The sequence below is a fragment of the Xenopus laevis genome, chromosome 5L (assembly GCF_017654675.1).
Source record: "Xenopus laevis strain J_2021 chromosome 5L, Xenopus_laevis_v10.1, whole genome shotgun sequence".
Classification (NCBI taxonomy): domain Eukaryota; kingdom Metazoa; phylum Chordata; class Amphibia; order Anura; family Pipidae; genus Xenopus; species Xenopus laevis.
Window position 1 is genome coordinate 41,451,363 of NC_054379.1, and position 116,621 is coordinate 41,567,983.

Below are 116,621 nucleotides of genomic sequence, written 5' to 3' on the forward strand. Positions count from 1 at the left end.
GTGACAGCTCCATGGAGTATGTGCAGTGAATCAGCAGAAAAGAAGATGGGGAGCTACTGGGGCATCTTTGGAGACACAGATCTTTACTGCTAAAGGGCTGTGGTTGCCTTGGTCTGGTACAGAAGCACAAAACATAATATACAACATTTCTAGCTACATCTTTAGTTAGGCTTTAGTTCTCCTTTAAGATGGAACCTCCTTTATCTCAATGGATGCCCTTCTGCATACTGGAAGAATCTACTGCAACCAACAAAGGGCTTATTTTATGGTCCTCAAGACTAAATTACTTAAATTATAATATTATACAGGATTATCAGCAGTTTAAAAAGAATCAGATTAATTTTTGAAAAATACTTTATTCCAACTACCTAGAAGTAACAAGGTTGTATCTGCTGTCAAAGCATTTGAACAATAAATGTATTTCTCCTCCCATCATGTCTAATTCATCATTTGCCTTCCATTAAATTTAAGAGAACTGTTACAGAACATAACTTTCACTTTTGTAAGGTTTTTTTTTTTTTAACAAGCAAAAGTACAGTTGATATGGTTGAAGGGTAGTGCATTAATGTTCATGACACAGCCTACAAATTTTCTTTTGGAGCAAAATCAGTTGCAGTGTTGTGCTGCATTAAAAATATATCCTATACAATTGTTAAATACTATTAAAACTTACCAACGCAATGGTGCATGTCTATCTGGCTCCTGCTGAACTACAGGTATCCTCATCACTTGTCCCTGGTGTAATTAATTGCATACAGTCAAAATATTAAAACTGTTGGCTATGAGATATTCCTAAAACTTAAAGGAAATTAAGTGTAAAAATAAAAACTATGTAAATAGATAGGTTGTGAAAAATAAAAAATGTTTCTAATATAGTTAGCTAGCCAAAAATGTAATGTATAAAAGCTGGAGTGACTGGATGTGTAAATAATAGTCCGAACACTACTTCCTGCTTTGCAGATCTCTTGGTTTCCACTGATTGGTTACCAGGCAGTAACCAATCAGTGACTTGAGGGGGCCACATTGGTCATAATTGTTTGCTTTTGAATCTGAGCTGAATGCTGAGGATCAATTGCAAACTCACTGAACAGAAATGTACCATGTGGTCCCCCTTCAAGTCACTGACTAACTCACATCCAGTCACTCCAGCCTTTATAACTATATTTCGAAACATTTTTTATTTTGCATAGACTATTTATCCAGTTTTTATTTTTACACTGAACTGTTCCTGACAACCTCCCCCCGAATAACTCTGTAGATCAAAAGATCTAAATTGAAGTGGTGGCCCAGATTTCCCAAATATTAAAGGTGGCCATACAAGGAGAGATCTGCTCGTTTGGCAATGTCGCCAAACAAGCGGATCTCTCCCCGATATGCCCACCTTGAGGTGGGCAATATCGGGCTGATCCGATCGTGGGCCCAACGATCAGATCCTAGCAATGGGTAACGGGCGGTCGGGATTTTTAGTTCCATCCGATCGGCATCTGACCGACTTTTGGCCAGATATCGATTGGGGAAGCCGGATGGCCCTATCCACAGGCCAATAAGCTGCCCACTCGGTCTGTCAGCAGCTTTTATCGGCCAGTGTATGGCCACCTTAAGGAATGAAAACTTGGTCCATAACATCTCAAAATCAAAAGAACATGCATGGAATCCGGGATGCACTGAATCCAGGATTTGGTTTCGGGATTCTGTCTTTCAGCAGGATTCGGCCCAATCTTTCTGCCCAGTTGAACTGAATCCTAATTTGCATATGGGGGAGGGAAATCGCGGGACTTTTTGTCAAGCAACAAGGAAGGAAAAAAAACAGTTTTCCCCTTCCCATCTCGGTATTTGCCCGAATCTTTCGCAAACAATTCGGTGGTTCAGCCGAATCCAAAATAGTGGATTCGGTGCATCCCTAAATGGAATGTTTACTCGGAATTATAAAATACAAAAACAAAATTCACAGAATGCAGTGTGCCGGAACTTTTTTCACATTGGTCGTTTGTTATTTGAAGAAACAACTAAATGGCTCAGTAAAAATACTGCAGTTTGCTTTACCCTTAACCCTAGAACAATAGTTCTGTTTGTAAGGAATGTTTTTGAAGGTGTGAGCAGAGCTGCTATAGTCCGGTTAAATCTGTAGCACAAGCCCTGCTGCAGAAATATTATCTCCTCCTCCTGCTGTCTGGAAAACCTCAGTACACACCAGCACTGGGGCTAAACATATCTCATAGTTGTCTTCTTCCCAGCAAGACACGGGGCGACTTTCCTTAAAGGGTATCCTCTGGCTGCCCATTTCTCGGCTAACAGAGAACGAGTCATCCATAACTAGCTTCGCTTTCCTTGTGTTAATTTGAGAGGAGCCACACACATGGCGATTGGCAGTCAAGGAGGCTTTTGCAGTAGCAGACATTGTGTTCTTCCACAAAGAACCCTTGGAGACCATTATGGCTTGGAAAGCCAAGGTGTGAACATGTAACCTGGTAAGATGGCGCTGACCTTCCTTATGCTTCTGTGATCTGAGGAGCTGATAGAGTTCACGCATTTGGTCAAGAATTGAAGCTACACGTGGGTAAGGATCTGAAAGTACTGTAATATTTCCACCCTTGATCAGGCTAAGTAGATTGGGGAGCTCTTGTTCATTCATTCCAAGTGAGTCAGAGTAAGGTATGACATATTCAAGAAGATCCTTCATTAGGCTCTGCTCCACAAATGAGGCCATTTCAAAGTGGGAGCCGATTTTAGGGTCAATTGACAACAGAAGTTCCTGCATTGCTTTTAGCCTAGATTCACGTTGCCCTGTGTAGTACATAAACATAGAAAAGGTAAAATGTTAGGATGCTAGGATTTGGAATGAAGAGCATTATTATTAATTGCTACTAGTCTGTGTACAGGTATGGGACTTGTTTTCCAAATTGTTTGGGACCAAGGTTTTTTCGGATAACTTTCTGTAATTTTGATCTCCATACTTTTAACGGGGTTATTTACTAAACTTCCATTGGCAAAAACCCAAAAATTTTTGTTTTTTTAATAGAAAATCTGAATTTTTAGTGGAAAAAAAAACCCACTAATTTTTCAGGGTTTATTATACCCCGAAGATGGAAAAAGTCAGAATCCAAAAATCCGGCATCTCAGACCTGCCGAGGTTGCATATACCGTATATACTCGTGTATAAGCCGACCCGTGTATAAGCCGAGGTACCTAATTTACCTAAGAAAACTGGAAAAATGTATTGACTCGTGTATAAGCCTAGGGGCCCCATGTCAGATTTCAAAATGTGAATGTGTAAATGTGTAATCATGTTTTATGGCATAGAAATCTATCTAAAACTATTTAAAAGAGCCTCCCCATAATTCCATCAGCAGGAACATGACACTGCAAAAATATGCTTACCCTGAGAAGGATCAGTGTGGGCCAGGTTATAAATAGCCATTGAACCTCACATACTGGCACCCAGTACATTTGAATGTTGGAGTTCCCTGTGACTCCCACCATAAGTCACAAGCTTGGCATGTTTCTATCTGACAACAGCAAGAACTTGCCAGGCAGCATTGTTCTCCGCCCTATGTACCTGGCGTAATGATGACAGAATGAAAGGGGAGTGACAAGGCAATTTATATGTACATGTACAGCTCCACGGATAGCACTCTGCTGCTGGCAAACTTGGAATCAAGCTTTAGGACCTTTTAACAATGGCCGCCAGGGGCCCTGTGAAAGAGCTGCAGGACGGTTCACTGTGTCCACTCTCCGGGCGGCGCGTCCTTCCCTGCCGGCGTAGATACCGTAGATATGCCCAGCAGTGCGACCCCCTGTGACCCGGCCCCAGCAGGACTGTCTGTGACGCCGCCCGGAGCAGGTCCAGGAGCTCCGGGCGGCGCGTCCTTCCCTGCCGGCGTAGATACCGTAGATATGCCCAGCAGTGCGACCCCCTGTGACCCGGCCCCAGCAGGACTGTCTGTGACGCCGCCCGGAGCAGGTCCAGGAGCTCCGGGCGGCGCGTCCTTCCCTGCCGGCGTTCGCTCCCAAAATGGCGGCGCCCATGGCCGCCACAGACAGTCCTGCTGGGGCCGGGTCACAGGGGGTCGCACTGCTGGGCATATCTACGGTATGACCCGTGTATAAGCCGAGGTTGAGTTTTTCAGCACATTTTGGGTGCTGAAAAACTCGGCTTATACGCGAGTATATACGGTAAGTCAATGGAAGAAGTCCCAAAGATGTTTTGATCTAAGCTGGCTTTCGTGCAATAATCCGAAGATTTAGTGGTTTTCAGGAAAATCTTAAATTCAGGGGGGTTTTTTCCCACAAAAAAAATTTCAGAAAAGTGTATTAATAAATAAGGAGAAAAAAAACCCGCGCGGATTTGGTTGGAGTTTTTTTAATCAAATATTCGGACTTTGATAAATGGGCCTCTAAGTCTACTAAAAAAAATATTTAAAACAATAAATAAACCCAATAGAATTGTTTCAACTACAGTAACAGTTAATTATATCTTAGTTGGGATGAAGTACAAGGTACTGTTTAATTAATACAAAGTAAAAGGAAATAATTTTTAAAAATGATTTGATTATAATGGAGTCTATGCAGGGTCGGACTGGGGGGCCCGGGGCCCACCAGGACTTCTCGTCCAGGGCCCCCCTCCAGCCCCCTGGCCCCCTACTGTGAAGTGCGAAGCTTGGCGTTACTGTGTTAGGTAGCCGCTCAGTGCGCATGCATGAACAGCGCCATGCGCGAGCTGCGTCGATCAGCGCGCATGCGCAGCGCCGAAAACTTTTTTCCCCCAAAATTTAGATATCGGGAGACGGTGTCTCGCCCGGCGGGGGCCCACGAGGGTCGGGGCCCACCGGGTTATTTCTCGGTGTCCTGCCGGGCAAGTCCGACACCGAGTCTATGGGAGATAGCCTTCCGGTAATTTGGAGCTTTTTGGATAATGGGTTTCTGGATATATGATCCTATACCTGTACTTGTATTTAGAACATCTCATTTTGCAGTTCTTAACATACCATTGCGATAGAAGAAATCATACAATAAATAGGTAAACAGTGGTTCAAAACAAATACTTTTTGCCTAGAACAGGCCCTTGTTGTATATAATTACACAAGTTCAAGAAATAGGACTTTTGTTTGACATATCATGTGCCTATTGTTTAATGCATTTTATGATTTTTGTTATTGTTTGAAGATAGAGCAAGAAACTACTTGCAATGTTTACCCCGTTTGTGTTTTACTGCACTAAAAAATTTACTTACCTCCATGTACAATTAGAACTATGTAAATAAAGATTGAGACATACATACAATGCAAAATACGGGTTATGTGTAAGGGTTATTGCACTTCTACAATTTTTTTATGCTTTGGTGCTTTTGCCACTGTATGGTAAAATATATTTTTATAAGTCTTTCAACATGTTTGATATTGACAGCACTTTGCTTAATAATATTCGTTTTTTTTCAGGTGCAGTATTCTGTAGAAACCAATCAGCAAGCAGCATTTACTTGTCACCTGTTTAAAATCAAACATCTTATTGGTTGCTATAAGTTACTAAACAAACTTAGGGCCTTTTATTACATATTTGGAGATGGGCTGCTCTTCATTTTATTATTATATGTCAAGTATTATATATTAAGTATTACTATCGCAGTAAGGTCAAAACTTACCTGACTTAAAAGGAAAGCTGTCCATCATCTGCAGCCCTCCAATGACCAACAAATCTGGGTTAAAGTTTTCCAGCTGGGATTTGAAGTCTTCCAAGGAATCGATCATGGGATTGTGGGAATCACTGTGTACTATATACCTGGGAAATATAATGTGTGATGCTTAAAACCTGGGAACTCACTTTAAGCCTATGTAGCATGCCTATTGTTAATACAAACAAAGTAAGCTATACAATTTCTCCAAATATAAAAGAGCCGTCGTGTTTCTGAAGACAATTACACCCACAATCTTGTGCCTCCAAGAAACCCATTTAATGTAGCAAAAGGCAGGACCCTAATTTCTCACTTACATGACACCCTAACAGAAGCCCAAGAGAAAGGCCATCTCCCCCAATCTATGAAAGAAGCCACCATACTGAATGAACCAGGACAACCTGCCCAATGTGGGGAGTACAGGCCTATCTCACTACTCAATGTAAATGCCAAACTATTTGCCAATGTATTAGCCACAAGATTAGCCAAGGTCATCACCACCCTCATAGAGCCTGACCAGTCCGGGTTCATGCCACAAAAAAACACAGATATTAATATAAGAAGGCTATACACTAATCTGCAAATCCCCCATTACAACAAAGGTGCCAGAGCCATCCTTTCGATTGACTGGGAGAAAGGCCCAATCTATGGAATTGAAAACTATCTAACTATCTAAAAACGAAAGTCCATTGCCTGGTTCAAAATACTATATCATACGCCCACGGCAAAGGTCAGGGTGAATGGAATCCTGTCTCCTACAATACAACTACAGAGAGGTACACACCAGGTCTGATCGCTGTCCCCCCTATTCTTTGCCTTGGCAGTAGAGCCACTAGAGGAAAAAAATCTCCCTCTAAACAGATGATGTCCTTTTGTACGTATAATCCAAACAAAATAGTGTGAGCGGACGCACACCCACAACACCCTCCTGTAGAGTCGCCTGGTGCTTAGTAATGGAAGTTTCGGCAGCTTCCTATCCAATATATACGAAGAAAATTACCAGCACTCACGGTCTTAATATGCAGGTAAAACCTTGCTTTATTTCAGTGCAGTGAAATAAAGCAAGGTTTTACCTGCATATTAAGACCGTGAGTGCTGGTAATTCTCTTCGTATACTTTTGTACGTATAAGACATAGGACCATCCCTTACAGCAGCTATGGTCGCCATCAAAGGCTTTGGCAGCCACTCCAATCTTAGAGTAAACTGTTGAAAATCCCCCTAGATTAAAACCCAAACCATGGAGGGCACTGGAGGATATTCCTGGCAGTAATAACCACAACCCACAAGGCCTGGACAGCAGTCCTCCATAATAAAAGGGCTGACCCCCCGCTAGAGTCCTGCGCAGGTCCATTTTTTGGGACCCGGACCCGCAATTCGCATTCTTACCCACTTGGAACCGCTACCCGACCCTACCCGTAAGTACCTTATCCGCAACCCGGACCCGCTTGACCATCAAGAATCAGGAAGTGCTGTCATTGTAAACCTGAAGTGACGTCATCGGAAGTAGACATGACCAGAAAAAAGGAGTAAATATCGCTATTGAGAAGACCCGCAGACTCGCATCTTTACCCGGAACTTCTACCTGCAACCCGCGGGTACCCGACCTGTTGCAGGACTCTACCCCCCACTCCTACCCCTGAACCTCCCACTCCCACAGTATTGATCCCCCCAACTTCCAAGTGTGGCCACTTGTGGGTGTTAAAAATTGTCAGATATCTTAATTGATAGCACATTTGCACCCTTTATAGCCCCCAGGGACAAAATGCTACCTCACAATCTGAGACTCCACACGGATTTTCAGCTATGGGAAGCCTTTTCAGAACAATTTTGGGCTCTCTCACTGGTATTCCAAGAACACCCATTAGTATGGCTTCTCTGCTCTGAAATTCCAGCAAAACTGGTACAGGTATTGGACCTATTATCCGGAATCATCGGGACCGGGGCTTTTCAGATAACGGGTCTTTCCGTAATTTGGATCTTCACACCTTAAGTCTACTAGAAAATCATGTAAACATTAAATAAACCCAATAGGCTGGTTTTACTTCCAATAAGGATTCATTATATCTTAGTTGGGATCAAGTACAAGCAACTGTTTTCTTACTACAGAGAAAAAGGAAATCATTTTTAAAAATTTGGATAATTTGATTATAATGTAGTCTATGGGAGACGGCCTTTCCGTAATTCAGAACTTTCTGGATACCGGGTTTCCGGATAACGGATCCCATACCTGTATTCCAAATCTACTGGCTACAAGTCAGAGACTCATCAGCTCCCTTGCACCGCACCAATCTCAAATGGCGAGACACATTGGGATAATTGGAAGAGGCTCAATGGGAAGAATAACTGCCAATCTGTACCACTTCCTAATATCCTCCCAAGACAGACTGATACAGTACAAATTCCTGCACCAAGTCGACCCAACGCCAGTGAAACTGCACGCATTTGGCAGGAGAGACAACAGCAGATGCCACAGATGCCAGATGGAGGTAGTGAGGTTTCTACATATGAACCTGACAATGCCCTCAAATCCAGCACCTTGAGAGTTGTCACATCATACCTTTCCGCCCACCAAGTTTCAGAGCCTACTTACCAGAGCGCTATTGTACAACGCAAAAAATTGTATCATTTTGAGGTGGATGGGCCTTAAAGGAACATTTCAGTTTAAAAATAAAAACTGGGTAATAGATGTTTTTAATATAGTTAGTTAGCCAGTCATGGCTGGAGTGACTGGATGTCTCAACACGTATTTAGTATCTTATTATATCTTGTTTACCAAATTTTGCGTCACAGACACCATTCACAGATTTATTTTCTTTAAAACGCCTTTATTGAGACATGGGCTCTGACCCAAATAATCGTCAATGTTTCAGCCTGGATACTACTTCCTGCTTTTCAGATCTCTAACTCTGAATTAGTCAGAAACTTTAAGGGGGCACATAGGACATAACTTTTCAGTAAGTTTGCCATTGATCCTTAGCATTCAGCTCAGATTCAAAAGCAGAACATTATGACTCATGTGCCCCCCCCTTCAAGTCACTGATTGGTTACTGCCTGGTAACCAATCATTGGAAACCAAGAGAGCTGAAAAGCAGGAAGTAGTGTTCTGGCTATTATGTTACACATCCAGTCTCTCCAGCCTTTATACATTACATTTACATTTTTGGCTAACTAACTATATTGGAAACATTTTTTATTTTGCACATCCTATCTATTTACCCAGTTTTTATTTTCATACTGAACAATCCCTTTAAAACATGTGGCAGATACGTGTGAACGCCATACTCCCAATGATCAAGCTCACTTACCTTGCCAGAGGTTGCCCAACTAAATTTGACAAAATCTGGCAGCCCTGGATTTATGTTGAATGACTCGTTCTTCTTGATGGAGATGTTGCAACTCATGTGTAAATTGTGAAATGCATAGGGTATGGAATCCCCAAGCCGCCCCCCACCCATACCCCCCTCTCTTCTTCTCTATCCTTCCTTATTAACCTTAAAAATCAATAAAAATAAATGTTTAAAAAAAAAACCAATACAAATTATTTTGCCCATTTATATGTATTTATTTATTTTAAATCTGTCGAAAATAGCCAAAGAAAAAGGCAGGACGGGCTGTACATTTAATTGTCATGCTTTTGTGACCATATCTTGCTAAGAAAAGAGGTACAAAAAGGATACAAGCAGGGCACTTTACTATCAGACAGAATTACAAACAATGGGTACCTGTTAGCCCTTCGAGACATGTGATTTCCCCATTTAGCTCCTGTTGGATATTCCATAATCAAGTGGATATCAGGATCACTTATGGACTCACCTGCAACTGTAAGTAAAGATCAGTGGTAAGAGGCAAGTCAATAACTGGAAAGCATACAAGATGCTCATTCTGCAAACATCAGTCCCAGTACAGTAATATGCACATAGTGGGGGTCATTTATCAACCCTGGGCAAATTTGCCCATGGGCAGTAACCCATGGCAACCAATCAAATTGCTGCATTCTATGTTCTACTTGCAGCTGGCTTAAAAAAAAAGCCAATCACTGATTGTTTGCTATGGGTAATTGCCTGTGGGCAAATTTGCCCTGTGTTTATAAATGAGCCCCAGTGTGTGTTACGAATATGAATACAACAACACATTCGACAGCATTTTTACTATACAACATTTATGTTTTATAATATTCTTTTATGTTGCAATAAGAGGTGCGTTAATCACAAGATGTAGACATTCTAGGTTAAGAAATCACACTGTTAACCTATTTATAGTGCAAAAAAAACAGAAAAAAATATATTTCTGAAAAATAATTATTATGCTTCCACTACAATTTGGATACGTTTATATTCATGTCAGTTTTAAATTAAACACATTTTCACTGTGTTATAGATTAGCCTATTTATGGCATATTTATAATTGATCAATGTTTATTATTTTGTAATTTTTTGGCATTATGAGATGTTTTTTGAGATGGGTGTTAAGACATAGCATATTTTAGTAATTCTGTATGACAAACACATAGGCAAATTAAGCTATAGTGGCTCTTTAATCCCCATGTACATTAGATGCTACCTTGTCCCTAAGATGCCGGGTAGCAAATAAAGAACTAGTTTGCATTTACACACGTTGACGTCTCCAGCGAACAAACTCACCTGTTATTCGTTCAGAAAGCACACTAATTTCTTCTGGACTAAGACGGCCACCAAGTAAAACATCACATCCCTCTGTGGCTAAACGATTAGCCATGACTGGGGCGTTTCCACCAAGGGCCCAACGCATTTCCGAGAGACTTTTAGAGGTGTCTACTAGTTTCTTAAACAATGTCTCGTTGGATACGTATCTCCTGTTAAGATGCAAAGTACTCCATGTTTACAATTGTTACATACATACTCAAATTTACCACCACAATGAGGAGGCACATTTATCAAAGGTCACATTTCGAGCTCATGTGAGTTTTTAAAAACTTCCATCTCTACATTCAACCAATTGAAATTTATTTAAAAAAAACTTCCAAACTCTGTGAATAAACTCGAATCAAATTCAATTTGAGTTTAAAAACTTGACAGGAAGGCTTCAAACAACTCCAAATTGATCCCAGGACATCTTCTATTGATTACATCAGCAATTCGGCATGTTTTAGATGGCAAATAGTCGAATTCGAGTTCTTATGGGCCAGTGTATGATAAATCTCAAAAATCTAATTCGAATTTTTAAAAATACTCCAATCGAATTTTACTGCAGCATTGTATTTTCTCCAAAGCAAATACTTTGAGCTTTGGCATGGAGTTTTAAATATATTTTAGGCAGATGTCAAACTACAGATATGCTGTTTTGTAAACATAAACAAACTAATTTTAGGCTGCTAAAATACACCAAAATGGTAGAAATTGTGTGTGCTTCATCCATCTTGTATAACCTTGTGAGTTGGGTGCAAAGCAGTCCGGAAACCAATTGCCAGGGATTATGTAGACATGAGAGAGAAAATACAGCCGCAGCACCTCTTTGTTGCCAAAAGTGAAAACTAACAACCCAGCAATGTTTCAGACTTACTCTCACCCTTTCTCAAGCCTGCAAAGGAAAGTACACCAAACTTTTAAAAGACTTATGTGGGAAAATGTCTATTGGTATATTGAGCCAGGATTTGCTCAATATTAAATTGAAATACCAAATGATGATGCTTTTTTTCAGAAATGAGCCTGCCACATGCGCATTAAACAATATTTCTAAGAATTTGGAGTAAATACATTTTTGGTAGGTTTGTATAATGACAGTGATACTGACAGAGATGTATGGGATCAATTATCTCGAAACCCATTATCCAGAAAGCTCCGAATTATGGAAAGGTCATCTCCCATAGACTCCATTTTAGGTTTGTATAATGACAGTGATACTGACAGATGTATGGGATCAATTATCTGGAAACCTGTGATCCAGAAAGCTCCAAATTACTGAAAGGCCATCTCCAATAGATTAAATTTTATCCAAATAAAACAAATTTCTAAAAATTATTTCCTTTTTCTCTGTAATAATAAAACTGTAAATTGTACGATTCAAATTAAGATATAATGGAAGCAAAACCAGCCTATTTGGTTTATTTAATATTTAAAATATTTTCTAGTAGACTTAAGATATGGAAATCCAAATTACGGAAAGACCTCTTATCAGGAACACCCCAGGTCCCAAGCATTCTGGATAACAGGTCCCATACCTGTATTCGGTTTTTACCGAAATGTTTCAGTATCACTTTAAAATGCTTCCTCTGTTACAACTAATACCTTTCCTCCACCCTGATGCACCGCCCCCTGATTACTTACCTGGGCCAGTCTTCTGACACCTTTTCAGCCATGATGTGGATGCAGCACTGATGCTGGGCTTGAAGCCCTGTGTATTGTAGGCATTTATATAAACATCTATACAACCACTATACTGCTTGAACAGATCAAATTAATTTATAAACATTTCCAACTGGAATTTGCACTCATATTCCAATCAGTGCTTCCAGACCATTACATTTTTGAGCAGCAAATAGCCCAACGTCATTTTTGCAGCAATTATGGCTGAAGCGTGTCAGAAGTCAAATATGGATAAACACTGGGGGTGGGAAAGAGACAAGATGCATTTTGATTTTTAAAGCGATATATCATTGCTCCAGGAGCAAGAGGTGTCTAAACAAAGGTAAATAAAGGGAAGGAGGCAAGATATTAAGGTGGCCATAGACGCACAGATAATATTGTACGGAAATAATTTCATGCGATATTTGGTGCGTGTATGGTGGGAAAAGAGGCGACCGATATTGGCAGAAGAGTGGTCGATCGGGCTAGACGGAAAATTTCGATCGGGCACCCAAACATCGGCCATTGTTAGTGCAAAATCGTCAGATACAGGTAGAATTCTATTGTTTTTACCTGTATATCTGACGATTCAGCTCTACGCGTGTGTATTGAAACTCTTTTCCAAGAAAGATCGTAATTGTAACGTCTATGTCCACCTTTAGTCCTAAAATCTTGGTACTAAGAAGATACTGACATTCATGAAAAAAAAAAAGAAACAGGAACAATATGAAAACAATAGTATGACCCTTTGAGTATTCAACGGTCATGTGTGAGGCAGTGGAATCACAATGTTGGCTTTCACTGATTTAACTAGTTACTTACTCTGAAGCTGCGCCTGGAGGGAAGAAGTATGCGAAGCTCTCAGCCAGCTGGGCCTCTGTCTCAATGTAATTGTGATGTATCGGATTGTAGCTGGGTTCAATCCCTGCCTCATCCAGCAAAGCCACTCCATCTACTATAATATCTAGACATCCTCCAAATCCTGGTCAAGAAAAATAATGGCAAGCTCAACTTTCCATTTAATAGATAAGCACAATCTAGCAGTTAAGCAGGTTATTTACAGACTTAAGAGAGATACGGACACCAGAAATAAACTTTTTTTTACATCTATCATAACATTGTCTTTGCATATTATTATATTTTGTGTGCCATAAAAGTAATGCCCATTGCCCATCTCATCCCCATTTTACTCTATGAGGAGGCTGCCATATTTGTGCAGCAGTAGTTCATTAGCATTAAAAGGGATGCACCGAATCCACAATTTTGGATTTGGCCGAACCCCCTGAATCCTTCGCGGAAGATTCGGCTGAATGCTGAACTGGATCCTAATTTGCATATGCAAATTAGGGATGGGAAGGGGAAAACATTTTTTACTTCCTTGTGACAAAGAGTCACGCGATTTCCCATATGCAAATTAGGATTCGGTTCGGCCGGGCAGAGGGATTCGGCTGAATCCGTCTGAAAAAGGCTGCATCCCAAACCGAATCCTGGATTTGGTGCATCCCTAATTAGAATCTCTAACGGACAGGTTGAGAAGGGGCACTCAGGTTTAGGAACTTCAACTAACAATTACTTACAAAAGCAGCCCTATCCGCGAAAAACAATGTGACCTATAGGTGACTTTTAATGGACATTAATATTTGAATAGAAGATTTTTAGTGTCAGTATCACTTTAAGGTTGAACTTGAATATGTGTGTCTTTTTTCAACCTAACTGACTATGTTGCAAAATGCTTTGATTAGTTTGATAAAACTACTGACATTTGAACTGATCATACTGACATATTATTATTGGGTCATGACAGAATACAGGTTTTGAACAATACACATTGGAGATGTGGTTTATACACAGCAGGGTTCATCTAATACAATATTTTTTTATTCTGAGATTGTGTTTTAATTAGCCTCAACCTCAACATTTTTCTCACGCAAGCAAAAGATGGTCTGACTGTCAGCTGGTTGCACATGACCAGAGTGCAGCAGAGATAATATATTAGGATGAAGGAGCATGTGTCAGTTGGATTCAAAAGACAAATAACTGCATTGAGAGACCAAATAAAAAAACATAACAGGGTTAAGCACAAATATTTATTTATGTTATTACTGAGCAGGGAGTAAAGTTAAATACTAAACTAAATTGCTTAAATTGCAATGAGATTCCATATAAATATAGAATGGCTAGATCAACTTAAAAAATTATTTTTTATTATTATGAACTATTCTAAGTCACTTTTGATGCAAATAATACTGGGTGCTATGGTAACTCTTAGCATATGGATCCCTTGGGTCAAACCTGCAATTTAAGTATATGAAGAACTTCAAGATGCTTAGAAATACTTCTGATTGAATTGCATCCACAGCTTGGGATCCATCCAGTATTCACCACTTTTCTAGAAAAAAATACCGGCCTTCCTATGTTTTTATGGTTTTTCCCTATACTGTACATTGCAATCATGCAACATTTTTACTGGCCAATGGCAACCCTACCGGTAACATGCATATTATCCATGTAATTGCAATTGTGTGCATTCTTCAAATGTAACATAAAAGTCACAAGCTCTTTAACCACATTCAGATGAGACTTAAAGGAAAACTATACCCCCAAAATAAATACTTGGCGACAGATAGTGGCATATTAAAGAATCGTATCAAACTGGAATATATATTTAAGTAAATATTGTCCTTTTACATCTCTTGCCTTGAACCACCATTTTGTGATGGTCTGTGTGCTGCCTCAGAGATCACCTGACCAGAAATACTACAACTAAAACTGTAACAGCAAGACGTGTGGAAGCAAAAGACAGAACTCTGTCTGTTAATTGGCTCATGTGACCTAACATGTAGGGTTTGTTTGTGTGCACAGTGAATCGTACGATCCCAGGGGACGGCCCTTGTTTTTTCAAATGGCAGTTTTCTATTAATGATTACCCAATGGCACATACTGCTAAAAAAGTATTTTATTATGAAAATGGTTTATTAACATGAAGCAGGGTTTTACAAATGAGCTGTTTTATGCCATATCTTTTTATAGAGACCTACATTGTTTGAGTTTTCCTTTAAGCATGGAATACATATTGTCAGATTTTCCCCTCTGCCTCGCATTGGCCATTTTGACTACACACAATTGCCACCATGAGCCTGAACAATCCGACCAGGCAAGATGCCCTTTATCCATTCAGAAGATAACGTAGAACTGCATTAGTAATAATGATGCATTTGTTCTACTTTATGCCTGACATTCTAGCTAGCTTTGGTGTATTCAGGGAGCAGTGGTTCAAGATGCTATCCCAAAGCTAGTAGTTATATCACAGACAGATTTACAGTGCTTTAAATGATTAATTAGCAGAGTGAAAGAGATAAAGATTAGAAGAGCAAAGGAAACTACTCCATTCCAGTTTTAAAATGTGATTTTAGGTCACCTTTGTCCACTTCTGTATGGAAAAAATAGAGTTTTAATAGCCCATGCTTGGCTTTTAATAGGCCATGTCCACCATCTGCAGACACTTAAGCACAACAGCACTTCACTTTAGTCACATTAGCTCTTATAAATGCTAATGTGGCTAAAGTGCTACTTTACGAGTACTGTTCCATTTACTTTGCAGAGTTTTTTAAGCATTAACAATTAAATCAAAAAGCATCTAAAAAGCATAACTCTTGCAAGCCCTATGGAAGCCCTAAAGGAGTTCTACCCCCATAACTTGTATGGGCCAATATAATATACAGGGAAGATCACTTTAGTCCTGGTGAGAAGTGCTACTGTTTTATCTTTATCCTATGAGCTCTGTGTACATTCATTGAATGTGACCTTGGTGTTTTTCCCCCTCTTATCCACACACTGGAAAGTCCAATTTCTGTGGAGTCCTGTTTACAAAGCATGCTTCCCTTCCCTCATTACATACCGTACTCTCTAATCATGGGACATGCATTGATTATGCAGAATAAAAGGTGTCAAACTGAAATGAGCAGTAAAGAAGAATTGAATAAATTACCCCTGTTGCCAGCTAAAGAGGAGATTTAATTTATTTGCAATTATCTGCTCTCAACAACTGGGACATAAAGTAGAACATGATATAGAACCTTATCTATAACCCCCCAAACAGCCTTTGCTTTGGTATGAGATAGAACCCTTCCATTTATATGTAATCTTTTGCATAATATGTGGCATCAGACTGTACTAAAGGCAAGACAAAATTTACCCTACTTATTGCTAATTCAGAACTTACTCTGATCCCCCACATTCTAATCTTTAAAGGGGTGGTTCACCTTTGAGTTAACTTTAGTATGTTATAGAATGGCCATTTCTAAGCAACTTTCCAATTGATCTATATTTTTTTCATAGTTTTTTTTAATTATTTGTCTTCTTCTAAATTGTTCTAGCTTTCAAATGGGGGGTCACTGACCCCATCTAAAAAGATCGGTCGTTAAAAGATTTCTTTTGGCTGCGGGTAATATCTCTGCACGTATTACCGATCTCACAATATCAGCGGGAGACTATCACTAGCTTTTGTTTGACATAACTTTTGTACGATTGCGGTCAGGAACATCGTCTGATCCGTTCTTTTACTACTTTATTTGATCTGAATGGTTAGTGGCAGGTCGGGAGATGGGAAAGTCCATTAGTACGATGATTTGTACGATCGGATCTTTGCGTCTATGGCCAGCTTAAGAGTTGAAGGCCCTGTCCTTAAAGTGCTAAACATGGGACTACAGGATCATTTACAAGACCTCATGTCGTGTGTCATTTTTTAACTTTGAATAGGTCAACCAGTAAGTTTCATGAGCGCCTTGTTTGTTGTTGTTGATTTTTACCACAACTAATGAGTCCTTGGAATCCATTTGTGCTGTTTTTAGTTTGTTTGTGGGTGGTATTTGTAGACTTAAAGACAGATTTCATGGCTCCTCACACGCACACATGCAGAGAGATTCAGCCCACTTACCAATTGCCACGCGAGGAGGCCGGTGAAAATCCAGTCCAGCTTTCTGCTCAGCTCGGAGAAGCGATGACAACACACTGTCCAATCTGCTCTGCAGGCTGTCGTCATCCACCTGGCGGTACCAGTATGCAGCCAGCACAGCGAGGAGGGAAAGCACAGGCACACACAGGGCTTTGGGGGTCGCCATAACAAAAGCAGCAATTGGCTTGGATCTGCACTGTGGTGACACTGTGAGGCAGACTCCTTGGACCACCTTTACCTTGTACTTTTGTTTCTACACCTGGTACTATAAACCTGTCCCCAACAATAGTTCTGCAACTCAGTTCCCTTATTAGTCACAGTCTCAATAACACACAGCTGACTCTATGCAGCACTACAGTCCCCTGTACTAAGCAACAAGTTGTTACATTCCCAGCCGCAAGGTCGCACAGCAATACCTGTCACAACTTACATGACACCTCCTTCTAATCGGTCTCCTCAGCCCACACAGTCACAACTCACAACACACAGTCACAACTCACAACACACAGTCACAATAATAACACACAGTCACAATAATAACACACAGTCACAATAATAACACGCAGTCACAACATTTGAAAAGCAGTTTCCTCACACTGCAGTTCTGCACCTTATCCCTGCATGCAGCCACGCGTTTCCCTTCACACTAGTCCCTCACCTGGCCAGGGAAAGCGATAGCAAAGCCTCCCTCATCCATACAGTGTGCTACAGAGTCACTCAACCCACAGCCGACCTCTTCCTTTAGCAAAGGAGGAGCCAACTTCCCACACACGCGGAAGAAGAAGCGCCACTGAATTTAGAGCCGGCCGAGCCTTTCATCCTATAGGCGTTTCACACCGCCAAGCCTTCGAGAACTGGAATGTCTCAATACTACAGGAGTTGCAGGGGGTTTGGCAGAAGGGGACGCCTAAGCATTCATTGAGTGAGAGGCTGCAGCAACGCACGAGTTAAAGGAGCCCCCGCCCACCATTATCCTTCCTTTCTAGAGTTAAAGGAGCCCCGCCCACCATTATTATCCTTCCTTTCTAGAGTTAAAGGAGCCCCGCCCACCATCATCCTTCCTTTTTAGAGTTAAAGGAGCCCCGCCCACATCATCCTTCCTTTCTAGTTTGCATGTTTGTGCCTTGTCATTGCTTACAACAATGGGGGCTTGAGAACATACGTTTGCTGGGGTTTATTGGCAGCTTCAGCTGCTTTGAGAAATACCTTTTTTAAATTGTTAGGCAGGGACGGTGTATTGGGAAAGACTGGTGAAAAGACGGAAGGGTGGTTTGGGGTGCAATGGTACGCCAATACGGGTCCTATGCGTTCCGCTAGTTGGACACCTTTGTTCAGCGTCCTGGGTTAACCGCAAAGGAAGGGTGGTGCGGGAGTAAGCCGGCAGCTGATACAATACGGGGGTCTGCTCCTCCCTCGCTGACGCCGTGATGGTTATGCCGAACGGGGAAAGCAGGCAACTTATTTAATACCGGCAGATCCGCTCGCCGAGCATTAACGCTGAGTTAGTTTCCCAAGACAGGAGCAAGCGGGCAGACCATATAATATCGGCAGGTCCGCTCGCCTCCTGTAAGCATTGCATTCGTTATTAAGGACGGTGTGGGTGGGCACATGTGATTCGTCAGAGTACGACAAATCCCTCTTATTCTGCAAGTCTACTTCAATTGATACTGATGCTTACCATACTCAGTTGTAAATGTATCCAAGCGCTGATATATTGCTAGAATAAGGTGTGTGGTGCGTGACTCAGGTCCATTCATAACCACACTTGGTACAATATACAGTACCAACCCGACCCTATATTCCACCTCGTTCACACACTGTGGGTCACCAGCACTCCACTACTGTTGGGATAGATGTGGGCAAATTGCCACCACTGTGACTAAAAAACCCACATCGTTATTCTAACTTTCAAGTACCGTTTACTAGCTGCTGACCTTGAGTCTATTCAGCTTCCTAACCTTGCTTTTAACATACACCTTATACTAATTTGGTTTCATATTAATTTTAGGATGTGATCAATAAAAGTTATGTTTTACTTTTTTTCTTTGAGAACTCAGATAATAAGTGTGGGAAGGTGCAACAATATGGGTCATACTTTTTCTCTTTTCTGTGCAATTATATATAGCTAGTGACCTTGCACACCACCATTTTGTATCATATCTCTATCAATGGATGGTGCTACCTACTTTCTCTCTAACACAGCTTCAGTATTAAGAGCACCCTATAACATACCTCCCAAGATTTTGGAAATAAAATGAGGGACAAAAAAGTTGCTGCGCGCAGTGTAGCGATTTTTGGACCACGCCCATTTTTGTGACCACACCCCCTAATTACCATGTTCACATTACAAAATTTGGCAGGTTGTAAAAGTTTGAACATATTTCTGTGGGTTTTTTTTCCCAGTTATTACAGTTTTGCTAATGAAGGTGAATTGCCCTTTAAGCTGTGAGTCTAACTTCTCCCAAAGGACCTGTTATCTTATCTTGTTACAATTACTTATATGCTTATCTCAAAATGGTTACAAAAGTATCTTATCTGCAGCTGTTCTGGGCTCTCTGCCAAAAGCCAATTAAGTTAGAAACATGGTTTCTGTTTCTGCCTGTTCAGTGCAGAGAAAATAGGACTTTTCAGTACAAATGAGGGACTACGGGTTGAGCTGTCAAAAGAGGGACTGTCCCTCTAAAAACGGGACAGTTGGGAGGTATGGTATAATTATTAATGCATTGCTGAATAAGCCAAAGGAGCGCTCTATACAGTACAGCAGTGACATGGAGGGTGCGCAGTGTATGACTGCTTATCACACCGGATTTAACTGGCTACCATGCTGCTGCCTGCACTCCAGGGAAAGTCTTGTCCGAGGCTTTATCCTTTTGTTCTGTGGTTTTCAGTAGCAAGCAGGTCTGGACTGGGAATCAAAATAGGCCCTGGTCTCAGGGTCAGATTTGTAGAAAGGCCACCAGGGCCTAGGGCGGCAGGATTTTATGGGCGACATGCTACCCAACCACACCCACATTGGTTCAGGATTTGCAGGAGATACAATTGCTATCCCCATAGCTCAGGTCGTAATGACGAAAGTTTGCACAAATAAAATGGAGGGGACGGGGGCAACAGCTGGCCTATGGGCACCCGCTATGTAAATCCGGCCCTGCCTGGCATTTCAAGTGCATAGAGACCAAAACAGCCTCCCACCAGCCCAATAAATAGTGACTGTCTATGGCATCTTACAGCATTGCCAGAACCCACAGATTGCCAGTCCAGGCCTGGTTGCAAACAAATGTCCTCTCCAGGAAGCACGGGGCTTTGTTTCTTTTTATTCTTCTGTGTGTGGGGGTTGTGTGCAACTTTTCAATTGGTCTTCATTTCCCCCCTTAAATTATTTTTTTCTGACTACAACCTTTCGGATGGGAGTCACTGACCACATGTAGAAAACAAATACTCTGTAAGGGTACAAATGGATTGTGCTACTTTTTAATAGTCCTCTTTCTATCCAGGGCCTCTCCTATTTATATCCCACGCTTTTATGCAAATCAGTGCATGGTTGCTAGGGTAATTTCGACCCTAGCAACCTGATTGAAAACCAATTGCAAGCTGCATCTCTACATCATACTACTATTCCTCCACCTCCTTATACATCCACTCAAAGAGCTGTGCTATACCTTTATAATTACTGGAATGAAAAATGAAATGTACAGGTCTGTGGCTAAGCAGTAGTTGGTATAGTTATATTGATTCTTATGGTTTATTGTGAAAACCAAATAAAATATTTCAAACCAGTAGTTGGTATAAATGTTTAGACTGGGATACAAAATTTACACATTTTGTGTTCCCCTGTCAGGTTTAGACTGGACCTGGGAAAAACCCGGAGGGCTCCACCGGCCCAGGCTTGCTCCCTGCCTGAATGCATAGCTGCTACCCCAACCTCCCTCCCTAGTAGGGTTACCACCTGGCCGGTATTTTACCATATTGAAGGCAAACAATCCTAGTGATTTAAGGTTAAAATTGTTTTATAGCAGACTTAAGGTATGATGATCCCAATTACAGAAAGATTCCATATCTGGAAAACCACAGGATTCAAGCATTCCAGATCCTGTACACTATAATTCCAGCCCACCCACTTCCAATTTTGTGATGCTGAAAATGACTCGGCCTGCAGTTTAGTCAGGGTGATCTGACTTACATGCGACTTCCTTTAGGCTCCCAATTGTAATAATATATGTGAAAAAGAAGACCAAAGGGAGTGTGGTCTGACAATATTAGGGCAAACGTGACTAGGGAAGCACTGAATCCAGGATTCCGTTCGGGATTCGGCCTTTTTCAGCAGGATTCAGATTTGGCCGAATCCTTCTGCCCGGCCAAACCAAATCCTAATTTGTTTATGCAAATTAGGGGTGGGGAGGAAAACCGTGTGACTTTTTGTCACAAAACACGGTAATAAAATGTTTTCCCCTCCCCACCCCTAATTTGCATATGCAAATTCAAATTCGGTTCGGCTGAATCTTTTGCGATACGGTGCATCCTTAAAATGTGACACCCTCAATAGCACAGGACTTTCTGGGTCTGCTTGCAGCCTGAACAAAAATAAGCAAGTCATTATAAATAGCTCCCTGTACCAAGGACAAGCAGGAAAATTTGTCCATGTTTAATCCCTTTTCAGAAAAAGTCTCCCAAAAAATAGGATATGCAATAAAACATGATCTATTTATATGGAAACCTGAATATTCTGGAAAATTAGTATTCTACAGGGATCCCATACCCTGTAGAAAGGTAGAAAGGGCAACAACACACTTCATTGTAAATACATTTATTAGAGCCAGTTTTAAAAGGGATATATATATATATATATATATATATATATATATATATATATATATATATATATATATATATATATATAGATAATGCAAGGATCAGCACACTCGTTTGTAGAAAAGCAAAGTGTATTTTATTTCAACACAGCATTGTGTCCAACGTTTCGGTTCCTCCTGGGAACCTTTATCAAGGATAAAGGTTCCCAGGAGGAACCGAAACGTTGGACACAATGCTGTGTTGAAATAAAATACACTTTGCTTTTCTACAAACGAGTGTGCTGATCCTTGCATTATCTGTATTATTAATTTGATCCTGCACCTCAAACTCATACAAGTATCGAGTGCTGATACCCACAGGACGCATATATATATATATATATATATATATATATATATATATATATATATATATATATATATATATGCTTTTTCATGGCAGAAAAACGTATAGAAGTGGTTGTTAATAGCACATTGGCCAAAAGAAATACAAAACAATGTATATATTACAATTACATGATTTGCAAATAACATTCTAAATTAAAGCAGCAGCTAAAATTTCATTCAACCAATACTATAGGATGTTGCAGTTGGACACTATATTCATATTTAACTAGTAAGCTCTTCCTAAACAAATAAACACTCAGGGGGGTAATTTATTACATGTTAAGTGTTCTGTGGTCCAAAACAAAGCACAGAGCCCTGTGTTTTCCCAGGTGAATACAGTGCAGTCTGCATTTGGCAGCACTGTACTCATGAGGAGCAGATGTCTTATTCCCACTAATTTGTGCTAGACTTTTTATTCACACAGAGTACACCCCTGCTGCAAATCCGAACTAAATGCACCTATTAGTGATGCTCCTGCATTTGCAGCAGGGGGCAGTAATAAATTACCCTTTTTTGTTTATACAGTAGAAGAGAGGCTCTATTAAAATGCAATTTAAAAAAAATACAGACCTTAACTCTATTTAAACATGAGCTAAGAATAAAAACAGATTTTCACTTTAAACATGTAGTGCTGCTTTAAACCAGTCAAAGGGCAAGAAAATCACCCAATGGCAGGTGTCCATAAAATAATATAAAAAAACACAACATTGTTACATAAGCACATTATGAAAAGATGAAAATAATAGAAACACTGTTTAGTTCCCACAAGATTCTTTTTCTTGCGATTCTTCACAGATGGGATGACGTGGAGAAGCAGAGCTTCAAAGTGTACGGATTAGAACCATCTGTGGAAAAGAAAAATGAATGGACTTTGGTTTACTGGGAGCTGAGTAAGAATCATGGCAAGCGTTAGCAGAATACTGTTTATAGTGTGCTCACATTTTAACTAGAGGAACTAGAAGTTTAAAGGGATACTGTCATGGGAAAAATGTTCTTTTTTTTCAAAATGCATCAGTTAATTCTGCACTCAAATCCATTTCTCAAAAGAGCAACCAGATTTTTTTATATTTAATTTTGAAATCTAACATGGTGCTAGACATATTGTCAGTTCCCAGCTGTGCCCAGTCATGTGACGTGTGCTATGATAAGCCCCCCCCCCCCACAGCAGAACAATAGGAAGGTAACCAGATAGCAGCTTCCTGGTAGATCTAAGAACAGCACTAAATAGTAAAATCCTGGTCCCACTGCGACACAATCAGTTAAATTGAGTAGAAGAAACAGCAGCCTGGCAGAAAGCAATTCCATAGCGCAGCAATGGCTCTTTCTGAAAGCACATTACCTGAGATGGCTGCCTACACACCAATATTAAGTAAAAAAAAAAAATACACTTGCTGGTTCAGGAATTAAAATTTATATTGTAGAGTGGATTATTTGCAGTTTAGACAGTGTAATTTAGAAATAAAAACTACATCATAAAAATAATGCCTTTGTTTACAAAGACTGGTACATTGAACAGACATAAAGACAAGCCATCACTGGGCACATCACCAACTAAATAAAGAAGGTACACTGACATTGAACTAACACAGTTCTAGATTAACACTAGCTATTATTATTGTTGTCTAAATACTTGTTGATGATAGTGGTCAGCAATGGACATTGGGGAGGAGTATTATGCCAGCAAGTGTTGCTATCTCTTATTTCTGATATCAGCTACCATTCTCCCAGTTACAATTCATATGCTAAACTTCTGCCAATTAGGCTAATACCATATGAGGAGGCCTGGTTGCAGGCACACGTAGTGGGTTTCTGCACTGAAACACAAGAGTTTGCATTTTGGAGCCGAAATCTGCTGCACTTGCCTGCACCCGGCCGATGCAATGTTTTCGAGTACAGGTAAAGAAGGAAGTAGATGTCAGTATAGGGGCTAATTCTCTGCTGCTTCTTTCCACAGGCTGAGATCAGCCCGTATGTAGCTGAAGGATAGGGCCAAAAACAGCCAGCTGAAATTTGCAGGCCAACGTCAGCCCCTACCACAAGCAGTATCTACCTTCTTCATTTGTGTCTGAAACCCTTGTGTTGTCTCCGGTGCGAACACAGCGAATTTCAGCGAAAAAAACATTGTTTCATTTCGTAAACAAAATGCACCCAGTGTGTTCGCTAGAGCCAACACAAGGATTCCGGACGCAAATGAGAAAGGAGGATTCTAGTTGGCCTGTGGATTTCAGCAGGCAGATTTTGGCCCCGTCTGGCCCTAGCCTTAAATTCTGGGTTTGGGAACAACAGAAAATAATTATATTTACCTTATCAAATGTGATCTGCAATTATGCACACATTAGCCACAATCTCCCCCATGTAGAGTGAGAAACTTACTAGGAACTCTTATTTGGTAGTGATTTAATACTGTGAGTGCTTCTACTGCTTCAGTCTTCGATTCCCACTCTAGCAGTCCAGAGAGTGTTTTAGATGATGCTAGAGGACACATAAAAAGAGCATTCATAATGAATACAGTTAATACTCAAAGTATGAACATAAAAAATACATATAATATATAAATACACATTTTACTTACGTTTTGCGTCAAACACTTTAAATTTAATGAATGTGGAAACATCATGATCTTCACACAGCTGCAATAAAATGAGACACCTTTTAGAAAATATGCCCATTTTGCAGTATGCTTTTATAATAAATCCAAATTAATGAGCAGTTAAGCATACTGGTGTATCCCTGAAGCTAACTACTCTCTGTATAGTTCGTTGGGGACGGGTGAGCCATTAGACAAGCCCTGGATTTTTACTTGCTGACGTCAGTTGCTGTGGGACAATACATAATTCACCTACTGGGTATGCATGATCAAACATAGCTCAGCATTCCTTGGAGAGTTTATAAGCTTATAACGTTTCTAAGACTCCCATTGGCTGCTGAATGGCTGCAGTGCTAAGTAATTTCTCCAAAGGAAAGTTTCTTCTATTCTGAAGTTGGGGGTCTGGTTACGTTACTTAGCAGAGGGTTCAGCAGACTATTTAAATTCAGGTTAGATTGGGCTCTGTATTTCTAATGGAAATGCATGGTATTCCCTTTTTTCAGCTTCTCTTCATCCCTTCTTTAAAACCCTGATGTCACACCAGTATTTCCTTCCGGAAAGCCAATTTCAGGTTGTGCTCACGAAAAGTCATCAGGTAGTGTAGGGGGTCAGTGCATATCCCAGAACTATTCATGTTTCTTTATAGTTTTTTTAAATGATTTGCCTTTTTGTTCTGACTCTTTTCAGCTTTCACATAGGAGTCACTGACCCCATCTAAAAAACAAATGCTCTTTAAGGCTACAAATGTATTGTTATTGCTACTTTTTATTACTCATCTTTCTATTTAGGCATATCTCCTATTCATAGTCCAGTCTCCTATTCAAATCAATGCATGGTTGTTATGGTAATTTGGACCCTAGCAACCAGATGCAAACTGGAGAGCTGCTGGATAAAAATCTAAATAACTCAAAAAATGAAAACCAAATGCAAATTGTGTCAGAATATCACTTTCTATTCATACTAAAAGTTAACTCAAAGGTGAATAACCCCATTAATTCTAAGTGGGGAAAGCACAAGGAAATGGGATTACATCTGTTTTAAAAACTCGTGGTTAACCATTGCATTGCAACTATGAAAACTGTTCTCATTTATTGCTCTGTACTGTCTGTATAATCTTTAATAAACTTATGGGTGACACTAGGAAATAGCAGCTACTGCATAGTAAACTCAACTGCTTCTGAAAATATAGGTTGCTTAAAGGAACATTAACATAAAAATTGCAGGTCATGGGCGGGCTCAGCCAAATGTTTTTCATCTGCTGTAACTATATCAAACAAGTTAATACAATTTAAAAACAAAACAAAAAAAACTATGGTTCCAACTGGTTTCCAGTATATCACTTTATTCTGAGAGAGAGAGATATCAGGTGTTTTTGGAGTAAGAATGCTTATCCTTCATAAAAAGAATCATATCGGTTATTAAAACCTAGCTGAATATTTTCCCACATTAATGTATCCATAGTCAGATGAATCCAAGCCCTTTATGTCATGCAATTAATGCTCTGTGCAGCAGATGGCGATATATTTTTAATGTACAATAATGTACAATATACATTTTACGTTTTTCAGGGGACCAGAAAAAAGTGGTGTAGAATGTAAAATCAGGGAAATGTATTATGCATAATATATAGGTGGGACCACACCACAACAATGTAAAATGAGGGGAAACAAAACCAAAGGATGTAAAATTCAGGTTGTACTGTATTATCGAATTTCAATATGCAAGTTAGTTACTAGTTTATTTGGTATTTAGCTAAACTTTTAGCGACTGATTCTAATGTTTTGCTAAAAAAAAAAAAAAAACAGGGGCATCTTTCTAATTTATACGTTAAAAAAATGTTTTAAAGTGTATATGATTTTACCTTTTGGAACATTTCTTCTTCCACAGACAAGGGGACATTGTAATAATGCAGAACACAAGACGGAGGCTGGATAATATTCTTGGAGGCTTGGCCGGCGCTGGTAAACCTGTTGTTTTTGCTCATAGCAAAATCTTTATAACTGCTTGTCCCGTCCTCTAATTCAAATATCTGGCTGGGGACAACCGAGTGCTGCTTGGAGACACTAAGATTGCCCAAACAAAACGATTAGTACTGGCTTCAGAAAAACAATGCATTTTAAATATATTTGCACCAAAGTATGGACTTTTTCAGCTATACTCAGTGTTACTTTCTATATCTTAGAGTAATGGCAGACATGAGCATTGTCTCCCCAGCATTTTGTTGCTCTGTGGGAGGGTGACAAAACGTTCAAAACCATCACAACTTAAAGAGAATGGGTTTAACCACCAAGACCATGCAGCATTTTGAAGCGCTTAGTCTCTGTTGTCTGGCTATATACACTGTCAAATATAAAAACTACCCATCAATAGTAGCAACTGCCAGTTTTCATTCATCTTAATGACAGGAGGCTCAGGGGCATCAGACTGTTGATATTCTCTGCACCGCTGTTTCTGGCTCTGGAAACAATATTGCAAACTAGCTGATAAAAATGACTCCTGTTACATTATGTTAAGAGTTAGAAATATTAAACTGCTTTTAATAGTAATTACATTTACAAATAAACCACTGATTTTTTAATGTGTAATGAATAGCTGCTTAGAATTACATTTATTTTAATCAAGTAAAAACTGGTTTTGGTAGCATTTGTTTTTTTATTTGGAGACCATGTTTAATTAGTGAGTGCTTGCTACAGATGCCTATTGATATGTGCCAAAATAGCTTTACATAATTTCAAAAAGGAAGAAATAAAGAAAAAAATTCCACTATTTGTCAGTGTTTGAACTTTTGAAGAAAGTAACCCGTTGCTGCCATCTAATTTCTGCATAGTTTTCTTATTATTGATGTAAATTCTGTACTAGAAAAACAGATCCAGTGTTTCCTAGGGTACAATATTATTTAACATTTTGTAAATATATATATTTACATCCAAATGTATAGTATATACATTAAATTATATATGTATTAGATCAGGCATGTCCAAAGTGCGGCCCGGGGGCCAATTGCAGCTTATTTTCAAATTTACACCGGCACTCAGCCTCCATCATGAAATTAATAATAATGAGGCCCCCCAACACAGTGCGATCAGGAATCCCATAGCAGTAATATTTGGGCACATTAGTGAAATGATCTGCCACTTGGTCTATACTGCTGCCTGTGTGCTGAAGGTGTTAGCAATAGACACGGACTGGCACGTAGAGACGCGCTGTTTTCGCATTCTTCTTTAGGGCTGAAGGTGTCAATAGACATACTGAAGTGCCAGTACAGAAACCTAAAGAAGTATGGCATCACTACATTCCAGTACGTGTCTATTGCTAACACCTTCAGCACACAGGCAGCAGTATAGACCAAGTGGCAGATCATTTCACTAATCATGTGCCCAAATATTACTGCTACCATTACTTGATTCCTGTAATTTAATGTTATTGGTTCAAAGAATGTCGTGCTGAATGGTCGGCCCCCAAACATTTTCACGACACCAAATCTGGCCCTCCTTGCAAAAAGTTTGGGCACCCCAGTATTAGATATTATGTACATTTGCTATACATGCCTATGACTATTTTACACTTGATCATTGTAATACATTGGAATGTGTTTTAGAATACAGGTATGGGATCCATTATCTGGAAACCCATTATCCAGAAAATTGCCATTTTCCATAGACTCCATTTAAATCGACTAATTCACATTTTTAAAAATGATTTCCCTATTCTCTGTAATAATAAAACATTACCTTGTACTTGATCCACACTAAGATATAATAAATCCTCATTGGAAGCAAAACAATCCTATTGGGTTTAATTCATGTTTAAATGGTTCCAAATTATGGAAAGATCCCTTATCTGGAAAACCACAGGTCCCAAGCATTCTGGATAACAGGTACTATACCTGTATGTAACTGAAAATGTTTTCTTTATGTACAAAATTAGGCATTTTTGTAAAATGCATGGTTACTATAGTATATTTGACATAGCAACATGATAGGTACGTGACATCTAGTGGACAGATTAGTGAAATGCACTTAATATGTTTGGTATTTTTCACATTTATTTTATCTCTGTTGAGGCTATGAATAAATTGATTGATCTCATTTTGGTGCCATTTTTCCAATGGTTATGGGTATTTAAGATTTGTACAAGTCACTTATTGTTATCCTTGATAAAGGTTCCAATGTGGACCAAAACGTTGGACACAAGTGGAATGTGAAAGAAAGATATTTTATGTTTTTTATGTGCTGGTCCTTACCAATCATATGCATTTTTAATTTACAGTGCACCGAGAGAGAGAGAGAGAGAGAGAGAGAGAGAGAGAGAGAGAGAGAGAGAGAGAGAGAGAGAGAGAGAGAGAGCGCAATATATTACTAAAATCATTCACTAGCTTACCAAACATTTAATCTCTTTCCAAAAATCTTCACGTTATTCAAGTGTGTTACTGCTCTTTCTACAGCATACTCGTCGCCCATTTCTACAAGAGCTGTGCCAGGAATGGTCTTCATAAATTTTACCTGTTGGTTTAACAAAATGAAAAATCCAAACCTTCAGCATGTTTAAGTTAATCAATTCAACATGTCACTTTTTGAATTGTGCTTCAAGTGCACTGACATCATTTTCTCAAAGTCCCAGTCAATATTATCAGCCCTGTGTTCATAATGAACTTATACAGTAAGACAAAACCAGGTTACTGTAATTAACACCGCAGCAAGCTCTTTAAAGGGATTCTGTCATGATTTTTATGGTAATTCCTAAATTACACTCTTTACACTGCAAATAATTCACTCTATCATAAAAAATTTAATTGCTAATCCAAGTGTATTTTTTTTAGTTGTAATATTGGTGTGTAGGCAGCCATCTCCGATCATTTTGCTTGGTTATGTGCTTTCGGAAAGAGCCAGCATTTTAGGATGGAACTGCTTTCTGACAGGCAATTGTTTCTTCTACTCAATGTAACTGAATGGGGTTGCAGTGGGACCTGGATTTTTACTATTGAGTGCTGTTCTTTTATCTACCAGGCAGCTGCTATCTGGTTACCTTCCCATTGTTCTGTTGATGGGATGTTGGAGGGGAAGGGAGGGGGGTGATATAACTCCAACTTGCAGTGCAGCAGTAAAGAGTGAAAGACGTTTATCAAAGCACAAGTCACATGACTGATTTCAAAATTTAATATAAAAAAAATATTTAAAAAAATTCACTTTGCTTTTTGGAAAACAGATTTCAGTGCAGAAGTCTGCTGGAGCAGCACTATTAACTGAGGCATTTTGAAGAAAAATGTTTTCCCATGACAGTATCACTTTAAACCTGCTAGGGACTTCAGTAGTGAAGCCAACGCAATATTCCTTGCTTTCCAAATCCTAAGGCAGGGATGTTTAACTGTTCGGTTTTCCATGCATGGGGGCCATAAGAGCAATGGTAGTTATTAAGCAAAAGCAGAAAAAAGGGGAAATTATGGTACAGTGGAAAATAGCGTGATAAAGGTAATAAGAAAATTAAACTAATGGAAAATCAGTATATAAGGAGAACAGGGAAAGCGATAAGGAGAAGATGGCAGAAAACGAACAGAAAAGGTGCAGGAGAAAGGAAATGGAAGGGAAGATAAAAGGAATGCTGAGAGCAAGAGGAGAAAACTGTCATGATGGCATAAATAAAACAGAAAAGTGTATGACAGGAGGATAGTGTGGAGGGACAAAATATATATTAAGGAACCAATGAAAAACTATATGTGTGAGTAAGTGTAGGTATAACCAGTACTACCCTCCTTACATTTATTTAGGGCCTGAAAAAACATTGGTGGGCAGGTAGGGTGCTAAAGAAGCTTGCAAGACTTTTAAAAGCACACTTAAGGTATTAAATTAAGTCATTTACCTTTTCAATGTTACCATACAGGCAAAATAGGTTGAAAACCCGGGAGCAATTCATCTTTTCCTGATGTAAGCCGCTAACCATGGCTACTGAGCCTACAGGTGGTCCCCCATGCATGTAAGAGGAGGAAGCCTGGGGCAGAGGATAGGCAACCAGCTCTGGAGTATCTCTGGATCCCATCCTGTACAGGTTAGGCAATGGCAACAAAGGGCCATGGTTTCCTAGGGAAGGAAGAGGAAAATAATTAAATTATTATAATTTGCATGGGACTAATATGGGTGCAGTTAATGCCATGATTTAACATAACATTGTTAATAGTACCTGCCAACTAAAATACATACACATACTTTTAACATATACAGAATGTGTTTCTTTCCTTGGGTTTATTTACTCCCTTTTTCTATTTTTTTTTCTAGTATCTTTCTATAGTAACTTTGATCAGAATGTCTTTGTTTACTTCTATATCCCAAGAATGGGAAAAGCCTCTGGTGACTCTACACAGAACATTCTCCCCTGAAAACACGCACATTTACACTCCTTTTTGGGAGACAGTTACACCTCTTACTCCTGCGAAAGGTGACCTGCTGTGGATAGCTGTGATCAAAACTTTAATATAAAATATATACCCTTTAAGGCTTCGAGTTTTTTAGTTATTCCATTTAGCTATAGCGTTATACAGTTATTAAAGGGGTGGCTCCCCTTTGAGATAACTTTTATTATGATGTAGAGACATCATTATATTCTGAGACAATTTGGTTTTATTTTTTATTATTGAGTTTTTGAGCTATTTAGCTTTTTATTTAGCAGCTCTTCAATTTGTATCCTAACCAATCTGGTAATTAGGGTCCAAATTACCCTAGCAACCATGCATTGATTTGAATAAGAGACTAGAACATGAATAGGAGAGGGCCTGAATAGAAGGATCAGTGATGCCCATCATAATAAAAGTTACCTTAAAGGTGAACCATCCCTTTAAACATTTTGAATGGTTTTCAAGTTATTTGTACGTGTAATTGCAATCGAAAGCAGTATTTCTTTATTCCTCTTCTGTTCTTTGGGTCTGACTCATAAAACAATGTAACAGGATCCAGAAAGGGTAAAGTTAGAAAAGAAATGCTAGGTGAAATGCCAATGAGTGGTGCGCCATGGGGAATAAGGACTCAGAGAGCACAACCTTTAAGGTGGTGACTTGCTAAGATTCCGGGGAGATTAATCGCCCAACGACAAATCTATTTTTCTTTGGGCGACTAATCTCCCCGAAAAGCATTCCCGCCGGAAAGAATGTAAATCACCGGCGGGATGGCACTCGGATCGCTTGGTTTTCCAAAGTCGCCCGAAGTTTCCTTGTGAGGCAACTTCAGACGCCTTCGGAAAGCTAAGCGCTCTGAGTGCCATCCCGCCGGAGATTTAGATCCTAGCTGGCAGGAAGGCTTTTTGGAGAGATTAGTTGGCCGAAGAAGAGGAGATTTGTCTTGGCGACTAATCTCACCCGGAATTTTAGTGTATGTCACCACCCTTATAAGCTGAGTTTCAGTTAGTTTTGCACTTATGAGAAGTAGTAAGATTTGCGAGAGAGAGAGAGAGAGATTGTTTTAAAATCAGTTAATGCTGTAGGCATACTGCTAGTGAATGGATGTTGAAATGCTTTGTAAAAGGCAAATTCTTATTTTATATTAGGGATGCACCGAATCCAGGATTCCGTTCGGGATTCGGTCAGGATTGGGCCTTTTTCAGCAGGATTCGGATTCGGCCGAATCCTTCTGCCCAGCCAAACTGAATCCAAATCCTAAAACTAGAAAGTAAAAAATGTTTTCCCCTTCCCACCCCTAATTTGCATATGCAAATTCGGATTCGGTTCGCTATTTGGCCGAATCTCCCGCGAAGGATTCGGGGGTTCGGCCGAATCCAAAATAGTGGATTCGGTGCATCCCTATCTTATATAGATAAACATATGGAAGATATATTGCCGTATGTTATTCTGCCGATAGCTTTCCTGCAATTTAAAACATGTTTCGCCTAAACTGTATAGAGCAACAGAAATTGAAGTTCTAATGAGTGGTCAAAGGATTCCCCGGTGGCTTTGAACATCTTCATATATGCAGGGAAATGGTGAGACGGTAACATCTATCTACAGTATATCTGAGTAAACTTACCATAGCCATCATATCTGTAGGAAGATGGGTGATCCCCCAGAATGGCCTGCCTCTGTCGCCCTTTGCCACGATCTAAGAGGGAAAAAAATTAAAAAAGCAGTTCCAGTGAGAAATCACATTAAACAAAATATGCAGGGCACAAGCAGATGGGTGGCTGTCAATGAGTTTCTTGATAGAATTGGGTGGGCTCTTAAAGGAGAAGGAAAGTCTGTTTGCAGTTGGGGGTGCCAAATGTTGGGCACCCCCAAGTAACATTTGGCACCCCAAGTGCAAACAGACTTTCCATCTCCTTTAAAGGGGTGGTTCACCTTTAAATTTACTTTTGGTATGTTATAAAATGACACCTTTTCAACTGCTTTTTTTTTAATTTGTCTTCAGACTCTTTCCAGCTTTCAAATACCCCATCTAAAAAACAAATAATCTATAAAGCTCCAAATGTATCTATTGCTTCTTTGTATTACTCATCTTTCTATTCAGGCCCTCTCCTATTCATGTTGCAGTTATTTAAGTCAGTGTGCAGTTGCTAGGGTAATTTGGACCCTAGCAACCAGATTGCTGAAATTGCAAACTAAAGAGTAAAAACCTAAATAACTCAAAAACCACAAAATTAAAAAGAATTGCAACTCGCTCTCAACCTAATACACTAAAGGTTATTTTGAAGGTGAACACAACAGGAAGCATCACAAACAACCTTCGTGCTAACCAATGTTCAGAATATTAGCATGTCCACAGCAATACTTGTAAGCTGCTGGACAAAAAACTGAAGCGGTGGAAACAATGGCTGTGGGTGTCTGCTCAGAATTCTATGCATTGTACCCATGCATTACATGCAGAAATGTGACACAATATAACTGATGGCTTCAGTATATTGTAAGCATTTCACCATATACCCGAATGTGTTATCTGTTTAAACTGGTCTTATATCAAATGTCATCTTAGAACACTACAAAGACAATTTTTTTCATCTGTGCTTTCAATAAATTTCAAGATGTATATATGCAGGCTTTAACTTTCACTTTATTTCGCTATACATATTGCTTAACACATTCTGGCACAAGGAAGCCTGATTTATCGGAATATTTGTGTTTATTCATATCAGTGGGAGCAGCAATAATTGCTGTGGTTTTAAAGAAAATGCATTTTCTCTGGTATGGGACACGACAGTTTTACTTGGGAATGAAAGTGCATGTGTCATTTTCTAAATCAATCATTTGTGTCAGTATCATATATTAAGTGAAGGAGGACACGGAGGAATAATGGGTGAATTTAGGCAGGTTAAAGAATTAAAAGTGCCTCAAGGACATAGGTAAAATGTTCTTAATTATTAAAGGGGAACGCCACTAAAGCATAACCTAAGATTTTTGAAAAGTAAACGTAATTTCAAGCAACTTTGCAATATACATCAATTAAAAAATATTCAGACTTTTCATGATTTTTAACGGTTTGGAACAGTTCTCTAAGCCTAGCCCCCTGCTCTCCTGCTGGTCTGTCTGACTACTTTGCTTAGCTGGCTGACTACTGTTACTTTGTATCTTTTCTTAGCCTGCATCCTCCAAACCCCACAATTCCCTGAGTATGTAATTTCAATAAGGAACAAAACAATGCATTGTGGGTTATGTAGTTCCTGTAAGCTGTGGAGAAGTTGTTACAATTTGTAACATCAGTGTAACTTTAGTCCCTCCTTCCCTGCCAGGATTTCAAATGATGCAGAAAGAGAAGAACTGTTAAGTTGGATTTCAGAATAGAAAATGGCATTTATTCATACTTTTTGAAGAAACAGGTAACTGTGATGGGTATATTAGGGGTTTCTGTGTTATATGGGCCTCTTTATCAAATTTCAGTTTGGAAGCCGGCATTCCCCTTTCAATACAAGGGAATAAAGCGATAGAGGGCAGCAGCGAGTATAGATAGTGGCTCCCAGCCAGTGCTCAATTACAAAAAAGTGCAATGTTGCACAACCCCTTGCACAACCTATGCAACTATTATTCTACTATGCTTGCATTGACCCTTATTTAAACTCAGCACAAGAGTTTTGTGCATGAAAGACTCACTCTCAAAGCACAGGAACACAAACATAAGATAATCTAAATACAATCATCTGAGATATTACTTATTAGGACATAAAGCAAGAAAGGAATTGGCACAACAGGAACTGATGCAAGCAGGAATTAACCCTGCATGTTAAACTCACATGTGATGTTTTGGGGACACTCCCCATCAGACATGTTATATGTCTAAGGGGTGTTTTTCCCCCACACTGTGCACCAGGCTCACATCATAGGAGATGCCATGGAGTACTGGTGATTCATTTTTACTTAAGATAACCAACAATCCCCCATGTGAAATATAAAAGTATGGTTACAGTTCTACAGCAGGCTTGGGCTGACACTGAAAATAGGCCTTGGCATTTCAAGCACGCAGATGCCAAAACAGCCCCCCACAAGCAAAATAATAGTATGGCATCTTACAGGAACCCCTCTGGCATTTGCCAGACTGCCAGTATTGGCTTGTTCTGCAGAAAATTATTATAATGAAGTGAAAATACATTAAATGGGTGGTTCACCTTTAAGGTAACTTTTATTATGTTATAGAACTGCCAACTTTTCAATTGGTTTCATTATGTATTTTTTATAGTTTTATAGTTATTTGTCTTTTTCTTCTGATTCTTTGCAGCTTTCAAATTGGCATCGCTTTCCCTTTCTAAGGGTACAACTACACGGACGATTCCTGTGCGTTTGTGCCGGATCCGACACGCTGCACCAAAACGCAGGCGTCAAGTCGGATGCGACGAAAAACAAGGTAAGAAATACAAATGTTGGATGGTGTCGCAGACGCAGCATCTGCAGTGTCTGCAACTCTGCGACAACATCCGACATTTGTATTTCTTACCTTGTTTTCAATCACATCCAACTTGACGCCTGCGTTTTGGTGTAGCGTGTCGGATCCAGCTCAAACCACAGGAATCGTACGTGTAGTTGTACCCTAAAAAAACAAATGCTCTGTGATGCTACAAATGTATTGTTATTGTTACTTTTTATTACTGATCCTTCAATTCAGACCCTCTCCTATTCATATTCCAGTCTCTTATTCAACTCAATGAATGGTTGCTAGGGTTAATTTGGGCCCTAGTTACCAGATTCCTTAAAATATTGAAGAGCTGCTGAATAATAAGCTAAATAACTCATAAATCTTCAATAATAAAAAAATTAAAAGAAATTGCATATTGCCTCAGAATATCACTCTCTACATCTACTAAACATTATCTCAAAGGTGAACAACCCCTTTAACTTTTATTATGTTACAGATTGGCCAATTCTAAGCAACTTTCCAATTGGTCTTCATTGTTTAGTTTTATAGGGTTTGAATTATTTTCCTTCTTCTTGTAACTCGGTTTCCAGCTTTCAAATGGGGTTCACTGACCCCATCTAAAAATCAAATGCTCTGAAAGACTACAAATTGTTATTGCTAGGGATGCACTGAATCCAGGATTCGGCCTTTTCAGCAGGATTCGGATTTGGCAGAATCTTTCTGCCTGGCCGAACTGAATCCGAATCCTAATTTGCATATGCAAATTAGGAGCGGGGAGGGAAATCTCATGACTTATTGTCACAAAACAAAGAAGTAAAAAATGTTTTTCCCTTCCCACTCCTAATTTGCATATGCAAATTTCCCTTCCCACTCCTAATTTGCATATGCAAATTATGATTTGGTTCAGTATTCGACCGAATCTTTCTCGGAGGATTCGGCCGAATCCAAAATAGTCGATTTGGTGCATCTCTAGTTATTGCTACTTTGTATTACTCATCTTTCTATTCAGGACTTCTCCTATTCATAATCAGGTCTCTTATTTAAATCCGTGCATGGTTGCTAGTGTAATTGGACCATAACAACCAGAAATCACAAACTGGAGAGCTGCTGAATAAAAAGCTAAATAACTCAAAAACCACAAATAATAAAAATGCAAACCAAATGCAAATTGTCTCAGTATAATGTAGAGAGTGATATTCTAAGTTACCTCAAAGGTGAACAACCCCTTTAACCTGTGCCATTATTTTCAAAATAGAATATTCTACATTTTACAGTACCATTCCACCCCTTTATCTAAATATATATCTATGAAGAATTTCCTAATGCATCAGTAGGGGTAACAAAGTATATATATATATTTTACACTGGTGGTCGTTTCATTGAAGTATTGTACCATACATAATTAGTATAATGAACATACAAGCTATTAACGTACTATATTGTTTAAAATATCACACAGTACAACAATTGTTCCCAATATTGCTGCATACAACACTATATATAACGAATAAAAGAAGTAAAAATATCAGAGCATGTTTTTAAGACAGTACCTGAGTCCTACTAATAGCTGCATCAGCAACACAATGGGTCTCCTTTCAAGAGGTTTCTGCATAATCCAAAAATTAGCTGTATAACATGGTTTCACAGTTGGTTAACAGAGCAGACAATGTGGAAATATAAATGAACATTAAACTGCTGAGTCGGTTACAAGCAAAGAAAAAATATGAAGACTGTACATTGTTGAAACATAATAAAGTCATAGGTATATTTTACACTGATCAAGTTACAATTATATATTATAACAAACAAAGGAATGCTATGCATCAGAGAAAAGGCCAGTACAGGTATGGGATCCGTTATCCGGAAATTACAAAAAACCATCTCCCACAGACTCCGATATTTAAATATGATTTCTCATGTGTAATAATAAAACAGTACCTTGTACCTGATCCAAACTAAGATATAATTAATCCATATTGGAGGCAAAACCAGTCTATTGCATTTATTTAATGTTTACATGATTTTTTTTAGTAGACTTAAGGTATAAAGAGCCAAATTACAAAAAGATCTATTATTCAGAATGCTCGGAATTTGTGATTTTCCAGATAACAGGTCCCATAGCTCTATATCTGAAAACAGATCTAAAAAAAGGGTAGAGAGTATGTTCTTCAGTCATAAAACAGGACTTAGTCATAATACTGAAATAGTACAAGCAGAATAATGTATTGGCAATCCTACTGAATTTTTACTAAATTTTCTTTTAAATTAGCTAAAAGCAATAGCTACCATGACAACATTCATATATGGACCACTGATTATGTTGCTCTCATGTGATCAAAACTAAGATATAAGATAGACTTTTTTGCTAATAAACATAGTGTAGATGTCAGGAATAAACAGTTTTTATCAATTTTATCGGTCTTGCTGAATTGTCCTTAGTGGAAAGATATACCCATGAAAGAAAATATTTTACAGGGATCTCTATGAACAAATTCAGGGGGCTGTTCTTGTTTCTGTATGCTTCTCTAGGGCTGGCTGCCCACTCTAAAAACTCATAATATTATACAGGTATGAGACCAGTTATCCAGAATGCTCTTGACCTGGGGTCTTCAGAATTCTGCACTGAAATCCATTTTTCAAAAGAGCAAACAGATTTTTTTATATTCAATTTGGAAATCTGACATAGGGCTAGACATATTGTCAGTTTCTCAGCTGCTCACAGTCATGTGACTAGTGCTCTGATAAACTTGAGTCACTCTTTAAAGCTGTACTGCAAGTTGGAGTGATATCACTGCCTTCCACCCCCCACCCCCCAGCAGCCTAACAAAAGAACAATGGGAAGGTAACCAGAGCAGCTCCCTAACACAAGATAACAGCTTCCTGGTAGTTCTACACTCAATAATAAAAGTCAAGTCCCACTGAGACTAATTCAGTTACATTAAGTGGCAGAAATAGCAGCCTGCCTTCAGAAAGTAGTTCCATCCTGTCCAAGTGCAGGCACAATTCACATGACTGGGGACAGCTGCAGTAGCACTATTAACTGATGTATCTTAAAAATATGTTTTCCCATGACAGTATCCCTTTAAGATAAATATAGTGCAGACTATTTGCATTATCTCCACAATAACTACTAGTGAGAGCAAAGCTTTATGTGCTTTGGAATGACTTAGGGCACTGGCAGAAGGGATAACAGTACATTTTGCAACTCCGAATTAACAGCTTAACAGGCTGAAAAATAGTCCATATTGAACCTCCATTCATTAGAAAGGTTATCACCCTCATCTACAAAGTGTGGGCATTTTCAAACAATAACAACGAGGCCCACGTATGGGTTCAGGTAATAATCTTTCAAGTGAATGAAGATGTAATCTGGAGCATTTTGCTGTCCATTCGCCAAGGAGGAAATTGAGCAGGAGACAGAATGGTGATTATTGTTTGGAAAACGCCCACACTTTGCAGGTCAGGGTGATTAACATTAAAGTGAATGGAGGTGCAATATGGAGTGTTTTCCTGTCTGTCGATCTGGTAATCATGGATCAACCCATGTGCCGGTGCCCTTGGACACTGTTAATAAATAAAACTGTACATGTGTGTCAGTTTACTTTGTGTTACTTGTACATGTGTGCTGTACAGTGTTTCCCAACAGAGCTCTGAGCAGTGGCTTTCAAAAAATAAAATGGAAACATATCACAATGCAATATACAGAGTTCCTGGAGTCCTTATAAATAAGTGGCTTACTCTTAAAAAGTCTAACTATTGCAATGAGTGTCTTAACTTCCAGTAATGTCTTAACATCCAGAACCCAATACAGAGTAACTTTCAATCCATGCAAATAGGTAAAGGCCTTGCAAGTGTCCTCCTCAGTGAGCCTGTGGTGGTGATGATGCATGCAGAATGCAGTCAAGGTGAGTTGCGAGTCTGTGGTTCTAGGAGGGTTTTTCAGAGCTGTTTTGCTTGTGCCGATATGGTGCATGAAGGGGTGTGCAGTCAGCATGCTGAGTCCTCCTCTAGACTTCTTAGTGCCTTTTCCAGTCTTAGAGAACAAAGTCTCTTCCGTTGAGATGCAGTGTGCAAGTTTACAGTTTTTTTTTTTTTAATAGATTCCTCCCACTCAACAATAAGAGAGAGAGAGAGAGAGAAAGGAAATGATAGATGTCGAAAGAACTGCTTGGAGAAAGGAAAGTCCTTGGTGCTGCAAATATGTTTGCAAGTATGAGCTCCTTTTCTGAATTTGATCAGGTCACCACAGTAAAAGCTATCTGTGTAGCCTGTATAAAAACCATCCAATATCTGTCAAGACCAGGGATCCCCAACCTTTTGAACCCATGAGCAACATTTAGAAGTAAAAGGAGTTATGGAGCAACACTAGCAGGAAAAAATGTTCTTGGGGTGCCGAGTGCTGTAATTGGCCATTTGGTAGCCCACTATGTGGCTTGACAACCTACATTGAGGCTCTGTTTGGCAGTGCACCTGGTTTTTATACAACCACAACTTGTAAACCAAAACTAATTCAAAAATAAACACCTGCTTTGAGGCCACTGAGGGGTTTGGAGAGCAACATGTTGCTCACGAGCTACTGGTTGGGGATCACTGGTCTAGACATTACATTTATGATGCACAAAGGTGCCGATACAAACAGGACAAAAAGACAAAAAAAAAAAATAACGTACCTTGCCTGCTTAAGTAGGGCTTGCTGTAATCCCAGCTATCATTATCATTCCGAATAACATTAAGTCGTGTGGGCTGTGTAGAGAGATTAAATACAAAGCTAATGGCAAACATAGATAAAAGTCCAACATGCAAAGCAGTTAGAATATGACTTACCCTGGCATATTCAATCTTCAGCGTGCAACATCCAGCGTATATGTCGGCTCCATTTAGAGAAGATTTGGCCTTTTGGGCACTGTGAACTGAATCAAATGTTTACCAGGGTTAAGGAGTACTTTAATCAATACGCATGAATACTGGAGAGTGTCCATAAAAATGTTGTCCATATTTCATTGACCACATACAGTCCATTCATGTAGACTTCTTGATACTGCCAACATTGGCTTACCTAAAGACACTGTAAGGCAAAAGCTGTAATGCAAACAAATATTCTATATAGTTACCAGCCTTTTGTCAGTAACTGCCCATAATTAAGGTAAACAAAACTTAACCCTGATTCCAGAGTATTCTAAAAATGCTAGGGACATACTTTATATACTGAGCAAGGAGGAAAATGTAATGAATTACAGAAAGCATAAAAACAGGACAGGAAGTAGCCAATCTTTTTTGAAGTTGTAGTTATAAATGGCAAATGGCCACGTTGGAAGTGGTAAAAGTGTTGGAAGTGGTAAATGCAGAAAACATTTAGTATGAATGAATGCACACATTTTGCAGTATAATTCTGCTGTTTCCAAGTCGTATGTTTTTGTGAACTGAAATTTACAAATGTATGGTATTAAATATCTGACGCCAAAAGAATATTTCACTTCTCGTTTTAAAGAGTCAGTTCTTTTTAATTCAACCACAGTAAGAGGAACACAGGTTATCCATCCCTGTCACCCAGCAGCAAAAAAAATAAGATAATTGTTTCTGATCAAAACCTTGATATGCTTAGAATGTAGCACTGTATTTTTATGTCCTTTTTTTACTAAACATAATGCTGTGACCAAATCTTTACTGCTTCAAGTAACTTAATTACTCAAGTTTAAATGCCGACAAGGATTTAAAAGTGCTATATTCAGTTCCCATTTCTTGTTTCTTTAGGTGTACACATGCACTTGCAAAAACCGTTTGAAGTAGGACACAAGTTTAGGTAAATAAGCATTTACACTACATACTTATATTGTAGTACAGCTCTTTCTTTAAGGGTTAACTTATTAAGCTGCCTATTATGTAGCAAAAGCAGGAACCCCAAGAGCTGCATGAGTCAGTTACAGCTCTTACAGTCCCAACCATATTGTACACTTTTAACCACATCCACTAAACTTTAATTAGCTTTATAATCCTCCCAAAACCCTTTTACATGTATGTATTTTAGAAAAAATATTTTGCAGGAAGCCAAGCTTCCCTGTGGTTGCAGCAAACAACTACTTGTCCCATTAATGGATGTTTTAACAGAGATGCCAAACTTTTTTAAACAATTCCATTTTTAGACTAATATTTTCGTTTGTTCTTTCTATAATTTTAATAATTACTTTTTCTTCAGTAGAAAACTTTACCCAGATGCACCAATCACTATTCAGTTTAGAGAGGTGTGGTTAGAAATTACCACCTTGACTCCAATTAAGAGCTTTATTGGTACACCATAGGTGGATAAAGTGTCACCATGTTGGTACACACGAGATTTAAAGTGACAACGTGCCATATAAACACATACAAAGATAAAATTATTTATATGGCATGTTGTCACTTTAAATCTCGGGTGTACCAACATGGTGACACTTTATCCACCTATGGACACTTTATCCACCTATGGTGTACCAATATGGCTCTTAATTGGAGTCAAGGTGGTAATTTCTAACCACACCTATCTAAACTGAATAGTGATTAGTGCATCTGGGTAAAATTTCTCTGATTAGTTTTTTTTGTTCTAATTGGTTCAATATTTTGATTGGTGTATTTCTGTTTAAAAATGGCCCTATGATTAAGTGTTTATCACGAAACACGTAAGGCTGTGGACACAATAAACTCTTCACTTGCCTGGTGGAAGATTGCCTTCATAAAGGGAGGTTTCACCTTTAAATTAACTGTTAGTATATTTTCAGACAATTTGCAATTGGTTTTAAATGTATTATTTATGATTAGCAATCATGCAATAATTTGAATAAGAGACTGGAATATGAATAGGAGAAGGCCTGAATAAATGTATAGCCTTAAAGAGCATTTGTTTTTTCAGATGGGGTCAGTGACCCCCATTCGAAAGTTCGAAAAGTCAGAAGAAGGCAAATAGTTCAAAACTATATATATAAAAAAAAAATTAAGTTGCTTAGAATTAGCCATTCTATAACATACTAAAATTTAACTTAAAGGTGAACCACCCCATTAAATCAGCACGGTAGAAGGGACAGGGCAGACAATGAGTTCATGTTACTAATTGAAACCAGTAGTAATGAGTCATCATCTCCTCTGCTAAAGGATACTACTTCCCACCCTGAAGATCTACCTTATGACTCAAAGGCCTATGACACATTTTGATTACCACTGTGGTCCATTGTTGAGCAGTCAAAATGCCCCTGTCTGTCACCACTCATGCTGTTATTAAATGGAAAATGTCCGAATTAATGCGCACACAGAGCAGTGACAAATAGGAAATATTTTAACAGAGTTGATCCTACTTCCTTTTTTTGACTTTCTAAGTAGAATGTGCAATGGCCGGGAATTTGAGAATTTCTTAGAAAGTATATTGTAACAATAATAAAGTGTTTTCTGAAGATGCTTTGACTTTGATTAAAGCTAAACATAAAAAAGGATATTCGACCATAGCCTGTATTCCATTTCTCTTAAAGATAACTATGCGCTCCACCTTTCCAGCAGGGTTGCAGACTGAATATAATACATCCTAAAAAAGGAAAACAATTGCATTTAATCACCCAGCTAGTGTGTAATTAGAAATATTCACACACAAACGCCCCCCAGAATAATAACTTACGACTGTGATTGGATAGAGGGGATTCTGAATGGAGAGAAGCAGAACTTTATTTCCCCCAGAAGGGTCTTCATTATTTGCTGGCCTGGTGATACGCTTGCTGGTAGAGTAGTTGAAGAAAGCTTGCTGGCCTGCTATGTACACTGGCTCACTGCCAGCAAATGCCACACATTTTTTTGAGAATTCTAGGTCTTCAAATTCCACTAGTGCTTGTCGTTTGAAGGGCATCATCATCACATAACTAATTCAAAATAAATACAGAAGTTAACAGCCATCTGTGATTGTTTTATGTGTGGGAGAACTATAGCCTCAAAATAAGCATGTGTAGAAATGCTGTATTATATATATATATATATATATATATATATATATATATATATATAGGTATGTGATCCGTTATTTGGAAATCCGTTATCCAGAAAGCTCCGAATTATGGAATTTTATCCAAATAATCCAAATTTTTTACAATTATTTTCTTTTTTTCTGTAATAATAAAACAGTACCTACTGAGTTTAATAAAATCATGTAAACATTAAATAGAGACTTAAGATACGAAGATTCAAATTAGAGAAAGATTCATTATCCTTAAAACCCCAGGTCCCCAGCATTCTGGATAACAGATCCCATACCTGTACTGAACTTTCTGCACCAGCCTAAAGTTTCAGATTCTCTATAAAAGTAATTTTTCAGACTTTCAAAGTTGTGCACAGGAGCTCACCATCTTGGATTAAGAGTGTCAGTGACACGCACAATATATAGTAACCAAATTGGGATAAAATGGTTCAAATATGCATTTATGCTTGTTTTTGGATGTGAAACTGGACTTTGGACAATAATACCAGGACATGGACTTTAAATGTCAAGCCTCACTTTGGAACACCCTGGTGGACTATGGGAAATTGGGCGGGACTCTATGTATCCCTATGCTTTAAAAATGTTTGTAGCACAAATGTTTGTATCCTGACGAAAGGAGGGTTAATCCCCCTGAAACGTTGATGCACAGGTGGTCACTTTAAATAAAAGGGGTAAGCTCCCCACCTGCAACATACATGGTGTTGTGCTATTCTCTTAAATGTTCTACAGTGACACGCACATGCTCAGTGGGAGCCGACATGCTAAGCATAGGGGTTGTCACAAATCATCAAGCAGAAAATAGAAGCTAATGCTGCAGGTAGGGCTGTATTTAGGTCCGATGCCGCCCTTGGCCAGATCTCGTGTTGTGCGAGCTGACGTCACACGATGTATTCAGAGGAAGTGACGTAGGTGTGATGTGCGCGTGACGTCACTTCCAAATTGTTCCTCAACCCCCTACCCCTCACCTCCATCACCGGATTTCCTATGGAGGATGGGAAGGGTTTAAAAAAAAAACGAAAATAAATAGGCAGCTCAGGGGCCTATATATAAATAAGGTCCTGGCTGCAGGGCTGATTATTAAATTCTGATGCAAACTGCACTGGTTTCTGAGCTGCCATGTAATGAAAATGTGAAATAATTACTAATCAGCCATGTTTATTGATTTTTATATTGTGTATATTCAGTATATTGTGTGCCAGTCCCTAAGCTCAGGTAACTGACAGCAGCAAAGAGCATGAGCTGTGAATTAGCAGAAGATAAAATGGGGACCTCTCTCATCTTTAGATTCTCAGATCTTCGATAATGGGCTGTGGTTGCCTTGGGCTGGTACAAAACATAGTGTGCAGTAATTCTACCCTATTTCTTAGATAAGCTTTAACTCTCCTTCACCACCAGGTGTTACATGTAAGATATTTTATGGACAGTCGAGAAAAACTATGCACATTGCCTGTTACAGCTTTACCTAAAGTATTAAATACAGGTATGGGATATGGGGTTTTCTGAATATGGGGTTTTCCATAATTTGCACACTCCTAACTAAGTTGCAAGAACCCACATTGGTGGCAAAACAATCCCACTGGGTTTATTTAATGTTTTAATGATTTTTAGAAGATTTAAGGTATGAAGATCCAAATTTTGTAAAGAAACCGCAGGTTCCAAAATAATAGATTTTATACCTGTTCAATCATATATCTAATACAAAACAAACTTTTGTCCTGATTACAAGCCGAATTATTATTTCAGGGGCTAATGTTGCTGTTGACAAGAAATTTATAAACATGTGTTTCAGTTTAGATCAGGTGTCCCCCAAGCTTTTTTACCTGTGAGCAACATTCATTTTTAGCAGTCTATAGGTATGGTGATCCAAATTATGGAAAGATTCCTTATCGGACAAACCCCGGCTCTAACCATTTTGGACAATAGATCCCCTAATTATTTATTATTGTTAACATGTATTTATAACATGCCAACAGGCCTGGACTGGGAGTCAAAATAAGCCCTGCCATTCCAAGTACACAGAGGCTCAAACAGCCCCCTACCAGCCCAAAACAGCCTCCTACCAGCCCACTATATGGTAACTTTCTATGGAACCATACAGCAGCCCCTCTGGCATTTGCCAGTACCCACAGATTGCCAGTCCGGGCCTGCATGCCAACATATTCCTTAATGCTGTACAACAGAAAGAAGTGTGCATAGTTAAACTGCTCATTAGTAAAAAAAAACTATAATTAAGAAGAGTCAGGAAATCGTACCGTTTTGTCTGTTAGAATGTAAAGCTGCATGCCTGTTAAATATTTAAAAAGGGGTTTTCACTTAAGTGGAAATGTTAATTTCATTTAGTGAAAGCTTTGGGGAATTAGTTGCAGTACTTTAATATTTGAATAAGTATTCCCTTAACTGTGAGTCTGTTAGTGTTACAGTTTTAGAATAACTGCATTATGCATAAGTCAACATAAGACACCACATTACCATATTGGCCCAAACTTGGTAAGTGCTTCCACCAGATCAGCCTCCACTACCGATTCACAGAGCCCTCGAACATGGACGACTGGAGACACCGACACCTTGTGATGGTTTCCTCCGCTATCCTAAGAATGAAAATTCCACCTTTGTTATAGTTTTATATAGAATAAGTACATCCAAGGTTTTCCAAGCATTTAGGGTGCATAAGGAACGTGCATGAGATATTTTAAGGATGTGACTCCGGTGTATTGCATTTTAAAATGTAGCAGGCAGACCATAAACTTGCGGCAAATACATTTACAATGAACAAAACTAAATTTTGATAAACCTGCTCTAATGGGTAGATTTATCAAAATTCAAAGTTGAGTTTTTACAACAGTATCAATGGTGTTTACGCCAAAAACTGTAAATTTGAATTCCTGACTTTCCAAAACTCAAATTAGCACTTAAATATGAATAGAAAAAAAGAATAAAAATAATAAATGCCCATGTGTCTAGGGCCTTATGGATACCTCATCATGTGTAGCATAAGCTTAATAATAGTGATGAGCAAAAATGTTTGCCAAATTTCGCGGTGAAAATGACACCCGTAGACTCGAATTTGTGAAAAATTTGTTGCTCAATTTGTCGCGTGTCAAAAAAACTGTTGCTATAGACTTCAATGCATTTCAACGTTTCTCAAATTTTTGTCTAAGTGAAACAGATCAGGTTTGCCCATCACTACTTTATAAGGATTCCTTATGTCTGCAGCATCTTTTGTTGTGGAGTCTAATTTACCTGAAAAATCATGTTAATAGAAACTTTAACTTTGGAAGGCTCTAGGCCAGGAGTCCGCAACCTTTTTTTTTGCTCATGAGCCACATTGAAATGTAAAAAGAGTTGGGGAGCAAAACAAGTAACCAAAATGTTCCTGAGGGCTGTGATTGGCTATTTGGTAGCACCTATATGGACCTTCAGCCTACAGGAGACTGTTTGGCAGTACACCTAGTTTTTATGCAACCAAAAGTTGACTCCAAGTCTGGCATTCATTTGAGGCCACTGGGAGCAACATCCAAGGGTTTGGTGAGCAACATATTGCTTGTGAGCCACTGGTTGGGGATCACCATTCTAGGCTAAGACATAAGTCAGATGTAGTGCCACTTACTATTTAGACAGCAAATCCCAGCAAATCCCTCTCCCCCATGGGCCCCAATTATTAGCCTACTAGTCACCTATGCTCCCTGGGCAGTGGTACCCGATACCAAAGCACCATATGTGCATGACCACTCCCCTGACCCCAAACACACCCCACTGCACCATAACCCCTCACACAATTCATCCAAACACAATCTGTTCCACTGAAAGTCTTGTCCACTGCACAACCTGCACTTTCTAGTCTCTGGTGGCCCATGGGTCCCCTGATTGAACTACCCACTCCTGACTGGAGTCCCCCACCACGGCTCTGACTGTCTGCATTAACTTCAGTGAAATCTATCTATCACAGCACAAAAGGGTATATTTAAGCCCTAAAATCCATATAGTGTGCACAGTGACACACAGTTAATGGCATTAATGGCAATAAGCATTGTTTTGATGTTGTCTCCACCAGCTGAGAGAATGTTGCAAACAACAGTAAATTAAATCATTAAAGATGCTAAATGGTGAAAAATTACATTGGCCAAGCACTGCATTGGTCTACATTTGTCTACAGACAATGGCATTTTAATTTGGTCCCCATGGACTTCCAGATTACTGAAAAATGGTTCCAATCAACCCCAAGTATTTGTCCATGTACCAACAACCTTTAAGCTAGAACCATACTTGATTTTAAAGGCACCGCATGCTGTTTATAATAAGCAGATATTTGCACATGAAAAGGAAACCTAGAACTACATGTTCAGGACATCAAATCAGTTTTCCATGTTACGGCAATTCCATCTAATACATGTAACAGTAACAGAGCTATTTTGAAATGAAATGGAAGCCAATATGCCTGACAATACATATAAAAATAAATCTTTTAAAACCTATTCTTAATTTTGTAGTTATTCTTTGTGGTTTTTTTTGTATAACAACATAATATTAGGCAGCGCTTTATGCATAATGTTCATGTATTCCTCACAGTCACTACCCCGCTGGAGCTTGCAGAACTAATTTCCCTATCACACTACATTGTAATAATGTCTCAAAATGATTTCAACCCAAATCTGGGATACACAGGGAGTTATTTATTGAAGTTCCACGAAAAGTTTTTGTTTTTCGAGTTTATTTTTTTTGGTCAAAAATCACATTTATAATACCCCGACCCTGGAAATAGCTTGAATCCAAAAATACACTACATCTAAAACCTGTCATCAGGGCCGGAACTAGGGGTAGGCAGAGTAGGCACGTGCCTAGGGCGCAAAGGTGGAGGGGCGCCAAGCACGTACTTACTCCTACCCCTAGTCCGGTCCCTTCTCTGCCGACCGCCCACCTGTGTGAGTATGCGAACGAATGCGTTGATTCACGCATGCGCAGAAGCGTCTTTTCGTGCATGCGCAGAAGCACGCAACTAGCCGGCGCAGCAGCCGGGCAGGCTGCCTAGGGCGCCTGCCCGGCTTGGCCCGGCTCTGCCTGTCATGGTCATGTAGGAGTCAATGGCAGAGTGAACCATTAAAGATGTAATAGCCTTCATGATGTTAGAGGTTTATTTCGGAGGGTTTTGCCCAAAAACTATCAATCAAGTTTTTTCCAGCCGAAAACTCAATTAATTTGAGTTTTCGGGTTGTTAACCCCAAACTCTCTGATTCGACTTTTTTCTTAAATTAGAAACCATTCCAGTTGTGAGTTCATTCAAGGCAGGGGCGTAACTATAGAGGAAGCACCTGCAGGGGTGCCCAGGAGGTATAGGGGCCCCACAAGGCCCTAATTCATATACAGTTTCAATAAATATTGGTAAAACAAGTCAACTACTAAAAATTTTGGGGGCCTGAAAAAATAACGCCACTGATTCAAGGTATTAAAAAACTCTAAAATTTAAACTTTGATAAATAACCCATACAGTGTTCATGTCTAATCTGCAAAGAATGAATGCATAAAACAGTAGGTACAAAAGACAAAACAAATACATTTTTCTCCAGCAGTTATGAACATTTTAAAAAAAATAAAAAAAAGTCTGAATGAGTTCTTAGCACCAGAATGGCAGAATGTAATAAAGAAAATTGCCCTAATTCAATCACCCATAGCAACCAGTAAGATGCTTTAAAACAGATGACCAGTTTATAAACACTTATAAAAGTACAGAAAAAAAAAACGACAAAACTCCTCTTCTTCGGGCGACTAATCTCCCTGAACTGCCTCCCCGCCGGCTAGAATCTAAATAGACTGCAAGATGGCACTCGGAGTGCTTCATTTTCCAGAGTCGCCGAAGTTGCCTCACGAGGAATTGTCCTCTACCCCTGTTAGTAAATTGGCAATGTCCCTGCGGATGGTATTTCTGTCGAATTTTTGCTAGCAAGAGCCACGTCACCCTTTAGTAAATCAGCCCCTCATGAATCCTTATTGGAGGCAAAACAATCCTATTGGGTTTAATTAATGTTTAAATGATTTTCTAGCAGACTCAAGGTATGAAGATTAAAATTACACAAAGATCCTTTATCCATAAAATCCCTGATTCCTTTTTCTCTGTAATAATAAAACAGTACCTTATACTTGATCCAAACTAATATATGATTAATCCTTATTGGAGGATAAACCAGCCTATTGGGTTTATTTAGGGCCATATTTATCAAGGGTCGAATTTCGAATTGAAAAAACTTCGAAATTCTAACTCAAAAAGACCAACCGAAATTAAGTCGAAGTTGTTTTTTTTTGGTTGAATAAGTCTGTTTTCGCTCAAATAGGTCCGTATTCGACCGAATTCTAATCATACAAATCGAAGGAATAGCGCATTCGATCAAATTCGATGTTTCTCCCCAAAAAAACGTAGTTTTTTCAATTGACTCCAAATAGGTTCTAGGAGGTTTTAGATGGCAAATGGTCGACGTCAAATTTTTAAAGAGACAGTACATGATAAATTTCGATAATCAAATTTTTAAAAATTTTTCAAATTCGAATCGAATTTGGACTATTCCTTAGTCGAAGTACACAAAAAATAGAAATTCGAATATTTTTCATTTGAAAATTCACCTCGACCTTTGATAAAGCTGCCCCTTAATGTTCAAATAATTTTTTAATAGACTGAAGGTATGGAGATCCAAACTACAGAAATATTAAACTGATTATAACGGAGTCTATGGGAGATGGAGTTCCCGTAATTTGGCGCTTTCTGAATAACAAGGTTCCGGTTAAGAGATTTCATACCTGTATTAAAAGCAAACAATACTACAGGTATGGTGATACATTATGCGGAAACCTGTTATTCAGAAAGCTCCAAATTATGGAAAGACCGTCTCCCACAGACTCCATTATATCCAAATAATCCATTTTTTTTTTTTTAAATGATCTCCTTTTTCTCTATAAACTCTAAAACAGTACCTTGTACTTGATCCAAACTAAGATATAATTAATCCTTATTGGAACTGAAACCAGCTTATTTGGTTTATTTAATGTTTACATGATTTTCTAGTAGACCTAAGGTATGAAGATCCAAATTATGGAAAGATCCGTTATTTGGAAAAACCCAGGTCCCGAGCATTCTGGATTACAGGTCCCATACCTGTACTACTGATGTAAAGGAGAACTAAAGCTCAGTAAAGAATTATTCTAGGAATGTTATTATGGGAATTATGAATTCTGTACCAGCCCAGGACCATTACAGCTCATTAGCAGAGATCTGGCACTTGTTCTAGGATGCTCCCAGTTGCTTGAGTTTAGGGTACTGATTAGATATCACTTCAGACTGACATTACATGGCAGCATTTCCCCTATGTGAAAAACAAATGTTTTAGCTGCCACGCTGGCATCCAAACTGAGATATAATTAATCCTTATTGGAAGCAAAACCAGCCTATTGGGCTTATTTAATGTTTACATGATTTTTAAGTAGATTTAAGATGAGTCCAAATTACAGAAAGACCCCCTTATCCGGAAACCCTCAGGTCCCAAGCATTCTGGATAACATTTTTACAAAATGTGAATTATTTGATTAAAATTGAGTCTACGGGAGACAAACTTTCTGTAATTTGGAGCTTGCTGGATAATGGGTTTCCGGATAACGGATCCCATACCTGTATCAGTAAGTACTGTGTCGATGTGCTGAAATAAGGTGTTACACTGCTCAAAAGTAAGTATAGGTATGGGATTCATTATCCGGAAACCTGCTATGCAGAAAGCTCCAAATTACAGAATGGCCATTTGCCATAGACCTATTTTATCCAAATAATCCCAAATTTGTAAAAATGATTTCCTTTTTCTCTGTAATAATAAAACATTGCCTTGTACTTGATCCCAAGATATCATTAATCCTTATTGGAAGCAAAACCAGCCTATTGGGTTTATTTAATATTTGCATGATTTTGTAGCAGACTTAAGGTTCAGAGATCCAAATTACAGAAAGATCCCTTATCAGGAAACCCCCAGGTCCCGAGCATTCTAGATAACAGGTCCCATACCTATATACGAGGTGATTCCTCGTTAGGGTGCAGGTATAGACTGGGATTCTAAACAGGCCCTAGAAAACAAAAAAAAAGCGACTCTCGTTAAATAACCCAATAGGCTGGTTTTGCTTCCAATAAGGATTAACTATATCCTAGTTGGGATCAAGTGCAAGCTACTGTTTTATTATTACAGAGAAAAATGAAATCATTTTTAAAAATTTAGATAAAATGGAACCTATGTGAGACAGCCATTCCGTAATTCGGAGCTTTCTGGATATCAAGTTTCCAGATAAGGGATCCTATACCTGTTGTTATAGAATGGCCAATTCTAAGCAACTTTTCAAATGGACTTCATTATTTAGTAGTTTGTTTTAATTATTTTCCTTCTTCTTCTGACTCTTTCCAGTTTTCAAATGGGGGTCACTGACCCATCTAAAAACTGTATTGTTTTAGCTACTTGTTATTGCTCATCTTTCTATTCAGGCCCTCTCCTATTTTATATTCAAATCAATGCATGGTTGCTAGGTTAATGTTGACCCTAGCAACCAGATTGCTGAAATTGCAAACTGAAGAGCTGCTGAATAAAAAGCTATATAACTTAAAACCCACAAACAGTAGAAAATGAAAACCAGTTGCAAATTGTCTCAGAATATGTCTCTACATCATACTACAAGTTAACTCAAAGGTGAACAACCCTTTCCACCGAAATATATTAAAAATGTGCAATTAAATGTGCAAATATCCCCTCAGGTCTGCCCCATCTCAGCATGATCAAGCTGCTGTGGGACCAGAAGAGCCCCTCTCCTGTACCGAATCCCCTCCACTCAAGACCCACTGGTATTACTTTTCCAGCAGTGTGAAATTGTCGATGTTTAGTTTCAAGAGTATGAAGTAGCTCGTCTGAGAGCTGTAGTCATCCAGTATGTTCTTGTTTAACACTACACTTTATCAAAAGATTGGATAATCGCATAGAAGCAAATCCATTAGTATAAAATGTTGAATACATTCAAATAACGTTCATATGGTGGACGGTTGAAGCACTGACTGCAGCTGCCGTGGAGACCTACTTTCATTTGTTATAGCTAATATAAATAAATTATTTGTTATACTTCAAACCTTATTTTAATAACAAACAGTGCTACACAAGCAGCGACACACACATTGCTGAATATACCTGCACCACACATTATAGGGTATATATATATATATCAAACCCTGCAAAGGGACGTTTCCCAGCTCTCTACCCACTTGTACAAGAATTTTTTACGATCATATTTATTAAAAGGTGAAAGTGAGAGTTCTTATACATGTGACTAGAGAGCTGGGAAATTTCCTGCAGGTGATAAATATACCCCTAACGGTGTGCAACATGCAGATTTTACCTTTGTATCGGACAAACAATTGGACGACGCGATCTTCCGACCTACTACTAACTACTAACAGTAGTAAAAGAAAAAATCAGACGATATTCTGCCCATGACAGCCATCGTATGAAAGTTATACTAGTGACAATCTCCCATGGATATCATCAGGCAATACATGCAGAGAAATTATGGTTAACCTGTCTGATCGACTAAATGACCAATCGCCATGGTACGAAAAATGTCGGCACGATCCACACACGGTCCAAAAAACGTATGAAACTTTGATTCGTACGACTATATTTTTTTGCCTATAGCCAGCTTCTAAAGTGCCACCCAATTTTTACAGTGGTAAATGCAGGCAAAAATGAGGGCTCTGCATTTATGAGTTTATAATCTATACAACGGATACTTGCTTCTAGGTATACATGTATAATACGCATGAAAAACATACCTGCGCCCATCTTGTTTTATTTGCAATAAAGCCACACCGGTCTTTATAATTTCTTTTATCCCAACATTCTTCCAAGCCAAACCTTGAGGAAGATAATCTGTTTTGCACACACGTATTTATCCAGTAAAATGTCATGAACCCATTAAGCCCCCTTTATTCCTAGATTCTTTATTTCTAGATCTGGGTCCCCTGCTTTCATCCAGTTACTCAAACTGCACACATTTCATTGACTAAATGTCAAAATCATCAAGTGTTATGTCCTGTGACCGTATTGCTATGAAATTATAACTTTCCTTAAACGGGTGGTTCCCCATTAAATTTGATATTTTATAGAATTGCTTATCTAAGCAGTTTATCAATTGGCCTTCATTTTTTCTTTTTTTTAGTTTTTTAATTATTTGCCTTCTTCTGACTCTTTCCAGCTTTCAAATGAGGGGGGTCACTGACCCCATCTAAAAAAACAAATGCTACAAATGTATTGTTATTGCTACTTTTTATTACTTTCTATTCAGGCCCTCTCCTATTCATATTCCAGTCTCTTATTCAAATCAATGCATGGTAGCTGGGCGACAAATCTCCCTGAATCTGCCCGTGTGTCTCTGCCCTAGAACTCAAAGTTGAACAACCCCTTTAAATAAATCTGGACTTTTGAGTTTTATGACATAAATATATTCATATAAATATATATACTCAAAAGAATGTCAGAACTTATGTCGCATACTTTCAACAAAGCCTGAGTGCAGTCCACGGAGAGTATAAGGAATCGTTTCCAGGAACCGCTTACATTTTTTTTATTGGTCTAATAATGAAAACGAGAATGTATTTAGAGGTAAACCGACATTTTGCTCGGAGTTGGGTATCTGACGACTCACAGATTTTGAGAAAGGTTGGATATCCAGCCAAAACATCAGTTTACCCCAAAATAAATGTTTGTTTTCATTACCTGCGTGAGTGGTTCTTGCAAAAAGAAAAAAAAAATATCTATAGAGAGAGAGAGAGGAGATATTTATATATATATATATATATATATATATATATATATATATATATATATTTATATATATATATATATATATATATATATATAAATAAAACGTGTGTAGACTGCACAACTTAAAAGTCAACAAAAAACCTGGGTGCTCATGCAAAGAATAAGGATAGTCTATCCATAATGATGGCACTCAAAAGATTTGCACAAAAAGTACAAAACATTTTATAAATGAAAAAGGTTTATTGATCCAATGTTTCGGTCCCACACAGGAACCTTTCTCAACAGCGTTGGATAGACATATATATATATATCTATAAATATATATATATATATTTTTTTTTATTTTTTTATTTTTTTTAAACGAAACAAGCTGAAATGCTGCTCCTCACCTTTCTTATTGGGTGCACGTGGGTAAGGCATAATTTACATACTAAACAAGTTAGCCCCAGCTAAATATAGATTGTGCTAAATTAAGAGAAAAGCAGGTATGGTCTGTCTCCCCCCAAAAGGTAACACTTTCTTTTTTCACTTAGGATAGGACTCACGCATGGACACTGCCTTGACGGGCCTGCGTCAGCTTCTGCATGCTTTGTACAAACTTTGTAACTAAAAGTGTCTTTTTTTAAGAAAGTTACAGTTCAGTTGTGCAAGAATATTTTTTCAGGGGGTTATATATGGAGAGTGCTGGGGCTTACTTGTTTAGCATACTTTCAACAAAGCCTGAGTGCAGTCCACGGAGAGTATAAGGAATCGTTTCAAGGAACCGCTTACACTGGTCTAATAATGAAAACGAGAATGTATTTAGAGGTAAACCGACATTTTGCTCGGAGTTGGCTATCGGACGACTCACAGATTTTGAGAAAGGCTGGATATCCAGCCAATACATCAGTTTACCCCAAAATAAATGTTTGTTTTCATTACCTGCGTGAGTGGTTCTTGCAAAAAGAAAAAAAAAAGATCTATAGAGAGAGAGAGAGAGGAGATATTTATATATATATATATATATATATATATATATATATATATATATATATATATATATATATATATATATACAGTCCCAAAGGTGCACACCATTTACAGGATAGAGTACCTGGGTGCACATGTATATATATATATATATATATATATATATATATATATATATATATATATATTCCATGTACGATAGGCACTCACGTTTAAACAGCAGTCCTGCTTGTCTGAGTGCAACACCAGCCGATCCCATTCAGTCCTGTATGAAAGAAGACTTGTTCCATACAGGACTATATATATATATATATATATATATATATATATATATATATATATATATATATATATATAGATATAGATATATATATATATAGATATATATATCTCTCTCCAGGTCATGTGCAAGCATCTGAATGTGTACAATCATATGTTCTGCAGATCTAATTCTGAAACCATAATGGACTGTTAGAAAAGATATGAGGTTCTGTAACATTGTGGTGATCATTGAAGCCTCACTGACAGGAGAGCTGTTCTACATGAAGCACTAAGTGTTAATAATAGGGGTCTATCCCTGGGCATGATCAATGGCTGGGTGTGTGCGCACATACGGCTGGTTGTTACAATGTGCAAGGGCCATGCCCACTGGCATAGTGTATCTCTCTCTCTAGCCCAGGGTGACACAAGCGCATTGATCTCTTACCCCATAGCTGGCTGTTACAATGTGCAAGGGCCATGCCCACTGGCACAGGCTGAACCACACACACACACACACACACATTCTGCAGCCCAGGGTGACACTGTAGCATTGGTTTCTTACCCCATAGCTGGGTGTCCCTCTGGCGGGCTCCGGTGTATCCCTGTCCTGCTCTTCCGATGTGCAGTCAATTTCCCCGTCCTCTTGGCCGCTCTTCAGCCTCTTGGCCAGGCTCCCGTACTCCCCTTCTTCATATTGATCGGAAGAAGACGATGACATGGCTCCTGCTCCTTTGTGCCCCTTCAACAGTGACTAAGGTGACAACACAACGCGGCTACTCCAAACGGAGCAGGCGGAGCTTAGAGACGTAGAAATAAGAGTAGGCGGGGACCGGGGCCTATAACCGCCCTCTCGCATCGATCCCGGTGTTTCCCTCTACTGCGCCTGCGCACAGTCCAGCTGCCATGTATCCAGCACAATAGGAGAATGGAAGGATGCCGCCGGCTGCTCTAATTATCAGCTATCGGATAAACTAAATTCAGCGTATAATCAGTACTGAAACGTTAGAGACATGCTCACATTTGTTATATGGAACCCCTGGTAAGAAATTGAGTTTTGAGGATCGCTTTTTGCAGTTTTTTTTTAAAGGGAAAAAGTAACCTCCCCAGGACTTCAGATTCAGAAGGGGGTGGGTAAAATATTCTCACAATCAGCATCGTAACTACCAATGGGAGCAGCAGACCCAGTAGCTGCAGGGGAACCCAGTATGTATATTATGAAGCCCTGATTCATATATAGTTTCAATAAATATTGCCAGGGGTGATCCTGGCCCCTCCGCAGCCTGAGGCAGCAGCAATTGCTGCTGCCCCCCCCCCCTGAAATTCACTCTTAAAGTACCAGGAGCAGCATTTTTGCTGCCTCTGGTACCTAGTGGGGCGCGGCCGCCTGAGGCGTCAGCCACAACTTGCCTCATTGGCGAAGCACCCCTGAATATTGCCAGTGTTGGACTGGGATGCCAGGGGCTCACCAGAAAACCCTAGACCGTGGACCCACTTTCCAAACTATTATTCCTCCTTTCCTCACTCAGCCTCTTTATTCTCCTAGTCTTTTATCTCTACTTACTATACTCTATTCTTCCATTATTAAGCCTCTTTTTTCCTATAAAAAAATAGGGAATGACCATGAAATAGGCCAAATATTTAGAAGCAAGAGGCCCACTGACTCCTGGGCCCACCTAGAATTTTACTAGTATCCTTGTGGGCCAGTCCAACATTGAATATTGGTAAAAAAAAGTCAACCACTAGACACTTTGGGGACCTGAAAAATTATTTGCCATGGGCCCAGTAATCTCTAGTTATGCCACCGCCCAGTATTGCCACCTTAATAACAAAATAAATATCTCTATGCCACAGAGAATGCTGTCAACGGTTGCTTCATCAGTGGATAATATTCTAGGATAAGGATATTATGAGTTACAGAGGAGTTCCATGATCATATAAAAACATGAAGCTAAAGGTCAAGTGTTTTTATACAGGTCATGGTACTCTGAGGTGACTTCTAATATCCTCATATTCTGCAACAGGGGGCACTTTATTTATTTATAATACACAAGTTTCAGTGAGTCTTGTGACAAATTACATCACTACTCACCATTTATAACTGATGACATCAGTACTCCACCGTTTATAAGGATATCATTTACAAGATATTCATGGATTTGTGTATTATATAGTGAATAAAGTAGTCCCGCCTGTAAAATATAAGGATATTATAAGTTACAGAGGAGTTCAATGACCATATAAAAACATGAGGCCTATACAGGTCATACTCTGAGGTGACTTTTAATATCCTCATATTTGCTACTTTATTTAGTGTAATGCAAAAGTTTCAGCGAGTCATGTGACAGAAATGACCACTAAGCGCGGTAAAAATATGCGCACAAAATATAGACAAATTTGTTGCCAAATAGGTTTTCGCCAGTTTACTACCGTATATACTCGAGTATAAGCCGTCCCGAGTATAAGCCGAGGTACCTAATTTTACCTCCAAAAACTGAGAAAGCTTATTGACTCGAGTATAAGCCGAGGGTGAGAAATGCAGCAGCTTCTGGTAAGTTTCAACCAAAAAATTGAGGGTTTCTGCTCCCATTGGAGGTGCCGGCGTCTTGTTTTTGGATGCCGGCGACCATTCTTGGACTCCGGCGAATATTCTTTTAGACTATTCTTGGACACCGGCGACTATTCTTAGGCGCCGGCGACTATTCTTAGATACCGGCGACCGTTTTTGCGCTTGACCCGAGTATAAGCCGAGGTAGCGTTTTTCAGCATATTTTGGGGGCTGAAAAACTCGGCTTATACTCGAGTATATACGGTAACCTGCGGTAAATATAAATTTGCTAAATTTTCTTGCGCAAATATTTGTTTTCGCCTGTTATCGCATTCGCTGAAAATAACGCTATATACACATTAACGCCTGGTTTACTAAACAGCGAAATGTGCAAAAGACAAAATTTTGCAAATTCGCAAACTTTTACCGCCACCTATGTAGTGGCGTAAAAGTATTTTTTCGCCAGAAAATTCTCAAGGGGCAGGAAATATCCCATAATACTTTTTTTTTTTACCCATCATTCTTTGCTGACAGAGAGAGAGAGAGAGATCTGTAGCTATTGCTGACATGATATTTAGACTTCTGCTTCTATCTGTTGCAGCAGCAGTTTCAGCTCAGAGGTGTTTTATTGGCAGCGGCATCACAGTCCAAGGATTCATCAGCCTCTACGCTTTTTTGGCTTCATTATGATTGGCTACATTAAACTGTGCATTTCTATGAAGCAAAGAGATTGACTGGTATGATTTCTTGTTCATATGATTCTATTGGCAGAAGGGTTTATATGATGCAGACATGTTTGATTGGTGTTACTCTGGTAATGTTGTTGGATGGTATAATCATCAGTCAATAAAGTTTATGAGTTTTGAAGATGCATTTCTGGCCATAAATGTCACAGTAAAAATTGCCATAATAACCGCCATAAAACAAGACTATTTTATAGCATAAATATTCGCAAAAACTTAATTTGTCACCAGAAAATTCCCAACTCGCTAAAATTACTGCTAACGTAAGCTGGTTTGTTAACGTAGTTACCGCAATTGATCGCAATGACTTCTGAGCGAATCGCTGTTTAGTAAACTTAGTCACTACAAATATTCTGGCGGGAAAAATATTTTCAGCGATAACATGTGGAAACTTTAAGTCAGATTTACCACACTTTAGTAAAAGCACTGTTTATGAGGATATAATTTACAGGATATTCATGTGTATTATAGGGTTGTTCTACTACCAGTAGGGGAAAGCAGGCAGCAATGGGGCCCTATACTTACAGCCCTATGACCTATGGCAGGACAGGCAATGGAATCATTGCCACTTAAAATTCCTATTTCACCTTCTACTAGTGCATACCACAATTCCTGCCATGTTACCAGCAGAAGCTGGTAATAATTTTGAGAGCAGATTTTAATTATAATGGGAATTCTTCTCTTTTTGTGTTGTAGATAGGGTTACCACCTAGCCGGTAAAACACCAGCCAAGGCCGGGGCCGGTATTACAAATTTACCGGCAATGTAGCTGCCGGTAAATTTTTAATACCCTTAAAAAGACCCTCTCGGCCCGCCCCAATCCCCTGCAAGCTTTTGTCCTCTGCCTTCACAGGTCCGCGCTGCAGCCTGCCCCTTTTCAACGTCACACAGCTCCGCACCATGGGCCGCCTCTTTTTACGACATAGCCCCGCCCCTTTTAACATCACACCCAACCCTTTTTCTTCCCGCCCCCCACCAGCCGGTAACTAAATTACAAAAAGGTGGCAACCCTAGTTGTAGAGCACAACTGCTCCCTTTGCACACCATCCATCCCCTGCCCCTGTCCGAGTGCATGGGGAATAAGGTGGTGTCCCAAGCTGCAAATCATTTAGCAGTGCCATGTGTGCGGATACAGGTTATTTGCATCTACTTAATCACATATGCTGGCATACACTAAACTGATTAATAAACTGAGTTGCAGGGCTGGAACTAGGGGTAGGTAGATAGGCATGCAACTAAAGGGGCAAGGGATGCAATTTACCCTCCACTCCCACTGCAGAGTCCACCCTTGCTTTCTTCAAATTCCAGTTGGGAGCCACCTTTTGGCGCGGCTCTGCTTTGAAGATCTTGAGATCTTGACAGTATCCTGGCACCATAATGTGAGATTATGTCATTTGTATTTCCCACTATCCTCTTTCAACATCGGGTTAATGAACATAGCTTTTTCTGAACATACACTTTGCCTATTGTTTTAAATAAAAAAAACATTTATGGGTTTAAAACTTTTTGCACTAAACAAGAAAATGAATGTACCCGATTACTTACTTCCTGTTTTGGTAAATCAGTGCTTTAACAAGAGAGGATAGTCAAGCAAATTACCAGTCTACAAATAAGTCCTTTTTTATAATAAACTGCTCCTTATCTAGGAGCCTAAGGGCAATGGCACATGGGTCAAAATCATTTCTCTACAAAAGCAGTTCTCAGCTTGGTGGGCAGCAAATGCTTGCAATTGCACTTCTATTGATCTACATGTTAATTACCTGGACCCTGCCTGTGCACTCTTTGGTCAGGCAATTATCACTCAAATAATTTGAAAAGAAAAAGACTGATATATGGGGCAAATTCACTATGCGCCAAAGCTCCTAACGCTAGCGTCAACTCTAGCTTCACTAGCGTAACTTCGCACCCTTACGCCTGGTGCAACGAACTTAACTACGCAAATTCACTAACGCGCGCATTGTTCTGAACGCTACCTTTTATGCTAGACTTCCTTCGCCTCCTCAGACCAGGCGAAGCGCAATAGAGTAGATAGGGATTTCTTCAAAAAAAGTCCCAAAAAAGCTGGCGTTTTTTCTATATTATGGGTGATAGGCTGAAAAAAATCGAAAAAATTTTTGGGGCTCCCCTCCTTCCCCCCTACATTTCCTAACTCATGGCAACTTAACTATACAGTGGGCACATGTGTAGGGCAAAATACAAATTTTATTTGATGTTTTGAAGGTTTCCCAGCCATTTGTAGTTATGCTACATATTCCTCTATTGAAATTTGAATTTGGCGCCGTATGCAAATTAAAGGACCAGTAACATCAAAAATTTTTACAATAAATTTCGTTAGAGTAGAACGAAAAAAAAACACCAACACAAATTAAAATTTAAAATAGCAAAGCCTTTATTAAGAAATAACTTACAGAAATTCCACTTCCTGTCCTCTTCAGCAACGGCAAAAAGGCGACCATACATCCTGCAGCACTCGATTTCTCCTCCCTGGATATTCACAGCTCTTCTTCAAACTCCTCCATCCAGCAGCAGTAGGAAGGCGATGTCAGTGGGTTCCATTGAAGAGAACCAGCTGGGCGATTTTGCTTGGGAGTCCTGACTGAGCCTGATTATATGGAGCGGGGCAGATACCGGCGCTGGGGAGACTGACCGCAATGACTGCAGACAATGACTGTAATGCTCCGCAAACCATGGACTGTGTTTAGGCAGTAAAAACATAGAAGTTTGCACCGGCCCTGCTGCCCCCACACCGGTACCCGAAAATAAAAGTATTACAATGAGACGCTTCTATGCACTAACCGATCCGAATTCCCCCAGCACCCTCCTATCTCAGGTACCTCCCGTGCATGCACATCAACCCGGCAGCTCAGCTCTTACCTCCTGCTCTAAACTGCCAGCCAGAGGGGTGATAATCAGAGACGTCTCCTGCGACTGATGGAGCTGACCGGCACCTTGTACTTGTCACACGCCATCTGCGAGCAGCCGGTCCCTGATCTCCCTGACGTGCCGGTCAGCTCCAGTACTTGTCCCACGCCAATCAGTCAGATAGGAGGGTGCTGGGGGAATTCGGATCGGTGTGGGGGCAGCAGGGCCGGTGCAAACTTCTATGTTTTTACTGCCTGACGTGCCGGTCAGCTCCAGTACTTGTCACACGCCAATCAGTCCAAGCGCAATCGCTCAGCTGCTTCACTTGTAGGGACTTACAAGCAGAGGTAACCGGGCATATTCGCATGGGAGATCAGGGACCGGCTGCTCGCAGATCGCGTGTGACAAGTACAAGGTGCCGGTCAGTCGCAGGAGACGTCTCTGATTATCACCCCTCTGGCTGGCAGTTTAGAGCAGGAGGTAAGAGCTGGGCTGCCGGGTTGATGTGCATGCACGGGAGGTACCTGAGATAGGAGGGTGCTGGGGGAATTCGGATCGGTTAGTGCATAGAAGCGTCTCATTGTAATACTTTTATTTTCGGGTACCGGTGTGGGGGCAGCAGGGCCGGTGCAAACTTCTATGTTTTTACTGCCTAAACACAGTCCATGGTTTGCGGAGCATTACAGTCATTGTCTGCAGTCATTGCGGTCAGTCTCCCCAGCGCCGGTATCTGCCCCGCTCCATATAATCAGGCTCAGTCAGGACTCCCAAGCAAAATCGCCCAGCTGGTTCTCTTCAATGGAACCCACTGACATCGCCTTCCTACTGCTGCTGGATGGAGGCGTTTGAAGAAGAGCTGTGAATATCCAGGGAGGAGAAATCGAGTGCTGCAGGATGGATGGTCGCCTTTTCGCCGTTGCTGAAGAGGACAGGAAGTGGAATTTCTGTAAGTTATTTCTTAATAAAGGCTTTGCTATTTTAAATTTTAATTTGTGTTGGTGTTTTTTTTTCGTTCTACTCTAACGAAATTTATTGTAAAAATTTTTGATGTTACTGGTCCTTTAACCATCCCTAGCGTAACTTCGCTTCGCTTAGCGAATCAACGCTAGCGCAACTTCGCAACCTTACGCTACCCCTGAGTGCAACTTCGGATTTTAGTGAATTTGCGAAGCACTGGCGAAACTACGCCTGGCGAAGTGCGGCGAAGTTACGCCTGGCGCAACTACGAATCTTAGTGAATTTGCCCCATAAACTTTAGGGCATTGTAGCAATATGAAATGATTATTCAATTTGTGCAGTAGATGACTGGCTAAACCACTCGTATAAAACAAATTGTATTCTATGATATAATGTTCTAAAATTAAACATCTAATTAATTCCATAAAAAAGAAGTGTTTAAAGTAAAAGCAATTCTGTAAAATATGATATATATGTAGGCAGGATGTGGGGATATGAAGTACATACAGCTAAATAATTTAGTAATTACTAAGTATAGAAATAAAAACATAAAGGGGAAGTTCTGCAGACCTTCATAGAATTCATCAGATCAGAAAAAGAGGAAGACAGGACACAGTCCTAATAGTTTCTAGATTTGGTGGCCCCAGCCTTTAACTAGTCGATGTGACTTCCCCTCTGTTGAGTCAAACAAATGGGTTAAATAAAAACAACACCGTACACAAATTAATGCAATCCCAGTGTCCCAAATAGTGTTGTGCAAAAAAATCAAAATAACCCTACCCAGGTGTAGAATTTACGACCAGCAGACTTAACTCTTCCTTTCAATTGCTTTTCATTTTCTATTTTCTTTTTTTTTTCTTTTTTTTTACAGTTTTTGCAAAATTTAAAATGAAAGTTTTAATGTGTTTGTCTTTGGTCTTTCATTCTGGTATAGAGGGTTGGATTTACATAGCGAGCGCTCCTAGGCCCACTGCCATACTTCACCCCTGTCCCCTTCCCTTTATTTGTGCAAAATTTCATCATTGGGACCAGAGCAATGGGGATTGGCGCACAGGAAATTAAAAAAATTATTGTATTTCCAGCGCATTCCCAGTGTTTCTGAACCAATGTGGGTGTGGTTGGGCAGCATGCCGCCCCCTAAAATCCTGCCGTCCTAGGCCCGGGCCTTGGTGGCCTTTCCACAAATCCTGGCCTGGGTAGGTCAGTAATCCAGGTGCAGATTCTAAACTGTTACAATTTGCTACATTTAGTTGATACATTTCTTAGCTGCATCTGTGGCATATTAGCAACTATTGTATCAATTCTAACGGCTGCCTTTAATGAAACTCAGGGATTCTGCTCAGCAGGGAAAAAGATAAAAAAAATGTATCAACTAAATGTTTCAATTTATAACAGTTAAAGAGTTGGTGACTAGTGATGTGTGGGCCGACCTCGGGTTGAGCTCTTCTTCCTGCTCTCCTCGCCCGCCACCTTGCACTGCCGGCTTCCAACTGCCGGCTTCCTTTTTTATAGACGCGCACCTGCTCGTCCCGCCCCTTTTGTGCCGTCATCAGTGGGGCGGCAGGTACGGGTCTTTAAGAGGAAGTCGGGCGAGGGCTGAGGGAGGATTGGTTAGGGTTGGGTGCGGGTCGGATTTTACCCGACCTGCACATCACTATTGGTGACCCCCCTCCTAGAGCTGCATCAGAAACACATAAGAAGGCAAAATTTTGAACTTTAAACCTCAATGTTAGAAAAACAATCACACATCAAAAATAGAAAGTAATTGAAAAAAAGTATTTTGGTGAACTGTCTGAAACCAACTGAATTGAAAAAGTGTTGGAAGGCGAACAACCCCTCCAAAGGTTAGTGATAAAAACATTAAATTATAGAGATACATTCCAGAGCTACTGTAGTATAAAATGCTTGTGTTGCCTATAGTTTATATATAGGAAGGCTAGCAAGGTAACCTAAATTGTGCAGAACTATAGGTTCCATGCAAGATGCTGCCACTTTGCAGAGTGATTTGTCTAAATTGGAAAACTGGGCAGCAAACTGGAAAATGAGGTTGATAAATGCAAGGTTATGCACTTTGGCCAAAATAATATAAATGCAAATTATACACTAAATGGCAGTGTATTGGGAGTTTCTTTAAATGAGAAGGATCTAGGGGTCTTTGTAGATAACAAGTTGTCTAATTCTGGGCAGTGTCATTCTGTGGCTACTAAAGCAAATAAAGTTCTGTCTTGCATAAAAAAGGGCATTAATTCAAGGGATGAAAACATAATCATGCCTCTTTATAGGTCCCTGGTAAAGGCCTCATCTAGAGTATGCAGTGCAGTTAAGGACCAGTTTTGGTCCTTAAGAGGGATATAAATGAGCTGGAGAGAGTGCAGAGACGTGTAATAAACTGGCTAGAGGAATGGAAGACTTAAATTATGAGGGTAGACTGTCAAAGTCGGGGTTCTTTTCTCTGGAAAAAAGGCGCTTGCGAGGGGACATGATTACACTTTACAAGTACATTAGAGGACATTATAGACAAATAGCAGGGGACCTTTTTACCCATAAAAATCACCGTACCAGAGGCCACCCCTTCAGACTAGAAGAAAAGAACTTTCATTTGAAGCAACGTAGGGGGTTCTTCACAGTCAGGACAGTGAGGTTGTGGAATGCACTGCCGGGTGATGTTGTGATGCTGATTCAGTTAATGCCTTTAAGAATGGCTTGGATGATTTTTTGGACAGGCATAATATCAAAGGCTATTGTGATACTAAGCTCTATAGTTAGTATAGGTATGGGTATATAGAATTTAATTAAAAGTAGGGAGGGGTATGTGTGTGGATGCTGGGTTTTCATTTGGAGTGGTTGAACTTGATGGACTTTGTCTTTTTTCAACCCAATTTAACTATGTAACTATGTAACCTTAATTACCAGCAACAAATAAAAAAGCTGCATTATTGTGGATCTTTGGAGAGAGTGGCTAATACTGACTTTGAGAAATTGGCCTTAGTATCTAATATCCTGTGACTCAATAACGGAACAAGTAGTTCCTTGGACCGGCACCCAGGACCCCAACACCCCGGAAGCAATTTTTGTGCCAGATTTGCGCCGGCGCAACCCCAGTTATTCCACCACTGCTGTGACTGTAGCCAAATGCCAATGTATAATTGTTGTTGAGTATGACAGTCTGATACTTTTAATATGTTCTATTTGTCACAAAAAATCTTTCTACTTTCTCTATGCCCTGGATTCCACCTTTGTTATTTCATCTCTCTTAAGTTGCTGGCTACCCTTCAGCTACTATTTGAGGAAGCAGCTTCATCCCTTCTCACTTTGCTGCTGTATTCTTAGAAGTGTCTCAACAATTCTAACGGGATGAAAGCAAATCTAAAGAGAGAGTGGAACATCATTGGATAGAAAAGGAGACACTTTAATAAATATCTAGGAACACAGTGAGTAGATGCTTCATAAGTAATTCTGCTTAATCATTTCACCAATCCATATCTTGTATCATGGTTTTTGTTCTACAGGAACACCATGCAGAGTGTGAGAGAAAGAGCCGTGAGAAGAATATCTTTCAGTTTTTCCCATGGGTGAGATCACAGTTGGTTAAAGGGGTAGTTCACTTTTAAGTTAACTTTTAGGGGCAGATTTATCAAGGGTCGAATTGAAAATTCTATTTTTTTTAATAATTTTCGATTGGTCGAATTTAGAATTTATGGGAGTCTTCGTCTGTTATAGAATGTTCAATTACAAGAAACTTTTTAATTGGTCTTCATTGTTTATTTTTAATTTTTCTAATTATTTACCTTCTTCTTCTGACTTGTTCCAGCTTTTAAATGGGGGTCTCTGACCCCATGTAAAAAAACAAATGCTCTGTAAGGCTACACATTTATTGTTATTGCAACTTATTATTATTTATATTACTTTTGGGCCTCCCCTAATTATATTCCAGTCTCTTATTCAAATCAGCAGATGGTTGTTAGGGTAATTTGGAGAGAGCAACCAGACTGCTGAAATTTCAAATATTTTGTTCCACTGAAGCTGTGCCTTTACAACACACAAATCAACATTTTGATGGCAAATAACACAACACATGCAGAAAATGTTTTCGTAACTTCAGGCCCGGCCTGGCAATCAGTGAATTCTGGCAAATACCAGACGGGCTGCCATAGACAGTCACTCTTTAGTGGACTGGTGGGCACAGTTTGGCCCTCTATGTACTTGAATTGTGATATTTACTCCTTGAACCTTCCCGACATTTTTGTAAAATCAGCGTTGGTTCCTAGGTGGCATGGTTGTTAGAGTCCTGCAGCGGGTCAGGTACCCGCGGGTTACCCACAAAAACCTGCGGTACCCTGTGGGTAGAAGTTCCGGGTGCAGGTATAGACACGGGTCAGCGGTTCTGTGGGGTCACAAGTCGGGCAGTGGGTCTTCTCAATAGCGATATTTACACCTTTTTTCTGATCACGTCTACTTCCGATGATGTCACTTCCAGTTTACAATGACAAAACTTCCTGTTTTACTCCTTTTTTTTGATCGCGTCTACTTCCGATGATGTCACTTCCGGTTTTCCAATGACAACACTACTGATTCTTGATGGTCATTGGGTCGCAGGTCCGGGTTGCGGATAGGGTTGCCACCTTTTTAAACATCTTTTACCAGCTGCTGGGGGGCGGGTACACAAAGGGGCGGGCCGTGACGTCAAAAGGGGCGGGCCACGACACGGACATCACGGAGGCTAGAAGGAGTAAGAGTAAAGGTAAGTTCCAGGGGATGTTCCAGGGGATTGGGGGCAGGCCGAGGGCTCCTTTTAAATGTATTACAAATTTACCGGCAGCTACATTGCTGGTAAATTTGTAATACCGGCCTTGGCAGGTATTTTACCGGCTAGGCCGGTAAAATACCGGCCGGGTGGCAACCCTAGTTGCGGATAAGGTACTTTCCAAGCAGGTAAGAATGCTGGCGGGTGTGGGTTGCGGGGTCGGGTACGGGTTCCAAAAAATGGACCCGCGCAGGACTCTAATGGTTGTGACTAGATTCCAGATTAATAGGGGCAGATTTATTAAGGGTTGAATTAAAATTCTAATTTTCTAATTGTTTTTATGTTCAAAAATGTCAATTTCGACATGGCAGTTAATTCAAACTCGATTAGAGTTTTTTTTAAAAAAATTTGATTGATTTTTTTATATTTATCATACTCTTTAAAAATTCAAATTAGACTATTCACCACCTAAAACCTGCCGAATTGCTGTTTAAGTCAATGGGAGAGGTCCAGGGAACAATTTGGAGATGTTTGCAGCCTTCTTGACATTCAAGTTTTTTTCAGAGAAAATACTCGAATCGAGTTTGATTGAATTCGATTCGAATTTTCAGGTCTTTTAAATTTGGCCGAGTTGGAAAAATACTATTTTATCAATACATTTCGACTAGTCGAATTTCGAATTTATGGGAGTTTATGGAAGTTTTAAAAAACTCACATGAATTTGAAATTCGACCCTTGGTAAATGTGCTTCTAAATGTTGGGCCAGAATGAAAGACACCCTGAAGGCTAGAATAGGTGCAGATTATTTGCTATAGTTAGCCAGTAAAAGGTATCACCTTTTTTTTTTTTTTACCTGGGTGCAAAATTAGAGGGTTGTGGAGTAATGTTACCTTCACTGTATTAATGGTTAGAATTCTTTCCTGAAATTAAGAACAGGGTCAGTCTGGGCCAGCAGGAAAAAACCTGGGAAAAAGCTGGCCCAGTCCTGCTACCTGAGCTCCTCTACTGACCCTGATCACCTTGTGTGTTAAAGGAAAAGAGGGTTGCGCCTGGGGTGTGTGGGCCTTGAACAAATAATAAAAAAATCTAAACCAATTGCAAATTGTCTCAGAATTTCACTCTCTACATGATATTAAACATTAATTCAAAGGTGAACAACCCAAAGGCTCCGTTCCGGTGTGCAAAAACCTGCAAACCACAGGGCAGGCTGTAAATAACATGGTGTCCCCATTATGTTCCAGAAATGCACAATAGTCACCAGACACCATGCTCCAAACAAGCATTTCAACTCACTGGTATTCTGGTGACACCAGCATTATAGGAACTGTCTCATTGACAAATATAATACAGATGGTGTTTTTATCCTCATATCTCATGCTGTTTGTTTCCTGGTGGAGCAGACAGGGAAGAGTACATGGGAATGTACTAGTAATACAATCCCAGAGTTGATTTGAATAAAGATGACAGGCAGGCTGTTTCTCAGTCTCAAAACATATTTGTGCACACTTTAGAAACAGTAGTGGCGGGTGTGTCCAAGCAAGTACTGAATTATGTATCATGCTTGATGGAAGACTCTCACTTCAAATTTAATATAATGTGGTTATGGTATGGGAAATCATTTATGTTATCTGTTATGCAGGTCTGGACTGGGATTTAAAATAGGCCCAAATCAGTGGCTAAATTCACAGCAGCTGATAATTAGAGCCATAGGCAGCAGAATGTAATATAGAGGAGAGACAACTTTGTGAATTGTAACCACATTAATTATAACGTTACACCCACTTTTAAAACAAAACACACCTTAAAGTATATGTTTTCTTTATGATGAAGCAATATGCAATGTCAGGAAATAATATTTCCATCAGCTACAAAATCCTATCAGAGACGTATTTCTGGGTTTAGATGGCTACTAGAAAATTGATGCACGATATACAGTGAAAACGTGTATTAGACAGTGTGACTGCGAACAATGGGTAAGGCTTATTCTTCTGTAAGAACAATAAGGACTGGCATCCTCAAAGCATTATACAGTAAGGGCAAAGGGTAATATTATCAGAAGCGTGGGAAGTTCTCCTTCATATGGTTTAGTAAATCCCACATGTATGGTGCAGGGTCATATATTAAATTGGATGAAATGGTCTGGGTAAAATGCCTACCTCTCCCTTTCCAGACCTGCTTGGCTCCCTAACATATTATATACACTGAGTGGGTTGTGGCCTCCCATAGTACCTTTGATACAGTAATAGGTAGTGGGTTCTGGTTGCAGGGAGAGTTAGCTGGTCCTAGCCCCCCAAATACATTATATACAGTATACCTCATAGGCAGTGAGAGTGAGACCTAGTGGGTCCTGCCACTACAATATATATATTAAGTGCACAGATATAAAGTGGGTCCTGGCACCCAAAATAAATTATATTAAAGGTGTTGTTCCCCTTTAAATTAACTTATTTCATATGATGTAGAAAGTGACAATCTGAGTCAATTTGCAATTGGTTTTCATCTTTTATTATTTGTCGTTTTTGAGTTATTTCTCTTTTTATTCAGCAGCTCTCCAGATTGTATTTTCTGCAATATAGATTCTAGGGTCCGAATTTTCTTATGCATTGATTTGAATTAGAGACTGGAATATGAAAAGGAGAGGCCTGAATTATGAGTAATAAAAAGTAGCAAACACGCAACATGCTGCATTTTTCCTGCGTTCGGCGCCTACATGCGCCTGTGTGAGTACAGCCCCATTGAAAAAAACTGAATGCGTCTACTCCTGCGCTCCCCTGCGGCTGAACGCATAAAAACAGAACGCAGGGGAGCGCAGCTTCAAACGCTCGTCTGTAAGAGCCCTAATGCTTGCTTATGTTTTTTAGAGCTTCAAAATGCCGAATGCTTTGTCTTTTGATTTTACAGCATTTTTTATTGGTCAGTGACTGCTCAAACAATATTAAGTTTATTATCAGTTAGGGTGTGGTTTTGCAGGCAGCAATGTTTGTCGAGCTTGAAAATAAAGGCAGTTTTATTTAAACAAGTGCTGACCAATATTGCTGGTGATAATCCAGTGGAACGTGGCCCCAGAGACAAATGTGAACTCTCTGTGCTGATTCTTGCTACAGATATATTTTGAAATAGTGTCAGACATTCACTTTGAAACCAGCATAACTTGTAGTATCTCAGCAGACTAGTCCCTAATAACCCACACAGACACATGACCAATATCTTCTGTATGCTACTGTGTACAGAATGTTCTTCCTTTTCATAAGAAGCATCTGCCTTCAGCAATGTTTCATGAATGCCTGCTTGTATTTCTTATGTTGACTATTACTACAGGCTGTAGGGGACAGATGGTTTGGAGGATGCATCACCAACAGTGAGTGAACACTGCTATTTCAGACGTATTAAATGGATTGTAATCATGTGCCTTATTGAAAGTGCTCTTGTATTTAAAGGAACTGTAACACCAAAAAATGAATTTGTTTTAAACTAATAAAAAGATCATGTACTGTTGCCCTGCACTGGTAAAACCGATCTGTTTGCTTCAGAAACACTACTATTGTTCATATAAACAAGCTGCTGTGTAGCAATGGCGGAAACTGGAAAAAAAAGCTATATGACACAGGTTAAATAGTGGATAACAGATAACACCATTATGTTCTACAGAGCTTATCTGCTGTGTAACCTTAATATGGCCATAGATGCAAAGATCCGCTCGTTTGGCGATGTTGCCAAACGAGCGGATCTTTCCCTCGATATGCCATTAACAGGCATGGCTATATTGGGGGTAATCTGATTGTTCGGCCGTATGGCCGAACGATCAGATTACGATGTGCCATGAGCTCCGGCGGGATCGGTCGGGTCAAAATCAAACCTGACCGATCGACCAAACGACCGATCTCCGCCGGACGAAAGATGTCGGCACACGCCACACACGATCCGAAAATCATACGAATCCTTGATTCGTACGATCGGATCTGTGTGTCTATGGCCACCTTAAGCCTTTTCTCCTTTGAATTGCTGCCTCCATTGCTACACAGCAGCTTATTTATATAAACAATACAAGTGTTTCTGAAGCAGCAGTTTTAGCAGTGCAGGGCAACACTGCATTATTTGTACTACTTTAAAACACTTTCACTTTTCATGTTACTGGTCCTTTAAGGAGCCACGACTGTTAGGGCAGTGAGTGGGAAGCTAGTACCATAGCTGTAAGAACAGGTAACAAGCAAGGTAAAAAGGTATATAAAAAAAATAATAATGTGCAGCTTTCACAAATATCACGCACTAATGAGATTGGGAAGATTAATTACTAGTTCCTTAGCATTTTGCTGTTTTAAAGGCTGCTAAGCAGGGAATTATTTTTTTTTCCTGAGCATTATAATACCTTCCCAAAGACATCCAGGTATGTCAAAACCAGCAGCTATAAAGATTTTCTTCATACTGAATAACACATCTTCACTTTCAAACAGATGACGGGTAATTTATGAAGAAAGCAGGGCTCCTGGGTTTAACTTTTCCTATTTCATTTCTGTTTGCAAGGTAATAACATCGTCTGTATTGTAACAGATACACAAACATGCAAATAGGTTTTTACCTCACTTTCAAGTCATGGCCACATATTGCTTACGCAGGAGGAGATGTGTGGCCAGGTGACCACAAGTTTCACACATCCTGCAGAGAAACCATGGCAAATACATGAATCGAATATACAAGCACAGATATTTTTAGTAGCAAGAATTGTGAAACAAGAGAACTGCCTCAAGAGAAGAATGGTAGAATCCTGTAGGGGTCTATATAAGATAGCCACACAAAGACATCATTAAATCCAAAAAGCCAGAAATAAAAAAGTGCCTACACTTAGGAGCAGATTCACTAAGGGTCGAATTTCGAAGTAAAAAATACTTCGAAATTCGACCCTCGAATTGAAATCCTTCGACTTCGAATATCGAAGTCGAAGGATTTAGCGCTAAACATTCGTTCGATCGATCGAAGGATTTTTCGTTCGATCAAACGATTAAATCCTTCGAATCGAACGATTCGAAGGATTTTAATCCAACGATGAAGGAAAATCCTTCGATCAAAAAAAGTTTAGCAAGCCTATGGGGACCTTCCCCATAGGCTAACATTGACTTCGGTAGGTTTTATCTGCCGAAGTAGGGGGTCGAAGTTTTTTTTAAAGGGAAAGTACTTCGACTATCGAATGGTCGAATAGTCAAACGATTTTTCGTTCGAATCGTTCGAATCGAAGGTCGTAGTCGAAGGTCGAAGTAGCCCATTCGATGGTCGAAGTACCCAAAAAATACTTCGAAATTCGAAGTATTTTTCATTCGAATCCTTCACTCGAGCTTAGTGAGTCGGCCCCTCATTGTTGTAGTATTCATTATGTCTACTAAAAAAGTAAGATGTTATCATAAAAACCATGTTAACTGCCAAACAGAGCCTCTTGTGGGCTACTACTCCACATAGGGGCTACCAATAGCCAACGACAGCCCTTATTTGTCATCCCCAGGAACTTTATGTATGTTTATGTTGCTCTTCAAACTCTATTTTTTTTTTTGAATGTGGCTCACCCTACCTGGTTGAAAGTGTTCAAATGCTAAGGGGTGCAAAATTGTACCAATTAGGTTAGGGCACAGACACAGATTATTTGTACCTGTACCATTTGCAGGTGCAAAACTATGCTCTTCTCTTTTGATGCTTCTGCCTTGTGCATCTAGAATGATGTGCAAGCTAAAGGCATGGCCCAGGCCACACCCCTGTGCCACATATATGTAATAAATGCCTACTACCACTACATACAAGAATGTGTGCAACAAAGAGCTGCACCTGTAGCAAATAGAAGCAAGGTACCAATATAAAAAAACATGCATCTTTTTTTTGCACTCTGCACTTCTCCCCCAAATCAACTCATTGTTTCCTGTGATCAGTTTGGGCTTTGTGTCTTCTAAGACAGTGGTGTCCATCTTATTCATGTTGTATGTCAATTATCCAGTTTACCAGATATTCATTGCCCATTAGTAATAAAACAATAATGTCACTCAAAGAAATCTGTGGATGCAAGCTTCATAAAAACCCTTGGAGACGCTCAGATGGACTGTGAACCCAAGCTAAAAAGTCACATGTTTTGGGTTCAGATTATTATAAAACAATAGTGTGATACAAAGAGAGTTGCTCTGGAACTCTTGCAAGCATAAACTGATTTTGGAGGGCCACATTACACTGCGGGTCTCCAGTTAGACAGACCTAATCTAGGAAAAAGTGATTTAAAAAAAACTGCAATTACACAGTGAACAAAACTATTAGTAACATATAACACTCGATATGCAATTAGCTTTTATTGCTCAACTGTAATAAAAGTAACAAAAAAGGAAATGGTAATGTAGTTTACTGTGGCTAAATATAGACCTGTTTTGTGAATTTCCCAAAGAAGTTTTTAACTACACCTAAAGCAGTGCAGAAGTGCTGAAATAAAATGTAATATGTTCCAGCTCAGTTTGGGATTTTTTTTTACACATGGTGTTAACGCTTTCTTCAATTATAAACTGTATCCTTGCACTTATAAAGATAAAAAATAACCCTTTTGAAAATGGGGATGCACCTATTACAGAGATTAAAATGAGGAGTCTGCCATTTCTGGAAGATGTTTAACTAAAAAAGGAAGAAAGAAAACCCACAAGTTTTATATGCCATACCCGTATGCATAATAATATTTCTTTAAAGATTATTTTAAAATAATCATCAATGTCATGGCAATGCTACCTCCATATGTTTTAATACTAGCAAGCAGCATATGTTTGTATATATTAAGGGGGTTATTTATCAAAGGTCGAATTTTAGAGCTTTGAGAGGTTTTTTTTTTTATACCTCAAATGACCCTTTAATAAATCTGTCCCTAAATGTAGTATTCAAATCTTACTATTATTTAGCTCAGAGGAACGAAAGATAGTGTATATATATATATATATATATATATATATATATATATATATATATATATATATATATATATATATATATATATATACTATTCACTAAAATTTTAAAGAGCACCCTGAGCGGGTGCTCAGGGTGCTCTTTAAAATTTTAGTGAATAGTAAGTAGTAGTATTAACTAAGCCAGTCACTCAGGGGCAGATTTACTAAGCTCGAATGAAGGATTCGAATTAAAAAAACTTCGAATTTCGAAGTGTTTTTTGGGCTACTTCGACCATCGAATGGGCTACTTCGACCTTCGACTACTACTTCGAATCGAACGATTCGAACTAAAAATCGTTCGACCATTCGACCATTCGATAGTCGAAGTACTCTCTCTTTAAGAAAAACTTCAACCCCCTACTTCGGCAGCTAAAAGCTACCGAAGTCAATGTTAGCCTATGGGGAAGGTCCCCATAGGCTTGCCTGAGATTTTTTGATTGAAGGATATTCCTTCGATCGTTGTATTAAAATCCTTCGAATCGTTCGATTCGAAGGATTTAATCGTTCGATCGAACGAATAATCCTTCGATCGATCGATCGCAGGATTTGCGCTAAATCGTTCGACTTCGATATTCGAAGTCGAACGATTTTAGTTCCTAGTCGAATATCGAGGGTTAATTAACCCTCGATATTCGACCCATAGTAAATCTACCCCTCAGTGTTCAAGGCTCCACATAGGCGCTGTTTTTCACATCCAGGAACAGTGCTTGTTTTTGAAGTTCACAATCTTTTAGAGATAGTTCAGCTCCAAATGCAAGATCCATTGTTCAGGATCTCATTATTCCACCTGTAGGACAGTTAATGACTGCTACACCTAATAGAAACAGTACAATACAATACAAAGTATAGCATTTTTCAGTTTATTGTGTACAAATGGGTGTCGCCAATCCTGGGGTTCCCAGTAAAGCTATTGTATGGTTAGAATCACTTCTACCTGGGTCCTGAGCCTTTTAATTTAGCAAAGCAACTCTAAAGCTGCCACAATGAGCAGCTGACTTTTGTATAGTACCAGTAAAGGGGCACAACTCTGCAGAGGCTTGCTATGTTTATTTGTCTTTATTCAAGTTAATTTGATGAGGTGGACAGTGGGGGAGCAGCTCCCATTCGTTCCAACGTAGGTAGGCAGAGTTGACTATGGGGGAACTGGGAAAAAGAATGGAAGGGGAGCGGATTACTTTAATATTAGATTTACCTAAACTCTACTCGAGCAGTCTGCAATACCTAGTGGTGACTTGATACCCTCACCCACCACCTTTATACGGTTTTTAGTATTTTTGGTTTTAAGGCTAAAGTCCTGCACTGCAAATACTTGTTAAAGGCAGTGAGTCTGTATATACTTTGTCTGGTTTGCTGTGTGGGCATTGCCCAATGTATTATTGGTTTTAAATATTACTAATTAAAGGTGAAGTTTTATGGGTCAGTATACTATATAGCCTTATTTGGTTGTTTACCTGAACTGGTTTGCAAGAGGGCAGAGGGCTGTGTCTTTTATTATCAAGGCTAACAACCCAAAGTGCCTGAGTGGTGTGTCTTTTTGTACTGTAGTTATTTCAAACCTGCACATGTAAACAACTTCTTTTAACTTAGGAGTTCTGCCCCTTCTCTATGCCTTAGTCATAGAGCGCGGGGCAATTGCTTTCACTTTCCATCCAGCACTTCCTAGATGTCACTGCTCCACATTCCCCAGTTCTCTTAACCATTTAATTGTGTAGCCAGGGCATGGGGATGGACATCAGGTCCCCCATTCTGGTTCACAAACAAGATTCTGAGATGATGCAAGGCTTGTCTTAATAACAGTGTGCACAAAATGACTCCTGCCTGCTTGCTGTAATTATGAATTCCCAGACTGATGGAAACAAGATTAGGATAGGATTTGGAATATTTTTTAAGGTACGGTGATCCAAATTATGGCAAGATCCCTTATGCAGAAAACCCCAGGTCCCAAGCATTCTGGATAATAGATCACATATCTGTATAAATTAAGGGCAGGTTACTCAATAAATGTATATACTGGTTTGACATTTATTTGTCTAAAGCTATATGATTTCATGCCTACGTGAGTGACAGCCAATTGCAAAAAGTCTAGAATATTATTGCTGCTCCATTCTACAGCACGGAAATTAAATGCCGTCTATATGCTCATGTTCTGCACATGAGAGATGCTCCCGAGTGATGTGGTATGTGTAACTCATATCTATATATATGTACATACCTATGTAAATACATTTTGGTTTGTTCAAGAAGGTTTTCTTAGCAATCCGTGGCTTGTGCAAGCTATTTTAGGAAAAAGTTGAAATGCACATGATTGAGCTATGCTATACTGCTTTCAACCAGACATCTCTTTATCTCTGCCGGTGCCCGGCTTATTTCAGTAAATGTATGCATTCTTATGTTTCTGAATTGGTATGCTGCAAAATAATCTTTCATTACCATGACATGTTTCAAGTCCTAGCCTTTTGACAAACATAACACTCACAACAAGGACATTTTATTATATTTAGTACACAAAAGCCATGAATATGTTGTAAAATATATCCTTATAAATGGTGAGTTTTGATGTCATTTCTGTCACATGACTCACTGAAACTTGTGTATTATAATAAATAAAGTACCCCCTGTTGCAAAATATGAGGATATTAGAAGTTACTTAGGAGTTCCATGACTCTTGCTTTTATATGGGCATGAAACTCCTCGGTAACTTAGAATATCCTTATATTTTTACAAGAGGGGGTATTTTATTCACTATATATTACCCCCCACTTTGAATTGGAGGTAGAATAGTCTTTTAACACAACTTACTCCCACCTTGTGTCTTAAATCCTTCTTATTTTAGATTGTAAGATCTTTTGAGCAGAGTCCTCTTTACCTCTTGTATAATTTAATGGTTGCTTTGTATGTAAATCTGTATGTCCCGTGTATACACCCATTTATTGTATAGAGCTGTGGAATATGTTGGCGCTTCATAAATATGTGATAATATTTTGGTATCTTCAGTTGGATGATTTATGCTTTCAGCCTTTATAATCAAAGAACTGCATATACAGTACAATTAAGACAACAGTGTCCTCTTTTTGGGGTTATTCAGGAACCTCTGTCCTGAGGGGTAGCGGCATTTGTGTGACTCTGCACCCCTAAAACCTTGGCAAAGGTGATGGCAGCAGCTGGGTAACCTGTCTGTGTGAGTATATAAAGCCCTATCAGTTTCTTGATTTTACCTGTCATTTAATATAAAATTATAAAACAGAATGTTTAGGAATATGCAGAAACCCAAAAATCTTTTTTCTATATTACCAAATAAAAAGACATTTTCTTCCATTGTTCTACTACAGTCACTATAGTGTTCTAGACCAACTGTTATTTGCCACTCTGGGCTACTGGACTGCATCATGTTGCCAGAATTACATTGTCACAGGTACAAATGTTCTTTAAATAATATTACTAACTTACTTTTGAATGTAATTTTTTTTTGTAGTTTGAATAAATTATATATATATATATATATATGTATGTATATATATATATATATATATATATATATATATATATATATATATATATATATAAACAGTATATATGTGTGTGTTTTATTATTGTACTGACCCATCTGTTTTATAGTAAGCTTATAGTAAGATCTCTTAAATAGGAACTCAAACTGAAAAAGAGATGTAATACTTTTTGCACGAAGAACAGAAAACTCTAAAAGAGCAACGTCCTTTCTAACCACAAACAAAAAGGTCAAACATTCGACGAAAGGAATTGTCCATTTTAAAGGGGTGGTTCATCTTTCTATTAGTATACTGTATTATAGAATGTCTGTTTCTAAGCAACTTTTCAGTTGGCCTTGAGTACAGTTTTAGAATCATTTGCCTTCCTCTTCTGACACTTTTCAGCTTTCAGATGGCGGTCAATGGCCCCTTCTAAAGAAACAAATACTCTGTAAGGCTACAAATGTATTGTTATTGCTACTTTTTATTAGTCATATTTCTATTCAAGCCTCTTCTATTCATATTCCAGTCTTTCACTCAAATCAATGCATGGTTGTTAAGGTAATTTTTACCCTAGCAAGCAGATTGTGCATATGGCAAACTGAAGAGCTGCTGAATAAAAAGCTAAAGAACTCAAATAATGAAAACCTGTTGCAAATTGTCTCAGAATATCACTCTCTAAATCATACTCAAAATTAATTTAAAGATGAACAAGAGCTTTACGTGTTTTTATGCATAGTTTTATCCTAATGATATACTGTACTGATAACTAATAATGGCCTCACTGAAGAGTGAAAAAAGGAACAGTAACACCAAAAAATGAAAATGTTTAATTGGAATCACAATATAATATACTGTTGCCCTGCACTTGTAAAACTGCTGTGTTTGCTTCAGAAACTGTACTATAGTTATACAAATAAGCTGCTGTGTAGCCATGGGGCAGCCATTCAAGCACAGGATACACAGTAGATAACAGATAAGTTCCGAAGAATCAGATCTTACCTGGTATCTGCCGAGTATCCTGTGCCTTTTCTCCTTTTTCAGCTTTGAATGGCTGCCCCATGGCTATGTAGGGAAGTGTTATTTGCCCTTTCCCTAACTGCATAACCCTGTGACTTTAAATCTGGATCCACCAAAAGCATGGCTGCTGCTTGCACTGCAGTGAGACAGTTTTCAGCCACAGCCTGTCCAATCAGCAAGAAGGATTTGCTTCTGACCTTGTGACCTCTCTGAAAGAAGTTTGGAGCCAAAATGAAAGTGAGGCTTAGGTTAACCAGGAAGAAGAGAAGAGGAAAGCCTGGACTAATACACTGAGAGCCGCCTGCAATCTCTCCTTCTCTCTTGTGAGTGTTCCTGCTGATTTATCTGAGTAGGAAGCTAGAGATTTCACCTATAGAACATTTACCCATATAGGGAATCCCATAGCCAGAGCACAGGGAGTTAGTTAACCCTTTCCAGTCAGCCATCATAGTGACTGGAACTAGTGCAGCTGCCTGAGCTATTGCTAGGGAAGTAATCCCTGTAGGATAGATAGGACTTCAGCCCTGTAGTGAGTTGCCAGCGTGTACACCGGATCTGGACTGTGGATTTCCCATCAGCCTCCGTGACACGTGCAGTGGATCCTCAGGATTTTAGGAAGCCTTTCCCTACACCAGCATTCCAAGCACAGTGTGGATTAAAGCTGCCAGACTGCTTGTCTGTATCTGCTCTGCCTCACAGGATCTTTATTCTTTCATTATCACTGGGAGTTGGTGAGACCTTCACTTTACACACCCCGGGGTGCATCAATCTAGTGTTGCAACACATACCTCTTCTATTACTACTTTGGTATATACCCTCAGACCTCTAGTGTGCACACTCACCATTCTTAAAGTGACAGTGGACATTTTCATACCAAGGGTGATACTTATTATATTGTCTTATATTCATCGTATTATTGTTATTTCACTGTTCTTATTGCATTTGCATATATTGCATTTCTAATATTACATATTACTGCATATCTGCCTATTGTGTGGTTTATTGTCTGCTACAATTGGTACCAAAATCACTGCTATTGCAGTTCCCAGGGAGTTGTATGCCACCAATATCTGGTTTTAGCCCTGGGTGGAGGCACTTAACTTATCCAAACCCCGCAAATCTCCCACTTAGCGGAGGCTTGGGATCTATACTGTTAGCGCCACAGTGTGGCCCTGGATATTCCTGCCAAGAAAGGGTTACAGCTACACAGCAGCTTGTTTATATAAACTATAGTAGAGTTTCTGAAGCAAACACACCAGTTGTACCAGTGCAGGGCAACAGTACATTATATTTTCATGATTGTAAAACAATTACATTTTTTGGTGTTACTTTTCCTTTAAACAAAAATATTGTTTTCTTTGACTTAATATTTTGTAACTCTTTTCTTATGCACATATTCTCACAGGCGCATAATATATAAAATATATATTTCACTAGCATGCACTATTCAAGTATGCATGTGTGTGTATATATATATATATATATATATATATATATATATATATATATATATATATATATATATATATATAGTTTAGAATACATTATTATTAAAAGAAAGACCACAGCAATTGCAGGGTTTGTATAAGCGGAAAAAAGGCTATTGAAAATACATTGAGATTCTCAAAGTGCTGTGGTTTTCATTTTGGTAACTATAATACTCCACCTTAGCACACAATTACTTTTTTTATTCACGAGTGTGATCATCAATTGTTATTTTGGTTATATGTCTATATATACCTGTATAGCTAGATAAACAGAAACACAACTGAAAAAAACCCACAGAGGAGTTTCATTATGTAAAAAAAGGATATAAAATTGCATTCCTCATTTGCTGCTTTCACAGACTTAAGTGCATGTACATAGCAGTTACGTCTGTGTCTTGCAGTAAATGAAAAACTAGAGAAAGTGCAGCGAGCAGTGCTGTTAAGCACAAGGTAGGCCTTTACTTAATAAAGAAATATCCAGCACCCCTGTGCCACCAATGTAACCTACATTTTGTAGTCGAGCAGCTGCTAGAAATGATCAAAAAACATTATTTGCACACAAAAAGAAAGAGAACTTTTGCTAGTGCAGCTTCTACCTTTACAAATAACTGTTATAAAAATCAGGTGCTAAGACGTACTATTGTATTGTTTCTAATTGACTGCATATAACTCACATACAATTAGGGAACTTGACTCAATATCTGCCTTAGACAGGTAGTAATGACGGTGAGTAACTTTTGGAATATTTTTTGGCATTTCATTTCATTTCATTGGCAATTTACTAAAAGAAAAGTGCGACAAACACATGTATATTTTCCAATAAATCTTTGGGCACAAGATTGAATTTTTACCAATAGAAATTTCTCCAGATACAGCAACAAACTGCCACTAAAAAGACAGAGGAGCCACTTTTGCATCTCGTTATTTATGTCACCTCTCCTCCATGTTAGATTCCCACAAACGTCATTTCTTCATGGCAAAAATTCTCTAGAAAATCAAACATTTGTATAAAGAAAATACACCAAGTTTCACAGATTTTACACTCAAAGAAAATCTGCCACATTTCTCTCTCAAAAACATGTCAAGTATGAGATTTATTGGAAAAAAAATATGCCTGTCAAGGTCTCCCAGCCAGGACCAAGGAGAAATCTGAGTTCAGGCAAGCTGAAAAAAGTTCAGTATCACAGTATCAAGGGGTAGACAAAATCGTAATGGTCAATGAGCAATTGTCGAGGCAATAATCATCAATGGTCAGAATCAGGCAGGGACTGGTGAAATCAACCACAGCAGTGAATTTAGAGGGCACCGATGTCCTTACTAAGAATGACCTATAATCCGGCATTTGCACTAAACCCAGGTCTTCACTAACTATTCAGCAAAGTGTGGCAATGACATAATGAGTCAGTGCATTATTAAGCTGGTGCTGGTGTTATTTTGCTGGAAAACCATGTGGTGCCCATGGGCACCTCCATCTTGGGGCAGATTAACTAAAGTGCACAGTGGCTAATGCTAGCGACTTTTCGCCAGCGTTGCCACCCGCAGGGACATCAACAATTCACTAACAGACACCAATTTGCTAGCGAATGGGACCGTCGCTATCATTCATTCGCACTCTATCACCAGGCGACTTTTCACTACAGTGCGGATTTTACTGAACGTTACCTCTTTCGCCAGAGTTGACCTCGCCACCTCAGACCAGGGGAAATGCTAAAAAGAAGCTAGATCCTCTTCACTTACATTATATCTTGTGTGCCAAAAATACATTAAAGATTAAAAAACGCTGGCGACTTTTTCTTTTTTTAAGCCGGATTGGCTGCAAAAGTACCAACTCTTTTTGGGTAACCGGTTTTCTCAAGACATTTTATAACATATTCATTTTACAGTGGGCTCATGTGTAGGGCATTATATTAACCTTTGTCTTTATTAAGGTTCCCTGGACATGTGTAATAAAAAGTGGTAACATCAAGCATTTGCACCAATATTTATAATAAAGACCTCCATACAACTTTAAATTTCCCGCCGTATGCAAATTGACCTAAACGCAAGATCACTAGTGAAGTATCATTAGGCACAAATGAACACTAGCACATCTTCACTATGAAATGCTTGCACTGCCAAAGTAACGCTAGTGAAAAGTCGCCAGCGTTCTATTCCCAGGATGAAACTTCGCATTTTAGTGAACTAGCGTATTCATAGCGCATTTGCGACTGGCGAAGTGGTGCGAGGGGTGCGAAGCTGGCGCTGGCAAAAATGTGCCCGTTAGTGAATCTGCCCTTTGGAATCCACATTGGGGGGGGATAGATTTGCTAGATTGCGTGCATTACAATGCTTAGTGAATTGAGGTGAACTTTGGTAAAGTCAGCAAGGAGAAATTCATACATTTGAAATGTTTTCCCTAAGTGTGAGGTTCAGGTCTCTTTATATTTATACTGAATATCTCAGCGCGGTAGCACACTAGATCGTCTATGTATCTCCTTTTTTAGAAACATTAAAATGTATCACAGAAGCTCACGATGGGAACACATGGAGCATTAGGTAATGAGCATGAACAGTTTAATGCGTTTCGTGGTTTATAACCACTTCATCAGAAGATAAATAATGAACAATTTTTCCTTTTAACATTAATTTATAGAGTAGTAGTGTTCAGTTTTTTCTTGTGGTTTCCACTTCCATGTGCATTATTGGTGCAATTCTTATCCCATGAACGTATCAGTAATAAACACCAGAAAAAGGGCAATTTTTTGTCAAAATGCATCATCATCCTTTATTTATAAAGCACACATACTATGCAGCGCTTTCTAGTGATTGTCCATCGTTCATTTTAGTCAGCAAAGCTCACAGTGTTGGTGGTTTATGACACACAAAAAACACAATTTAGTCAATACAAAACCAAATTTAATAAATGGGCATTTCAACATTTTACAACCCAATTTAATCAAACACGAATAAAAAGGTAATGCCATTTTATTCAATTATATTGATTATAATCACTGAACCCTAATAAAATCATTGGTTTAAAAGTGTGTGGGGGAGGGAAAACGATGATTCTGTTGAAGTTTAGAAAATTGCTTTTTGTTCATATCTAAAAAGAACAACGTATATATTTAGATTAAAATGACTATGAAGCAAAACTCAGATTTGCCTGATTTACTTATCCCCATTTATACCTACTTTGACCTACTTTGGTTTCCTAATGCAGTGCATGGCAGCTTCAGGTGTTCGGGTATTCCCTTTTAAGTTATAATGTCTAGTAGGTTTAAACTGTACATTTTTCAGTTGACTGTTTTATGATTATTTTTTCTGCACCTGCTTCCTGATCAGAATTTACCCCCATTCAAACTAATGCTAAAAACATAGTAGAGCTCTTTTAAAACTGCAGTTGCGGTCTTGCAAAAATGGACACAGTAAAAGGCCAACAGACAATTGAGCTGAATGACCACCTTATAGAGGTTGAGCACCTTTAAGTTAACTTTTAGAAAGATGTAAAAAGTGATATTCTAAGAAAACTTGCAACTGCGTTTCATTTTATATTATATGTGTTTTTTGTTATTATTTTTGTGTTTTTTATTCAGCAGCTCTCCAGTTTGCAATTCCATTAATCTGGTTTCTAGGGTCCAAATGACCCTAGCAACCATGCATTGATTTGGATAAGAGTAGCTGTAACTACTCTGTAGCATTACAGAACATTTGTATTTTATATGGAGTCAGTAAATCTCATTTTATAGCTGGAAAGAGTCAGAAGAAAAGGGCAAATAATAAAAAACAATAAAAAAATAAATAATGAAGACTGAACAGTTCTTTAGTCTAAGTCTAAGTCTGAAAAGCATTAGTCTAAGTCTAAAGATGAACCACCCTTTTCAGTTGCATACATTTTTGACCTCCTTAAGCTCACTTGGCTTATTGAATCCGATGAATCTATAAAACAGACTGGATACCTTTGTAGCATAACATAGTGTATATCATTTTGAGCTATTAAACAGTTGTTCTGAATTCTATTTTGGGGCCACAAAGGATTTTCCCCCTTTAGTATTGTGGTATATGGGTTGTTTTTTCCATTGGTATTTTGTATGCAAATCAGAAAAACAGTAAAAAAAAAAAAACAGCCTGGCTAAAGTTGGCATGTGCAGCTATCTCTAACCTTGTATCGCTGTTAGCGATCATCAAAATTTTTTCGACAAGTATGAATTTGTGACGAAATTCCACATTTTGCCATTTGGCAAATGCCAATGGCTCCAAAAAAAAGTGGCAAACAAAACCCACTTTTGTCATTTTCACAAAAACAAAAATTGTCAGGTAAAAACGCCTCTAGACTCCAATGCATTCTGCGCAGAATAAGTAATGTGAAAACCCCCATAGTAGTGATGTGCGGCTCAACAAATTTCCGACCCGCACCCAACCCTGTACTACCCGCACCTGTGTGTCCTTATATATATCCGTGCTTTACCCACCCATGTCTCTGATGTCACAGAGGGGCCGCGGCTGGCGCACATCTATAAATAGATACTGCCTGACACGGAGTGGGGCACAGTTATGTCACAGCAGGAAGAGTTTGGCCTGACCTCCCCCCCTGCAGCCTGAATAGTTTGTGCGAGTGTCTGCCTGAACCCACCCGACCCGCGGGTCCTGCGGGCTTCAGGCCAGCCTCACACATCACTACCCCATAGATTCCATTGTATTTCCATTATGCACAGAAAAAAGACACTGTGGAAAAAAAAGTCACTGAGGAACAAGTTGCCACAAAAAAAAAAATATTGACTTTAATGCCTTTAAACTTTTAACAGATTTGCTCATCACTACTGGTAGTGTTTTTAATTCTATGCAGAAAAACAGAGTTTAAAGTAGCACGAGGACCCCTCCAAGCTTTTCTGAAACCAATCAAGCTAGATTGGCAGAGTTCTAGTGTATTTATCCATCTCTACACTGTGTTCAGTTGACTGTTGACTCTGAAAACTCAAAGCATAATAAATTAGTCCCTTAAAGTGACCGTACACGGGCAGATTAAAGCTGCCGATATTGCTCCTTTAGACCGACTCAGCAGCTTATCTGCCCGTGTGTGGGGGTTCCCAACGGGACCTGCCAATCGCTATCAGGCCAAAAATCTGGCAGATTTTGATCGCTCACGTTTGATTTTTTTCCACGATCTAGGGCCGCCTTAGCTAGTTGATGCGGTCCTGTGACTAGGGTTGCCATCTGGCCAGTATTTTACCGGCCTGGCCGGTAAAAATGATGGCTGATTCCAATGTTATTAATAGAGAAAAAAGATAAATATATAGGAAGGCCGGTATTTTTTTCCAGAAAAGGTGGCAACCCTACCTACGACCCGTCGGTGCCCATTCGTAGCTCTGTTATCCGATCGTTCAGCCCAAAGGCTGAATGATATCAACCAGCTGACATGATATGAGTGGACATATCGGGTTAAGACCTCGTCAAACAAGCAGATCTAATAGTGTATGGACACCTTAACAGTACATCCTTTTGGGATTTTAATTATTTTATTACTATGTGGTGTATTATGAATTAAAAGGAACCTCATTGAGAGACTGTTTTGTCCAACTGCATACATATATCACATATGCTGATTGTGGTAGGAAATCGGTGTGAACGAGGTTAACACAGGCAGCGATACAAGTCAGATTTGCATTTGCCACCCTAGTTAAGCCAGCCGACATGTCTCAGGAGACTGATTCACAGATACATGACTTGCAAATAAAACCACAATAAAAAGTCTAACAGCTCATTAATGGCAGACATGAGTGACTAGAGCTATCATTTAATAAAGCTGCCTGCAGAATAAAGCCTGTAACAAAGAGCCTTCTTTAAATAGAACTCTTCTCCCTACAGGTTCATAGTCGTCTTTTTATTTGAAATATTAGTTAGTAAAAAGAAAGAAAACAAAAATGTTAGTAGGTAAATATGAATGCATAACCCAAGAGCAATGTACGCAAAACAAAGCACTACAGCTTTGTACCGTACTAAGGAATTACAGAAGAAGTAGTGTGGTATTCTGCTATAGTTCAGCAACTTCTTAAATGTTGAGTGTTTATCAGAAATGTGAATTTATATTTCGGTTGCCTCTTGAATTACATAATTTTATTGTGGGTTGCAAAGATCATTGTGTGGTGAAATATCCTTCCTGAATTCCACAATAGGTTTAGTAATTATAAATGATACGTTCTATATTCATTCTCTGTTACATGCACCTGATGTAAACAATACACTGGACCACATGAGGGTGAATGGAAATATATATTTAAATGTTAAAGGATGAGGTTTTAATAGATAGTACAAAGTTTCAAACAAAGTTTCGTTATCCAAAAAACTTTGAATTACAGAAAAGCCATCTCTTATAGACTCCATTTTATACAAATAATCTAAATTTTTAAAAATGATTTCCTTTTTCTCTGTAATAATAAAACAGTACCTTGTTGGGATCAATAATAATTACATCTTAGTTGGGCAACTAAGATGTAATTAATCCTTATTGGAAGCAAAACCAGCCTATTGGGTTTATTTAATGTTTACATGATTTTCTAATAGACTCAAGGTATGAAGTTTGTCCGTTATCTGGAAAAACCCCAGGTCCCAGGTATTCTGAATAACAGGTCCCATACCTCTATTTCTATATAATACTTAAGGGGTCAGTGTCTACCTTCCTGTTTTAAAGAATTGGCCCATGTCTCTGCACTCCATTTTGGGGCACAGAGGCCTGTGAGAGGGGAGAGGAACATATGCCCTAACTTGTGCAAATTCTGAGTAAAAGAGGTGCATATTGGGAAGAAAAGATGGCAGTTTAATTGTGAATTTTGCACTTTGTTCATGGCAAGAGTTTGGTAACTGAATTCTATACAAAGTAAATGTGACTTACATTTTTTGTGCTAATGTTCTGTTGCATAATAATAAAAACAAACGTGATGAAATGTTATTCTAGTGTTCCTGTTATGTTTCAGAAAACAGAATAATATAAGGTAAATGTAAAAATCTAAATTTAATTAGCAAATAAAGATGAAGCAAAGACTAGGTGATGGCTCAGTTCTTCAATTTTCGGTAAATTAAAGGAATAAGAAGAGAGAGAAGAACTGGAACTATGATACAGATATGACTCATAACATTTAAGTCTAATAGTCTGTTTGCAAGTATTGACCACAAAGAGAAGGTTGGCATTTTCAGTTCAGTAGTCATTACCTTATAACCAAAGGGTTGTTTATGTCTACTGCAAAAATAAATAAATATATATATATATATATATATATATATCTCTGCAGGAATAGCGACACTCACTGGACTCTTCTGAAGCTTAACAAATGTGATACTTTATTGGAGACTCAACGTTTCGATCCCCCACAGGGATCGTCGCCAGGAGAATACAGAACACAGGTTTGTTTTGTATTCTCCTGACAACGATCCCTGTGGGGATCGAAACGTTGAGTCTCCAATAAAGTATCACATTTGTTAAGCTTCAGAAGAGTCCCGTGAGTGTCGCTATTCCTGCAGATATACCAATACATGTTTGCTGGCACCTGGGCATTTACACAGGAAACGGAGAGCACCTTTGGGACTTGTTTATATATATATATATATATATATATATATATATATATATATATATATATATATATATATATATATATAATATAATATATATATATATATATATATATATATATACATAAATATATCTATACAATATGCAATAAATCAGACCAGCAACACCGGGTTTTCTTATTCAAGATAACTGTATTACAAGGTGCATGTACAGCCAACGTGACGTTTCGGTCCCATCAGGGACCTTTCTCAAGGCAACCATGTCTGTGTTACAATCACATATATATAAATATACTTTAAGTGAACCAATCCATGGGTAGTGACATTATCAACATGTGTGACTAGCATGTGTAATTAGCATAATGATACTAAGAAACCAAAAAAGATGCCAAACAGGACATTTCTAAACAGCCAGTGGCACAACATTGGCTTTCAGCCAAGCATCAAGCATCATCCTTTAAATGCATGCCCATTGATTGTATTCCAGGTTTACCACAAGGAGGGGATCTAGACTGTAGGTTATTACAGAAGGAGGCATTCTGGACCTATGAACTGAAATGTGTGACCCCAGGGGCCTTAACAGCTCATTATTCTTGAACTGTTTTTTGTGAAAAGGAACTGGTCTTCTAGAACATTGTTTTCAATTTTTTATATTGAATGTTTTAAATTTTTTAAAATTTTCCATTTAATCTTTCTATTTTTTCTCCCATTGATGCAAGATATTTATCCAACTTAGAATTGTTGGAGGGGATCAGTAGTAAAGTACAGTAGTACTGTCGTACAATAATGCTAAGGGAATATATTATAGTATAATTGAAAAAGATTCCACCGTAAATATGGCTTGCAATTTGTTTTTAACCAATAGGTGATATGTGAGATTTTTGAGAATTTATAGAATAAAGTGTAAAGGATTTTTTTAGTTTGTTTAACAAATTGTTAGTGAACACTGTGGAACTAGGTTCACGTTCACACCGCATCTTTAAGATGCGGTTATTTATAGTCATCACTTTTTGTATGTTTTAATCTTTTTACGGTTTTATATTTAAAACTGCACAAATACACTTTAAGCTCTAACAAGCACTAGTTACCCTCTAGCACTAGTCACCTAATGAGCACTAGTTACCCTTTAGCACTAGTCACCTTAATAGTATCATTATGCTAATTACACATGCTAGTCACACATGTTGATGATGTCACTACCCATGGATTGGTTCACTTAAAGTATATATATGTGATTGTAACACAGAGATGGTTGCCTTGAGAAAGAAAGAAACCGTGCATTAATTGAGAACAGAAAATCGTTGGTCAGTTGTTGAGGTTGGTACGGATGACAAGAAAAGACGGTAGTAAAAATTTTTTAGCATCAACATAGAAAGGAGGAATTTTATAGAATAAAATAAACAAAGGCACAGGTTGGACTTAATAGACGTGTGTGTGTTTTTTTTATCCTAAATTACTGTGTTACCACTATAATTACATCTATTGATTTCCATGAAAACTATCTATTGATTTACATGAAACGTCAATTCTGTATGGTATCCAGCCAATAGGAGAAGTCATGGATGGAATGGCCTGAGCAATAAGAACAGCAGGAAGAATCCTTAGTTCCTCTGCTGCTTGATTGATAAACCAACCCATACGAACTGTACATGATAGATATTGATCAGAATCATCTGGCTAGCATTCATGTGTCAACAACTATATAGTTATTAGAACAGGTGGCCAGCTTTACTAAGCTCTGCTAAATTCTGCATGGGCTGATTTCTTTGGAACAATGAGTTTTGTAATGTTGCTGGGCAAGTTATTGTGTGTTGATGATGAATATTTAACTGGTAATTTAGACAATGAATATTTAACTGGTAATTTAGGGGGTTCACATTTAAGTTAACTTTTAGTATGTTATAGAATGGCCAATTTTAATCAACTTTCAGTTGGTCTTCATTATTTATTTTATATAGTTTTTAAATTATTAGCCTTCTTCTTCTGACTCTTTCCATCTTTCAAATGGGAGTCACTGACCCCATCTAAAAAACAAATGCTCTGTAAGGCTACACATTTATTATTATTGCTACTTTTTATTACTCATCTTTCTATTCAGGCCCTCTCCTATTCATATTCCAGTCTCTTATTTAAATCCATGCATGGTTGCTTGGATATGTTGGGCCCTAGCAACCAGATTGCTGAAATTGCAAACTGGAGAGCTGCTGAATAAAAAACTCAATCACTGAAAAAAAAAAAAATAATAAAAAATGAAAACCAATTGCAAATATCAGAATATTACTCTCTACATCATACTGAAAGTTAATTCAGAGCTGAACAACCCCTTTAGGATCGCAAATTTAGAGAGTGATCAGGGCTTGAATCAGTACAGGGATCACTTTGTTTATCATTTTAATTGTATGAAGTAAATCTATGGAGTAAGTATGTCTGGTATGAAAAGAACTGCCTGTTATTTCTTTTTTTAGCTAGTATGTGCTGTGAAAATAAGATCTGTAAGATCTATTTCTTTGTTTAAAAAACAAAGTTGTTTTCCAACAAAGGGAATCTTACAGCTTCGGCTCCCTTATAGTGAACTCACCACATCTATTTTTTACTGTTTGATGTTCTTGTTCTTGCAATGAGCTCAGTGCAGGTTTGCTCACCTCCAGCGACATAATTTCCGTTGTTCTTGCTGACACTTTTTTTTGGACTTGTTGCTTGTTTCAATATGACATGGGTTACACCTTCACCTGTTATTAGAATCTGCATGAACCTCTCCTAATGCTTAGATATAAACGTGTTTTCTTCTAGCCTGTTGTTTTGGTGTACAAAGGTACAATAGTCTTATGATACATTTACTGTATAGACAAAAGGTATTTAAAAAAGTGGGTCCAGGCAGTGACCTAATGGATGGGCCCCTGCCACCCTAACAAAATTTCTACTAAAGATGCTGGTTTTTTATTAGAAAGTTCAATAGGAATATAATAAATAAAATGGTTATGGTGTAGCTAGCCCAGGCAATTAAATTGATGCATGTGCCATTTCTGCAGTAGATCTAGGGGCCCACTTACTTAGCTCGAGTGAAGGAATAGAAGAAAAAATACTTCGAATTTCGAATGGTCGAATATGCCTACTTCGACCATCGAATTGGCTACTTCGACTACTACTACGACTTCGAATCGAACGTTTCGAACTAAAAATCATTCGACTATTCGACCATTCGATAGTCGAAGTACTGTCTCTTTAAAAAATTCTTCGACCCCCTTGTTCGCCACCTAAAACCTACCGAGGCCAATGTTAGCTATGGAAGGTCCCCATAGGCTTCCTAACAATTTTCTGATCGAAGGAATATCCTTCGATTGATGGATTAAAATCCCTCGAATCGTTCGATTCAAAGGATTTTATCATTCGATCGAACGATTATTCCTTCGATCGTTCGATCGTAGGGATAGTGCTAAATCCTTCGACTTTGATATTCGAAGTCGAAGGATTTCAATTCGGCAGTTGAATATCAAAGGTTAATATTCGACACTAGGTAAATCTGCCCCTAAATGTTTTGTGGTCATGGTGGTAATGGCCCTTTTTGCTCATTTGCTCATCGGCCTTGGTACATGCTAGTCTGGTTTATTTACAATAAATAAGGCAAAGTGCAAAAAACAAGCTCTTTTTAAACTTTGCCCATAGATATTTGCATGTTGTATTTGCATGCTACTTGCACAACTCTTCACACTCCTAGAATGGAGTGCCTCACTTTAAAAATCAATGATGAAATGGTGCAATTCATACAGTAGAAGTGACTAAGATGTAATTAATCCTTATTGGAAGCAAAACCAGCCTATTGGGTTTATTTAATATTCACATGATTTTCTAGTAGACTTAGGGGCAGATTTATCAAAGGTTGAGGTGAATTTTCAAATGAACTAGGGAATAGTCCAAATTAGAATATCGAAATTTATCACGTACTGTTGCTTTAAAAATTAGACTTCAAACATTCGCCATCTAAAACCTGCCGAATTGCTGTTCTAGCCTATGGGGGACCTCCTAGAACCTACTTGGAGTCAATTGGTGGACTTTAAAAAATCAAAGGTTTTTTGGGAAAAAATTCAAATCAGATTCAATCGAATGTGCTATTCCTTCGATTCGTACGCTTCAAATTCAGCCCAATACGGACCTATTCGATCGAAAACGGACCTATTCGACCAAAAAACTTTGACTTAATTTCAGTTGGTCTTTTTGAATTCGAATTTCGATGGTTTTTCAATTCGAAATTCGACCCTTGATAAATATGCCCCTTAAGGTATGAAGATCCAAATTACAGAAAGATCCCTTATCTGGAAAACCGCAGGTCCTGAGCATTCTGGATAACAGGCCCATAACAAAATTTGAACAGATAATGATGGGTTATACAGATATGGGATACACATTGTATATATTCTATTTGCCATAGTGTCCTGTTTAAACAAGCAATTCTTAACTATTTTGCTTTTCCTTTGAAATAATGAAGCAGTACCTTCAGCTTGACGTTAATTAAACTGCAGAAATGTCAATAAATCAATGGGGTGAAGGCTGTGCTCAGTCCGAGGGTGATAAGAAGCGGTAGCGGGGGGAAGAGCTGCACCAAAGTTCAATCAATGGATCCACTTATCCACATGTGAAATAATTCGGAAAAAGAGAATAAGAGGTGCGCTGGGAATACCTATAGAAAAAGAAGACAAAGCCTATATGGTGTAGTATCCTCTGTACACCGGAGCAGGTATTATGTAATTAAACCTGCTCACATTCATGAAAGGATCGTATCACAAAAGAAATCTGATTGCGTCTGTCATCAGTCAGTTTTATGCCTGTTGGATAAGAATGCCGGATAGTGTAGTACCGTCACTTTAGATAGGGCTGTTAGCCGGTGATGCGCTTACCTGAAGTTTGTGTGCGGCTAGCGTGTAAATCACTGTCAGGGCGTCTATTGTCAGGAACCGGTGACAGACACGGTTAGGTTCCTGACAATAGACGCCCTGACAGTGATTTGCATACTTTCATGACAACAATAGCTTCTGAAGTGTTTTTATTTCCTCCTCAGACTTGTTATTGGGCTCCTGTGGAAGATAAAAATGTAACTGCAAAGACATTTAAAGTAATTTTGCTAATTGTTTAGGATCTAAACTCTGTGTTTATGATATTCCATAAATGTATATATAATAGACTAGGGTCATACAGGTGGCTACCTGGCTACATTAGTACTTTAGTACTTAGTTTGAGTGCTGGTTGCTGGCAGGGTGGGTGCTATTAATAAACCAAATAATTGCATCCTCGAGTGGTCAGTTAATTAAATCTAAAGCAGGCAGGCCCGGATTTGTGGCGAGGCCTAGGGCGGTATGGCGCCCAGCCTCATTCTAAACAGCGCTAATCGACACTATGTTCTGGCAAATGCATGCACGCACTGCAGCAGGAAGGTAGGGGGTTGCGAAAATTGGCGGGCGCTAGGACCCTTCGGTGCGACGCAGCCTCGGGGCAGTGCAGAATGAAATCCGGCCTTGAAAGCAGGGGCCCCAAACGTTTTTTACCCATGAGCCACATTCAAACAGAAAAAGAGTTGCATTATACCCCCTCGCCAGGCGTTTTGGAATTTTGAAGTGATTTAATCGCTAATAAGGTTTCTTCTATTGTGATATCATTATCCATTTTCTGCTTTTGTTCAGTAGTAAGTATTGGCAACTGGATCTTTGCAAATATACTATCTGCTTGAGTTTCATTAAATTTAGCAGGTGACTGGTATATTTTAGAACAGTATGCTTTGAATTCTGATAATTTTATTTTCTGGGTTGCCAGTTATAGTTCCACTTCTAGTACGAATCTTATGTAAAGGAGTGATAGGGGTCGTCTCCTCTTAATTTTTATTATTTGTGGTATTAAAGTTATTTAGCTTTTTTTCCAACAGATCTGCAGTTTGCAATTTTAGCATCTGGTTGCTAGGGTCCAAATCACCCTAGCAACCATGCGTTGAATTGAATAAGAGGCTGTAATATAAATCGGAGAGGTCTGAATAGAAAGATGAGTAATACAAAGTTGCAATAACAATAAGGGGCAGATTTATCTAGGGTCGAATTTCGAAGTTAAAAATACTTCGATATTCGACCATCGAATTAAAATACTTCAAATTCGAACATCGAATTCAAACTTTTTTTCAGTGAATTTGGCCATCGAACGTTAGAAGTAAAATCGAACGATTTTATCGTACGATCGAACGATTTTTACTTTGACTTCAAAAACTTAGAAAAATGCTGTAGAAGGTCCCCATAGGCTAACATAGCACTTCAGCAGGTTTAATTTGGCGAAGTATTGAAGTCAAAGTTTTTTTTAAAGAGACAGTACTTCGATTATCGAATGGTCGAATATCCAAACTATTTTTACTTCGAACCGAAGTCAAAGTAAATTTGAAGTCGTAGTATCCTATTCGATGGTCGAAGTATCCAAAAATTACTTCGAATTTTTTTGCTTAGAAAATTCCCTCGAATTCACTTCGACCCTTGATAAATCTGCCCATAAATGTGTAGCCTTATAAAGCATATGTTTTTAGATGGGGTCAGTGACCTTCATTTGAAAGCTGGAAAGAGGCAAATAATTAAAAAACTATAAAAAAGAAAAATGAAGGCCAACTGAAAATATGCTTAGAACTAGCCATTTGAGAACATAATAAAAGTTAACTTGAAGGTGAACCACCACTTTAAAAATCACTTCTACAACAGCAATGTACTAGTGGTGTTGTGCTACAAAATCTCAATAAAGTTGTGATTTTCAAAACAAGGGGTGTATTTCACTTTGCGTATGTGCCAGCAGAGACTTCACTGTTGCACTACAGCATTCCTGTGCCAGCCACAATTCCCAGTGATTCTTCCTCAGCCTGCATTCCTGGCCATCAGATTGGGTGAGCTGTGCATTCAATGGGCTGCTACTGCTCGTGTCTGTGTGTGTCAGTGTGTCTGTGTGCCTGTGTGTCTGTGTGTGTGTGTGTCTGTGCTGCACTAACAACTAGCAGTTCCACTTCCCTGTCAGCTCCTCTGTCTCACACGTACCTGTGTAAAGTCTGTGTAATACAACTATTCTAGTTTTACTGAATGGGAAGTGTCAGTGCTGATCAGCGCTTGCACCCTTTGCTTGCACAAATTAACCTCTTGTTTGCTAATCATTAGCTTATCCCTAAACAGATTTGAGATGCATCCCTAGATGTATGCAATATGTGCCTTTCTCAGTGGAAACCCACCAGGAAGCCTTAAAAGGGGTGGTTCACCTTTAAGTTAACTTTTAGTATCTTAGAGGATGGCCGATTCTAAGCAAATTTTCAATTGGTTTTCATTATTTCTTTTTTATAGTTTTTGAATTATTTGCCTTTTTCTTCTGACTCATCCCAGCTTTCAAATGGAGGGGTCACTGACCCCATCTAATGCTCTATAAGGCTAAAAATGTTTACTTATTACAAGTATGGGACCTACTATCCAGAATGCTCAGGGACCTGGGGCTTTCCGGAGAACAGGTCTTTCCGTAATTTGGATCTTCTCATCTTAAGTCTACTAGAAAATCATGTAAACATTAAATAAACCCAATAGGCTGGTTTTACTTCAAGTAAGGATTAATTATTTCATAGTTTGGATCAAGTACAAGGTAATGTTTTATTATTATAGAGAAAAAGGGAATCATTTAAAAAAAATTGGATTATTTGATCGTAATGGAGTCTATGGGAGATGACCTTTCCGTAATTCGTAACTTTCTGGATAACAGGTTTCTGGATAACGAATCCCATACCTGTACTGCTTTTTATTACTCATCTTTCTATTCAGGCCCTCTCCTATTCATATTATTCAAATCAGTGAATGGTTGCTAGGGTCATTTGGACCCTAGCCACCAGATTGCTGAAATTGTAAACTGGAGCTGCCGAATAAAAAGCTAAATAACTAAAAAAAACTCTTCTGCCTTCTCTGCCCCACCCGTGACCTTAGACTGCAGCCTTCTGACTTTATAGGAGTACGCTTGCCCTGCCCCTTTTGTGATTTGATTGGCGGGGCAGCACAGGGTCTATAAATGGAGGGGGTTGGGTCGGGTGCGGTTTGAGCTTTTCTCGACCCACACATCACTACTGTCATCTTCTCTAAACACACTCCTTGCATTACTGATGCAGGGGAACCCTGGAGTTACCAGTTATCATTCCAGTGTGTGAGAAGCCCCCAATAGAGCTCCCTGCATAAATCATTTGCTTTACTGATCATTTTAACTATCCCAATTTTTTTTTCCTAGCAACCCATAGACGTTCTGCTCATGAAAACTGTAGCATTCCATCAATATTTATTTCTCACCTTTTGCCAAAAATGTTCATGTCAAATGAAATCAGAACACTAATATAAAATTGCCCACACCCTTTGTTTTACCCGTGTCCCAAGTCAGACTGACCCAGTGACATGTGCTATGACTTGGCTGGTCAGGGGACCACGTGGCTGTTTGGGCTGAGGCAACGAGCCGACTAAACTCCAGCAAAGGGCAATGTTACTCAGCAGACTGTCTCACTTCTGAATTTTTCTTTTAGAAACATTGCCCCGCCAATGTTTTATTGTTTATTGGTGAGCATATCTTCATGATGAAAGACTTATTTTTGTTTTTGTTCTGAAAAACTCCTCAACAATGGAAGTTTTCTTCAAAATCCAAACCCAATTGCACCCATTTTCATGCAGGAGATGCAATTGTGGTGATGATGCATTTGCGGGTTTGTCTAGTGCTAATTTTATGGTGTGCTTACATAAAATTATTTATATTGCCGTATTCAAATATGTTATTGTTAATAAAAAATCATAATATTTAATTCTGTACTTGCAAGAACCAACCTAATATAAGGGCTATTGCCCTCCTTCGAAAAACTGCTAGAAATCTCTCTCTCAAAATGCCTTGCTTTATGCTAAATTAGGGTAATGACATGGGGAGGCAGGAATTTTCCCTCAAAAAGCTGCATCGCTGCATCGCTCCAAGTAATATTTTACTTGCAGAAATTCAGCTTATTGCAGAAAAATTCCTGCCTCCCCGTCTCATTACCATAATGCACATGTTACTAAGGAGTGCTAAGTTGATCCTCCTTTTTTTCTGCTGTAACAACCTCTATTCTTCTGGAAAGGCTTTCTGATAGATATTAGAACATTGTTGCAGGGACTTCCTTCTATTTAGTCACAAAAGCATTAGTGAGCTTGACCACTGTTGTTGGGTGATCAGGCCTGGACTAAACACCACACAATTATTCTTCCACCAACATACTTTGATCATTCCACCAAGCATCATTCTCCTGGCATCTCCCAAACCCAGTCTCATCCATTAGAATGTCAGATGGACTGGGTTTATAACTCCAAAGAATGTGTTTTCACACTTTTCTATTCCTTATACAAACAATACTCAGATAATAACAGTAAACCACAAATCAGGGTTACATTGGCATTGCAAAGTAAAATAACAATCCATGTTTATGGAATTCCTTTGCAGAGGCCCAGAACTTGCACAATGACCTCTGTGACAAGGGATGTGTTTGGTCAATTGCTCGGAGGTGAAGGAACCGTGGAACGATTTTGCCTTCATTCTAAAGAAGTCAGAGCTGAGGTCATATCATTTGGCTGTATAATAACTCGTTTAGAAACCCAGGACAGGAATGGAACCTTTTCAGATCTAGTTCTTGGTTTTGATGTGATAGAAGGTAAGTTGGTGTGCTGTGCTTCTTTCTGTTCTATCGTTAATTATAGACTTAATAGAGTATTCTGCGAACACCCATGCTCCTGTTGGCTGTCCTACATAGAGGCCACATAGAGGCTACCAAATAACCAATCACAGGCTATATTTGGCATCTTCCCCCGGAATCTTTAGCATGTGTAACACTTTTTTGGACTATCCAGGCCAACGGAGTTGACAGGCAGGGCCTTCGCAAAAGTGAAGTATTGAAGAGACAAATGATCCACAGGTTACTTACATCAGTAAAGAGGCATTTGTAAAATATCTAGGCACACAGCTCAGATAGTATATTAGAGGCAGATGCAGGTGCATTCCAGGTGCTGTCAAGGCAGTACAGCACCTCCAGGCAGAAATACCACTCACACGTGGTCTGGATCTCACACAGTGGAGGGGTCAGGGAGGAGAACCTAAAGCCTGACACCCTATCCACTGTGTCACTTTACTGTAGGCAAATCTTACAGCCTGGCAAGCTACTTTCTGTTACACCTCCTTGAAGGAGCACAAAGCTGCTCTTTTTCTCTTCCCTCACTGTCTTAAGCTGGCCATAGACGCAAAGATCCGATCATACAAGTCATTGTGCAATCGGACTTTCCCATCTCCCGACCTGCCGCTAACCTTTCCGATCAAATAAAGTAGTAAAAGAACAGAACAGATCAGCAATGTTCTGCCCCTGACAGCAATCGTACGAAAGTTATGTCCGACCAAAGCTGTTGTCAGTCTCCCACTGAAAATCGTACGATCGGCAATACATGCAGAGATATTATCGGCAGCCAACAGAAATCTTTTAACCTGTCCGATCGACCAAACGACCGATCTCCACCGGACGAAAAATGTCGGGACTCTCCACACATGGTCCGAAAATCTTTGCGTCTATGGCCAGCTTTACTCTCCTAGAGACTCGATAACAATTATATTCCTGCTACTCACTAGCCTCATTCATGGGGTCCCTGCTCCCCGACTTCCACACTAGAGGTTCAGGTCCGTCTAGGGCAAACTGGCTTTACTGGGCCTTGGTGTACCCATGATCCCTGGAAATATCCAGATGGGTCAGACACCAGAAGGCAAAGAGGAAGATCCACCCCTTCTCACTCACTATACCAAAGTGTGACAGGAAGTGCACACAACACCTCTTGGCCAATAACTGGGATATGTAAATTATAACTAGCTACATGGGCATCTGCCCAACAACCAGGGAGATCAGGAAGTGTAGGGATTTAAAGCCATAGTGGTACATTAACACAAACACACATATGTGTCTCACGGGTAAAAAAAAGGTTGGAGACCCCTGCTTGAACTGTATTATTTTCAAATGTCAATCAAACATAATGAACATTCAAGCTATTGTAATGCTCTGTGGAAATGGGTGTTTTGACCATATTGTGCTGCTATTCTTACTGTACATGTGGTGCACAGGCTTGCACAAGAACATGAAGTCCCTATACTGGGAATGAATATGCAAAGCAGGTAAGAAAGGCTTGTTTTTCTGTGTGTCACTCATCAGTCTACAGGAGCATCCTGTGCAGTCTTCCTGCTTGTTCATGTGAAACAAGCATGGAACCACTTTTTACCTACAGTATGTGACTGATCTGTTTGCAGTTTATGCTTTTAATCTGTGTGCAAATGCATGCACCATGACAGAATGCACTGGCCTGCAAAATACCCATTTCTCTCTGTGCCGTTGTCACGGTCTGCATCCTAAATCCAGAACCAATGCTAAGCACCCTGTTCTCGGCTCTTGCTTCTGCCTTTAACAGCCGCCTTTCACCTCGGGAGGAGCTCTAGGCTAATCGGTTGCCGCCAGGTCTTATGAAGAGAGGTGCCAAGCAAAGGGTTCTGGACGAGCAAAGGGGCACCACGGTAAAGCAAAGTCTTTTGGGCAGAAGGTCACAGTACAAGGCGTAGACTGAAAGCTTAGTCAAATCAGGCCAGGTCGGGTCAAACCAGGAAATCAATCAGGAGGGATATGAGGCAGTTGGATACCTGGCAGCAGGAGTGATTCTGGCCCCTCCACCGCCTGAGGCAGCAGAGTTGTTGCTGCCCCCCTTCCCCGTGCACTTACCTTTTTGCGCCTGAGGGGGTCCAGGGGAGTCCACAAGGGCAGCAGAGAGGGCCAGTACGCTAGCGCAGAGAGCCTAACTGCGATCTCTGCGCTAGAAGAGCCGAATTTCCGGTTTGAAAAGTACCAGGAGTGGCATTTTGCCACCCCTGGTACCTAGTGGGGTGCTGCCACCTGAGGCGACAGCCTCAACTCGCCTCATTGCGAAGCATCAGGATTTCAGAAGTGAGGATAGTCAGTAGCAGGCAGGGGTCACAACAGGTTATCAGATCACAGAAAACAGAAGCTTTAACAGCACAGAGGCACCAGGAACTCCCTAAACTTTGCACCATTGCCCGCTGGCGTCATCATGTCAGCGTGAATGCCCCTATAAAATAGGAAGAGGCGCGCCGCGTGCGCCCTAAGGAACCGGCTGCTATTATCTTTTATATGCTGAAAATAAAAAAAAATTAAGAAAATAAAATATACACCGTGAAGCTGATTTTTCTGTCTAGTAATAAGTCAACTCAACTGGACTTGCTGTATTTTCATTTTCCTTGAAGACGTTTTGCTAGTCACCCGACTGGTTTTCTCAATTCAGAAAAAAGAAAATGCAGCAAGTCCAGTTGATTTGACTTATTACTATAGATATACCATGACCTGATTGAACGAGAACCTTCACAAACAGACTTTTCTTTATGTTCTGTGAAAGAAAACAAAGCAGCTGGGAAAAGAAAAATATGGCTCATGAAACATTTAAGCTAACAGACCCACAAGGGCCCCTGAAGGGATATAATGTGGCCCATGGGCTGGCTGCTCATCTACAGTGGCTTTCAGATATGAATGTCTGCTAGGCACTGCTTTTAGCTACATTCCACTGGATTTAGAGAGAGGCTCCTGGAAATACAGGAAAGCTGGGTCCTCATCTGAGGGAAACATATAAATCAAAAATATCCAACAGATTTGGCATTTAGTATATGCTGAAAATGTTTTCTAAGTGGGCCTTGTTGTGAACAAGAATATGCCAGTGCATTATATAAATATAGCAGGAAAATGCTTTAAAAAGTTGTGTTTCAGGCTGATCTATTGAAAATGTCTGCAAAAACACTACTAGCCCCACCCATCAGTTTCACTTCCTGCTGCCTCCTTTCCCAGGCTGTGCAGGGAAGCTGGCAGCCCTCAGTACACTGCACTGTAGGATAGGAACCAATCAGCAGCTAGGCTGACCCGATAGGAAACTGAAACCTGCCTTTGTAAAACCAGCACCATATATTATTCATTATTGCCTACATGATTATGAGCAGGTTCAAGTGTCCTTTAAGACTGGGTCCGGGGCAAATAGCCCTCTGCTCTAAATCATCCTTACGATGCAGTTAGTGAATCTGCAAAGCACAATAACAATTGTTTGTGAGCTTCACCCTTAGAGATAACATCAGTCACTAAGGAAATACGTACATCTTACATAAACCCAGATAGTGCACCAGGTGATCCTTTTCTTGATATCCGAGTGAGAACCGACACCGATAAAGCCGGAGGAACTGGGGCTGTTTTGAGCTCACATTTGCAAAATCTGCAAAACCCACAAAACTGCAACAACATGTTTTATTTGATCAGCTAAAAAGCATCAGAAATGAAACCAATTTGGAGACCGTGTAGCAATAATTCCAAAATTAGTAAGGTGTGAAAAACCCATTGCGGCCTACTAAATTGAGAGTTCTTGTTTTTCTATCCCAAAATAAAAGCATGCTCAATATTGAACATATTCATCAGTTACACGTGGGGCAGAGTTCAAAAAGAATTGAGCAAAGTTTGACTTTTGCCATCTCGCAATGACATCTGCTGGTAATGCAATATTATAGGAAGGAATGTGAATTACAATGCCTTGCTGTAGTACCTGTAGTATATTGTATAGTTACATTGTTAAATCGGGTTGAAAAAAAGACAAAGTCCATCAAGTCCAACCCCTCCAAATGAAAACCCAGCATCCATACACACACCCCTCCCTACTTTTAATTAAATTCTATATACCAATACCTATACTAACTATAGAGCTTAGTATCACAATAGCCTTTGATATTATGTCTGTCCAAAAAATCATCCAAGCCATTCTTAAAGGCATTAACAGAATCAGCCATCACAACATCACCCGGCAGTGCATTCCACAACCTCACTGTCCTGACTGTGAAGAACCCCCTACGTTGCTTCAAATGAAAGTTCTTTTCTTCTAGTCTAAAGGGGTGGCCTCTGGTACGGTGATCCACTTTATGGGTAAAAAGGTCCCCTGCTATTTGTCTATAATGTCCTCTAATGTACTTGTACATAGCATTATTCCACTATAATATAGCATAACTAACAAATACAGAATAACATCCCCAGGTCCCCAACTAGGTGTGAGGTCCACAGAAAAAGAACCCCATTATCCTTCTTCTATAGAGTCCGTTTTTGGCAAGTGATTTTAAAAATGAGTTCCTTTTTCTCTATAATAAACTAGGCATGTAATTTGTTACTGTATTCTTTAAGTGCCTGGCTTGAACCAATAAGACTATAATTAGGAGGGTGCACACCCTAATTCATGTTGAGGTGCTAATCCTTTGGAGACTGCCCAAGTGAAGCCTCCTTACATGTAAATTCAAAAACAATATATAAGGATTGCACACTCAGTTATAAAAAGTCAAAAATGTAATTAGTCATAAACACTTACATATCAACAATTAGCCCAATGATTGGCCGTACGCGTTTTGACCACAAAAGTGGTCTTCATCAGGGTAAAAATCCATAAAGAGAAAAAAGAGATGCTGCCTTTTATCTCTTGTTAGGGGGGGAAATGGGAAAGAGAACTGTGCGGCGCTCACAGTTAAGACATTTTTGAATTCCTTGTTTGTGGAATCATGTGATTTTTTGGATATCCCAAAGTGGGATACTTTTGGTCCAATTTTTCAGTGCATGTGGTCAAGCAGCTGACTCTGAGAGAATGTAGCAGCTCCAACAAGATAGCCAAACATGGGCAGATAGGTGTGCGGATTCATTCATTCCTGATGGCAGCCCAATGACCATAGTACAGTATACTGCTGACAACATTGCACTTTCTCTGTTGTGAACTGATCTTTGGTCTGAGGGCTGAAAGTTCAGATTAGCCTAATTGGGTTAATTACATGGTCATGTAAAGATTCTTTCAGCTGATGGCCTGGCCAAGTGAGATCATTAAATGTATAACCAGCTCAAGAGTTTGTATCATACAACCCCATTTTAATGTGAATAAAAAGAGAATGAGAGGATTTGCAGATCATTTAACCCCTATATTTAATAGCAAACAGTACAAAGACAACATATCTGGTTGACACTGAGAAATGTTATGGGTTTTCTGAAAAATATATGCTCATTTTGAATTTGATGGCAACAAGTTTCTAAAATGTGGGGCGAGGGGCATGTTTCCCACGGTGTTGCATCAGCCCATCTTTTAAAGGGGTTGTTCACATTCCAATTTATTTTTTTCAGCTAAGGAAACTTTATTCTTTAATTGTTGCAACATTTGCCTTTGCAGTGTGTCATGTACTGTACCCTTCCCAATCTTTACTTGTGAGAGGCCTTTACTGGGTTTCACTCTTTTTAGCATTACACAACGTTTTCAATCTTTTATTGCCCCATCCCAACTTTTTTGAAACATGTTGCTGGCATATATTTTTCAGCAAACTATAACATTTCTCATTTTCAATATCTGATACGTTGTCTTTACAATTTGCAATTAAACATAGGGCTTCAATGATTTGAGTCATTCTCTTTTTATTTATATTGCTGCTTACCCTAATGCTCAGTTTTCTGAAAAATGTGTCTTTCCATAATTTGGATCTTTGCCTTAAATCTACTAGAAAACCATGTAAACATTAAATAAACCCAATAGGCTGGTTTTGCTTCCAATAAGGATTAATTATATCTTAGTTTGGATCAAGTACAAGCTACTGTTTTATTATTACAGAAAAAAGGGAAATAATATTTAAAAATCCTTTCTGGATAACAGGTTTTTAACGGAACCCCTACAATTTAGCCTATTTCCAGGTAGGCTGTCCACACGTCTACATATTTAAACCCCTATTAGACTAAATCGCCAAAAACTTTAATAAAACATAGTTGAAATTCTTAAAATGTCATAAAAAAGTTTTATGGAAAAAAGATAAAAATGATAATTTGTTTGCCATGGTAACATTTTTCACTTTATTTTTGTCAGGCTATACAAACAAACACCCTTATTTTGGAGCAGTTATTGGGCGGGTAGCAAACAGAATTGCCAATGGTAAATTCACTGTGAAAGGAAAGGATTATCGTTTGGCCATAAACAATGGACCGAACAGTATACACGGAGGCCTGAAAGGGTTTGACAAAGTAAGTAAATGCGACCATCTTTTGCTTCCTCATCATATGCTCATCTTTGAAAAAATTTTAAGTTGTGGTTTCGCGTCTGTTCAGTTTTCAGTCCTTAAAGTGGTTATTCATCTTTAAGTGAACATTTAGTATGTTCTAGAATGGCCAAGTCTAAGGGGCAGATTTATCAAAGGTTGAATTTTCAAAGTGAAATATACTTCGAAATTCAACCATCGAATGGCTATACTTCGACTTCGAATATCGAAGTCAAAGTTTTTTTTAACGAATTTGACCGTTTTGCGGTCGAAGTAAAATCGTTCGTTCGAATCGAAAGGATTTCAGCGATCGATCGAACGATTTTACTTCAACTACAAAAAACTTATAAAAATGCATTTGAAAGTCCCCATAGGCTAACATAGCACTTCGGCAAGTTTAATTTGGCGAACTATTGAAGTCGAAGTTTTTTTTAAAGAGACAGTACTTCGATTATCGAATATTCAAACTATTTTACTTTGAATTGAATTCGAAGTCGTAGTATCCCATTCGATGGTCGAAGTATCCAAAAAATTACTTCTAATTTCGAATTTTTTTTACTTCGAAAATTCCCTCGAATTCACTTTGACCCTTGATAAATCTGCCCCTAAGTATTGATTATTTCTTTTTTGATTGTTCTTTGATTATTTGGTTACTTCTGACTCTTTCCAGCTTTCAAATGGGGGTCACTGACCCCATCTAAAAAAATGCTTCAAATGTATTGTTATTGCTACTTTTTATTACTCATATTTCTATACAGGCCCTCCCTTATTTATATTCCAGTCTCTTATTCAATTAATGCTTGGTTGCTAGGATAATTTGGATCCTAGCAACCAGATATCTGAAACTGGAGAGCTGCTGAATAAAGCGCTAAATATCTCAAAACCGAAATAGATTGGAGGCAAAATGTCTATACGAGCAGTAGATGGTATAATAATAAGCAACCACAGCAAAATCAAGTTATAAAAACGATTACATTTGCCAGGGGCAACAGCTTTATTTATAAAAGAAGTTGGCCATACATGTTAAGGCTGAAAATTCATTGTCTCTTACAGCACGATGTATTCTCTAAAACTACAATGTGCAAAATAATCCTGCAGGATAGCGATGGGCTATCCTGCAGGATCGGCAGGCGTGAATTCGCGGGCAATTTCCACGTTTTGCCGCCGACAAACGAATTAGCAAAACTGCAGCGAAAAATCCGCTAAAAAAAAAAATGTGGTCACGCTTAAAAATTGTCGAGCGTCAAAATGATTCGGACGCCCATGGACTTTAATGCACTTGAACAAAATAAGCGTGCATATAAAAATGGCGATGGGCGTCGAAATTGACACACGTCAAAATAATTTTGATGCCCGTTGACCAATACTTTTCGCAAATTTTTTTGGCATTTCGCAGATTTTGCGGGAAATTCACACATTTTCTGGCGAAGCGGGACAAATTCGCCCATCCCAATACTGGACTAGCCAATGAGGGATGTGAGGCACCAGGTGTGTGACATAGTTGGTTTTGTCAGGAATTGGAAGAGAAGGATTGGTATTCTGGTCTACTCCTTCCTTGGACAGTGGAGAAAGTAATGTAATGTGCTGTGGGCATCTGTTTAGAGAATCCTGTTATTGCAGAACTATATAAATACAAATATACATGGACTGGCCAAATGACAACTGATAAATATATTCATATATTTTCACTGTAACGGCTCAGAAATGCTGACGCTTTGTCTTCTTTCATTATAAAAATAGCGTTATGTCTTCATTAGTTTTCTCATGAAGTGATTGGTATGAATGTGACTGACCCAAATACTCAGTTAACTGGAAAAATGTTCATAGGGATTTCATATTTGCCTGGAAATAGCAATTCCAGATGTGTCAAGCTGCTCTGAGGCCTGTAGCCAAGCCTGGGGAATACATGTTGTATGGTAATTAAAAGCCAGATTTGTCTGACTCTGTGCTTAGTAGCCTCTCTATATGTTCCAGTCTGTAGTCCGTCACCATCCGTTTTAAAGGGAAAGTAAAGTCTAAAATAGAATAAGGCTAGAAATGCTGTATTTTGTATACTAAACATAAACATGAACTTACTGCACCACAAGCCTAATCAAACAAATAATTTATGCGTTCAAAGTTGTTAACAGGGGGTCACCATCTTGTAACTTTGTTAAACATCTTTGCAAGACTAAGACTGTGCACATGCTCAGTGTGGTCTGGGCTGCTTAGGGATCGTCATAAACAAAGCTGCTTGAGTTCTGCATTGCTGGGAAGTAAGGCAGGGCTCCCCCTGCTGTTCATAAGTATGATTGTTTCCCTGCTCAGCAGTTAGGGACCGTCTGACAATTCCTATCCACAGCAGTAAATGAAGGGAGAATTTCACTGCATACAGTCAGGTTTCTTATAAAAACGGTACACATTTTTTAATTAAAGTATATTGGAGATAGGTTTCGTTTTCATTAAAGAAAGTAAAAATGGGATTTTATGTTTTTGCCTTTACATGCCCTTTAATTATTAAAGGGGTTGTTCACCTTCCAAAGACTTTTTTCAGCTCAGTTGTTTTCAGATTGTTCACCAAAAATAAAGACTTTTTTCAGTTATTTTCTATTTATGACCATTTTTCTAATATTGAAGTGTAAAGTTTCATTTTTTACCTTCTTTTGTCTTTCTAAAGCAGCTATGGGGGCCGGAGACACTGACTGTATCAGTAATTTCCAAATGCTTACAAATACCCAGAACAATCACTACCAGGCTCACGTCCCACAGGGTAATGCGTTATATCTACCACTCTCCGGCAACTCCACTTTTACTGCAATTGTGGTGCTGGTCCTCCGGCGACCCAGCAAGGTTCCTTAGCAACAGTAGTAAATTCACGGATCCGCACACACACCATTATCTGCAGTCGGGAACGTGGCCCCTCTTTTTATTATTATACCACAAGCAAGATCAGCGTTTGGGGGGGTTTAACCTCCCTTCATCAGGATACAATCTCAAGGTTGACGCATCTATATCTGCAAAACCCCTCCTTTTTTCCCACAATCCATTCTTCAAAATACACAAAGAATTTTTTTTACCCCCTTGGACATGTGAGTGTCGCAGACACTTTCCAAGATGGTGACCCCCTGTGACAAGTCTGGTAAAAAAAAAAGTGGTAAAAAATACAGGTATATCGTTTTTGTAACCAAGTCCCAAGTGTGGTTAAAATACTGTGTTGTATCAGTGGTTTTCACATAAAATAAGTGACCCTGGAAGTGATTTTAAATGTATTACAATTATATTGTGTGTGTGTGTGTGTGAGAGAGAGAGCTTGTTACTAGTTCTGTAATTATATTTGTTACTAGTTCTGTAATTATATATGCATGCATCAATCAATAAACTTTCCTGGTATTACAGGTGCTCTGGGCCCCTAAGATCATAGAAAATGGTGTCCAGTTCTTCTACAAAAGTGCAGACGGCGAGGATGGGTACCCCGGCGAATTAAATGTGTGGGTGACATACACACTTATTGGCAGAACCTTGACTGTGAACTACAGAGCACAAAGTAATAACACTACACCTATAAATCTGACAAACCATTCCTACTTTAACTTGGCAGGACAGGTAAGAATGAATTGACAAGCTGTGTTTTCACAAATTTTATTCTGAACAGTACATAGTTATCACTTGTCAGCGGCTACACACAAAACGGACAAAACAAAGGGTACAAACTATTGCACAGAGGGTAGAGTGCAAATTATATATTAGCAATAGGCTGGCAAAGCCCCTGTTCAGAAAGCAGTCTCAGGTATAGGCAGTGCCGGGCCAGGTCTGTCAGTTGCCCCAGGCAACCCAGCTGGCCATTGGCAACTTAGGTCCCCAGCACAGCTGTGCGCAATGTCGTACAACCGAGGACTCGCGTGCGCAACCGTGTGTAATCGAGGACGCGCGTGTGTTATCGTGCGCAACCGAGGGCGCGTGTGTGTGGTCGAGCGCAAAGCACTTCGACTTCACAGAGCGCACCCACTTTTCAATGTGGTAACACTTGCTGGACATGGGGTAGGCTGCATATAAGGTAAGTGCCTGGCGCCCCCAAGCTTTGCGTCCTTGGCAAGTGCCTCTTGTGCCTACCCCTAGTTCCAGCCCTGGGTATAGGATCCTTTATCCAGAAACCTGTTATCCAGAAAGCTCTGAATTATGGGAAGGTTGTCTCCAATAGTCTCCATTTCAACTAAAATAACAAAATTTTGAAACATATTACATTTTCCCCTGTAATAACAAAACAGTACATTGTACTGGATCCCTACTAGGATCGAATTAATCCTTATTTGAGGCAAAACAATCCTATTGGATTTATTTAATGTTTACATGATTTTTGCAGATTCAAGATTTAACGTTCCAAATTATGGAAAGACCTCTTATCTGAAAACCCCAAGTCCCGAGCATTCTGGATAACAAGCCCCATACCTGTATACTTAATGGGGAACTATCGCCAAAATGAAAATTAAATATAAGCTTCCTTATACTGAAATAAGAAACTTTCTAACTACAACCAAGTAAACATTTTGTACCGTTTCTGAAATAATCAAGTTTATCTTCACTATTCCTCTCTGAGAATCTGTTTCTTCTCATTCTCTCTGTCAAATGCATGATCCAATATATCTTATAGGGGGGCTCCTTTTGCCTAGAAGATGTATTAGAGGTCACTCTATTAAAATCACAAGACATCATGTCTCTCTACATGCAGAATTTGTGCAAAAGGCAGCTATTTTGTTAGATTTTGTTTGTACTGGAATCAGTTATTTGAGTGAGTTCTAATACATCTGCTAGGAAAGGAAGCCCCCCTCCCCCTATAAGATATATTGGATCATTCATCCAATGTGGCAGATGCTATTACATTGGTGTTAAAACACTGCATTGTAAGTAAAACATGGGAATTAAACTCTGAATTTGGCACACTGCATGTTGTTTAATGAGCCCATTGGAGTTTCTGCATTTTCACTTTCTGAAGCTGTAGTGCATGTGTATTTAAAATTTCACACCCAAGAAGGCATTTGTTTGCTCCTCCCTGCAAATCCCCCCAAAATATATACATTCATATGAAAACGTTTGGAAACCCTTCTCAGCCTGCCTAATAAACTACATCCACTTTCAACAAAAAAGACCACAGTTTTATGTCTTTCATTTCCCCGGAACATCCGAGTACTGGGGTGTTTTCTGAACAAAGATTTTTAGTGAAGCAGTATTCAGTTGTATGAAATTATATGGAATGTGAAAAACTGGCTGTACAAAAATGTGGGTACCCTTGTAATTTTGCTAATTTGAATGCATGTAATTGCTCAATACTTATTATTGGCAACACCAAATTGGTTGGATTAGATCGTTAAGCCTTGAAGTTCATAGGCAGGTGTGTCCAATTGCAAGTTGTGCGTCTTTGTGACTCTCCTCTGAAGAGTGACAGCATAGGATCCTCAAAGCAACTCTCATAAGATCTGAAAACAAAGATTGTTCAGTATCATGGCTCAGGGGAAGGCTACAAAAAGCTATCTCAGAGGTTTAAACTGTCAGGTTCAACTGTAAGGAATGTAATCAGGAAATGGAAGGCCACAGGCACAGTTGCTGTAAAACCCAGGTCTGGCAGGCCAAGAAAAATACAGGAGCGGCATATGCGGAGGATTGTGAGAATGGTTACAGACAACCCAAAGATCACCTCCAAAGACCTGCAAGAACATTTTGCTGCAGATGGTGCATCTGTACATCGTTCTACAATTCAGCACAATTTGCACAAAGAACATCTTTATGGCAGGGTGATGAGAAAGAAGTCCTTTCTGCACTCACACTATAAAGAGTTGTTTGTTGTATGCAAAAGCTCATTTAGTTCGAGCCACAGTCATTTTGGAACAAAGTGCTTTGGACTGATGAGACAAAATGTAGTTATTTGGTCATAATAAAAAGCACTTTACATGGCGGAAGAAGAACACCGCATTCCAAGAAAAACACCTGCTACCTACTGTCAAATTTGGTGGAGGTTCCATCATGCTGTGGGGCTGTGTGGCTAGTTCAGGGACTGGGGCCTTTGTTAAAGTCGAGGGCAGGTTGAATTCGACCCAATATCAACAAATTCTTCAGGATAATGTTCAAGCATCAGTCACAAAGTTGAAGTTATGCAGGGGGTGGATATTCCACACTTGGAAATCTACAAAGACATTTATGCAGAGGGAGAAGTACAATATTCTGGAATGTCCGTCACAGTCCCCCGACTTGAATATCATGGAAAATCTATGGGGTGATTTGAAGCAGACTGTCCATGCTCAGCAGCCATCAAATTTAACTGAACTGGAGAGATTTTGTATGGACGAATGGTCAAAAATACCGTCATCCAGAATCCAGACACTCATCAAAGGCTATAGGAGGTGTCTAGAAGCTGTTACATTTACTAAAGGAGGCTCCACTAAGTATTGATGTAATATCTCTGTTGGGGTGCCCAAATGTATGCACCTGTCTAATTTTGTTATGATGCATATTTTCTGTTAATCCAATAAACTTTGTCACTGCTGAAATTTTCATAAGACATGTTATATATTAAAAGGAAGTTGCTACTTTGAAAGCTCAGCCAATGATAAAAAAAACTCCAAAGAATTAAGGTGTTCCCAAACTTTTTCATATGACTGTATATGGTATCCTCAGCAGAACCTATTCTATTAACTAAAATAGTATTTTTCTCTAAAACTGTGTTTTTTTTATTTCTCTAAAAATTTGAGATTTAAGTGTAAAAACCACAAACAAAACTAGTACAAAACTGCGCCAAGTAAAAGCCGTTGAGGTCCCATAGAATTCAATGGGAGCTGCGCTGATCCTATTGGACCTTTTTTATTTTACATTTCAGACTTTTAGAGGTATTCGGATATAATTGTCAGAAAAACTCGAATTTTCAAAGGTATTAGAGATATTTGTGGGGGGTGAGTTCGGGTTGTTCAACTTTTTTTTTTTTACGTTCGTACTTTTTTTTTATTCAGACCTTTTAAATAATCTTCATGGCATTCATGATTTTAGAGAAATAAAATATGACATTTAATAAATGGGCCTCATATTTGATTTGATTCTATTTAATGTGTACAAACAATTTGAAACTGCTTTTAGGAATACAAGATCTACTGGAATATCGGACAATAAGGACCACATTTTGCAGCAAAACGCTTTTTTCTCTTACCTCATCTCTGTTGTCTTTTGTAGGGCTCTAGTAATGTTTACGACCATGTGGTTTCCATTGATGCTGATCATTACCTGCCCGTTGATGACACCATGATACCAACAGGTAAGAAATCTAGAAATATATTACCTATTTTCGGGGCCATATATATATATATATATATATATATATATATAGAGATATTTTGAGACAAATGGGTTTTCATTTCTTATTATTTGTGGTATATATATTGGCATTATATATTCACCTTAAAGGAGAAGTAAAGCTACCAAAGCAGTTTATTGCCAATAGATTAGCCACAATAGTGTAGCTATAACACTATATTTATTCTGCAGAATGCTTTACCATACCTGAGTAAACAGCTCTACAAGTTCTCTCTTGTTTGTTTAGGATAGCAGCTGCCATATTAGCTTGGTGTGACATCACTTCCTGCTTGAGTCTCTCCCTGCTCACTCATAGCTCTGGGCTCAGATTACAGCAGGGAGGGAGAGAGGAGCAACTGAGCATGCTCAAGCTCTAGCCCTGGAGGTTTATGCTGAAAACAGGAAGTCTGATACAGAAACCCATGTGTACACAATAGAAGGAAAGAAATGTTGTGTTTCTTTTGACAGAGGGCTCAGAGCAGCATTACTTTGAGGGTTTACTGGTGTATTTATATAGACCTTTCTGATAAATCTTACTTAATTTTAACCTTTCCTTCTCCTTTAAAGAAGAATTCAACCCCTTATTAAAAAAAAGCCTACCCACCCCACCCTACATTGACCCCCCTCCCCCCCAGCCTACTTGCTACCCCGGGTAAATGCCCCTAACTTTGTACTTACCCCTTGTGCAGATTCTGTCCAGCAGAGTTCACAGGCACCATCTTCTTCTCTTCGGGAAGTAATTGCTGCATCGGTGCATGCGCAGTTGGAACAGTCTGCTGGTCCCGAACAACTGCACATGCACCAAAAGTCACGGAAATTGCTGAAGGGCCAGAAGAAGACCTAAAGATTACAGAAGAAGAAGATGGCTGCCATGAACTCCGATGCCCTGAATCTGCACCGAGGGGTAAGTAAAAGGTTAGGGGCATTTACCTGGGGTAGCAGCTAGGCTGGGGGAGGGAGGGGGATCTATGTAGGTTTTTTTAATAAGGGGTTGAATTCTACTTTAAGGGGATCTTCCCTTGTGTTCTGTGTTCCGATTTCTTTTACAGGGGAGGTGGCGCCAGTTCTGGGAACTTGCTTTGATTTAAGGAAACCAGTAGAGCTTGGCAGTCATTTAAAGTCGTTTCATTTAGATGGCTTTGACCACAATTTTTGCTTGGGCGTCACACAGGAACAGAAGCAATGCGCAAGGTAATATGTCACTTCCTTTTCTTTCCCTTCCCGGGGGCCTGACAGAAAATGAGATGAGCTCTGGGTGAGATCATTCCCAATGATGATTGTTAAATGGGACCCTGACTCACTGCTGTGCTCACCCACCCAGTGAAATTCTGCAAAAGGCATTGACAATTAGATACTATATTGTGAACTGAATTGTATTATTTGTATGATCTTTATGGAGATGTTGTTCTACAAATGGTTATCTATTCAATTTTAGTAATGAATATAATTCAAAGTAATAAATGTGTCTCTGTCATTAGGATCAGCCATCCGCTAAGTGGCAGGGTGCTAACTGTCAGCACAACTCAGCCTGGGGTCCAGTTCTACACTGCCAATTTCCTGGATGGATCTTTGAAGGGCAAGGCTGGTAAAGTGTACCCAAAACATTCGGCATTTTGCTTGGAAACACAAGGCTGGCCTGATGCAGTTAATAAGGTACATTTCATAGCTGCAAACTGGGGTTTCAAAATAGGATAAGTGTTTATGTGCCCAGCCGTAGAATATAAAGAATTGGCAGCACTCCCAGGCCTTGTGTAAAACCGCCTTTATTCTTTCATATTCTTTCATATATCATATTCTTTCATATGCTATATGAAAGAATAAAGGCGGTTTTACACAAGGCCTGGGAGTGCTGCCAATTCTTTATATTCTACTTTGCAAAACATGTGTAGGTGAACACATGGAGTGGCGTGCACCCATTTGAAAAAGATAAGGACAAGTGAGGAGCTGGGCTAACAAAGAAAGTGTATGTGCCCAGCCGTGCCACCCAACTTCATCAATGAAGTGAGTCAAACAAAAAGCATATAGAGGCCTAGGATGTGTTGGTGCTATAAAAATGCTTAAAGGAACAGTGACACCAAAAAAATGAAATATTTTAAAGGAATAACAATATAATGTAGAGTTGATCGGCACTGGTAAAACTGATCTGTTTCCTTCAGAAACACTACTATAGTTTATATAAACAAGCTGCTGTGTAGCCATGGAGGCAGCCATTCAAAGCTGAAAAAGAAGAAAAGGCACAGGATACGCAGCAGATAACAGATAAGCTCTGTAGTATACAATGGGATACTTCAAAAGTTATCTGATATCACTGTCTATCCTGTGCTTGAATCCCAAGGCTACACAGCAGCTTGTTTATATAAGCTAGTAGCCACCAACTGATTTGTGCTGGTGCAAACCTCCCCCTCCTGAACACACACATTATAGAGGTAAGTTAGTAGGGATGCACCAAATCAAGGATTCAGTTCGGGATTCGGCCTTTTTCAGCAGGATTCGGCAGAATCCTTCTGCCTGGCCGAACCGAATCCGAACCCTAATTTACATATGCAAATTATGGGTGGGGAGGGAAATCGCGTGACTTTTTGTCACAAAACAAGGAAGTAATGACTAATTCTAAGTAACTGCTGTTGACCTGTTTGAGATTTTTTTTGTAGTTTTTAAATTATTTGCCTTCCTCTTCTGACTCTTTCCAGCGTTCAAATGGAGGTCACTGACCCCTTCTAAAAAAACAAATGCTCTGTAAGGCTAAACATGTATTGTTATTGCTACTTTTTATTACTCCTCTTTCTATTCAAGCCGTTCATATTCCAGTCTTTTATTCAAACCAGTACATGGTTGCTAGGTAAATTTGGACCCTAGCAACCACATTGCTGAAATGGCAAACTGGAGAGCTGCTTCCCCTTGGATTTTTTCAAATCGTCAGTATGAATTTGACTTTCCAAGTGCCCAATAGGAGATAGGCGAAAAGGCTAACTTGAATTCCACTGTGTGCTGGATCGGAAATCATCTTCACACCGAAGACCTAAAGCGCCTAAGCTTTTTTTACGTGTCTGCAGCTTACATTTAGTTTTTTTGCTAGGTAATGATGTGAGCATATATTTAATCAGTGTGAAGACAACTTCCGATTCAGTGCACAGAGGAATTCAAATTCGCCTTTCTTTGATGGGGCAATTCAAATTCAAGCTGAAGATTCGAAAAAAATTCCAAGGGGAAGTAAGCCTTACCTATTATTATAACGGTTTTGGGAGGCAAAAATATTATTAAAAAAAATTTGGTGATACTGTTCCTTTAAGATTCAAAGCCGTTAGAAAGTAGTTATATTCGGCTAATTTTTTTTTTAAAGATTTTTTGAAATGTAATTTGTTTCTCCACAGCCACATTTTCCAAGTTCTCTTCTAAATCCTGGAGAAGAATACAACCACACTACCTGTTTTGAGTTTTCACTTATTTAGTACATGTTCAGGCTGTGGAGGTTAAAAGAACAGCAAGTTGGAAAAACACAATTTAATTTAACCTCTGATTTGCATAATGATATTTTCCCTTCTTTAATAAATATTATGGTGCAATGTAATAAAAATGGAACAAGTTGCTTTATGTCTAGTTATAATTCATAACTAGGGATGCACTGAATCAACTATTTGGGATTCGTCCGAATCCTTTGTGAAAGATTCAGCCGAATACCAAAACGAATCCTAATTTGCATATGCAAATTAGAGGTGGGAAAGGAAAAAGTAGGAAAAGAATGTTTTACTTCCTTGTTTTGAGATGAAAAGTCACGTGATTTCCCTTCCCACACCTAATTTACATATGGAAATTAGGATTCAGATTAGCCACAAACAAGGATTCGGCCGAATCCAAAACCTGCTGAAAAAGGCTGAATCCCGAACCGAATCCTGGATTCGGTGCATCCCTAGTTATTATATTAACAAGGAGTTAGCAATCTGACAGTTTATAGCAATTACTGGCCACTTGTTCAGAAAGGAAACATCTGATTGGCTAGTATGGGTTACTAGACCTGGGCAAACTTTGCACAATTTGCTGCATAATCCCTTTTAAATGTCTGTTTAAAAAATGAAAAAGTGTATATATAATTTACCTTATGAACAGGAAAAAGGCAGAATATAAAATGGATTTGTGTATTGGCATTTGCTGGCATGTAATTAATAATAAATACTATATTGTGCTGTCTATTAACAATGATCTGCATTTGTACAGTTATAACCCACACTTGGCTGTAGATGTGTTACTTGTGTATTAGATTTCTTACATAAACCACTCTATTTGATCTTATAAAGAGCTCTAAAGAGTAAATTTACTAAGCAGCGAAAATTCGCTCAACACTTCGACAGGCGAAAATTCGCTCAGTCTACTGGTAGATCCTGATCTACATTTTGGGCACCCATAAGTGTAGATCATACCTCTCAATGTTTCAGCTCGCTGCCATAAAAGGGGGATGGGGAGTACAGTCAAGGACCTCATGACAGAGAGGGATCCCAGGGTATGTGAAGGCCAGGGTTGCCTCCTTTGTCCAAATCAAACTCCAGACAAAGGGGCCGGGCCTGTGATATCAGAAGATGGGTCTGTGATGTCACTTGCGACGCACATGAGGGCATTTGCCTAGTTTTTCAACCTGCAGAAACCAAACAGCCCCTTAAAAAACTGAGCTGTCCGGTTCTCAACCAAACAGGTGGCAACCCTAGTGAAGGCCCAAATTGTGGGGCTTATATTGCCTCCTTGACCCATACCCTTGACACTTGTCAGGTATGTCCAAGAAATGGACGTCCATATTTGTATTACTCTTCATGGGGTTCTCACACTAGACCCTGCCTTAACATGACAATGTTCTACTTGCCCCACCTATCTGGTCCTGACCTAATACCACCAACAGTTAATTGCCCGTATTGATATTAGTCCAAAGGATTTAATTCCATAACCAACAATTTTCCGCAATTGGGTAATTCCTTTAAGGCAATGAAGGAATCTATTTTATTTCTTTATTTTACATTACAACTCTTAAGGTGGCCACACACGTAGAGATCCTCTTGTTTGCAGATTTTGCCAAATGAGCAGATCTTTACCAGAAATGCCCACATTGAGGTTGGCGATACTGGGCTGATCTGATCATAGTGTATGAACTACAGGTGGTTGGATCGAGGGACTGCATCAACGACTGACTTTCGGACAGATAACAATCGGGGATGCTCGTTAGAGGGCCACATGGACCGCTTAAAATACCATTGCCCG

General features: G+C 39.1%; 3 protein-coding genes across 6 annotated transcripts; 1 reads left to right on the plus strand and 2 right to left on the minus strand.

The window, feature by feature from the left end:
- Positions 1-1,993: 1,993 nt before the first annotated feature.
- On the minus strand, positions 1,994-17,474 carry XB5992952.L (provisional ortholog of ADP dependent glucokinase L homeolog). Its single transcript, XM_018262929.2, has 6 exons — positions 16,926-17,474; positions 12,812-12,971; positions 10,310-10,500; positions 9,392-9,488; positions 5,639-5,775; positions 1,994-2,784 (listed from the first exon to the last, which is right to left on the minus strand). Exons 1-6 carry the CDS (start codon positions 17,107-17,109, stop codon positions 2,117-2,119), a joined length of 1,437 nt encoding a protein of 478 aa, XP_018118418.1. The 5' UTR covers positions 17,110-17,474; the 3' UTR covers positions 1,994-2,116.
- Positions 17,475-22,132: 4,658 nt separating this feature from the next.
- hnrnpll.L (heterogeneous nuclear ribonucleoprotein L like L homeolog) lies at positions 22,133-56,394 on the minus strand. The gene is made up of 13 exons (XM_018262930.2): positions 56,139-56,394; positions 45,993-46,111; positions 43,173-43,410; positions 42,997-43,082; positions 40,361-40,457; positions 40,207-40,279; positions 32,729-32,800; positions 30,579-30,796; positions 29,103-29,224; positions 26,584-26,785; positions 24,708-24,765; positions 24,509-24,607; positions 22,133-22,980 (listed from the first exon to the last, which is right to left on the minus strand). Exons 1-13 carry the CDS (start codon positions 56,292-56,294, stop codon positions 22,925-22,927), a joined length of 1,596 nt encoding a protein of 531 aa, XP_018118419.1. The 5' UTR covers positions 56,295-56,394; the 3' UTR covers positions 22,133-22,924.
- Positions 56,395-66,009: 9,615 nt separating this feature from the next.
- Positions 66,010-115,571, plus strand: galm.L (galactose mutarotase (aldose 1-epimerase) L homeolog). 4 transcript variants are annotated; one of them, NM_001097711.1, is given in 9 exon segments: positions 66,010-66,114; positions 66,193-66,255; positions 97,404-97,611; positions 103,901-104,055; positions 107,445-107,651; positions 111,261-111,342; positions 112,430-112,571; positions 112,859-113,033; positions 114,752-115,571. In NM_001097711.1, coding segments are annotated over 7 exon segments (1,029 nt in total). In that variant the 5' UTR covers positions 66,010-66,114; positions 66,193-66,255; positions 97,404-97,421; the 3' UTR covers positions 114,830-115,571.
- The last annotated feature ends 1,050 nt before the right edge of the window (positions 115,572-116,621 follow it).

Coding starts and splice junctions, on each gene's coding strand:
- hnrnpll.L (XM_018262930.2), bottom strand. CDS start 56,294: ATGTCATCGTCTTCTTCCGATCAATATGAAGAAGGGGAGTACGGGAGC. Junction 43,083..43,172: donor CCCTCTATCCAATCACAGTC/GTAAGTTATTAT, acceptor TTCCTTTTTTAG/GATGTATTATATTCAGTCTG. Junction 29,225..30,578: donor TGTATGGTAACATTGAAAAG/GTAAATGACTTA, acceptor TTAAACCAACAG/GTAAAATTTATGAAGACCAT.
- galm.L (XM_018261531.2), top strand. CDS start 97,422: ATGACCTCTGTGACAAGGGATGTGTTTGGTCAATTGCTCGGAGGTGAA. Junction 97,612..103,900: donor TGGTTTTGATGTGATAGAAG/GTAAGTTGGTGT, acceptor TATTTTTGTCAG/GCTATACAAACAAACACCCT. Junction 104,056..107,444: donor GCCTGAAAGGGTTTGACAAA/GTAAGTAAATGC, acceptor CTGGTATTACAG/GTGCTCTGGGCCCCTAAGAT.
- XB5992952.L (XM_018262929.2), bottom strand. CDS start 17,109: ATGGCGACCCCCAAAGCCCTGTGTGTGCCTGTGCTTTCCCTCCTCGCT. Junction 12,972..16,925: donor GCCTCCTCGCGTGGCAATTG/GTAAGTGGGCTG, acceptor TTTCTTGACCAG/GATTTGGAGGATGTCTAGAT. Junction 2,785..5,638: donor CAGCTTTCCTTTTAAGTCAG/GTAAGTTTTGAC, acceptor TGTACTACACAG/GGCAACGTGAATCTAGGCTA.